A 102,697-nucleotide genomic window follows, 5' to 3' on the forward strand; every position below is an offset into this window, starting at 1 on the left:
AAGGGGCGCCTGGGTGGCTCAGTGGGTTAAAGCCTCTGCCTTTGGCTCAGGTCATGATCCCAGGGTCCTGGGATCAAGCCCCGCATCAGGCTCTCAGCTCAGCAGGAAGCTGCTACCTCTTCTCTCTCTGCCTGCCTCTCTACCTACTTGTAATCTCTGTCTGTCAAATAAATAAATAAAATATTTTTTTAAAAAAGATTTTAAAAAATTAAAAAAAAAAAAAAGAAAAGAAACGTCTAATTTATCCAAATGCCCTGGTTCTGGCTCTATGCTTTGGGTCACCCTTTGGTTTCCATGAAGCTTGCCCACCGAGAGGGAATGCACCAAAACCCTCACTCATTTATGTTCCACGATAAATGTCTGGGTAACCTGGCATCCTAGTCCCACAGATTATTAATCTTGTGCATTTGATAGATACAAACAGCCACTTGAGGAATCAGAGTACACTTAGGGTACCAACAAATGCGGGTTTCTGAATCTGGAAGCCTGTGCTCCTTATCCCAGAATGTGAGGTCAGTCGCAACCACGTTAATGAACAGCACCCAGGAAGTGGCTGTGGCTTATTTATTTGACACATCATCTTTGAGTCCCTTCTTATTGCTAGATACGACCTGGGTGTTGGGAACACCAAGCCCCGGCCCTCTTGGAGCCTCCGGTATGGCTTCTACTGCGACTTTCAGAGAAATGAAAATGACAGCCCTCTCCTATGGTTCTCAGGCCAAAAAACTAACTTTGAAAAAAAAGATAAAATTAATGCAGACTGAAGGAAACTTCTCTAGGCCTGTCCTACCATGCCCTCAGGCTTTGCTGACATGAAGTTTGTCTTTTAATGAGTGGTTTCCTGTTGTGGGCTCCTTCTTGAAACCTGGCTCCATGGTCCTGTGTGGTACCTGGACAGGCGAGCAGGGAAGAGCAGCCAAGGCCATCTGGAGTCAGGGGAGGACTGGTGGCAGGCAGGGAGGGAAGGCAATCAGGTGTGTGGACACCCAAGAGACAAACCCTCCATAAGCCGTTATAGAGTACCTAGGGATCCAGCTGGGTCCCAGTGTTTTTCCGTTTCATTGTGTTTGGAAGTGTCGGCTTAGCTACGAAGTTGTACAAAGGGCCCTTAGAGGGCACTAAGTGGAAGTTGCCGGCCTGTCTGTCACTTGTTCCCATTCCATATTTAGCCAACAAGGGCTCCGAGAAGGGAGAGCTCAGCTGTATTTATCACCCGTGAACTTGCCAGGTCCTTTTCAGTTGATTAGGAGATGGGTGGGTTGGGTCCTGTATCACAAACCATCTGCTCTCAGGCCAGAGACACATGTATGAAGGGAGATGTCTCCCAGCAGTGGTGGGTAAGCTAAGATAAGCTGGGAGTGACCGACCAAGCAAGCACACCCATCCCAGAACCCGGGAGAAGAAAGTCTCTTAAAGATGCCACATGAGGGATGTGTGTTTCCCAAGCTGCTTTGATTGTCCAGAACATTCAACTGTATGATTATGGCTACAGGACACATAGCTAACTGTCATACATTGTAGCTAACTGAGGACACAGCAATGTCCAGTGACGTCTAGTAGCATATGTCCTTTTTATGTTGTCTAGGAGGCGGTTGACAAATGGTAGCTACTCTACAGAGATCATTTAGAAGCAACACGTCAAGGAGTTGTTGAAACAAAGCTGGGCTGCCCAAGAATGGCTTGATGCTGAAATAGTTTCTCAGGTCCCACTCCCAGAGATACCACTCAGGAGGTCTGGGGTAAGACTTAGGAATCTGCGTTGTAGCAACCATCCTCTCTCCTGTGCCCTCATTTACACACTGGGTAATTTGGAAAAGGACCTCACTTGGAGAAGGTCTGTGAAAAGGACACTGGGCCTATTAATTGAAGGCCTGGACTTGGCAGTAGCTGTGTGACCTTGGAGAAGTCCCTTCACCTCTCTGTGCTTCCATTTCTGGCTATAGAATGAGAGCACTGCTCTTTCAGGCCCTTTCCAGAACTGATATTCCAGAAGTTTTGGCCGACTCACAATGGGCTTCCAAGGCTGTGGGTGTTCCAAATTTCCTGGAATGGGACCCTACCCTCAGACTGAGCTAGACTTTAGGTGGTGCAATGGGCAAAGCTCCCCAATGATAGAAGGAAGATGGAGACAGAGGGTCAGGAAGAAGCCAAGAGACATAGGCAGCCCATCTAACCCAGATGTGCATGCTTTGTCCTGGGGTCTCCATCCTCATCATGCCCTTGGTGCAACAGCATGGACCCTCTGCATGGGCCCAAGAGGAGGGTCATGGCCCCTGGATGAGACTTCCAAACCAACCACCAAAGTAAGTACTCTTTCTGGAAGGCATGGGGGCACTTTCTTCTACCTGTTTTTACTAGATCAGCTCACCACCACCGGAGTTAACGTCTAACGAGCCATAACTTCCTGAAGTCAGAGGCTTGGGATCTAGCTGTGTGTCACCAGGCTTTTGGGTCCCGGCAGCATGAAGAAAAGTGAACAGTGACATACGAATAAGAAAAGTCCTTATCTGTGACACTTGAGCATGGCAGCCCTGTTTTATACTCCCTTGCCTTCCCACCTCTGATGTCGCCAGGAGGCGGCCCGAGATTCCAGGCCTGGCTCTGCAAAGCCCCCACCCTCCCGGTTTTCTCAGCGGGATGGGTGGTGTCTGACAAAGACATCATTAGTGATCTCTTGCTGTATCTTGGAGATTCTCAAATAAACCACGAAATCTTGTAGCAGGTACTGTATGCCTCCAGTTTCTGTCTCAGTTTAGGGTTATTCAGACATCTGTTGGCATCTCATTTCTGTGGCAAGAACCCTGCACCAAAAGCCAAACCTTTGACCTTGATGGAGATGGCACTGGCAATAAATGAGGCCCTTCTTTCCTCTCTCCCTGTTCTACCTTCCAGACTTGAAGCTGGGACTTCAGAGCACCACCGGCCACGAGAAGGAAGTAAAAAATAAAATCATGACGTTTGTGTGTTCTTTTCTTTTAGGGCAGCCTCCCAGGATGAGCCTCTTACACTGAAGACTTTACAAACCCCTCCCAGTAGTTAACTTCTCAATCCCTGGTGGAATAGAAGGAAAGAGGGTGTTCCAGACGAAAAATGGACAGTGTAACTTGGGGCAGCCTTCGCAAATGGTAAAGCAGGGAAAGGTGTAACTAGGTGTTCTGTGTTCTGTTTAAAAAGGCAGAGAAGTAAATAAAAAAATTATAGAAATAGTTCTACTCTAAATCATTATAATGAACAAAAATGTAAAAGACATTAAAAGAATAAGCAAGCCCTCAGCCCTCTGAGAAGACTCATTCCCGGAAAGTAGCTACATTTAAGTCTAGTATTGTCAGTAAGTTGTAAGTCAAGTCCTTGGGGTGTGCTGGGTAATAGAACGTTGATGAGTAGATGGCAAAAGCCATTTTCTTAGAACCTCTTGACCTAGTCTTGGCTAAATGAATCCTAGAACCTTCTTCAATACTTCCAAACTTTGGGAAATTACCTAATTTTCAAAAAAACCCTGCCACCCTTCCCAAACTCAGTGCTGTGTGTGTATCTAAGTTGGGGGGAAGGAGTTTATATTTAAAGGTAACCTAAAACTAACTTTTTCAGAATTTTTTAAGCTTTCATCAGTCCTTGAAAAAACTGTGTCGGGAGTACCTGGCTGACTCAGTCGGGGAAGTGTGAGACTCTTGATCTTGGCATCATAGCCTCAAATCCAATGTTGGGATTACTATTGAAAACTTTTTCTTTTTCTTTTTTTTTTTTTTAAGATTTTATTTATTAATTTTACAGAGAGAAATCACAAGTAGATGGAGAGGCAGCCAGAGAGAGAGGGAAGCAGGCTCTCCGCTGAGCAGAGAGCCCGATCTGGGACTCGATCCCAGGACTCTGAGATCATGACCTGAGCCGAAGGCAGCGGCTTAACCCACTGAGCCACCCAGGCGCCCCTATTGAAAACTTTTTCTTAGGGAAATGCTCCTACACTGTTGGTGGGAACACAAGCTGGTGCAGCCACTCTGGAAAACAGTATGGAGGTTCCTTAAAAGTTGAAAATAGAGATACCCTATGACCCAGCAATTACACTGCTGGGTATTTACCCTAAAGATACAAATGTAGGGATCCGAAGGGGCACCTGCACTCCAATGTTTATAGCAGCAATGTCCACAATAGCCAAACTATGGAAGGAGCCCAAATATCCATCAACAGATGAGTGGATAAAGAAGCTGTCATGTACAATGGAATACTATGTAGCCATCAAAACCTGAAATCTTGCCCTTTCCAGCGATGTGGATAGAACTAGAGGGTACAATGCTAAGCAAAATAAGTCAATCAGAGAAAGACAATTATCATATGATCTCACTGATATGAGGAATTTGAGAAACAAGACAGAGGATCATAGGGCATGGGAAGGAAAAATGAAACAGATGAAATAAGAGAGGGGGACAAATAATAAGAAGGTTAATCTCAAGAAATAAACTGAGGGTTGCTGGAGAGGTGCTGGAGAGGTTGCTGGCTGGGTGATGATGGACATTGGGAAGGGTGTGTGCTATGGTTAGCACTGTGAATTGTGTAATACTGATGATTCACAGACCTGTACCCCTGAAACAAATAATATATTATATGTTAATAAAAAGAAAACTTTTTTCCTTAATTATAGAAAGAAAAAGTGACTAAAATGACTGTCTTCTTATCACAAATGTGATGGACCAACATTGTGGAAATTTTAGGAAATGTAGATAAGAAGAAAAAAAAAACAAAGTAAAAATCACTTACAATTATATTCTAAGAGTTAGGACTGCAAAAGTATATCCTTCCAATCGTGTATCTTTTATTTTTAATTAAACAATAGATACATAAATCCATGCACCTTTTAAAGAAAATCAGCACATCATATATAAAACCAAACTATCCATTGACCACTTCCCATAATCCCATGCCTTTCTCTCTACCCAAGTGACCAACCGCTCTTGGGAGTTTGGTGTGTTCCCTTTCAGAGTTTTATAATTATATATAACATATTTTGCGGTTTGTGTTTTACATAAGAGACATACTACAGATGTGGTTTTGCAATTAGCAATGTTTTAGAAATCTAATCACATTAATATATAGACCAACTAATTTCTTTCAACTGCTGAATAGTATTCCATTGTATGAATATACCACCACATTGTTTTTGTCCTCTCCACTTTTACAGGACGCTTAGGATCGTTAACAATCATTCTATCTCAAACAATGTTGTAGTAAATAGCTTACATAATTTTTTCCATGTCTCTCTATTTTAAATTCCTCCAAGAAGAAACTGTGGGTGCCAGGCTCTGTCCCAGGTTCCCCTCAAGTTGCTATGCAGAGTCTGAACATTCTTGTTTCCCGGCAGTCTCCGTGACCCTTTAACTTCCAGACCTTTCACTATGGCCAGTGTAATAGGTATAAGCTGCTATCCCCTCATTCTTTTAATTAGTATTTGCCTAATAAAAACTATTTGAGTGTCTTCTTACAGGTTTGTGGCCATTCGTATTTTTCCTTCTGTAAATTGTGTATTCATATCCTTTGCTCATTTTTGTAAAGGGTGGCCTTTTTTCCCCCTTGTATATCTGTTACATTCATTCTTTGTTACATGTGTTGCAAAATTTGCTCAGTCTCTGGTTTACCTTTAATATTGTTTGGGATATCTTTCACCATGTAGTTGACCTTTGAATGATTCAGGGCTTAGGAGTGTGACCTTCTCCCATCCTCAGTAGGAAATCTACATATAATCTGAATTCCCCAAAACCTAACTACTAATAGCCTGTGGTTGACCAGAAGTCTTACTGATGACATAAACAGTAGATCAACATGCATTTTATATGCTTTTTATATTTTTATATTGTTACATACTATATTCTTAACTAGAGAAAAGAAAAGTTTAAGAAAAACAGAAGAAAAAGAAAATACACTTACAGCTGTACCATAAGACATCCACATATAAGCAGAACCATGCAGTTCACAGGACCAACTGTACAGCTCTTTTTCTTATTTACAGTTAAGATAACATTTATTCATGAACTTAATTTAAATAAACTTAAATTTAATTTAATTGGACTTTTACTATTTGAGTTTTGCATTCCGTGACTTACTCACAGTCTCCTTTTCTCTTTGATCATACTGATATTTTTCCATACTTGTTCCCCTAATACTTTGAAATTTTTGTTTTGAGGGTTTAGGTTTTTAATTCATTTAGAGTATAATTTTGTGTATCGTGCAGGGTAGAGACTTGCTTTCATTTATTTTGTCTGCATATAAATACTGATTCTCTCCAGGTGCCTACGTGGATCAGTTAGTTAAGCATCCTACTTGATTTTGGCTTAGGTCATGATCTTGGGTCCTGAGATCAAGCCCCCCGAGGGGCTCCATGCTCAGCACGGAGCCTACTTGTCCCTCCCCCCCTGTTCAGGCTTGATCTCTCTTTTTCCATCTCAAATAAATAAATAAAATCTGAAAAAAAAGATAAAATATTGGTATTCTCTTAATACCATTAATTAAATAACCCTTTTCCCCCTACTGAATTGAAATGTGCATATTAGTTTCCTTAGTATTGTTTCTGGATTCTTCTTGAAATCATGTTTTATTGACCTCATTCTCTTCTAGTCTTACAAAAAAAAAAAAAAAAAAGACACCAATTTAAGTACTCTGCAGCGTGTGTTTATTTTGTTTTACGCCCTGCTTTTTTCCCCCCACAACCTACTTTTGTTTTACAACCTACTATTTTGCTGAAAAAATTGCAACAGGAGAATGGATAAGTTCTGATAACCACTGTAGAACAATTAATAGAAACTAAAGCCATATATGTCAACATGGATACATTTCCCCAATATGATGTTGAATTAAAAAAATAAAATAAACAAAACAAATTTCCATACAGGGACGCCGGGGTGGCTCAGTCAGTTAAGCATCTGCCTTCAGCTCAGGCTGTGATCCCAGGTCCTGGGATTGAGTCTGGCATGGGGCTCCTGGCTAAGCAAGGAGCCTGCTTCTCCCTCTGCCTATCGATCCCCTGCCTGTGCTCTCTCTCTCTTTCTCTGACAAATAATTTTTTTTTTTTTTTTAAGTTTCTAGGGGTGCCTGGGTGGCTCAGTGGGTTAAAGCCTCTGCCTTCAGCTCAGGTCATGATCCCAGGGTCCTGAGATCGAGCCACATCGGGCTCCCTGTTCAGCGGGGAGCCTGCTTCCTCCTCTCTCTCTCTGTCTGCCTCTCTGCCTACTTGTGATCTCTGTCTGTCAAATAAGTAAAAAAAAAAAAAAAAAATCTTAAAAAAAATTTCCATACAAATATCACAGAGAATCTCATTTACAGGAAGCTTAAAAATACATAAAACAACACAATATCATTTAGGAATACGTATATAAAAAAAGAGAAAGGAAATTCATAAGGACAATGGCAACCAAAATGTAGATTAAAGGTGGATCTACCATGAAGCTTATGGAACTTTATGGAACTTACGCTTCTCACTCACATGAACCCTTTATGAGGTCCTATACTGAAATTTTATTTCTTAGTTTTGTACTTTTTTTTTTCCTTAAAGAGGCTGTTTTTTCCCAGATTGTATTAGCTTTAAGCTTATCCATGGAGTAGGGTAGGAAAGAAAGAGGGGGAGAGAAGGGGAGGGGAGGGAAGAGGAAACCAAGGGTCTCTCCCCAAATATTGCTGGCCCCTCAGGGCCTACCCTGCCACCATTAGGCTGACTTTGGGGCACTCGGGCCTGGCTAGGCAGCATCTGGATAGGATGCTGCGGTTCAACCCCTTGCAGGACTCAGGGCAGGGAGGAGACCTCGCAGAAGCCGAGACGGTGAGGAGTTCCTGGGAGCACTGCCCACAGCTCACAGAGGGGATCAGTTCATTTTTCCAGGGACAAGTTCTCCAGGCCAGTGGCTGAGTGCCTTGGGGTTGTGTCCAGGAGGACGGTTTGAGACACCAAAGCCCCCTAGAGTGGCAATTTTGCTCTAATTCTTTAAGCTTCTTTTGGCAGGACTAAATCTGGCTTCCTTCACTCCAAGTCTATACCATTTTAGAAAACAAACCAACTGGAACAGAATAAATGGCAGTTCTTACACCAACGGAAATCCACCCTATGAACAACTTTCCATGTGGTGAAATATCCTTCTGTAACATCTTTCGTGGCTATGGAGGAAATGTCAAAATTGACTTAACCAATCACCTATTGTTAGATGTTTAGATTGCTTCCAGGCTCTGCTCCATGCCAGAACAAACATTCCTACGGCTCACCCCCGGCCTACGGCCTTATTATGTAATTATGTCTTTAGAAAAAAATTCCCAGAAGTCAACTCCCTGGACCAAAGAGTCTGATTATTTTCAAGGCTTTTAAGATGGATTGCCAAAGACACCTCCAAAAAGCTTGTATCGATTCACCCAAACATCAGTATAGGAGAGATTCCCACTGGCAACTGAAATAAACACTAAATATTTACGTTAAAAAATGGTTGTTCAGGGACACCTGGGTGGCTCAGTGGGTTAAGCCTCTGCCTTCTGCTCAGGTCATGGTCTCAGGGTCCTGGGGTCGAGCCCCGCATCGGGCTCTCTGCTCTGCAGGGAGCCTGCTTCCCTTCCTCTCTCTGCCTGCCTCTCTGCCTACTTGTGATCTCTGTCTCTGTCTCTCTCTCTCTGTCAAATAAATAAATAAATAATCTTTAAAAAAATCATTGTTCATTGGACTGACAAAAAATGAAATCTCATAGCTTTAATTTGCCATCAGTCACAAGACTCAACTGCCTTATGGCTACCACTGTTTCTTCTGAGTCGATTTAGTATTCATGTGCCTTGTTCTGTCCTCTGTTAAGATGTTCCCCTTTTCCTTACTGATGACTCAGAACTTCTTATTTATTATGACATTAACTTCTTTTCATGTATGTTATTAACACTTTTCTTTTTGTTCTCTCACTTGCCTTTACGTTTTATTTTTTGTGTCTTTTGACAGATATTTGTTAAATATATTAATGTTTTACTTCTGATTCTTTGCTTTTTTTTTTTAAATATACCCCCCCCCGTTATGTAAATATTCACCTATATTTCCCCCAATCCTTCCCTGACTTTATTTTTGGAATTATTTTTCTAGGCTGAGATGGAACTCCCTTTTTACCCCAAAGAGTTAATCATTTCATTAATAAGTCATCTTACTCTTCCTGATTTTAAATGAGATTTTAATTATATAGTGAATTGAGTCTGTTTCTGGACTTTCTTCTGTTTCCATGGATGTGTATGCTTTTGCCAACATTATTTTAATTATTGTAATTATGGTATATGTCATTTCTAGTATTATGGAAACTCCTCATTTCTTTCTTTGTTTCAACATTAGTTTCTTTATACTTGCATGTATATTCTTCTAGAATCATTCTGGCAATTCTGCTTTTTTCCCCTTTACTTGTAATACAAAGAGTGTTAATGATTTTTCTTAAACTCAGTCAAGGTCACAACTAGATGTAGTTGGAAAAGAGAAGGGACATTGAAAGAGACACTTACAAATCTACGTGAGACATGAAAGACTTTTTTTGCTCTGATCATTTCACAAAGAACCAGACCTTAAACTCCTCCAGCATGTCCCAGAGGCCTACCACTCATGGCATAAATGAAAACCTTCTGTTGTAAAAGGGAACGAAAGAGAGACTATGATGACATAGGGGTAGAAGTAAAAGAAAGGAAAAAAGATCTGAAATTAAGATGAACTCAAAGGCCCATGAAACCAAAATGCTGAAAGTAACCTTAAAGAAATGATGCATGGTTTCCATTTGTTCCCCTTCGTTCATTTTCCGTTTTGGGAAAAGAATAAAATAAAATAAAGTAAAAGTCTGGATGTTTCTAGGAAGCTACAGAAAGTGTTTCCTATATCCCCTCATTGAATTTATGAAGTACAGAACTTGCATTTCAAACAGCTAAGCAATAGCAGCATCTTTGAGTGAAAGTCCTGCCCAAGCCAGCATTCCCCTCCAGTGGAGGCCGTCCAGCCTCCACTTGGCTACCGCCTGACTAGGCCCTGACTCACTGCCTCCATGAGCTCCTTCCATGTTTAAAAAACCTATTATTAGAAGGTTCTTGCTGCTATGAAGTCAAAGCCTGCCTTCCAGTATTCCCTCCCCCTTGGCCCCTGGTTCTGCCTTTTCGAGTCAACAGAGGCCTTGCTTCTTTGAAGGTGATTCTCATGTCTCCTTCTGTTTTCTCTTTCCTGCTCTGGTCGTTCCTGATTCCTCAAACTAGTGCTTTTAGGACATGGTTCTAGATCTCTCAACATCTCTGTCTCTCCTCTGGCCATGTTGTAAAACAGCCAGCATTTCTTTTAAAGATGAAGCGTAGAACTTAACTTCATCCTGTAGATTCCATCTGACCTTGCAGTAAACTGGGAGAAACTCATTCCTGACTTAGCTTTTAATTTTAAAAGGAATGCACCTGTGCTTACACTCATGCCTAAGCTAAGAGGCACAGGCTTTAGCCCTTTGATTGTGTCATCAAGAAAATAGCTTAGGCCCTTTTCACATCAGCAAGTGAGCCAATTTCACAGGGCAAGATGACCAAGAATTTAGACTTTGGTAAAATGTGGGAAAGCCAAGAAGAAGCCAAGGAAAGGCCTTGCCATGGAAAAACCGAAAAGTCCAGGTGGTGGAATTAGGGGTGCTGTGAACGCTTCTGAGCCCAGGAAGAGATGGAAGCCTGGCGACCAATGAAGACACCCCCGGAGGAGTCCGGTAGAGTGCCTTGTTCAGGCGCCAGCCCCTGCACCAGCAGATAGAGGATTAAAGGAGCAAGGCTTTGCCACATCTCAGTCTTGCTCCCAGTTTCTTGGGATCCCTTGGGAGCAGGGTGGGCTTACATTTACATCTTGTCCTTACCAGGGTGTGTGCCCAACCATGTGATATGGAAATGAATACTCAGGACCCCAGTTACTGTATCTAGTCCCCTTGGGGAACTTCTGTCGAGTCTCCTGGCAGCTTCTCACTAATCTACCTCGGGCTGGCCCTTCCGGGCCATGCCATCAGCCCTCCCTCCCCTGAGGGTGAGCTTGAGGGCCTAGGCAGGCAGGCAGGCGGCAGCGGGCAACTCTGCCACGAGCCGGGCCCTGGAACTGGGGGAGCGGGGTGGTAACACACCACACGGCAGAGGCAGATCAAGAAACCCGCGGACCACTCTCTGCTGTTGCCACCAGATGGGAAAATCAAATATTCACAAACGGGCCCTGCCTGAAATCCAGGAGGAGGTCTAATTACAGAGCTACGGATCTATGTTTTCTGTTACCCTAAATCCTGGCACAGACCATAGTGAGTAAGTCAGGAACTGAACACTGGCTTTCAAGGGGGGGAGGAGGCCGGACGGGGAGGGTCGGGGAGGGAGAAGTTCCCTGCGCTTCCATTGGTAGGAGAGGAGCCCGTGATCCCAGGAGCACTAGGCTCCTCCCGAGCCCGGAGATTTCTTCAGCTAGTTCATGGTCAGTGGGCCTGGCCTACCTCACCTTTTTGGGGCTTTGTTTGCTTATTAATCTGTCTCTTATAATGTAAAATCCATTCGGGAGTCCCTTAGGATTACATATATCCTCTTACACTGCTATTCTTCCCGGCAAATTAAGTCATTGAGGAAATACAAAGCAGCCTGGTGAGTCTTAGCTTTTGCCACCATATAAGGCAGAGAGAAGGTGTTGAAGGAGAGGTGTTTCCTCTCTCTTGGGTTCAGCCAGCTGGAAAGCAGGTCTCTCCTTGCAAAGTGTCCAGCGGAGCCCGGGGCCAGCGGTTATAAAATAGAGGGGGAAGAGAAAAGGTGGCAGTATCATGCGTGTCCCCTCTGTCCCAGACTCCACCCTGAGCCCCGGTCATCTTAGATGTGAAGAGAGTGACCAGGGGACCAGGGACAAAGAGCCCCCTCCACGGTCCCCACTCCCTGCACCCCCTCCCTCCCTCCCTGGGGAACTCTAAGCCCTAGGCAGAGGGATCCCACTCATGTCCTCCCGTACCCACTGAGCTTCCTATAAGGTTTTTGGGGTATTTGCTGAACCGTTCGTTTGTGTTGTTAACTTTCATTTGTACATCATGTCTCCCAAACTCAACCGTGCCCCTCACAGCTCATCGCTGGGCGCAAGATGAAAAATAACACCTCTTGAATGAATGAAGAGACCTGTACTGCTTGCTGCCCTGGCCCACAAGAGGGAGGGGGGACCCTTCGGGAATATTTCCACATACTGGGCAACACTGGGGAAGCTTTTCAGAAAGCTACAATACAGAGCTGAGTTTATCTTTATGTACTACTCTGAATCTTTACGCTCTGGATTGGAATATCCCTGCAGAGGTCATTTGTGAATGGTCCAATGATTGGAGATTAAAAAAAAAAAAAAATGTTATCTCATGGCAAACTCCCAGCAAATACAGTAGAGTTGCCCTAGCCTACCGGTCGACCTTAAGGAACTCAACTCATGACTGATTTCATATCACTTCTATTCTGTCCATTCTTCCCGCACCCTCCCCAATCAGGATTATAAACAAAAGAGATCAAACAAACAACACACATCATGTCTTTTTGTTTCTAAGTATACAGTGCATATCTCTGAAAGATAACTTTCATTTTAAATAATCACTTCTGTGCCATCATCAAAGCACTCTGGTCTTTGAGGCAGAGACTGAAGGCTGATGAACCCCTTATGATAAGCCTCTGTTCCGGCCTCTATTATTATCACATGTCATGGGCATTATTATCGGGACGCCATGGGCACACTGAAGTCTTCCTTTATGTCCACCCTGCCACTCCCCCTTCTTCTCTAGTCACCTGCCCTCAGGACTGGCTTCTTAAGGTTTACGCGTATATCCTTGGAAGCAAATATGGCTTAGAATCCCAGCTCCACCATTTCCCAGCTCTGTGACCTTTGACAAAATACTTAACTTTTCTGTGCCTCAACTTCCTCATCTAAAAACTGAGTCAATTCATAGTACCTACCTCATAGAACTGTAAAAGTTAAATATATTAAAAATACTATGAAGCTGGGGTGCCTGGGTGGCTCAGTCGGTTAAGCATCTGCCTTCAGCTCAGTGCATGATCTCAGGGTCCTGGGATCCAATCCTCCATCAGGCTACCTGCTCAGTGGGGAGTCTGCTTCTCCCTCTGCCTTTGCTCCTCCCCCACTCATGCTCACATACACACGAGCACACTCTCTCTCTTTCTCAAACAAATAAAATCTTTAAGAAATTAAAAAAAAAAATTCAGGGTGCCTGGGTGGCTCAGTGGATTAAGCCTCAGCCTTCAGCTCAGGTCATGATCTCGGGGTCTTGGGATCAAGTCCCGCATCAGGGTCTCTGCTCAGCACGGACCCTGCTTTCTCCTACCCCACTCTGCCTGCCTCTCTGCCTACCTGTGATCTCTGCTTGTCAAATAAGTAAATAAAATCTTAAAAAAAAAAAGAAAAAGAAAAAGAAATAAAAAAAAATCCAAGAAGCTCTTGGAACAGTACCTGGCACATAGAAAGTATCATGTGTTTGCTTTTACCATTTATTCTTTGCTTGGGACACACACCATTTCCACCAGCGCCACCGCCTCCCTGAATTCACCGATGACAGCAATAACCCCATCACATCTGCGCAGTGACACGCGTATTTCTTTTTTTTTTTTTTAAGATTTTATTTATTAAAAAAAAAAAGATTTTATTTATTTATTTGACAGACAGAGATCACAAGTAGGCAAAGAGGCAGGCAGAGAGAGAGGAGGAAGTAGGATCCCTGCTGAGCAGAGAGCCCAATGTGGGGCTCAATCCCAGGACCCTGAGATCATGACCTGAGCTGAAGGCAGAGGCTTAATCCACTGAGCCACCCAGGTGCCCCACAACACACGTATTTCTCAAAGCATTTTCGTACCATTTATCAGGTACAATCTTGCCATAATCTTTGATGGTGCTGGGAATTTGGAGGTGTTAACACAGAACAGGGGAGTGCAAAAATTCAGCTACAAATAGTCCCATTCATGATGAGGAGAAATTAGAACCAAAACAAAGGGCTAACAGTAGAAAATTGGTTAAATAAAATTTGGCATACTTGTTATGTTCTATCATCATAAATGAAAAAGAGAATTTAATGACATAAAAATGATTCATGCTGAATGAAGTGGAAAAAGAAAGTTACAAAAAAGCATGTAAAGTATGAATCTACTATGCTTTTTTTTTTTTTTTTTTACCTTTTGGTATGTTATGCTTGTTAAAGACTGAAAAGACTGGGTGTTATACGTAACTAATTGAATACTATGTCAAAAACTAACAATGGACTATACAGTGGCTAACTGAACACAAAGGAAAGACTGAAAAGATACACATCAACATATTAACATTATTTCTCAATGGAACAACAAAAAGCCACTTTTCTTGTGATTTGAATTGCTTTTTTTTAACTAAGCAGATTTTTAAAAAATTATTTATTTTTGGGGGGAAGAGAGAGAGAGGATGAGCAGGGGAGAGGAGCAGAGGCAGAGGGAGCCTGACACGGGGCTCAATCCGAGGACTACCGGATCTTGACCTGAGCCACCCAGGCACCCCTAATAAACAAATTAACATTGTTTTATTATATTGGTAGTACTCACATGGCTTCATGGCATAGATTAATAATAATAGGTTGTGTCTGAAATTTCTGAGCGCAACATAATGAACACCTATTACATTTACAGTAAGGAAAGGTTACTGTTTAAAAACAAGATGCAAAATTGTATTTGGTTACATAAAAGATAAATGAAAACAGCAAGATGTTAATGGGAAACTTGTAGCTGATTTTGTCTTTATATTTTTCAGACCTTTCCAAAGCTTTTATTCTGAGAGCACAATGTTGTTTTTAGGTAGATGATTCAGATAGGGAAACTGAGGCACGTAGGTGGGCAGGAAGGCTCTCTGGCTCCAAACCAGAGCAGGTGTGTTCATTCCTCCCCACAGATGCCCCCTTTTGGGTCCATTTCTGACATGTGACTTAAAGTCCAGGCTATGATGGTCACAGACGGCTGACTTTAAGCCTCTCATCTCAGCAGAAATGGGCTGCAGGGCTGTGTGTATTTGGGGTGAGGCTGGGGATGCTCGGCACCCCAGAGGCAACAGCAAGCCAGCCCTTGGCTGTGCCACCCCACAGCTGTGCGTGTCCAGATTCTGAAGCAGCAGCCATCTCCCCGCTCCAGACGCCAGGTGTGAGGGAGGAGTAAGCTCAGCCTGCAGATGTGTTCGTCCGTGATAGCAGTCCACCCAGGCCAACCACTGTGGGTGTATTTCTAGGACAAAATAAAATAGGAGTAAAAGCCAGTTGAGGTGGGGAAAGAAGAAGAAATGGGAGAACAAGAGAAAAGCAGTTAGATCTGTTAACAACCCAGGAAGCAGGGAGGAGGGTCGGGTGGCCCAGTGGACAAGCCGTGGGTTAGAAGTCAAGGACCAAGGGGCTCTCTTGCACCCACTGCCCACAACTGTGTGATCCAAAGCATGTCTCCTTCCTGGGCCAGGGCCTCTTCTGCAAGACGCAAATGTCACTAAAGGGGAAGACGGGTTCCTGGCTTCTAGAAGAGAAGATGAAAATGCACATTTGCCCCGATACTCACAGGAAGAGTGCTTGGTTCACGGCCTTCCCGCACACACCTGTTTGGATCGGACAGGCAGGACAGCTTGCTGACATTGTCAGACTTAGGCTTCTTGATCTGTGGGTGAGGAAATGGCTCCATCTTGGCGATACCACACTGAGAGGCTGGGGCTTGGGCTGGCCACCCCCTGCCTGGCCCAGACTGGTGTATGAGAGAGTGGCAGGCCTGGACTATCTTCAGGGCTGTCAGCTCTCAGTGGCTCGGTAGCTTACGGCGACCCTCCAGCAGGCCCACGCTGCCCAGGAGGACCTTCACCCAGAGTAAAGTAGTTTTGCGGGACTCCCCACCCCCGCCAGATGGAATAGAAGCAAAAAAAAAAAAAGTAGCAGTGGTCTATCACCATTAAAATGTCATGTATGGCTCTGGAAATTCTAGAGATGCTCCCCAGTTACCTGTCTTTGGACAAGGGGAGACTCCAGCAGTGATCTCAAGACAAGAATATATGGGAAGGAGCAACACTGGAAATTGGCACAATAGGAAAGAATCGTTCTTCCTTACTCCCTCGCTTCCTAAACTTTTATTTAAAGTCCCACCAAACCATCCCACTGGCATCTGTCTGGCTTTGCAGCTTGGTTCAAGTTCTAGCCCTGGATAAGAAGTGGAGGGGGCTACAACAGAAGAACGAGACTTGGTCCTGGTGACTTCATTCCAGAGGGGGTGACAGAAGCCACACCAGAAGCTCTTGACTAGCACGGGTCAGACAGCAGGTTCTGAACCAAATTACACAGATACGGTCCCTGATCACACACTCACTCTGAACTAACACCAACCCCAAACAAAACCTACAGACAGAATCATGAAATTCACCCGTTTGTACCAGCCTGTGCTGTCAGTGAAGATGCTATAGGGGTGGTCCTCTGCCTTAGGAGGCAGGGGCTATAGGATGGTGACTCAGTATCATGGCTGGATATTCTGAGTGTATATGAACGTCCATCTCCAAGCCACGGCAGCTAGGCTGTTAAGAAATTTATCTGGTGGCTAAAATTAACAAGTCAGGAAATGACAGATGCTGGCAAGGATGCGGAGAAAGGGGAACCCTCCTACACTGTTAGTGGGAATGCAAGCTGGTGCAACCACTCCGGAAAACAGCATGGAGGTTCCTCAAAATGTTGAAAATAGAACTACCCTATGACCCAGCAATAGCACTACTGGGTATTTACCCTAAAGACACAAACGTAGTGATCCGAAGGGGCACGTGCACCCGAATGTTTATAGCAGTAATGTCCACAATAGCCAAACTATGGAAAGAACCTAGATGTCCATCAACAGATGAATGGATAAAGAAGACGTGGTATATATACACAATGGAATACTATGCAGCCATCAAAAGAAATGAAATCTTGCCATTTGTGACAACATGGATGGAACTAGAGCGTATCGTGCTTAGCGAAATAAATCATTCGGAGAAAGACAACTGTCATATGATCTCCCTCATATGAGGAAGTGGTGATGCAGCATGGGGGCTTTAGGGGGTAGGAGAAGAATAAATGAAACAAGATGGGATTGGGAGGGAGACAAACCATAAGTGACTCTTAATCTCACAAAACAAACTGAGGGTTGCTGGGGGAAGGGGGGTTGGGAGAAGGGGGGTGGGGTTATGGACATTGGGGAGGATATGTGCTTTGGTGAGTGTTGTGAAGTGTGTAAACTGGGCAATTCCACAGACCTGTACCCCTGGGGATAAAAATATATTATATTTTTATAAAAAATAAAAAAATAAAATAAAATAAAAAGAAATTTATCTGGCAGTGTTTATGCACGTCCTACCCCAAGGATAACACAGAGGAGAGAAGATCTTTACTGGGACACAAAATTTACTTCCATAGCACGCAAGCCACCGACGTCAGGGTGCACTTGCAGGTTTCAGATAAACCCCACGGTCCACTTCTCCCTGGCTGGGTGTATCCTTTCAATTGACTACTATTTCTCTTGTGCACTTAAAGGTACAGTTTGAGCCTCACATCCTCTCAGCCTCAGTGACCTCTCCTGCTGCCCGTGCAATTCCAAGTCAGTATTATTAAAATAAAACTAGTTCATGCGTGATTCCTATTCTGTGTTTCATATTCATGTTTCTGTTGAACTTCCAGAGCGGGGAGCAGATGACCCTAGTGAGCCCCACCCTGGTTTACCCAAAGCCGGCAATTCTGTCACCAGGAAAATCATGGCAGACACCATGCCAAATACCTAGTGTTTGTCCCTGTTCTGCTGCTTAACCCGCCAGAAGTGAACCTCAGCGTACATCTGCCTAGCTGCTCCAGAAAGCAGGTGGGTCAATACCTACGGATAACCATGACTCACACTGTAGCCATGCCAAATAGATTGTTGAATTATATTGTTCAGACCCAAGCTCATCAGCCAAAGGGTTACAATTAAAACGGTCATTATTACAAATAGTCATCTGTCTCGTCGGTGGTAATTCCACAAGATATGTGTGATTAACATCATCTTTGTGAATAACAATTACACAAAAACACAAGCACATCCACAAATGTAAGGCTGAGATCCACAGGCTAGCTCCTTCTAGGAGGAGAGTAAAAAGCAAACTGTGCATTTTCTTTATATTTATGCACTGATTCTAAAGCTAATGGTTAATACATTTACCTTGTTAAAAGGTTTAGAATTATAAGCTCTTCATATCATGCAGACGATGTTGATAAATTACATCGTCCAGCAAGAAGATGCATCTTTCTATGTAGATACCTCTCTTTCAGACAGAAATTTATAACTGAACAAAAACTTCTTCACCAGCATGGAAGTGAGCACAAAGGCAAGGGCAATTAAGTTGGTAATTCTTTCCTCCCGGAGAAGTGTATTAGTCTCGGTGTCCTGTGTACTTAGTATATTTCCTTCCTGGATACAGAGGGGAGGTCCCTCCGAATTGGAAGTCTGATACAGAGATTTTAAAACTTACTTTCAAATACATAAACGGAAGTTCCATACCACCACTATAAAATTAGGCCTCGTCAAGTCTGGCCCAGCACAGTTTTGGCTTTAACCACTGATTTAGAATGATGTTTGATTCATATATCCAAGAGCCAACCAAGAGACGCAATCAGGGCTTCTGCTTACAGTGAACTACTGTAGATCATTTACATATAAAAGGACACTTTTTAAAGGCTTTAGTTTATTTCTCTAACTAGGTAAACAGTACTTGTGTCCGTTTCCTCCGGCAGCTCTAACAAATGACCACAAATTGGCAGCTTAAAATAACAAATACATATTGTCTTCCTGGAATTCTGGAGACCAGAAGTCTGAAATCGATTTCACTGGACAAGATGTCACCCTGGAGGGGTCCTTCTGGAGGTTTTTTTTTGGGGGGGGGCATCCTTGTTTCTTCTAGCTTCTGCAGCTGACCCGCGTTCCTTGGTCTCCTGACCCCTTCCTCCCACTCCACTCCCTTGCCCCCATCCTCCCCTCGCCTCCTTCCTCCTCGACCTTCTTGCTTCCTCCTTTAAAGTCCTTGTGATTACAAGGGCCCATCTGGAGAACCCAGGCGAACCTCCCCACCCCAGGGTCCTTCATTCAATACACCTACCAGCCCTTGTCACCCTATCAAATCCCAGAGATTAGGACCTCGATAGCTTTGGCGGTGCGGGGTGGGGGGGGGGTTGGGAACGACTTGTTTACACCTCATTTACAGTGAGATGGACCAAGGATAAAGTTCAGATGGTGGAGTCATAATGACATCTGAGTCCCATGCCCTGGGATGGAAGTTGGGGCTGGATGGTCAGTGAGGAGACCTGAGTTTCCATGGCCCTCTGCCGCTTCCACGGAAGGATGGCTGGAGCGGACAGTCCGCTCTGAAATCCAGAATCTGACTTATTAACCGAGCGACCTTGGGTAAGTTGTGTAACCATCTAGGGAGGAACCATGACTCCCAGGCAGGGCTGTCTCCGAGAAGAAATGAGAAATTTATGTAAGGTACCTGGCAGAGCAGGTGTTTAGGAAATAGTTTCAAACCCATTTGCCCTTCCTACCCGCACCACTGCTGGCATGAAATGATGCCTGTGATTTCTTTTTTAGTTTCTAAAAAATAAAGCATCTCACATATACAGATGCATATGGCTATAATGGACAAAGGGAGTTCGGCTTACCCTCTGGTCATTTTTCTCCTAAACTGAGAGCACTGATGAGGGTCTAGAAAGCGGTGGCTCCCCGCGGCATTCATCGGAGGGTTACCTGAAGTCTAGGTATATAAGAGCTTTGGGTAGAAAGGGAGCAAAGATGGGGTGCTAGGGTGGCCGAGTCAGTTAAGCGTCTGACTCTTGATTTCAGTTCAGGTCATGATCTCAGGGTTGTAGAATCGAGCCCCGCATCAGGGTTCAACACTCAACACAGAGTCAACTGCAGATTTTCTCTCCCTCTCTCGTTTGTACTCTCTCTCTCTCTCTCTCTCTCTCTCGTGTGCACAAGCGCTCAGAGAAATAAATAAAATCTTTGAAAAAATAATAAAAATAAGTAAAAGGATGAACAAGAAGGTAAGAAAAGAAATATGAGAGAATGTGGGCTTTGAGAAGATCAGAAGGAGCATCTGAGCTCACCTCACCTTGGCTATCATGCTAGATGATTTAAACTAATCAGCTCCTTGAATTTCTGTGACCCTAGTTGTAAAATGGACTTTATGAAGACTACCCACCTCACTCTAATTATATACAAGTGATAATTTACATACAAATCAAGAGAATGTGTGTGCAGTGTGGTGTAAATGGTATTTTGCTCCACAAATCTAAGGCAACATCATAACCCATGGTTACAAGACAGCGTCCGGAGGGGTAATGACTGTCACCCAACTTCAAAACATGCCCTCTGTGTCCGCATGGGTAAAACAGGCACACCATTAAGAAAAAATTTGCAAAAAAATACATTAACAAGACACTCATTTCCTTCCTCCAGAACCAATGCCGACACTTCCTTCTTTTTTTTTTTTTTAATTATGTTCAGTTAGCCACCAAATAGTGCATCATTAGTCTTTGATGTTGTGTTCAACAATTCATTAGTTGCATAGAACACCCAGTGCTCATCACAACACATGCGCTCCTTAAGGCCCGTCACCCGGCTACCCCATCTTCCCACCCCTTCCCTTCTGTAATCCTCAGTCTTCTCTAGGACATGCTGTGAGCTGTGAGCATTTGTACCCAGATGCCTTGCAGGGAAGGCAGCCTGGCGGCTGGGACCGTCCTCATCTCTAGACCTCCAGGTGCCTCACTGCACTTACTCCTCCAAACTCAAACCCCATGTCTTGTTTCTAAGGAAAACAGCTTCCAAATGACACCTCTGGGTGCTTACTGCTCTCGGGGCACCCTGCTGTACTGCAGAAGGGAAAAGATCAGAAGCAAGCAGCTGACTTTTCCCTTAAGAGCACCCAAGAACTCGGGGAAGCCCACACCCAGATGCTCTCTGGGCTTTGTGGGCTACAGGATTGGGAAGCAGTGAGCCTTCTCCCCACTCAACTGGGGGCCTCCATGGCATTCATTCTTGGGAGTTAGTCCTCTTCTTAGTAACAAGCTTTCTTCCAAGGGTCCAAATCTCATGGTTTTCTTTTCTGGTTTGGCTCCAGCTATGCCCTAGGACAGTCCTAATCCCCGGGCCCCAGGATCCCCAACTTCTCGTTAGGTGGGTCGTGCTCAGTTGATCACAGATAAGCAGGAGTCTATACTAGCCATCTCCCAGTATGGCCTGCAGACTTGGCAGATCAGGAAACTGAGGCCCAGAGAGGGGAAATGACTAGGCAGAGGTGGGTAAGAATTTGGGTGTCAATTTCTGTCTTTGCCTTGTCTCCTTAGCCAACTCCTCAGTAACTCAGGGGCAGTGGCTATGGCTTCCTGCCTTTTGAATCCTTCCAGGTGCAGGCCCATGGGTGTTGGGGTGGGGGGCGTGTAGACATGTATCGACTGGGGGGACCTTGTTAATGGAACACAGGATTGGTGGATTCGGGTTGTCAAGAGCGATCCAGATTGTAGCAGGCCCACAGGGGCAAGTGCGGGGTGGGGGCAGCCCCTTACTGTCTGGGTGACCTTGGTCAAGTTTCTTGACTTCTCTAAGTCTGCATTTCTTCAACTGTAAAATGGGGGTTTGCAAGTATCTCCTCCACATCGTTTGAAGATTTACTCAGATTCACTAAGCCTAATAGGCTCTGTAGTTACCGGCTTATTTTTGTTGTAGTTCCCATTATGGTGTAATTCCACAGGAGCGAGTGCAGGGTCCCTAGGGGAGGTGGAGAAACAGTGAAAATATCAGGGAAAGATGTAGGAAAGCACGAGGTAAGCAGTCCCTTGCACAGAGGCAGGGCTGCAGGAAGTTCTGCCGAGTCTGCTGAAGGTGAAGGGAGTGGGAGGAAATGAAGCTATTCTCCTTCTTGAGCAGAAGACCGGGGGCTCCTGTGGGCAGCCCAGAGCCAGCAGCACCAGGTCTCCACAATGGGTGGGGCCGCCCCTCCCTGTTTGCACTCACAGCCTCTGGGGTAGGGTACCCTTTGAGACAATTCAAATACAGTGCTCCAGGGACGCCTGGGTGGCTCAGTTGGTTAAGCCGCTGCCTTCGGCTCAGGTCATGATCCCAGCGTCCTGGGATCGAGTCCCACATCGGGCTCCTTGCTCCGCAGGGAGCCTGCTTCTCCCTCTGACTCTTCCTTCCACTCTGTCTGCCTGTGCTCGCTCTCATTCACTCTCTCTCTGACAAATAAATAAATAAAATCTTTAAAAAAAAAAAAATACAGTGCTCCATGTTGTTGAGGACCTGGCTTCCCCTGGGAACAGAGGAGCCTAATCCAGGGCAGAACCCCCCCTTGGTGTGACCTCCTCCTGGACGTGCATTCTCCCCCAGAGAGCATGGGACCCGCAGCCACCTCCTGCAAAGTGCTCGGGACAATGCCAGGCCGTGGAGACAAGATGGGCCAAGCTCCAGCTGGGTGGGCCACTCAGCTAAAGCATGCAGACACAGCTGTGAGGGCACAATTGCCCTGTTACCCTGGAAGAAATGGTGGCAGAGAGACAGACGGCTTGCTAAGGAACTGGAGCCATCTCACTTGGCGGGGTGGGGGGAAGAAAAACATAGATATTCATGCCCAGGTTGGCTCATTTCTGGAAGTGGGCCCTGGCCGACAGGTGGGGCTTGGCATGGGTTCAGGGGGGTTCTTCCAACTTCTCAGGTGCAGCTGTCTCCCATTTGTCACAATGTGATCATGTCCTCAATGAACACCTGCTTATCACTGCAAAAGTGTCAACTAATAATTCAGCAGTGAGATAATTGCCAAACCAGAGGAAGGGATCTGACATCTTAAAGAGGGCAGAGTGAAAGGGAAACCCAGTTAAGACCAAAGAGATTGGCTCTGGAATCTGAAGACGGGTTTGAGTTCCAGCTGTACCATAGCCTTGTACAAGCCGCACTTCTTGGTTAGACCTCAGTTTTCTCATCTGTGAAACGGGAATGACTATCTTTCTTGGCCCCGATGGTCATGGTGAGGCTCAAGTGGGATATCTGTCTGCAAAGGTTCTTGGGAAAGTCTAAATGCTTGGTACTTGTAGTGGAATTCGATAGCCAACTGTCCCTCTCACACTTCGTTCCAAGGAGCTTTAAAGTTGGGAAGGGAATTCTCAGCTATACCTCAGATGGCAGAGCTTGGGACACCCCCATACCCGCCATACTGCTTTTGGAGAGGAGCTGTGTCCTCCAGTCTCCAGACAGAGCCGCCCTTCTTAACCTAGCAGTCCTATGCTTGGTTGAATCCTTTCCTTCAACCTGATGGGAATGAAGCTTTTCCACTGAGTCAGAGCAGGCCTGCTAAAAATGGCCCCTTTAAGAAGGCAGGGATGGGGACGCCTGGGTGACTCAGTAGGTTAAGCAGCTGCCTTCGGCTCAGGTCGTGGTCCCAGCGTCCTGGGATCGAGTCCCACGTCGGGCTCCTTGCTCAGCAGGGAGCCTGCTTCTCCCTCTGCCTCTGCCTGCCATTCTGTCTGCCTGTGCTCGTCCTCTTCCCCCCTCCCCTCTGATAAATAAATAAAATCTTAAAAAAAAAAAAAAAAAAAAAAAGAAGGCAGGGATGGTTGGGTACTGTGCTGGCCACCAGGTGACTGAGTCCTTCCCAGGGTTTGGAGGGCTTTGCCCACCTGGGTGATCCTGAGCCTTCAAGATTCCCTGAGTGTGGGAGCAAAATAAGATAAAGACTCTACTAGCTCTCCAGGCGGGCTGTGTTGGCAGTGAGCATGGCTGAAGCGGAATGTGTGTGTGTGTGTGTGTGTGTGTGCGTGTGTGTGCGTGCGCGTGTGCGCACAGGGGACATGAGAGAGGGGAAGCAAGCGAAGGGGAGGGGGTGGATGAGTCTCATTCACTCTTCCACACCAAAATGCTGTTTGAGAGTTGACTGTATGTAGGTCCTGGGTGCGTAAGGAAGATGGGAAAAGAGTGAGGAACACGAGAAGTGGGGAAAGGCAAATGAACGCAAAAGGAGACTGTTTGCTAGAATATATTCCCGGGCAGGTGGTTGGACAGGAGAGACTTCCCCCAAGAAAACCTGTCAGGGGCTGCATGGGAAACCTCTTCTGCAGGGTCATCTTAACCTCCTGGGTTTCCTTAACTCCTGACATGCATTCAAAGCAATGAAAAGGGCTCTTGCCTGAAAAGCAGCTGCAGCCCTGACCCTTAGTGGGTCTCAGCACACAGTGACGGAAGGCCAGCGTGGTTCCAGGCCTCAGTTCTCCAAAGGAAGCTGCAAGTTTTAAAATCTTAAAGCCTGATGCAGAGCCCTGGGGCCAGCTCTCAGTGGGAACCTCTCTTGGAGATTCAGGAATACATTTTGATGTGGCCTCGGCATGAAGGAGGCCGACAGCACAATCCACTTCAGGAGCTTAACAGCAGAATGTCCTTCCCTGAGACCTGAGCAGGGCATACACCGGGACCTACTTTGCCCATTCTCAGACCCCTACCAGGAGCCCGGGGGAATTCACTCAAGCCTGCTGATGGTTATTGACAGTACATCCGGTCTATGGACAACGCAGCGAGGGCTTCAGACACACCATGAATGCAGTCTGTTCCCTGCCCTCCGGCAGCTCCCAACTCAAAAGAGAGAGAGAACATCAGATCTATTTTACAGATGAAGAAACTGAAACCATATGTGATAGCATTGAGACACTCATGCGTTCTTCCTCTCATTCATTCATTCAGAAAACTTTCCTTGAATCCACATGAGGTGTCGGTCCCGTGCTAAGTGCCGTAGGCTGATAGAAAAGACCCAGCGATGGGACACCAACACAGACGGGGACAAATAAGTGGAACACTCTGGAGTTTATGTTTTGGTTGCACATTAGGACCTTGTGATTTTATCTGTGTAGATTCAGTTTGATCATATAAACGCCATTTAGAGGGGTAAATGAGAAAATGCCATGGGGGGTGTAAGTGTGTGTGTGTTTGTCTGGGGACACACAAAGGCCACTGAAATTGCTGCCTCACATCTCAGGGAGTTGAGGAGAGAGGGATGACTGGAGAATGATGTGGGAAAAGATAACCCTAGCCAGTTTAAGTGGTGGGGTGGTACCTGCGAGAGGAGGGGGAGACAGTATAGCTCAGAGCCTGGCCTGGGGGTTCAACATGCAACCAAGATGGTCTAGAGCACAGACCAGGGATGGTCAAGTAGATCTGCCACTTACTAGCCATGGGATCTTGAGGAAATGGTCTAATCTCTCTAAATCTCAGCTTCCTGATCTGCAAAATGAGGAGAAATCTGCGTATCTTTCAAGGGTGTATAGGCTTCACTGTGACGATTCACGTAAATATAGTTGGCACGTTCTAGGAGCTCAGTAAGCTACTGTCATTCATCAGCATTAGCATCAATATCAAAAGTGTCCCATGGGGAAGGAGTTAGGAGAAAGTGACAATGGATGAACAAGGGGATTTTTCTGGTCAGGGCAGGCCTGAGTGGACAGAAGTCCCCTCCCTATCTCCCTGGGGGTTTCCAACACCTAGGGGAGAGACCCGCATCGTGGACCGAACCTTGGGGGCCCAGGCTGCATGGGGCTGGGACGGAGAAGGCTGCATCTGACAACGAGTGAGTAGTGGGGGCCCCAGAGGCCCCCCATCTGGGGTGGGGCTCTGGGGCCCTTGAATAGTCAAGGACAGCAGTTATCAGTCCTATCTCCCCACAACCCCACAAGGAGGCTCCTCAGAAAGAGATAAGCTCAACCCACCCATCTCCCTCCCAAAGAGCAGGTACTTTTTAGTTTTAAATAATTGTATGTTTCTTTTCTATTTACACAAATGGTTGTCTTTGGAAAGTGTAGAAAAGTAAAAGTAACATTTTACAACAATCCTGAGTCTCATTACTGACACAGTCCCTCTTATGCAGTCCAGATTACATTCAGTGCTTTATTTTTTGCCTTTTAATAGAGTTGCAATCAGCATGCAATTCTATTCTGTTTTCCCACTTAACATTACTTCGGAAGCTTTTGTTACTACAGACTTTATACACATAATTTCAAAAGTCTGCCTTTGGTTTTAAGTAGATGATGTGTTTTTATCTAATCATGCCTGCATTGTTAGACTGTTTCCAATGTCATACTTTTATAAATAACATTCACATCTTTGCAATTATCATATGATCTCCCTGATATGAGGAAGTTGAGATGCAACGTGGAAGGTTTGAGGGGTAGGAAAAGAATAAATAAAACAAGATGGGATCAGGAGGGAGACAAACCATGAGAGACTCTTAATCTCACAAAACAAAGTGAGGGTTGCGGGGGTGGGGGCTGGCAGGTAAGGAGAGGGTGGTTGGATTATGGACATTGGGGAAGGTATGTGCTATGGTGAGTGCTGTGAAGTGTGTAAACCTGGCGATTCACAGACCTGTACCCCTGGGGCTAATAACACATTATTAATAAAATTATTAATTAATAACCATTAATAATTATTAATCGCATTATTAATTAAAATTTTAAAAATCACGTCTTTGTACACAGCATATTCTGTAACTTGAATTACTTTCTCAGATTAAGTCCTCCAAGTACCACTCATTTAGTTAAAGGGCATAAACATTTCAAAAGCCTTTAATGTTTTAGGTATCTCCCAATGTTTTCCATTTTTTAAAAACAGTGTAAGTAATACATACTTGCATAAAGTATGTTAAAACCTAGAGCTAAATAAAATGAGTGGAAAAAATCATAAATAATCCTACCGCCCCAAAATAACCACTTCTGACACTTTTGTGTACTTCCTTCCACGTTGCTCAGGGATCATTTTTTTAAATAAAATCATTATTTTCATGTATTTCTCCACATCATTAGGAATCTGTCTACCACATGAATTGTAATTACTGCAAAATGGCCCTTTAGGTAACTATATCATAGTTTCTTTTTTTTTTTTTTAAGATTTTATTTATTTATTTGACAGAGAGATCACAAGTAGGCAGAGAGGCAGGCAGAGAGAGAAGGGGAAGCAGGCTCCCCACTGAGCATAGAGCCCGACGTGGGGCTCAATCCCAGGACCCTGAGATCATGACCTGAGCCAAAGGCAGAGGCTTAACCCACTGAACCACCCAGCTGCCCCACTATGTCACAATTTCTATCTTATTGGTGATTAACAGGATTTCCCCCTTATGTCTATTATAAATAACACTCAAGTGGATGATAAAAGACCACTGCCTTCCTGAAGACACTACCCTGTGGGAGCTCAAGCACTTTTGTATTTCAAGAGATTCACTCATCCAACGCCCTGCAGCTAGACTCAAGACCATGATACCCTCGCCTTACAGATCAAAGATACTGCACACAGAGCACTGGAGTGGCCTTTCACAAGTTCATAGATCTAGGAAGCAGCAGAGATGAGAATGGAAACCTAATGTGTTGGGTCCAATGCTCCTGGATTTTGCACATGGATCAATTTGCTTATTTTCATTATTCTGAAACCTTCTTGTTTTTTGAGCAACTTGAGAGCAAGGTGTGCGTCAGATGATCATGTGCTAAGGGAAGTCTAATGAGGATTGACTTTTGTTCCTGGGAGCCTGAGGGACGGTCTCTACTGGTGTGTCACAGATGTCTATCTTTGATTTTATCCTATTCAGCACTTTTTAACGATTTTATTTATTTCTAGAAAGAGAGAGAGAGTACAAGCAGGCAGAGGGGAAGAGGGAGAGGGAGAACCAGACTCCCCGCTGAACAGGGAGACCAACGTGGGGCTTGATCCCAGGACTTTGGGATCATGACCTGAGCCGAAGGCAGACGACCAATCAACTGAGCCACCCTGGTGCCCTATCCTATTCAGCATTTTAACAAAAATGGAGAAAGCAGGCTTATCAAATTTCAGGCAACCTATAACTAAGATGCTGAGTGACAAGAGCAAGATTCCAAACTCAGTGGACCTGAAGGATGGACCCAAACTCTTCCTATGAGGAAGAAGTATAAAGATTCTTTTTTTCTATCAAGAAAGGGAGGGGCAGGATGGATAAGAGGAAACTACACAGAGAAAGGAGGAAAACTGCCTTAATAGCATGTCTATTGAGAATGTTTGAAAATGCATTTAACTCCCCCAGCTTAGCGCTGACCAACGAGCAACTGTGGGTGCTGCCATGTTGCACAACTCCAGGGGGCCCCATTTTCATATACTTCAGTTAGGTGGCCTTGGATATGGTTCCCAAAAAGGAGCAATGGATTTAGCCTGTCCTAACAGAACTATACGGTCATTAAAGAAATTTTCATGATACTTGTTAAAGACTAGGTCAGACTTTCTTCAGCGGGGACTTCTACAATGGAGTGTTGTAGTAGCGTTGAGAGCTTGGGCTCAACTCCAAATACAACAAGGACAAGTGAAGATTTATAGCCAAGGAGCAGAGGCAGTGGATGGAAAGTTACTAAGATGAAGTATGAGGGGTAGAGGGTATTCAGGCTAAACCAACTTGACAGGATTATCGCAGAAGCCAGGCCAGAATGGTAAAATATTGGGGTGAGAGAGGGCCAAGGGGGTAAGGAATTTGCCCAGAAATCAAGGGTGGGAGTTTTTGCTCAACTGACCCAGAATTCTTGCTAAAACTTGACTAAGCACAAACAAACACAGGAGCCCAAGATTCACGGCCTCGTTGAGAAGGGAGTTCAGAGTTGGTGATAAAAGGTCTGAGAAACATGTCATGCTTATCTTTCAAAAGACGTTGATTGAGTACCTACTATGTGCCAGCTGAACAGTACAGACCACAAACTAAATTGCTGTCCCAAAGAATTTTACATTCTGGTGTGAAAATAGGGAGAGACTAAAAATAAGCTAGTATATGAAAACAAGAAGCAAGATAATTATAGTATGACAAATACTGTGAAAGAAATAAAGGAGGGGAAATGGTAGAGTTGGATATCACTTCTAGAGCAATTAGTGAGGCAGAGGACAATAGAGTATGGGGTGTCAGAGGGACAGAGAAATCTCAGAAAATGGGGGAAGGGTTGATTGTGTTAAGTGCTGTGGGGATCACATAAGAGAAGAACAGAGAAGTAGCCACAGAATTTGACAACATGGAAGTCATTTGTGGCCGTAATCCCAGAGCAGCTCTGGCTGGGATATTGAGAGTGGAAGCCCAACGGAAGTGAGTTGGTGAGAGAATAGGAAGTGAGAAAGCAGACACAACCTTTCGTAGACGTTTTGCTGTGATGGGGAGCAGAGAATGGGATGTAGCCAGTGGAGGATGTAGAGTGAAGGAAGGATGTATTTGAGAAGATGGAAGGTATGAGAACATAACTGTGTGCAGATGGGAAGGATCCAGTAGAGGAAGGGCAAGTGACAGTCAGGAGAGAGAGAGGACATCCACATAATCTTTGAGATGGCAAGTGGAGATGGGTCCAGGACGCGGGCAGAGGAGTCTGCCTTTGATAGGAGCAGGGAGACAGAATGCTTACAAGGCAAGTACTGTAACTGGAAATAAAATTTCCATATTTTCCATATTTTGGAAAATGGAAAATATGAGGTCAGCTGCCAGTAGGTTTGTAGGCTTCGTGGTAGGAAGATGTTCAGCACTTCCATTTTCTTAATGAAGAATGAGCCTGAAGTTGGGTGGAGCAGAACGCAGGTATAAGTAGGGAAAATTATTAAATACGTGCCTTGCAACTGATGGGGTAGGCACAGCAGGGTGCTGGACAGAACAGAGTGCCCATGTGAGGTTCGTGCAAGTCTCAGATACTGACTCTGGCTAAGTTAGGCAACAAATCTATTGGAAGAATGGAGAGAATTCACGTGATCATAGGAAAAGTCGAAGGACCAGAGTACCAGGGACTCCATAGCAAAAACTCATGGACAGCAGCTGTTGGGATGAGTGGGTTCCATCCCCCCACATTCAGATTCCAAGGAGAGAGCATGTAATTGGCCAGATTGAGGCAAAGGAGAATGACTTTATCACAAGAATCACCAAGACTGTGCTCGGTGGGAGAGGAATACTTCATCCAGCAAAACTGTGGTGTTATTACCTGAAGAAGGGGGAATTCTGGACAGACAAAATGAGATGACTGCTATGCAGTCATGAATCAAAGGAAAACTAGTTAGTAGGATTGTGTGCTTTCTTCAGCAGTATTTTTCTCTGGGGCAATCTCAAAGAAAGTGTGTCATTGGGACTGAACTAAGTAAGCTTTCTGGAATAAGGAACTTATTATAGTAATTAGAGCTTACACAACCGTGGGAGGAGCTGGGGAAGTAAAAATCCAAATTTGGAGCTGAAGAATCAGAGAAAAGCCATGAACCAGCTCTGGCATTGGGATATGAGTGGGCCTCTGTGGAAATTCTGGAAGCTAGCCACCTCTAGCTGCTGTAGTGGGACCACAAAGGGGGCTGGGGTAGAAGTCCAAGGATGATTGTTGGGTCTCCTCAGCTACTGTGTCTGCGAGTTCACACCAAAGTTCCTGGAGTGGGACTGGTGTTCCCTGGTCAACAACGCCAGTAAGTGAAAAAAGAGAGCCAGACAGAGTAAGAGTAAGTACAAACTGGAAACCATGGTCCTTCTGTGTCTGCCTCTTACCAACAACAAGCTTCAGTGCATAGTGGCTGCTGTCTGACTTTGCCTCCCAAATCTTGTACAACCTCACTTTTGACCAACTCTAACCCTGAACCATTCAACAAAAGGGATTCTGGAAATTCTCCCAGAAGCAAGTTATTAATTAAAAAATACAACATACAACATGGTGAGTGTGCTCGAAGGAAAGACAGACAAGGAATTTGGGATTTTTTCAGGGGAGTGATTATCATGATGGACAGTAGGATCCAGAATGTGGGGGTCTTGGGAACTGGCAGCCTTAAGGTCAAAGAATTTTGTACTGGGGTCTGCTGGTTGGGTGAGTTGTAAGGATGAAAGATGATAGGAAGTGGGATGGAATTTGAGATTTTGGACGAGATTTTGGACGTGTTGTGATTATGGTGATAAGAAGGTCTAAGGTGGGCCAAGATGATGAAGGCCCACATATTGGAGGACTCATTCCTGTGGCTGATGAAGTTGCTGGGAATGGCTGGGAGAGGGCCAGAGGGAAGGCCACTGAGACAAGAGGTGAAGTCATCAGTGAGCAGTAAGGACAGGTGGACCCTGGGCTTGAACGAAGCTGGAGAGTATGGAGTAGAAGGAAAAGAAGTGGTTTTTAAACAGCGCCATAGAGAGAGCAAGAAGAGCTCCTACCCACTCCCTGGCCCTGAGGTACCTACCAGAAGGTGTAGGGAACAAAATCCATCCAACTTCTGAGAGTGCTGCAGGGGAAGGAGTGTCCTGAAAGGGGGGGGGGGGGCAGATCTCACCTACTGAAGGGAGGTGACTGGGGCATTCAGCAAAGAGGTGAGAATATACAGGGGAACCAGGCAAGCTCTCCACCCGTCTTCAAGAGGGCACAGTGAAATGGCCTCCCAGAGCAGAGGGGTGGGAGGGTAGGTCAGGTTAGGAATTATATTAAGGCTTTGCAGTTTCAAAGTGTCAGAGAACCAACTCAAATATAATTAAGCAGAAGAAAAGAGAAGTTAATTGCTCACCTACCCAAAGTCTTGCGGGACTGCTGGCTTTATTCGCCAATGCCTCAGGCACCCCAAACGTGCGCTCAGGGTGCTTCCTCTGCGTTGGCTACATTCTCAGGCAGCTTCTCCCCACAGAGCAGTGAATGGCTGCCCTACAGGTAGACATGGTCTTTAGCCACTGCCTCTCCCCTTAGCGCACCAGTGAAATCCCAACCGCAGCCATCCGCTAGGGTTAGAGGGGAGGCGTCTCTGATTGGCCAGGCCCACATCCCCTGCCGGCTTAATGGTGCACAGCACTCACCAGAACCACATGTTGGCAAGTAAGGAAATGGTTCTTCAAAGGCCAGCTGCAATGTTGTCACCAAGAGGAGGAGCGCCCCGCACCGAACTGGCAGAACAGGTGATGTCCATGTCGGGTGCACGTGGAGCAGGATGGGGATGAGAGGGTGATACTGATCGGTGCAGAGGCTGGGATTTGGACGTCTGGTTCACTGAGGAAAGCGGGTGTGATGCAAGATGGCGTTGGCAGTGACGACTTTTTTAGGGGCAGAGGGCCATCTTCAGAGCAGTCCGAGAGCACCAGAGTGGGGCGTTGGCCATCGCGCCATCTAGCGGCGCGCCGTGGCATAACCGGGAGGCCCAAGAGCAAGATGGCCGCCCGGCGGTGGTTCCCTCGCTCTGCGCCAGGTAGTGCTGGTCTAGGAGAGCCGGCAGCCCTCTGAAAACGTCGGAAAGCAGAGCGGAAGCTGGGGGAGAAAAAGCTGAGAAAGATGTGACTGACAGCAGCTCTTTTCAATCTGAAGAACTGCCCTCTGGAAGAGGGAGGAGACTTAATTTAAGGGGTCCCAGAGCCGAATCAGCACCAAGGTGTACTGATGAGGGAGAAGTTTTGATCTAATAATCACAATTAGAACTGTCGAATGAAGACAGGGCTTTCTTCTGAGGGGGTGAATTCCCTGCCCCTAGACGTGTTTAAGCAATGATTTGAATGCCTCTAGCCAGAGATATTATGTAAAGGCTTCTATTTTGGGTATGAGATGAAACCAGAACACTTTAAAAGTAGTTTCCAGATTTAAATTCTGTGACTTGATTCACACGAAGGAAGAGGAAGAAATCATCAACCAAATGGTGCGTTGGCTAAATGTTGTCTTCAATATCCTCTCACTTCCTTTTTTTTTTTTTTTTTTTTTAATTCCTTTTTTCTGTCTACGGCACCTCCATCCCATCCGTAGAAGCTTGATGCTCTCCTGCTGTTTGTTGGATTCCCATCCAGACTGGCCTTGTAGACACAATGTCCCTGCTGTAAAATTAGTCCTCCTTTCTCATCAAAATGTCCAGCCTACTACCAACAATACCAATGTAAACTAACACTGTGAAGGTGAGACTATGAAAAGCTGAGCCTATTGGGGGAACTATAAACTTAATTATAAAGTCTGTACCATGAATTGTTAATCATTTTTTGTATATTGGCTTCTGTGCTCACTCTTTTTTTTTTTTTTTTTTTTAAGGTAGGCTCCATGCCCAGTGAGGAGCCCAACACAGGCCTTGAACTCCCAACCCTGAGATCAAGACCTGAGCTGAGATCAAGAGTCAGATGCTTCACCAACTGAGCCACCCAGGTGTCCCTGTGCTTACTCTCAACTGTGCCATGATTAATCTTGTCTGGTCCAATCAGTTTGCTAGAAACTTCAGGCAGGAGATACAATCTTCTGAATCCTCCACAAAACTTGGCATTTCAGTAATAGCAGATTAGTCTATTAAGATGAGTGAGTTCTGGGGAGCCTGGGTGACTCAGTTGGTTAAGTGACTGCCTTTGGCTCAGATCATGATCCTAGAGTCCTGGGATCAGCCTTGCATTGGGCTCCCTGCTCCTCTGGGAGCCTGCTACTCCTTCTCCCTCTGCCTGCCACTCGTCCTGCTTGTGCTCTTTCCCTATGATTGGATCCAGAGAATGAAGCAAAAACAGCCTCATGTGGACAGGAGTGGCTTTGTCTTACTAAGTAGAACTCGGTGAGCGATCCTGTCCAGTCCTGTGATGAGCCCGGCTCCACCGAGGTGCCTCCAAACACAAGTTTCTGGCCTCCTTGCTGCACAGGGAGAGCAGTGGCGCGGCTGCCATCTAGTGGTGAGTCTGCAACCTCGTTGCAGGGCTTTGAGAAAGGATCTGGCGCCGATATTGCTTTCACAAGGCAAGGAGCTAAGGCGCAGTCCGTTGTTTTGGCTGAGTCTTGAATCTCAGGCCTAGAGCCCATCATAGCATCGCCAAAGAAATTCACCGGCTGCCCACGTTGTCATCAGATCTATATCCTTGAACTCAGTGGAGTCTCTCAGCCCACACCTTCACCTTCTTGGCTTTCCAGAAAGAAACTTGAATGCCCTTCTATACTCTCCTTTGTACTTCCATTGATGTGACAGGTGAAAAAAACAGGACTCAGTTAATCTCTCTTTGCAGCTCCAAAACCCGCCCTCCCCCCACCCAGGCCACACACACACACTCAGGGTCATTCACCAGGAAGCCTCTCTAAGGGAATTTTCCTAAACACGAGATTCAGGTGGGAAAAAATCAGCAGCACGAGAAAGCTAAGCGATGAAGGCCACCAAGGAGGAAAATTCTATTCTTGCAAAAGGAACCCCCCTAAACAGGACCTAACAAACCTTAGCTCTCTGTCGAGGTCCTGGCTACCTTTGGGTTCTCCCTCCAATTCTCCCGTCCTCTCTCTTTGCCTGGATGGCGCATTCCAGCTCTGTCCCCACCTTCCATAGGACAGACAGTTGCGCGGAGCCCGGACCTGGACCAGTGGTGAGACTGGCGGTTTCAGTGATCCAGAACTGTGGATTTGGCCTTGGTGTAAGAGATGCTGGAAGAATCTACACGGCCTCCTGGAGGATTTTCTTGACTACACCTCGGTGAGGAAGAGTTCTCCGCGTTCATTCTAACTTTTGTCCTGATTCACCCAATGTAATCATTCATGAATAATGTGATATGTTCTGTGAATACATATACTTTAATTTAAAAATATATTTCCATTTGAGGTCTTCTGGTAAGCAGAATAACCCTCCCTCCAAAAATGTTCATCATCTTCATTCCCAGGACATATGAATACATTACTTTGCATGGCTAAGGAAACTTTGCATATGTAATTAAGGTTAAGAATGTTGAGATGGGGAGATTATCTTGGATTACCGAGGTGGGCCCAATCTAATCACATCAGCCCTTTAAAAGCAGAAAACCTTTCTAGGCTACGGTCAGAGAGAGAGAGAGAGAGAGAGAGAACAACATGAGGTAAATTTGAGAGATTTGACACACAAGCTTTGAAGGCAGATAAAAAGGGCCACTATGAACCAAAGAGTGTGGGTGGCCTCTAGAACCTGGAGAAGGCAAGGGCATGGATCCTTCCCTAGAGCCTCCTCCAGAAAAGAATGCAGCCCTGTAGACATCTCGCTCTTAGCCCTGAGAGACCATGTCAGACAGCCTTCCAGACTTCTGCGAAGCTGGAAGGTAGTTTGCATTGTTGTCAGGCGCTACATTTGTGGTAACTTGTTAGAGGAGACGTACAAGCTAACACAGGTCTCCTTGGGATTTGAGATCTCACAGTCTCATTCAGCATCAAAGCAAGAGCCTCCTGGAGCCAGCTGCCTCTCAGAGACTGTGCTCTGATACAGGCCAGGGTTTTGGGATTTTATTTCAGGACCTGGGGGAAAGGCTTCATTTCTGTTAATAACCGATTCTGCTATTCAGAAACCAAAAGATCTACTCAGCTGCACCTAGTGGGCCTCCAACAAACATTTTCAGACTCTTCAAAGAGTTTTGGATCAGGGAGTTCTTGCGGATAGCTTCTGTGCCCCTCATCATTGACTTGGACACACTCAAGAAATAGATACGTGAATATATACTGGAGAGCAGGCATAAATGGATTGTCTCTCCCAGAAGTACTGGCTGCTTAAGAAGTCTTTATTGAGGTATGCCTATGTGGCTCAGTCAGTTAAGCATCTGCCTTCAGCTCAGGTCATGGTCCCGGGATAGAGCCTCACTTCAGGCTCCTTACTCAGCAGGAAGCCCGCTTCTCCTTCTCCTACTGCCCCTGGTTGTGTTCCTGCTCTCGTTGTCTGTCTGTCAAATAAATAAATAAATTCTTTTAAAAAAGGATACCTTTATTGAACCATAAAGTTGTCCAAAGCTCCTAAACACACAGTAATTCCATTCTTGGGAATTTTTTTATTTGAAACTGATTCCAAAAAAGCTAAATAAAATGTGCATTAAAAATTTTACGATAAGGGGCGCCTGGGTGGCTCAGTGGGTTAAGCCTCTGCCTTCAGCTCAGGTCTTGATCTCAAGGTCCTGGAATCGAAGCCTCTGCTCAGCAGGGAGCCTGCTTCTCCCCTCTCTCTCTCTGCCCACCTCTCTGCCTACTTGTGATCTCTCTCTGTCAAATAAATAAATAAAATCTTTTTTAAAAATTTATGATAAGATTATCTATAAGAGTAAAAACATTGACAAGTGAGGAAACATCAAAATTCCAACATAAGGAAAGCTTTTATGAATTACTATCCCATGCTATTGTGGAAGCATTAAAGATTGCCATTAGTCATGCTATGGAAATACAGGGAAACGTTCTTATGACACTAAATGGAAGGAGCATATTATGAAATAGTATTCATTCAGTAACCTCTTATTGGGCCCAGGCTATATATCAGGGATTGTGCTAAGCAATTAAGTGGATCCAAAGTAGATAATACTCATGGCCCTTGTGGACTGAGGTATGCCAATATTGCAAAAATGTAAAATGATCGATACACATGGAAGGAGATATGTCAAAAAAATGAAGCAAGGTGTTACGCTAGGGCATGGTAAATATATATGTTTATTAACCTTCTCAAATTATCTTTCCAGCTATAATCATTATATTAAAGGATGGGACAGGATGAAATGTATGCCACTGGACCTAAGTCCCGATGCAGAACAAGAATGACAGCAGGCTCCTCAAGGAGAAAGTAAGGTCTGGATCTACTGTTTAAAAATACAATGAACAGGGGCACCTGAGTGGCTCAGTGGGTTAAGCATCTGCCTTCAGCTCAGGTCACGATCCCAGGGTCCTAGGATTGAGTCCCACATTGGGCTCCCAGCTAAGCTGAGTCTGCTTCTCCCTCTGCCTCGTCCCCTCCCCCTTCTGGTACTCTCTTCATTTCTCTCTCAAATAAATAAATAAAAATCTTAAAAGAAAAAAAAAATACAGCAAACAACAAACTGGCAGTTCAGGAGGCCAGGCTCTTTCCCACCAGGGGAGCAGGAATCCAGCTGTACACACATGTCCCTCCCAAAGGGGTCATCTGAGCCTGACCTGACCCCTCAGTTCTGTGTATTTGGGAAACTTTCACTATACCAGGTGCAGCTCCGAGGGACACCACCTGTCTTCCCGGTGGCTGAGATATTAACTGTGAAAGCAGATGCTGCATTACCCATCATTTTATGCCATTGTCTGTATCTGGCAGGGCACCTACACTGGGCTGAACGAGGAAAGTCAGGGCTGTTCATTTCTAAAGTGCCTTCTAAAGGCTGGGGCGTTGGGAGCTGTTCTGGGCTCTGGCCAAGCGAGATGGATCCTACGTAAGCACAGCTCTGACCGTGACTATAATCTAAAGATGCTTTTCTGATGGCACAGTTCAGAAGCCCACTTAGATGACTGAACAAGCGCAGAGCTCATGACAAAAGTGAAAGAGAGACTTGTTAGCAATGAACGTTAATTGCACAACGTGGATATGTAGGGTAGGGTGTGGTTAGGAAAGGCATTTATAGAGGTCTCTTCTTCTCTTTGGACTTACCTTCTCCTAGCAAGCCCGAAGTTGCTTTTAAGTCAGATGAAAATGACAAGTGTTGGTAAGGATGTGGAGAAAATAGGACACTTGTGCACTGTTGGTGGGAATGTAAGCTGGTGCAGCCCTTATGGAAAACAGTAGGGAGGGTCCTCAAAAAATTAACAATAGAATTACTGAATGATCTAGCAATCCCACTTCTGAGTATCTATCTAAAAGAACTGAAAGCAGTCTCAAAGCGGTGTCTGTACACTTGTTTTCGTAGCAGAATTATTCACAATAGCTAAAACGTGGTACCATCCCAAGTGTCCATCAACAGATGAGTGGATAAACAAAATATGGTCCGTCCATACAAAGGATATTACTCACCCTGAGAAAGGAAGGACATTCTGACACAGGCTACAAAGTGGATAAACTCTGAGGACCTTATGCTAAGTGAAATAGACGACCCGCCAAAGTGACTCCTCTTATGTGAAGTATCTAGTGTAGTCAGATTCACAGAAACAGGAAGTAAGGTGGTGGTTGCCAAGGGTTGGGGGAGGTGGGACTAGGCAGTTGTTACTTAATGGGTATAGAGTTTCAGTTTTGCAAACCAAAAATGTTCTGGCTATTGGTTACACAACAATGTGAAAATGTTTAACACCACTGAATTGTACACTAAAAAATGGTTAAGGTGGTAAATCTTACGTTGTATGTATTTTACCACAATTTTAAAAAAGGGGGAATGAAAGTCTTTCCTGTTCCTCACTTTGATTGCTCCCTTTGTATCCTCCATCCTGTTTCATGCCACTTTTTTTTAGGAAACGATTCCTTCTGTGCTTGCCCTTCCAGAATGGACACAAGCATCTGTAGGCCGGGCAGTCAGAGGTCACGTACCTATTCAGAGATGCGGAAGATTACAAATCCAGATACCACACGAGTAAACAGCATGCTTGATCGCCCTAACTTGAAAGATAGATCTTTGTAACAACAAAATGGGAAAGTACATAAAGCTATGGTTTCTAGAACACTGGAAGTGAGCCAACTATCAAGACTCTGGCTCTGTCCTCGGGCCAGGCTCTCCCCCACTCCTCCAGCAATTTCCTTGCAGTGGGGCAGCCCGGGCCAGCACACAGCAGGGCCAGACGGCACCTTCTGGCAGTTTCTTTGCCACCAACAGGCTATGGGTTCCTGCAAGTGGCCACAGAGCTACTACACAGACTTAATGGAGTCAGGCCCATGGGCCCACATCAGAAAACCCTTGTACTTGCTTTCATACTCTGCCATCACTGACATAAAATTCTTGACAATTCATGAATTTTGAAATTCCTGCACTTTCACTTTGTCCTGAGTGACAAACCCTCCTGGGAGAGCGCTAAGCCTCAGCCTTGGGGTGGGGACACAAGGGGGTTAGGGACACTCCCCCGGTCCTCATTTCCCTCCTGTCCACTCTTCCACTGCCCAAAGCCTAGAGGTAGTAGATGTTTTGCTGCATTTGTTTCTTCTGGACCATTCTATGAAATCTCTCTCTCTCTCTTTTTAACTGTCTTTTAGTAGTTAAGCATGTTCTATTAAGTAGCAGTTCTTTATATTAAAATTTTCCTTTGGCATAGCATGTATGGTTTCTGCCTTATGTCTGATATAGGGAGACAAACCATAAACTGACAAAATAAGAAAAATGGATGGTATTTCAGATAGTGATACAGGCGACAGAGAGAGGAAATTGGGGATGAGCAAAAAGTGCAGGGTCGAAGGGTGACCCTGCTAGAGGGCAGAAAAGGCTTCACAGAGAAAGATGCTGTAAATTCGGCCCCAATTCCAGCTGAAATGATGAGACAGTGTAAAAATAGGGTTCAATCTGCATCAATCAAGTGGAAAATTTTCTACCAAGTCCAAAAACTCTAATGAATTCTCTGCTAGGCACACAGGCGAGTAGGATCCAAATGTTGTGAGAAAAGATATCCAGCTTATCTCTAGGTCACCCAATGCTTTCTCTCCCTTTTCTGTCCCCTCACTTCAGGGACTTTGAAGGGTGGTAAGCAGAGAAGTGACCTGTTTTGCCAAACTCTGCATATAAGGAAAGTAATATCATTCATTCATTCATCACTTAGCAAACATGTTTTGAGCACCTTCTATCTGCCTAGCACTCTGGAGGGCATAAAGTAGAAGATGTGGTACTGTCTTCAAAGGGATTACAGTCTACTGGGAGAGGATATGAGGACTAAGACATGTATGCAAATAAGAATGATTCCACGCCAAGAAGGATAAGGAGCAAGTTGGATAACAAAATATGAATTCCAGAGACTCTGACAGATAGAACTGTTGGTTTGACTTGAATAAGATGAAATATCCACTTCAGTTCGAGTAGACACTTTTGGGCAGCTACCCTAAAAAATAACGTGTGGATCTGAGGCAGGGATGAACTTGGAGATCAGGCAAAAGCAGGACCATGGCAACAGGAGATGGGTGGAATCTATTTCTGCTGTGGAAGGCAAGGTAGCTAGAACCTTAGTTCTGCAGGGCATGGGAGGAACGCATCACAGACACACAAAATGTATTTGTTGAATTGATCTCATATTTGCTCCAGGCTAGGAATACACAGAGGAGTAAGATAGTAGCAAAGACCAAAACAGTTATACCAAATGATGGTGCTGAGCAATAAAGGAGAGAGACTTTCTTGCCTGCGAGGTTAAGAACAACTTGGTAATAACACAGCTGCAGGGGGGCAAGCTGAAGGATGAACAGAATTCTTCTCTAGGCAATCAAGAAAGAGGAAATTATTCCAGTCCTAGGAAATGTGCGTAAGACACAGAGGCATGAAAATAAGGAAGACTGGGAGCAATCAAGCAGTTAAGCATGTTAGAACCAGGGGTTATGGAGAGAAGTTTTCAGACTTGAGGCTTAAAAGCTGGAGAGAACTCAGTCATGACCTTGGGGAGTCATGCTCAGGAGGTAGGCATAAGGCCAACCTGCCAATAACATCCAATCACCCACTGATTCCCAGAGCGGATGGGCTCCGAATTTCAACTCTAACCTCAAGGTGATAAGGAATGAATGAAGGATGCTAAGAAAAGTGGTAGGTTAGCTGGAATAAGGAAGGAACACAGAAGTGGCAAGATTCAAGGGGCCCAATGAAAAACCTGCTACTTCCTGGCCAAGTCTGAATGGTTTGTGAAATGGAACAAAAACCCTATTAAAACCCAAATCTCATCCTTTCAGAAGATGAAGCTGACATCGAAGAAGGTGGCTTACATTGATCAGAGTAGAATGATGCATGTGCCAGTCACTGTGATCAGGGGATGAAATTACTCTACTCCACCAGGCCAGGGGCAGTCTTTGAACCCAAATGGACCAAGTGTGAGACAGGTATATTCTTTCAGAAATTTGAGGTACTCCTACCAGAAGCAGAAGGGTGGGTCCTGAGCAGCAACCAAGTCCATTCCCCACGTGCATGTATGTGTGTGTGTGTATGTAATGACCCACATCCCACATGATCCCTTTACATACAGTTGATCATGTTGTTGTGATGAGACAAAGTTAAAGCAAACCCCAAATTATGATGTTGCTTTAAACAAGTCCCTTGCTCCTTCTGGATCACAAGCACTTTCTCTCCAGAACAAAACACCATAAAAATAAGAATTTTCTTGGCCCATTCCGTGCCTTAGGATTGCTGAGCTTATAAATGAGGTCATGTCTGTCAAGTGCTATGATCTCCTCGAAGACAAATTCTGTACAAGTATATAGGATTATTAGCCAAGTTGTTCAAAACTAGTCTGTGCATGAACGCAGTAGAAGACAAACAGGACCAGAGGAGAACAATATGACTCAGCATTTCCAAGGCCACTTGATTCTTTTGTTTCTGTGACATACAAAGCCACATATCCATACAACCAGGAGGGACAGCTCAGCCAACTTAGGCTCCCTGGGATGGTGGGTTAAACCATTTGAAGAACAAAACCAGCAGGATGCCAAATAGTTGTTAGAGGGGTTGTTTTTTTTTTTTTTTTCAAGAAGCTAATTTAAAGGAAATCCTGTTTGCATTTGAAAGATTAATGGTTAAATACTGAGCCATTCATCAAGGTTCCCATAGGCATAAACTGAGAGCAATCCAGAGTTCAATGAAAAAAGGAAAGAGCTCTTTTATGTTTGATTACATAAGGAGGAAGAAGAGGACCTTATCCAGTCTTCCCTAGTGCCTCTTAGAAATTACCGGTTTGAGAACTGAAAAGGACCTTAGAGGTCAGCCTAGCCACCTCCCCTCTCCCTTTTTAAAATAACATATTGATGGTGAGGTAAACTAAATTTTCTGAGCTTACACAATAGATGGGCAACACAGCAGGGACTAGGACTCAAGTGTCCACCTTCCAGTTTGATAGTCTTCATGTTCAATTATCCTGTCTCCCACTCTTAGAAACTTGTGCAAGCCGATCTGCCTCTGAGAGCCCACCTGTATCATCTATAAAATGTAAATAAATCCTACACTAAAAAAAAAAAAAAAAAAGGCATCTGGGAAATAAGACCCTTGAGGAAACTTCTAGTTTTCAATCAACCAGTCCAAAGACCTGACAGCAATTAATGGAATATCCAGTGAAACTAATTTATACAAACAAAGGCTTTATTTTTCCTCCCATTATGGGAAGTAAAGAAGTAGACCCAGTAACTGGCAGTGTTCAGTGGTGTCTTGATGCCACGATGGATCCAAGCAACTCTTTGTTTCTATTTCATCATATTTAGTATTGCCTTCTTATTCACATTACTATTGCCTCATGGTTGCAAGATGGCTTCTGCAGACCAGATGTCACGTTCTTTTTCAAACTATCATTTAATACTTTTAAAATACCAAACAGGTATTGAGATATTTTGTTCTTGCAGCCACATTAGCTATAGTTCTGTAGATGTATAATTCTATAGATCTTGTATCAAACTGAGGAAGATAATTCCCTTTATAGTAGATAAGACCTTTTTGGCTTAAATCATGAATGACTGCTGAGTGTTGTCAAATGTTTTATCTACATTGACTGAGATCATGTGAATCATACGAATTTTCTCCTTTACACAGTTTATGTAATGAATGACATTGACTGATTTTAAAGGGTTGAACCAGCCTTGCATTTCTTGAGGAAATTCCACTTGGTTAAGCTATCTTACTCTTTCTAGATATTGCTGAATTTGATTGGCCAATATTTTATTAAAATTTTTGCATCTATGTTGCTAAAGGAACACAATATCCTAAAGGATATTGAGGTGTAATTTTCTTTCCTTTTTTTCTTGGTATCAGGATCATTTTGACCTTATATTATGAGTTAGGAATTGTCCCCTCCTCTTCTATTTCTCTGAGTTTATATAAGATTGGCATAACTCCTTTCTTAAAAGGTTGATAAAATTTACTTTTCTGGGGCGCCTGGGTGGCTCAGTGGGTTAAGCCTCTGCCTTCGGCTCAGGTCATGATCTCAGGGTCCTGGGATCGAGCCCCGCATCGGGCTCTCTGCTCAGCAGGGAGCCTGCTTCCTCCTCTCTCTCTGCCTGCCTCTCTGTCTACTTGTGATCTCTGTCTGTCAAATAAATAAATAAACTCTTTAAAAAAAATTTACTTTTCTCATTCTAACTTCTCTCTTTTTTGAAGATTTTATTTATTTATTTGAGAGAGAAAGCACATGAGCTGGGGGAGAAGCAGACAGGATTGGGGGGAAGAATCTTAAGCAGACTCCTCACTGAGCATGGAGCCCTTTGCAGGGACTGATTCCATGACCCTGAGATCATGATCTGAGCTGAAACCAGGCATCGGACACTTAACTGACTGAGCCACCCCAGCACTCCTCTTATCTTAACTTCTTAAGATGGAAACTTAGATAATTGATTTCAAAATTTATTTTCATTGCCAAAATAAGCTTTTCAAACTATACATTTCTCTTACTTCAGCTGCATTCCATGAACGTTGATGTATTTTGTCATTTGATTTGAAATGTTTTCTAATGCTCTAGAACTGTGCCTAAAAAAAAGTACTCAGTAAACATTATCTCCAGTTAGCTTATTTTTTTTATTTCTTTTGTTAACAAGTGAGAATAAATTGTTGAATCATTCTGACCATTGTGTTCCTTCCCCCTTCAAAGCATCTTCATTGTTTCTATTGCACTGCACTGCTTCCTCATATGTAGGCCCAGAATTCATCCTTCTTGTAGTTAATTCTAGCTCACCTGGCAGGTGTGACCTCAAACACCACTTCCTCAGAGAGGTCCTCTCTGACAGCTTAGACTGGGATGGTCCTCTCATGTACTGGTTGAACAGTGTCCCCCAAAAGTTTACATCCACCTGTGAACCTTTGAATTTGACCTTATTTGGGAATAGAGTCTCTGTAGACATAATTACATGAAGAAGACATCAAATTGCATTATGTTGGGCCCTAAATCCATTATGACTGGTGTCCTCATAAGAAGAGGGAAACCTGAACATGGAGAGACACACAGGAGAACAGCACACAAAAACAGAGACAAAGACTGGAGAGATGCATTTACTAACTGAGAAATGCCAAAGAGAGCTGGGAACTACTAGGAACTAAGAAGAGGCAAGGAAAGATCCTCCCCTAGAGTCTTCAGAGAGAGCATGGCCCTGCCAATAGCTTGATTTCAGACCTCCAGCCTCTTGAATGTGAAAGGAGAAATTGCTGTCATTTTAAGCACCCAGTTTGGAGTAATTTGTTAGGGCAGTTCTAGGAAATGAGTACACCATATTACATGTTTTCATACTTCCTTTATACTTTTCTTTCCTAGCTTTGGTCAGATAATTACTATATATGTATTATAAGAAATGCTGATGGACTAATAACACTAGTCTGTCATTTTAGGGGGGGCCTCCTTAAGAGAGACCACCATAATCCAAACTAATATCTCAAATGGTAAGGGCTTTGAAGGGCACATCATTTTGAGGTAGAATGACCCTTAAATCACAACATGTTGGTAGCTAACTATTTCAGCTTCTAAAAACTAGACTTAAGTATCATAGAGGTGCTTAATGTGTAAGCTATCCAAACTGGGCATTTAAAAAAAATAGAAACATATTGCCACCAAAGGGCACTGACACAGGAATCAGAACCATTGGTACAGCTTCTCCCCACTGTGTCCAGGGATCCTGGTCAAGTCACTCTATGCCTCTGGGTCCATGTTCCTCAACAGTGAAAGGGGGTAAAAAAAAAAACAGACCAGAAAGTCTGTTCATTCCCTCTGGCTTGAACATTCTGTGGCTTTATGATTTTAATGTGAAGCAGTAGTAAAAAGATAGTATGTGTTTTCTTTTTTTTAAAGATTTACTTATTGGGGCGCCTGGGTGGCTCAGTGGGGTAAGCCGCTGCCTTCGGCTCGGGTCATGATCGCAGGGTCCTGGGATTGAGCCCCGCATCGGGCTCTCTGCTCAGCCAGGAGCCTGCTTCCTTCTCTCTCTCTGCCTGTCTCTCTGCCTGCTTCTGATCTCTCTTCTGTCAAATAAATAAATAAAATCTTAAAAAAAAAAAAGATTTACTTATTTATTTGAAAGAGAGAAAGCAGGAGAAGGGGCAGAAGTAGAGGAAGAGAGAATCCCAAGCAGACTCCCTGTTGAGCACAGAGCCAGACTCAGGGCTCAATCCCAAGACCTGAGATCATGACCTAAGCTGAAATAAAGAGTCAGATGCTCAACTGACTGAGCCACCCAGGTGCTCCAAGATAGTATTTACCAGGCTTCTTGGTCACTACTAATTTGCTTCCATGAACAGTATCAGAGTCTGGGGATGAGTAGATGACTCAGGCTGGTGCTGGACCAAGAAGGATTCTGCTTGAAATATGTAACTACTAGTTCTGTCCAAGTTTATTTAACTTGATGGAAGTAATGATGTAAAAATTTTCAGAGCTCTCGTTTAGAAAAAAAATTAAGTGGCTAAGCTAGCGGGTCACTTCCTATCTTTGGACACCAACGTATTGACCTGTAGAAAAAGGGAAAGGGGATGAAAGCTGTGGTTCTCAATGTCTCTTCCAGCACTGTTATTTCAAGGCAGGTTTTTGCCAAGCTAGAGAGAGAGTGTGTCCTTGAACCAAGTACCAGGTCATCAGGTCAATCTCAGAAACTGGTGTTCACCCTACTATTTCTTCTCAGAACCATTATGTGTATGTTGGGGGTTGGGGGGAGGCAGTCTGTCTCCTCCAGAGGATGCTTTTGGCAAGGATGAAATCCTAGCTCTTACTAATTATGTGGATCTGACAGAGTCACTGGATGGTTTGAGCCTAAGCCTCCCCACATGTAAAACAGGAATAGCTACTTATTTTGCTTCCCGTAATACTCTACTCTCTAGTTCCATCCAACTCATTGCAAGGGGCAAGGTTTCATTCTTTTTTATGGTTGAGTAATATTCCATTATATATATATTACACACACACACACACACCACATCTTCTTTATCCATTTATTTGGGCTGTTTCCATAGTTCAGCTATTGTAAACATTGTTCCTATAAACATCGGGGTAGGTGTATCCCCTGGAATTCAATTTTTTTATTCTTTGAGTAAATACCTTCTAGTGTCATTGCTGGATCAGGACAGTTCTATTTTTTTTTTTTAATTTTATTTATTTATTTGAAAGACGGAGATCACAAGTAGGCAGAGAGGCAGGCAGAGAGAGAGAGAGAGGGAAGCAGGCTTCCTGCGGAGCAGGGAGCCCGATGCAAGGCTCGATCCCAGGACCCTGAGATCATGACCCGAGCCAAAGGCAGCAGCCCAAACCACTGAGCCACCCAGGCGCCCCAGGACAGTTCTATTTTTAAGGTTTTAAGAAACCTCCACACTGTTTTCCAGAGTGGCTGCCCCACTTTGCATTCCCACCAACAGTGTATGAAGGTTTCCCCACATCCTTGCCAACACCTGTTGTTTCTTGTGCTGTTGATTTTAGTCATCCTGACAGGTGTGAGGTGGTATCTCATTGTAGTTTTGACTTATATTTCCCAGATGATGAGTGAAATGTTGAGCATCTTTTCATGTGTCTGTTAGCTAGATGTATGTCTTCTTCTTCAAAAACAAAAATGTCTATTCATTTCTTCTGCCTTTTCTAAACTGGATTATTCATTTTTTGGGTGTCGAGCTTTATAAATTCTTCATATATTTCGGATACTGACCCTTTATCAGATACGTCATTTGCAAATATCTTATCTCATTCTGTAGGTTGCCTTTTAGTTTTGTTGATTGTTTCCATCACTGTGCACTGTATGTTAACTAGAACTTAAATAAAAACTTTAAAAAACCAACATGGATAGCTAGTGGTCAAGTTGTAAACACGCCCATAGTTAAGCAAAAATGCGTAGGTTTTCAAGCATTATTTTCCATAATCCTTGAGAGCACACGGAAAGATAACCGCGGTATCGCAATACATTGCGACAGACCAGCGGCGACTGGCGGTAACCAAGCCACACCACCCGTTACTTCTGTAATACCACTGTCACTTTCCGCGCTCACCTACGGCTCCGCACTCCACACCACTCAGCCCGGCTCAGGCCCCGCCCCCAGCGCCGCTCTCCACCCGCCCCCTCCGGACGTGCGCGCTCCCTGCGCCGGCGGTGACGCGCACGGGCCAGCGCAGGGGCGGCGGCGCGGCGGCGCGGCTCCCGGAAAGGAGCGCAGCCTCCAGGAAGCCGGTACCGTGTCGCCGCTGCCACCACCGCGCTGCGGTGGCCGGGATGCCCTCCGCTCACAGTTTCCCGCTGCCGGGAGCGCCAGACGCCGAAGGGGTGCTGCCGAGCAGGTGAGGCAGCCTTACAGGCACGGACGAGAGGAGGGCGGGGAAGCGGCCGGCAGAGCTGGGACGGTTGAAGTGTGGGGCCCGGCGGGGCGGCGAGGGCCGCGGACGAACCCCTGTGTCCCGGGGAGCCCTCCCCGCGCCTGCTGGCGGTCACCCCAGTGTCCGCGCCGTCCCTCGCCGCCCGAGCTGCGCGGCCACATCCGGGCGCCCGGGCGGTCAGCCTCCGTGACCCCGGGTGGCAGGTGCTCTCCCCCAACCCCTGGCGAGAGAAACTGGCCTGGTGCTGTCGCGCCTGCTCCAGTGACCACGCTGGGTCTTCCCTCTCTCACACGCAGTGTGGGCGGATCTGGCCCCCACTGGGGAGGACCTGGCCTCGGAGAGGGGATGCTGCACCGACTGCTTCTTGCCTGCCGCCTTGTCCCTGACATTGGTACTTTTCAGCCTTGGTTTTGCTTTGCTTTGCTTTTACTAAGTTTTATGCTTTAGACTGCTCCTTGGAAGAACGGAACTATTCGGGCAATAAAGTGATAGAGCAGTTTCTCAAACTTGAATAATGCGTGGAGACCCTAGTTAGATGAACACTGGTGCAGAGCATTTTCAGAGAGCATTTACCACGATTAGGGAGGAAAAGAGGTGATTTACAGTTCTGGAACTTCAATGCTAGAAGATAAACTAAGATAATTTAGAATTACTAAAGAATTCTAAATTAGAGATCCCTAGTTTGATTTCACAGGACAGCATTTCACAGGACAGCATACACAAACCTGTCAAGCTTTGTGTAATGAAATTTTTCCAACCTTGGAGGCTTAAAAGAATTATATTCTTTGTGTTATTTTGTAGTTGATGTTATCTTGTCTTTGTGTTAGGTTTATTCCGTTTGACACATTAGCACAATTTTAGAATGGAGTACATAAGTGGTTTATTGTTTACCTTAACATTGATCACTTGTGTCTGTTACATATTGTAATCTGTGATTTACATTCTTTCAGGAATAGGAAGGCCTGACCTCAAGTCCTGTGTCTATAATCTAGAAAGAAGGGGAAAAAAAGGTGATCTAAGGATTTATATTCTGTACATATTTATTCAGCATGTTTATTTAAAATAAACTACACTTGGGGCACCTGGCTGACTCAAGTCAGTAGAGCATGTGACTCTTGATCTCCGGGTCAGCAGTTTAAGCCCCATGTTGGGCACAAAACCTACTAAAATAAATAAAACAAACTACACTTGAATAAAGAGAAGATTCAGAATGTGGGAAAACATTAGAAAGTAAAACAGGTTAAATCTTGTCAAAGAAAAATATTGGACCAGTTCTTTGAAAGAAGTGTAATACTGAGAGTAGGACATGCTGGGAGAAGTAAGATCAGTAAAGGCTAGAGGCAAGAATTAAAAGAGTATATGTGGGCAACAAGAGACCCACCTCACTACAGCAGAGAGATGTTATTTGGGGCTAAGGAGAGAAGTTCATAAAATTACATGGGACCAGTAGTTGGATGTTAAGATTTCAGATGCCACACAGGAAAGTTAGTGTTGACCCATGGGCTCCAGAAAGTTTTTTTAAGCTGATGATATTTTGAAGGCAGCATTTTACGCAGGTGTTTCTGAAGTGTGGCCTTCAGAGTAAAGGCAAAAGCTAGATGATCTGCCTAGAGTCTGTCTTGAGGTAGTGATGTCTGCTGTGGTGATTTTAGATGTGTAAACTAACTGGTACAGATGTGTGTTTGAAAAAAACTTGACAGGACCTAATGAATGATATAATATGTAGACACACAGATAATTAGGATTCAAGGTTAAGAACCATGTGACCCTGGTCAGTAGTGATATCCCTCTTAGGCCCAGAAAATTTGGAAGGTGGTCTTAGTTTCTGCCAAAAGATTGTGACCCCAGATTTGGACTAAAGAAGTTGTAGTAACAGGATATCAGTAAGCTAGGATGTGGAATAGGAACTTGAGGAAATTCCAGATATCAGAAATTGCAGAGGTGATTTAAAATAGGGACCAGAATTTTGCAAATGAGTAGTGAGAGGTAGGAAAAGGTTTAATTAGGACTTGTTATTGAAAAATCGAATTTTTAAAAATAAATATTGGAGAAAATGTAGATCATAAATGCAACTATGTGCATTCTTCTTGAAACAAAGAATGAATTAGTTATTTTGATGTCTTTCCCCACAACCTAGTGAGACACGACATCCTGGACTCACTCTTCCAAGGCATTTGTTTCTTTTTCTTTTTCTTTTTAAGACTTATTTATGAGTGAGAGAGAGGGAGAGAAACACATGTGCTTGTGAATAGGGGAGGGGCAGAATGAGAGAATCTCCAGCAGACCCCACCAAACATGAAGCCTGCTGCAGGGCTTCATCCCGCCACTCATGAGATCATGACCTTAGCCCAAACCAAGACTTGGATACTCAAACTACTGAGCCACCCAGGTACCCTGACAGGGTTCAGAAAAATAACCCTGTTCTTTTTCTTGTTTTTTAAGATTTTGATTTATTTATTTGACAGAGAACAGAAGCAGGGGGAGCAGCAGGGAGAGGGAGAAGCAGGCTCCCCGCTGAGCAGGGATCCTGGGATCATAACTTAAACCAAAGGCAGACGCTTAACCAACTGAACCATCCGGGTTCCCCCCACCCCACAGCTGTTTCTTTATAAAGTTCTGCCTAAGTATTTGTGGGCCCCTTTGATTGTTCAAGGTCCTCTTGTAATCCTGTGGTATTTATATCATTCTTTTCTTCGTGTCATCTTACCTTTTCTTACTCAGAGGTCTAGCTCTCCCAGAGTCTGGTTTGTCTATGATTGTGTTTTCTTGTGATTTGAGAATATGTTAATGTCTGTCTCATTGTATGCTGCATTTTTCACCAGAAGAGCCCTTTCACTTTGCAATTGATTGATACTGTTTTCACTGTTTTCTTTAGGACTAACAGTGAGAAACTGACACATTTAACCATGACCCTATGGACTTCCCTCTACTAGAGAATGTTCAGCGAAGGAGGGCCTCCCCACTAGCTGAAATCACGAGTCTGTCCATCTCGCTGGTGGTAGGTCTAACACAGTTTAGGCCTTTTAAAAAGATGGCAGTTTTATGTAATTATAGTTTGCCTTCCTAAACTCTGGTGCCAAGATTCTTAGCCACAAATACAATTGGAGTTTACATTTTGAGATCAAATTACCATATTGCTGACTGCTGGGTAATACTCAGTCATACTTTTTGTCCTAAATAAAAGTAATTACTTCAGCAGTTTATAAGCTGTCCTATTTTCTTCTCTCTTTAAACACAGATTGTGTCACTTACAAAAATATCTATTTATTCTTTTTGTTAAAATCCTCACGTATCTCAAAAAAAGTTCTAAGACAAACACTAGATTAAATAACGTTTACCAAGTTTGCTATGATCATTCTAAACAGTGCAACTTGCCTGAAATGTGTTCTCTTTTCCCTTCTCCCACTGAAAGTGGAGCTTGCACCCCCAAGAATCTTTTCCTGTTCCTCAGCCTTCATTGTGCTCTTCTCTGAACTGTTACAATAGGAGTCCGGATAATTTAACATTGCCTTCTGTTATCTTCTTGATTATTTTATGGATATTACAATTTTCTTTATAACCAGTCTGCACACTCCTTGAAATCTGGAGTCAGGTTTGTTAATCCTCTGTGCCCTCCGTATTCCCTCCAATTCGCATCATTGAATCATTAAAGGTCTTTTCCCCCCTAGTAACTTGACTTTAAGCTGTTACCTAAAACGTTCTTTTCTTTTGTTCTTAGTTCAGCTATCACATAATTATCAATTTTTTAAAATGTTCAGATTCGAATTCCCATGTCATGGTTTTTAAGATAGACTTTCTTGATACATCCAGAAGAGGATTTGATACTGGAAACTGGAGCGATTGAAGGTTATTTGCTTATTTGGTTAATTTCCAATTATCCTTGTGCATTTTTCTATTTCAGTGTTTCTCTTATTTATTTATAAGAACATTTTATATGTCAGGGATGTTTACCTTTTGTTATGTATTTCAAGTAATTTTCCCAAGCCTTTGGGAAGGGATTTGCTTAAAAACATGCAGAAGTCTTAAACTCATATGGTCTGTTTTCTTGCATTTATGGATTGAGACATTGATGTCAATTGTAGAAAAAACTTACTCATTCTGAGTTGGGTACATTTTCATCTTACATTTTTATGTGTATTTTTAACATTTAAAATTTTGAACCATTGGAATTCTCATAAAAATTGTGATGTAGTAATCTCACCAAATTCAAATGCTAAAAGATAGCTGCTTTATAAAAACACATTAAAATTCATTTAAACAGCTCAGGAATTGACCTGTTTTTTTTCTTTTTTGTGTAAACTTTTAAATCACAAATATTGTTTGTCCCAAGTTTTGGGTACATGGTATGATATGGTTACCATATTGAAACCTGAATGAATTAAAGTGATTTTTCCTATTTTGTCAAGTGGGCATTATTAATACTTTTTACTCTAATATCTATGTGTGTGTATGTGTGTGTGTTTTATCCCCTCTACTGCGTTATAAATTATTTCAGGGCTGGGTGCATACCTGGTTCATCTTTACTTATCCCATTCCCAGCTATCCAGGAAGCAGACAACACTTGTGTGACAGTTACTAGTCCCTGGGAAAACAGAAGAATAAGAGGCCGCCGCTGCCAATGAGAGGCTTGCCACGTAATGAGAAAGTCAACCTCAAGTATATTACAATAGGCCACTAATGTGTTGAGCAAATACTCTGGGGATATGAGGACTGGGGACGCCTTCACAGAGGAATCAGGCCTGACTTGTGTCGCAAATTGTACATGGGAACACCAACAGACGGACATGAGAGAGGCATTCTAAAAAGGCAGAGGAATGTGGGGCATTTCAGTAACTCGCTGCTTGTGTTTAGTATGGCTAAAGCAGAGGGTACATACCTGTCTAGTCTGTCAGGATAGGACTAGAAAGACAGGGGCAAGATCAGTGCTGTCTAATGCAGAAGCTGCATGTGCCTCTTGAGCACTTGAAATGTGGCAGTTGCAGCTCAGTAACCGCATTTTTTGTCTTAATTACTGTAAATAGCCACACATGGCAATGGCTACCCTATTGAAAGGCACAAGACTAGACTGGGAGAGCTCTCCTTTACCATCCTAAGGAGTTAGGACTTCTTCCTGAGGGGGAGAGAAAAGAGGTGGGGAAGAAAATGGAGCACTTGGGTGGCTCAGTTAAGCATCTGACTTGATTACAGCCCAAGTTATGATCTCAGAGTTGTGAGATTGAGCCCCACGTCAGTGCAGTCTGCTAGTCCCTCTCCCTCTGCACCTCCCCTTGTTCATGCGTGCTTTCTCTTTCTCTCTCTCCCTTCCAAATAAATAAATAAAGTCTTTAAAAAAAAAAAAAAAAAGGAAGGAAGGATGGAAGAAAAAAAGTTTGGGAGGTGTCAGAATTCCCAGTTGTTTTGGAAAGATCACTCTAGTGTGTAAGTTCTTAACCTTTTTTGGGTCCCAGCCAACTTTTTGATAGGCACTTTCCTGGGGTTTTTTGGTACTGGGAATGCAGCAGTCAGTCAAGCCAACAAAAATCTGGCCCGTTGTGGAACTTGACCCATGAGCAAGAGAAATGCAAACAAACGTGCACACGCTATGTTAGAGACAAGGATAAGAGTGGGGTTCTCATGCTGGAATCTCATCTTCTGTTAGCTGCATGACCTTGGGCAAGTTACTTAGCCTCTCTGCCTCTCCTATAAAGTGTTATATAAATAGTGCCTACCTTGTGGGTCATTAAGAGGAATAAATTAAGATTTGTAAGTAAGCAGGGCCCGGCACTTAATAAACTCTATATAACTATTTAATAAGTAAAAGCTTAGGGAAAAAATAAAAGAGGTGGGTGGAGAAGACAACTTGATAGATGGGTTGGGTGATCAGGAAAGGCCTCACTGAGAAAGTGACACTGAGTGAAGACCTGGGGGCAGTGAGAAAGTGAGTCAGATGATTTCTAAGCAGAGGAAGCAGCATGTTCAGAGGCCAGGACACCAGAATGGCTGGTGTGGAATGAAAAGGGAGAGCAGACGATGAGATCAGAGGAGTGACAGGTGGCGAAGTCATGTGGAGTGAGAGTAGAACCTTCAGCACCTACTCTAAGAGCAGTGAGAACCACTGGAGGTTCAAGCATGAGAGTAACGGGATCATAGGCCTGAGCAGGGACACGGTGAGTGTCAACTTCTGCTGAAGAATCTGTGCCTAGAGGTCTTTGATGAAGGATTGGAGAGCCACTGGGTTGACACTACAGGGAGGAGACCACCTTGTTAGTCTGGGCAAGAGGTGAAAAGGAACAGATTTTAGATGAAGTGAGGTTTAAAAAAAAGGAAGGAGGATAAATAAATAAATAAATAAAATAAAAGGTGGAATCTGCTAGAAACTGGCTGTGGAAGGTGAAGGAGAACAAGGGGTCAAGCCTGACTCCCTTGTTTCTGGTTTAAGCAGCTTGGAGGAATTGAGACTGCGACTGCAGGGCGGGGCAGGTTAAGGGAGAAGGGAGTGAGGATTGCGGCACGAGCGTGGGTTTTAGAACTGTTTTTCATGGGCAGGTGCCATGTGCAGCTGGAGGTATCAGTAAGTGCTTGAAGATCTCTGTAGCTGTAGCTTGGAAGAGAAGCCGGGGATGGTAAAAGAAGTTTTTGAGCGATCTGCAGACTGAAGCCGTCAATGAGGTTGAGCAGGAGCAGAGCTCAGAGTTGGGGGAGAAGGGAGCCAAGCCAGGAAGAAATCCAGGACACGGTGAAGCAGACAGGCCTTTAGGAAGGAGACCTGGGAAGTGTCCTGAGAAGTTGCTGCTCAAGGGCTAGGAAGCGGGAAAGGGGAGATGGCTGTCTTGAGAGGCCTGGAAGAGATAAAGCCACAAAACCAAGGAATGGATCCAGTAGGTCAGAAGGAGGACCTGGCTGCCAGCCCCTGCTAGCCCTTGTTTTCTCTGCGAGCTGGAGCCTGGGGGCTGGAGGAGTATAAGGCTGGGGGAAGCACCAGAGCGGATTAGGAGCATGGGACCTTGTGTGGTACCTTGTGCGTAAGCTGATCTCTCTTCTAGGAGTCCCTATTTCAGATTCCCTTTCAGTGAAGCATTCTACCTACCACCTACTGCCTGGCGCCACCCTGAGTCTTCCTTAATTCAGTACCTATTTGATGAGCTGGTATTTTGGGGTCACTGATTGGCTTTTAGGTAGAGAGCACTAACTAGTGCCAGACTGTTGCCATCTCTTGATTTAGGCCTACATCCCTGACAGCATGAAATTGACTTACAAGTAGGGTGCTCAGAATAGGCCCTTCCAACAGCTTCAGTGCAAGATTCGTGTACCAGATTATGTGTGGTTGGATTTAAACCCATACTTGGTAAAAGAACATAGATGTCTTCTTGGATAGTGCCATCTTTGTGACTTTTCTCACTTTCTGGAACAGGAGGTCTCTAAGTCTGGGAGGACCCCATTATTTCTGTAATGGTGTATGAGGACTGACTCCTAGAACATCACCTGGCCTCGGACCCATCAGCATGGGGAGGTAAGTGATGGCATCTCATCACTAGTACTTGTAAAACCCGAGCCTCTGGTGTCACAGAGACAGATCTTGAAAGGAAAAAAACAAAAACAAAAACAAAAAACTAAATTGCAAGTGAGAAGTGTTCAAAGTTATGTTACACTTCTCTTTCACAGCTCTGATCTTCCAGGCTGCTCTGGGGCACCTGTTATATAGAGAGTGGTCATGCCAGGTGGATTCTGCAGGGGTTGGGGTTGCTTACTGTGAAGGGCAGGTGTGTTGGAATCTGTGAGGGGTTGTACTAAGCACGGGTTAACTGTCCGGAAGCCTCGGAGGAGTGGGCAGGGGATGGCGCACTCTGTGGAGTGACCCACATGGAGACTGGACACTGCAGGTGGAGTACCATTGGGTTAGCAGGATGGCTCCCCCTTCTGCGACTTATTTTAGTCTAGGAAGCACTCTTTAAAGGGAAGAGTATAGAAATTAACCACAAAACATTTATCCTAAAAGTAGCAAGCTTTTCTTCAGCCTAATAATCATCACTTATTCCTGACATACACAGAGAAGAAAAGTGTTTATTTGCAAAAATGGCTCAGAAATAATTTAAAAACACAGGACATACAAAACTCATTTTTTGACTGTATTATGCAGATATTGTTAAAAATATTGTTTTTTCTCCTATTTTGTCACTCAGTCATCAGGGAGAAATTTGCCTTGGGATTCAGTATTAAGAAAATCTTCCTCCTCCTGATCTATTTATATGTTTCTAATCTAATGCACAAGGTTATGCCCCCAGGCCACCTTTATAGGTCTGTCTTGTTACATGCATTTCCTTGTTCTGAGTTGTTTTTTGGTTTCATTATCCTTAAACCTGCGTTCATTGTAGATTTATATATTTATGGTATTGAACTTCTACTTGTCTCTGATTTTTATGTTTGTTTGTTTTGAAACAAAGCAGGGAACAAATAATCTACACAATATTGTCAAGAAAGGTGGAAAAACACAGAAATGTGATTACCATCAGGGTGTAATTTTCATTTATGTAGTTTTATAATAATGAGTAAAATAGCAAAATAGCAACAGGGAAGGTGCTGGTGTACAGATACCTCCCAGTGGGAAAACCGGTGGCTTGACTCAAATGTTAACCTTGAGATAAGTTTCGGTAAGGTGAGACCTCTTTGGAGCAGATTGCTTTAAAATCTGGTTGTTGGTTGTTATTTTTGTTTGTTTTTTGGTTTTTTTTTTTTTGAATTTTAGGATCGGCATCTCCTGTCTTTTTCCTGCTTCCTGGCATTTTAGCATCTCTCCAGTGGGGTGCCCTCGAATTCTGAATACCAATTTACGCCAGATTATTGTTATTAGCGTCCTAGCTGCCGCTGTTTCACTTTTATACTTTTCTGTTGTTATAATCCGAAATAAGTATGGGCGACTATCCAGAGACAAGAAGTTTCACAGGTAAGAGAAGAAAACATTTCTAGATGGGATGCTTCATGTTACAGCTTCAGGACTTTGGGGATTAGGTTGGAATTGAAGGAGCATGTGGCTGCAGGAAACAGAATCTGTAGAGAATACAGTGTGGCAGGAAAAATTAAACTGTCGGAAGCTGTTTAATCATTAACCACCAAATCCACATAGTAAGAGGATTTAAACATAAGCTTCTCCTGTGATATCTTCTAAGCTGATTTTTCAGTTAATGTCAATAGTTTGGGAATAGTTTTGGTTCTCAGAACTTGTTTGAACTTCCTAAAAGGAGTAATGACTGTGTATCTGGTTTAGATTATCTTTATCACTATCACTGGGTTCTGTTTTGACTCTTTAATCATTTGGCCCCGTTGTAAAAATGTGATGATGGATCAGCTCAGAATTCATGGACTTGGTGTTTGTTTATTGCATTTGTTGTGTTCGGATTCAGGATGATAGTCTCTGTTTCAGTAAAAGCATATGTTCATTTTTCTGAACAAGGTACTTGGCACGAGTTACTGACATTGAAGCTACAGACACCAATAACCCCAATGTGAACTACGGTATCGTGGTGGACTGTGGTAGCAGTGGGTCTCGAATATTCGTCTATTGCTGGCCAAGGCACAATGGCAATCCTCATGATCTTTTGGATATCAGACAAATGAGGGATAAAAACCGAAAGCCAGTGGTTATGAAAATAAAACCCGGTATGTAAAAGATAAATATCTGATTGGTAACCAGGTTCTTTCCTTTATTCTCTGTGAGGTCTTTCATGTCCTTCTCTCCTCTCCCCATAAGTCATCACTCTGGTTCAAAGCTCACGCCAGGACCTGATTGTTTCACTTTCTTTCCCCTCTTCTGTCTATCCCACATGAGGTGACTACTCCTTGATAAAATATACAAAACCATGTCTTTCTTGTGTCTCCCACAGCATTTATCACAGTGCCTTACTCATGTGTCTACTCAGGTTTTTGCTAGTTGACATTAATTATGGAGGGATTTTTTTTTTCTATTTGGTGGCCATCGGTTGCTATCCCTGAAAACAGGGTAATTTCAGATAACTCATGGATATCTGTGGTCTAATACATACATTGGTACATATTTCTCTTTTTTCCCCCTCATTTTTTTTTTTTTTTTTTTTTTTTTAAGATTTTACTTATTTTTCAGAGACAGAGGGAGAGAGCGCGAGCGAGCACAGGCAGACAGAGGCAGAGGGAGAAGCAGGCTCCCTGCCGAGCAAGGAGCCCGATGTGGGACTCGATCCCAGGACGCTGGGATCATGACCTGAGCCGAAGGCAGCTGCCTAACCAACTGAGCCACCCAGGCGTCCCTCCCCCTCATTTTTAAAAAGTGCCCCAATGTGGGGGCACCTGGGTGGCTCAGTGGGTTAAAGCCTCTGCCTTCAGCTCAGGTCATGATCCCAGGGTGCTGGGATCTGAGCCCCGCCTCAGACTCTCTGCTCAGCGGGGAGCCTGCTTCCTCCTCTCTCTCTCTGCCTGCCTCTCTGTCTACCTGTGATCTCTGTCAAATAAATAAATAAAAATCTTAAAAAAAAAAAAAGTGCCCCAAGGTATTTCCTTTTTTTTTTTTTTTTTAAGATTTTATTTATTTATTTGACAGAGAGAGATCACAAGTAGGCAGAGAGGCAGGCAGAGAGAGAGAGAGGAGGAAGCAGGCTCCCTGCTGAGCAGAGAGCCCGATGCCGGACTTGATCCCAGGACCCTGAGATCATGACCTGAGCTGAAGGCAGCGGCTTAACCCACTGAGCCACCCAGGCGCCCTTTTTTTTTTTTTTTTTTAAGATTATATTTTACTTATTTATTTATTAGAAAGAGGAGAGCTCGTGCTAGTGCAGGTGGGGGTAGGGGCAAAGGGCGAGAGAGAATCTCAAGCAGACTGTGCTGAGTGCAGAGGAGCCCTGAGATCATGACCTGAGCCCAAACCAAGAGTCATACACTTAGCCAACTGACCCATGTGCCCCAGTGCCCCCCCAATGTATTTCTGATCATCTAGATTATTTAGTAAGAGTGACTGTAGAACTTAGAAGAGCCAATGTTGTTATGTCCAGTTTTTAAAGATATCACAGTTTCTAAGTCAGTGTGTTGTGTAAAAATTGGGATTTGCCTTTTCCATTAAATAATTAAAATCTGTCATTCTCAATTTCTTTCTGTATGTATAGTTTCTGTATGTATAGTTTCCATTGCCCTTCTATCAGAAGTATTAGGAATGAAAGGTGTCCAGGAGTACCTTGCAATAGGCATTTTATGTCTTGATAGTTGATAATCACTGATTTAAACAGTGCACCACAGGGGTTTTTGGCTGGCTTATTTGGAAGAGCATGTGACTCTTGATCTCCGCTTACCCCACGTTGGATGTGGAGATTACTGAAACAATAAAATAAACTTAAAAAAGTAAAACACTGGACCACAGATCTTAATAGAGATTCAGCACTTTTAGTTCATCTTGCTAGTGTGTTAAATAGTAAAATATTAAATCCAAACAATCCCAGGAATTTGTCTTATAAAATATTAGAGAATGTTGATAAAAAATAATCATCTTAGCTTATTCTCTCCTATTTCAAATACGTAAATGTAAAGGAAGTTCAGTTTTAACAATAAAATACCCTTCCTCATAAATGACATTGACTTATAAGTTGACTCAAATGACATTCCTCGTGATGGCATTGACCGTGGGTTCTTTGAGAGCCCCCCCCATTCTTCACTGAATAATTTAGGCCCCACTTCCTTCTTCAGGCAACCCTTAATAAGGTGATTGTTCTTTGATATTTTGGCATCTGGGCACCAGCATATTATCCCAAAATCCAAAACCTCTACCTTGTTTCTTAGGTTAAAGGGAGAGGATTTAATCGGAGTCTCTCACATAAGCATTATTTTAATATCAAAGTAAATTTCCATGAACAATGATCATTTTTTTCTCTACCTCTTAATGAATGATTGTGAATTTTAACTTTTCTGTTATTCCATTCCTTGAATTTTGATGTATTCCTAATCTAGAAACATATTCAGGGTTAAAGTAATGTTGATCAAATAAAAAATTCACCAGAAGATTGAAAAATAAAGCTCTATAAAGAACATTGCATTTCATCTAGTTTCACATATCAGGTTCCATCAGCGGCCAAACTGCTCACCTGAAATAAGATAAAACCTGTCATGCCTTGCAGTTGTCCTTTGGGACATCATAGGCTTAACATGGTTCTTTCTGATGCTACAGAAAGTATTTGAAGTAGAAATTCAAGTACCTTTTTATAGCTCTTCTTGGTCCTGAAGCAGGGACTCTCATGTATAGCATTTCAGCAGAGCTCTAGAAATTTCCTTACTGAATAGATTCTGAATCAGTTGGGGCTTGGTGTTTGTTGAAACAGCATTGTAGGTGGAGTTAAAAAAAAAAAAATCTGTCTTTTAGTCTGTTTTCTGCTGACTGCTCTGACAAATCACTTAAACCTTTTTCTGGATCCAGAGTTTCCTAATCTGTGAGATGAGAAATTTGGGGACTTTTGAAATTTGAAGTCAGGAAGATACTCTTTGCATAGGGAATGATCAAGAGATCATGAAGACTGGAGCAGAGCCTATGTTGCATCAGGCTGCCAGAAGAGATGAGGAGAAATGAAATAATGTGAGAGGAACCAGGGAGATGTGATCAGGGACACCCAGAACACATATTGGGAGAGGGAGAGGGATTTATCCAGAATCCTGGCTTGGGCTGCTGGCTGGCTAGTGATGGTGGTCACTAGGGTAGGTAACAAGCAATAAGAACAGATTTGTAGTGGAAGTTCGATTCAGGTTTATATATGTGTGTGTGTTGAGTTTGGGGTCTGTAAGGGCCAGCGTCTGGCCATGTCTAGGGTACAGTTCCCACATGCTGATCTGGAGGTTGGGAACATGATCTGGTGGTTACTGGTGAGATTTGGAGAACTGAGACACAAAGGGGATGGTGGCAGCCAAAGGAGTGAGAGAGCTTGCCTGAACAATGTGGAAACATGTTCTGGAGGGCAGGCTCGTGAGCTCATGTGCTGTCGATCCCAGTGTCTGGCACATAGTAGTTGCACAATCAGGTCTCAGTTTCTTGGAGACTGAGAAGAGAGGGTAAGACTGAACATTTAGTACCACCACCACGTAAGGAAGAGAGGCTGTGAAGGTTGTTGCTAGAGGGATAGGGAAAAACTAGGGGAGTGTGGTGTAGAGCCAGAATTTCTCTCAAATATGCCCCGTTGAAGAAACATAACATATTAATTATCTGCTTGTTAACAGCAGTGCTCTCTTTTCTGTAGGCATTTCAGAATTTGCTACCTCTCCAGAGAAAGTCAGTGATTACATTTCTCCACTCTTGAACTTTGCTGCAGAGCATGTACCACGGGCAAAACACAAAGAGACGCCTCTCTACATCCTCTGCACAGCTGGAATGAGAATTCTTCCTGAAAGGTGATCCTCCACATGGGGCCAGGGCAGGCCAGGCCCTGAGGGTGGGGGAGGTGGGGGGTGGGAGAGAGAGTGGGGTGGACCATGGTGGTGGTGTATTCCCCACCTCCCCTCCTGTCCCTTTTCCTTCCCTTCCTCCTCGTTCATTATCATCACCAAAAGGAAGACAGTAAAAATTCTTTGTTCAAATTTGGAATAGAGCCTGAACTATTCCCTTAGCCAGAATGCACCAAAAATCTTCTCATGTATTTGATTATAAATAGTGAGCTATAAAGTAAACAGTAAACCATAACCTATAAAGTGGTCATATAAAAAAAACCCTGATTTTCTATGTTATTAGTTGTAGTTTCATATCTGGGAATCACAGAATTCACACAACTCATGAGATTTCTTCCTGAAATAGTTTTAGTCAGTGAATTACTTTGGCTTTAAAATTTACTGTTTTTGTACAGGACATACCAGAGCCATAGTTTTTGTTTTGTTTTGTTTTGTTTTGTTTTGTTTCTCTTTTTAAAACAGAGAAATGTAGGCTCCATTTGATGTGTCAATTTTGGGGTTGTCTTCCAGCCAGCAGAAAGCCATCCTGGAGGACCTCCTGACTGATATCCCCGTGCACTTTGACTTCTTGTTTTCTGACTCTCACGCAGAAGTGATTTCAGGGAAACAAGAAGGTTGGTATATTGGTTTTCAACTTGAAATTTGGGAAGTTATTCCTTTAAATCCTCCCCATTGTTTTTTCCAGTGTACGCATTATTAAATTACTTTTACTATCTTAAAATTTAGGAAATCATAGCTTGAAATATTATTTTTAAATGGCAAAGTTAGTTTGTTATATGAGTGACCTTTATTCTCCAAACCTTAAGCCATTAAAAAAATAACTTAGCTTGTCTTTACCACATTTAGGAAAGATACATTGGATTCATTTGGATAGGGAAGGTTTGTGTTCCTTGCCTAAGGTATACACCTTTTAGTAATTATGATAATTACTGAGTTATTGGTGCCTTCCGTCAACTTATTTGCTACAAAGGGGAAATTCTTGACTTTGATACACTGAGAAAATATTAGTTCTGCTTTCAAGTAAATGATTCTACTTGAGAATGAAGTGAAAAATCAGTGAGATATTATTTGGGGACTAGTTTGCTAGAAATGAAGACCAAAAGCACCTATTTCAAAATCATGGTTCATTTGGGCAAATGCCTCCTCTGGGAAGGACCTTGTAGAAAATACAAACTGGGTGAAACTCAAATACTGCCACTGAGCTGTTCACAGACGAGTGAGGTACACAGTTAGCTGCCACATGAGATAGTGTTAGGTGCCGTAAGGAAGATAAGAAGTATGTGGGAGTTTGCAAAAGGGAGTTTTGCTTCGTTTTTTCCTTGCTAGGGACATCATAGAGCAAGTGACAGTTTAAACTGTGGGATAACTAGCAATAAGTGTGCCAGAGCCTGGTAAGGGTTGGGCTCTGAGAGAAGGATAGGAAGTACATTCCAAGCAGAAGAAATGATCTGAGTCTGCATAGGTTAGAAAAGCTGCATTGTGGACAGAGGAACAAAAATAGTTTGAGTGGCGTATGGCCCTTTTGAAAAGTGGTAGTAAGAAGAAAAGTTGGACAGGTCTTGGTGATGTCCGTGTTGTGGCAGCGTGAGTTGTTCCTTTTTTCCCTTCCTTTTGTTTTAAAACTAATCAGACATCTATAACCCAGAGAAAGCAGCTCTGCATAGGACACTCAGCACATACACCCATCTGAAAATGGGTGGCTTGAACCTCAGAGGACGCCATGGAGCCAGGCAAGTGGTGGCAGGGGCAGCAGGGGACCCACACGATTTTTCTAGCAGAAGAGGCAGAGGGTGAAGGTGGTGAGTTAGGGGTTTACCCGACAGTTTGTGCCAGCTGATCTCTCTGAGCAGAGATTGCACTGACTGAGAGAAGGGAAAGGAAAAGGAAAGAAGGCTCAGAGAACTGAAGGAGTGTGTGTCCTGCTCTCTGCCCCAGGGTTCTGGCAAGAGGATCACCCATGGACCCCTGGATCCCCCACCCCCACTTAAGGATCACCTATCAGGCTGTGGTTGCCCCAAGTACTAAACACAGTTCCACAAACTCTGCGGTCATCCTTTTTTTTTTATTTAAATTACCGACCTTGTTAGAACCAAAGTAAAAAAAAGCCTTCCCTAATAAGAAAGCCTTCCCTTTGTCCATGATTTGAAATACAGCAGAAAGAGCACTTTTTATCATACACTGAAAAATCATGTTAATATGGTATCACAAAAAGAACATGGCAGTTTTCCAGTAATTGACCCTAAAGACATGGAATATTTAAATCTAATTGATAAAGAATTTAAAATACTATTATAAAGAAATTCAGTGAGCTAATACACTGATCTCCAGAATAAAATTAATGAAAAGAAGGAGTACTTTACCAAAGAGATTAAACTTCTAAAAAACCAAACATTCTGGCACTGAGGAAGTCAATACATGAGATGAGGAATCACTAGAATGCATTGGAAATAGAGCAGACGGAGGAGAGAATAAGCAAGCTTGAGGATAGGAATATAAAAATGGTTCCCGTAAAAGAGGAGCAAAAACTAAGGTTTTTAAAAAGTGAAGAAACCCTGTGAAAACTATCAGACTCCTTTAGCAGAACCAACATAAGATTAGAGGGTATCCCAAAAGGAGAAGAGAGCATATTTAAAGAGGTAATAGAGAACTTCCCAAACCCAGGGAAGGAACTGGGTTCTTTCTGGTCTATGAAGCTAACAGACCACTTTATTTATCTCTGAGACACATTACATTAAAACTGTCAAAAGACAGTAATAAATTATTTTGAAGGAAACTAGGGGGAAAAAAACAGTAACCTACAAAAGAATTTCTGTCAATATCAGCATATTTTTCAGTGGAAGCTCTACAGGCCAGGAGAGAGTGGAATGACACTTTAAAGTATTGAAAAATACAGGCATGTGCCGACTTCCTCTTTTTCCGGCTGGAACCATGGAGGGTGCAGAGGAGAAGAAAAAGAAGGTTCCTGCCGTGCCAGAAACCCTTAAAAAGAAGCGCAGGAATTTCGCAGAGCTGAAGATCAAGCGTCTGAGGAAGAAGTTTGCTCAAAAGATGCTTCGAAAGGCAAGGAGGAAGCTTATCTATGAGAAAGCCAAGCATTACCACAAGGAGTACAGACAGATGTACCGGACCGAGATTCGGATGGCGAGGATGGCAAGAAAAGCTGGCAACTTCTACGTACCTGCAGAACCCAAGTTGGCGTTTGTCATCAGGATCAGAGGCATCAATGGTGTGAGCCCAAAGGTTCAAAAGGTGTTGCGGCTCCTTCGCCTTCGTCAAATCTTTAATGGCACCTTTGTTAAGCTCAACAAGGCTTCAGTTAACATGTTAAGGATTGTGGAACCATATATAGCATGGGGGTACCCTAACCTGAAGTCAGTGAATGAATTAATCTACAAGCGTGGTTATGGCAAAATCAACAAGAAGCGAATTGCCCTGACAGATAACACATTGATTGCCGGATCTCTTGGTAAATATGGCATCATCTGCATGGAGGATCTGATTCACGAGATCTATACTGTTGGAAAACATTTCAAAGAGGCAAACAACTTTTTATGGCCCTTCAAATTATCCTCTCCACGAGGGGGGGATGAAGAAAAAGACCACCCATTTTGTGGAAGGTGGAGATGCTGGCAACAGGGAAGACCAGATCAATAGGCTTATTCGAAGAATAAACTAAGGTATCTACCATGATTATTTTTGTAATCGGGCCAGTTAATAAAGGACTACTCTCAAGTGGAAAAAATAAATAAATAAATAAAGTATTGAAAAATACAAATTGCCAGCTGAGAATACTCAGCTTTGAATACTCAAAGTTATCCTTTGGATATAAAGGTGAAATAAAGGCTTTCCAAGACAAACAGAAGCTAAGGGAGTTTACCACCCCCAAACAACTTACAAGAAATGTTGAAAGGAGCTTTTCAAGCTGGAATGAAAAGAGGAAAGCACACAAAATCTGATTAAGGTCATAAGTAGAAAAACTAACGTTTCTGGAATAGTATATTAAACAAGTACAAAGGTTAAAGGAAAAAGAGCATTACAAGTAAACATAGCTGCTATAACTTGGTCACAACATCACAACATAAAAAAGATATCTTGTGACATCAAAAATATAAAAAGGGAAGAGTAAAAGGGATAGAAACTTTATAGGTGAACAAAGATAAATTGCTATCAGTAGAAAAACGACTTCTACCTATGAGATGTTTTTTGTAAACCACAAAGCAAACATCAGAGCAGAGAGACACAAAACATTAAAAAAAGGGGGACACTAAGCAAACTGTGGAAACCTTGGAGGACCACAAACTTACAAGGGTAAAGGAAGGAAGGGTAAAGAAGGAAGAAAACAAGGGAGAGACAAAATAACCAGAAGGCAAAACATAAAATGGCAGTAGTAAATCCTTACAGATCAGTAATCACTCTAAATGTAAACAGATCGAATTTACCAATCAGAAGTCACAGAATGGCTGGATAGATTTAAAAAAACAAGATCCAACTATATGCCACCTATAGGAGACTCGTTTCTGCTCTAAGACACAGATAGACTTTTCTAAGCAAATGGAAACCAAAAGAAGGCAGGCATAGCCATATATATATATATCAGACAAAATAGACTGGAAAGCTAGAAGGGTGGTGAGATAAAGCAGGTCATTTTATGATGATAAACAGGCCAGTACTTCAAGAAGAACATAAGTATATATGCTCCCAATACCGAAACATTGAGATATATTAAACAAATACTAACAGGTCTTAAAGGAAAAATAGAGAACAATACAATAATAGCTGGGAACTTTGGAATCCCGCTATCACCAATGGATGAATCACCCAAACAGAAAATCAGCAAGGCAAAATATTGGAATTGAACCACATGTTAGCGCAAATGGACTTAACAGGTATATACAGAACATCCCATCCAATAGCAGCAGAATATACATCTTTTCAAGTCTACATGGAACATTTTCCAGGTTAGATCATATGAGAGATACAGAGGAAGTCTTAACAAGTTTAGGAAGATTGAAGTCATGGCAGCCATCATCTCTGAACACAATGGTATGAAACTAGAAATCAACAAGAGGAAGGTGAGAAAATCTACAAATATGTGGAAATGAAACAGCATACTTCTAAACCAACAGGTCAAAGAAGAATTCAAAAGGAAATAAAACATTATCTCAAAACAAATGAAAATGGAAATAGAACATAGCAAATATTACAGAATGTAGCAAGAGCAGTTCTGAGAAAAAAATTTACAGCAATAGAAGCATATATTGAGAAATTAGTTCTCAAATAAACAGTACAACATTATACCTCACGTAACTAGAAGAACAAATGAAGCCCAAAGTTAGCAGAAGGAAGGAAATAATAAAGAACAGAGTGGAAATAAAATAATCATGTGATCATCTCAAAAAAGTATTGTAAAAAATGCACTTGACAAAATATAATATCTTTTCATGATAAAAATTTTTAACAGTGGGTAAAGAAGAAACAACATAATAAAAACCACATTTAACAAACTCACAGCTAACATTAGACTCAATGGAGAAAAATTGAAAGCATTTCCTTTAAGATTGGGAATAAGACAAGGATACCTGCTCTCATCACTCCTGTTCAGTATGGTACTGGAAGTCTTAGCTAGAGTAACTAGGCAAGACAAAGAAAAGACATCCAGATCAGAAAGGAAAAAGTAAAACTCTCATTATCTACTGATAATATGATCTTAATTATAGGAAATCCTAAAGAGTCTATCAAAAAGCTGTCAGTCATTGAATTAATCAACAGTTTCTGTAAAGAGGCAAGATTGAAAACCAACATACAGAAATCAGTTGCATTCCTTTACCCTAAGGATGAAGCATCTGAAAAAGAAATAAAACTATCTCATTCACAATGGTATCAAGTTTTAGATAAGAATAAAATAAGAATAAACTTAAGCGAGGAGGTGGAAGATCTTTACAATAAAAACTGTTTAAGGGTGCCTGGGTGGCTCAGTGGTTAAGCCGCTGCCTTCGGCTCAGGTCATGATCTCAGGGTCCTGGGATCGAGTCCCGCATCGGGCTCTCTGCTCAGCAGGGAGCCTGCTTCCTCCTCTCTATCTCTCTCTGCCTGCCTCTCTGCCTACTTGTGATTTCTCTCTGTCAAATAAATAAATAAAATCTTAAAAAAAAAAAAAAAACTGTTTAAGACTTGACTGAAAGAAATGGAAGAAGACAAATTGAAAGACAACCTATGTTCCTGGACCGGAAGAATTAATTTTGTTAAAATTGCCATACTAGTCAAGGCCATCTGCATATTTTTTTAAAAGACTTTATTCATTTATTTGACAGAGATCACAAGCAGGCAGAGAGGCAGGCAGAGAGAGAGGAGGAAGCAGCCTCCCTGCTGAGCAGAGAGCCCGACTCGGGGCTTGATCCCAGGACCCTGGGATCATGACCCGAGCCAAACGCAGAGGCTTTAACCCACTGAGCCACCCAGGTGCCCCGCCATCTATAGATTTAATGCAGCCCCCATTGAAATACCAAAAGCATTTTTCACAGAAACAGAAGAAACAATCCTAAAATTTGTGTGGATCACAAAAGACCCCTAATAGCCAAAACAATCCTGAGAAAAAAGAGCAAAGCTGGAGGTATCATGCTTCAATTTCAAACCATTCTACAAAGCAATGTTAATAGAAACAATATGGTACTAGCATAAAAAAAATAGGACACATCCATCAGTGGAACAGAATAGAAAACCCAGGATTAGGGGCGCCCAGGTGGCTCAGTTGGTTAAGCAGCTGCCTTCAGCTTGGGTCATGATTCTAGGGTCCTGGGATCGAGCCCCACATCAGGCTCCCTGCTTAGCAGAGAGCCTGCTTCTCTCTCTCCCCCTCTCCCTGACACTCTGCTTACTTGTGCTCTCTCTCTAACTCTCTGTCAAATAAATAAAATTAAAAAAAATAATAATAAAGAAAACCCAGGATTAAATCCCAGCATATATTGCCAACTAATACCCAGTAAGGGAGCCAAGAATACCCAGTGGGGGAAGGATAGTCTTTTCAACAAATGGTGCTGGGAAAACTGAGGAAACACTTGTTAAACAATGAAATTAGACCCTGTCTCATACCACTTGCAAAACCTAATTCAAAAAGGATCAGAGTTAAACCTGAAACCTGATATCATAAGCTCTTAGAAGAAAACGCAGGGAGGAAGCTCATCAGTATTAGTCATGGCAATGATTTTTTGGACACAACACACAAATAACAAATAACAAAATAACAAAATAAAAAATAACAAAAGCAAAAACCAACTAATAGGACTATATCAAACTCAGAAGCATCTACACAGTAAAACAAACAATTAACAAAATGAAAAAACAACTTACAGAATAGGAGAAAATTCTTGTAAGCCGTATATTGGCCAAGGGGTTAGTATCCAAAATATATAAAGATCTCATATGACTTATTAAATTAAGACACAATTTGACTAAAAACTAAACAGACATGGGACACCTGGGTAGCTCAGTCAGTTGAGCATCAGACTCTTGGTTTCAGCTCAGGTCATGATCTCAGGTTGTGATCTCGGAATGTGAGATGGAGCCCCACATTGGGCTCTGTGCTCAGCAGGGAGTCTGCTTGAGATTCTCCCTCTCCCTCTGCTCCTCCCCCCATCCTTGCTCACTCACTCTCAAATAAATAAATCTTTAAGACAAACAAACAAAAAAACCTAAATAGACATTTTCCAAAAAGGACAGCAAAATGTCCAACGGCACACAAAAAGATGCTCAGCATCACTAATGTCAAGGAAATGCAAAGCAAAACCATAGTGAGATTTTATCTCATACCTGTTAGAATGGCTGTCATTGAGAAGACAAGGTAGCAGGTGCTGGCAAGAATGTGGTGAAAAGACCTTATACGTTGTAAGTGGGAGTGTAAATTGGCCCAGGCACTACAGAGAACAATGTGGAGGTTCCTCAAAAAATTGGTTAGGTGTACCATACAATCCAGTAATTACATTTCCAGGTATATACCTAAAGAAAATGAAAACTGGATTTCAATAGGATGTCTGCATTCCCATGTTTATCACAGTGTTAGTTATAAGAACCCAAGTTAGAGAAACAACCCAAGGGTCCATCAATGCATGAACGGTTAAAAATGTTGTAGTACATATACACAATGTAATATTCAGCCATGAGAAAGGAGGATATCCTGCCATTGGTGACAAGATGGATGGACCTTGAACACATGATCCTAAGTGAGATAAGTCCAACGGAGAAAGACAGTACTGTTTGATGTCGCTTACTTGTAGAATCTGAAAAAGTCAAACCTATGAGAAAAATGGAATAAAATGGTGGTTAACAGGGAATAGGGGTTGATAAGATCGATGGTGTTTAAAGGTGCAAACTTGGAATGAGTAACAAGCCATAGAGTTCTAGTGGACAGTATAATGAGTATAGGCAGTAATACTGTATGTAACTTGGCAAGGGCAATTGTACCACAGTGTATAGACCTATCAAAGTAATACAATGTACACCTTAAAGTTACACAATGTTACATGTCTGATTTATTCAAGAAAAACAAAAAGGTTTTATCCAAGAGGTCTTGGATTGTCAGGCTGTGGGGCATTTGCCCTTTGTTCTAGTGGTCAGGCCAATAGCAGAGAATAGCATGGGTTGGAGTGGGGGACGAGGACAGGGAGATTGACTAGGTCTCTGTAACAGCTTAAATCAAGGTGGAAATGAAGTCGGTAAAGACTGGATAGAGGGAATGTAGAAGGGGAACGAGGCTTGGCAACTGAGTGAAAGCAAGGGATGAAGGAACTGGAAGAGTCAGAGTTAATGTGTTTTTTTCAAGCTTGCTGTTGATAGGCTTAACTTCATGAAGTAAAAACTCCATTATTTCAAAAAAGTTCCAAGTGAAAGCTGGCATTGAGGGAATTCTATTTTTACCCATGTAAATGATAAGAATTATACATTTTAAAGTTGAGAGTTCTTGGAAAGCCACTAGGAGAATACAAAATACATTATCAGGGATGCTTTATTTCAGATAATGTGTTCATAGGTTGTCAGGGAGTAAAGTAGATGAGTTGTTTGTGCTAACTGCATGGATAAAAGTTATAAAAATTATCTTAGAACTTTATCCTTCTTATCTTCCCCCTGTGAAATGTCTGTAGGTGTGTATGCTTGGATTGGCATTAATTTTGTCCTTGGACGATTCGAGCATATTGAGGATGGTAAGTATCATGTTTCCAACCAACTTGTCTGACTGGAAATGAGGCTGTTCTGTCTAATCCCAAAGGATAAAACGGGGGCTAAGTTTTGTTTTTTAAAGATTTTATTTACTTGAGGGCGCCTGGGTGGCTCAGTGGGTGAAAGCCTCTGCCTTTGGCTCAGGTCATGATCCCAGGGTCCTGGGATCGAGTCCTGCATCGGGCTCTCTGCTCAGTGGGGAGTCTAGGGCTTCCTTCTCTCTCTCTCTCTCTCTCTCTGCCTGCCTCTCTGCCTACTTGTGATCTCTCTCTCTCTCTCTCTGTCAAATAAATAAATAAATAATCTTAAAAAAAAAAAGATTTTATTTATTTGAGACAGCATGAGTCGGGAACAGAGGGAGTGGAAGGAGCAGACTTCCCGCTGAGCAGAGAGCCTGATGTGGGACTTGATCCCAGGACCCTGGGATCATGACCTGATCTGAAGGCAGACACACTTAACCGACTGAGCCACCCAGGCACCCCCAGGAGCCAAGTTTTGTGACACAGCTAAGTGGGTAGGAGTAGAGAGAGGGCTGCTCTTTCCCACTATGAATTTGACTATAGGTGGGAAGAGTAGGCTGAGTTTGCCCAGATGGGCTTAAGATAAGCACCATGGAAACAAGGGGACTCACAAGAAGATCCCCATTTTCCAGGTTGGTTCTGTTCCAACAGATATTTCTTGTTATTTGCAGATGAGGAGGCAGTTGTGGAGGTTAACATTCCTGGTAGTGAAAGCAGGGAAGCTATTCTCCGTAAAAGGACAGCCGGTATTCTGGACATGGGCGGCGTGTCGACTCAGATAGCGTACGAAGTTCCCAAAACTGTAAGCTTTGCCTCCTCACAGCAGGTTACTATCCGTACAAATTTTCTTCTGTTTGGTTTGGTTTTCCTTTAACATGTCTCCATCCATTTTTGTCTTGTTTTCTGAGTCTGAACACATCTTTACTATGCTTGCTGAGGCCCTACCTTCCCAACCCAGGAGAACGGAGTCAGGAGAAAGCCACGCAAACCTCTGCTAAGCCGTTTGTGTTTGTTCATTGAAGTCAGCTGGTTTGTTTTCTGAACTGGGAGTTTTTGTTTGGTGTAAATTTTAGTCACATGCTTGAATTTTTTTTTTTTGTATTTTCTCTTCAGTCACTTCTTTTCTCAACAGATACTGTAAAACAATGTAATAGCATTACATTTCTTAAGTTAATGTTGGGGAATGTACTGGGGTTTCTTTCAAAGCTCAGACAGCTTTTTACTTTTCTAGAAAAAATTGAGGTTTGTATGCACTGTTTGCACATTTCTGAACTTAGGGTTTCCACTGTTTTCTCCCGTGCCCCTCAGGGCCCGTAGTCACTACCAATAGTTTCCCAATAGGCTGGGCAGCCTTGTCTAGAGAGCACCAGGAAAGTTTCCAGATGTGTTCCTGAACTGCTACACATCTTTAAGACTCTCTTTCCACTCAGATGTAAATTCCTACTAAAACCTGGTTTCCTGCACTTCCCCCTAGTGTGGTGTAGTGGTTAAAAAAGCCTGGCCTCCATCGTCACGTGAGCCTCGCTAAACGCGACCTTAAGCACATCGTTTAACTCCTGGGAGGCAGGTTCTTCATCTGTAGAGGTCCATGCAGGCAGCTCTCACATGGGGCTTTTATAAGGCTGAGATGAGATAGTGCATATAACATAGCTGATGTACTGCCAGCTGCCTAGTGTTCACTGTTACTGGCGTATTTATTAAGCTCTTTACAGAAATGCTTTGTAAATTCAAATACAACGATATCTGTGTCCTGCTTCTCATCCCCGCATGCCTCTAGAAACTATTATACCTTTTGTTAAAAGTCATGTTTTCCCCCTCAAGACAAAGTAAAAAATACACAGAAAGCAAGTTTCGAAAAAAATACTGAAAAATCAGGGTTAAAACTTTTCTATGGGTGTGTCATCCAAAAACAATCATTGTTAGCATTTTGGTGTATTTCTTTTCATTCATTTTTCTGTATTTATAGTTTTTTTTTCAGGTGTTTGCAATCTTTAGATAAGCTATCTAGCTGATCTCCGGCTAGCTGAAGCAGTCTCAGCTTGCTACTTCTCCGCCATCTTGACTCCTCCCCCTATAGTTTTTTTTTCAAATATGGTTGCTGTAATCTTACTGTTTATATAATTTTGTGTCCCTCGTTTAATAGTGCATAAGCATGTTCTTCCACATACTATTGATTACCATAATTAACTAAGCCCTCCTTGGAGTTGTAGATTTTTTTTATCTTAAAAATAATTTTTTTTTAAAGATTTTATTATTTATTTGAGAAAGAGAGCAAGAGAGAGAGCGTAGGAGCAGGGGCATAGGGGCAGAGGGACAGGGAGAAGCAGACCCCACGCTGAACAGGGAGCCTGATGCAGGCTCGATCCCAAGATCCCAAAGTCAGGATCTGAGTCAAAGGTAGACACTTAACCGAGCCACCCAGGTGCCCCAGAGTTGTAGATTTAGATGACACTTGTTTTTTTCTCTCACAGAACACAGAGGTCATCTTTGTATGTAGAGACTTTAAAATGTTTAGAATTATTTCTAAAACATAGGCTTCCATAAGTACATATACTACATTGGAGGGTATGAGCTATGTCTTTCCAAAGTACGTATATTATATCGGAGGGTATGAACTTCCCTTTCCAAAAAGCAACAGTATCACAGATGTGCAGCACATCTGGAATTTCTTAAGTCAGAATTGTCATATTGAATTCAGAAGGATGCTTGGAAGGGTCCTTGGGAGACATTTTTGCTGCTTTTAGATGGGAATCTTTTTAGATCCTTTTTCACAGGAGGTTATTGTTTTTGTATTGCTTTAAATAGTGAAGTCTTTTATCCTTGCACCTGCAGGAAGAAGTAGCTAAGAACTTGTTAGCTGAATTTAACTTGGGATGTGATGTTCACCAAACTGAGCATGTATACCGAGTCTATGTGGCCACATTTCTTGGGTTTGGTGGCAATGCTGCTCGACAGAGGTACGAAGACCGAATATTTGCCAGCACAGTTCAAAAGAACAGGTAAAGCACCTTCCACTTCGTAGCATTAACTTTCAAACCTTGGTATCTCCTCATAGAAAAAATATCCAGGCAAAGCAGGGAGACCTCAAGCAACAGAAGTATATCAGCACTGTCAGCTTTTGACTCCCCTGGCTGCTGAGAAATGAAGGGACAGCATATGTCTTTGGCTCTGAACCCTTCCAGCTTCCGAAGGAAGATCTCTCCCTCAGACCCACACCTCCGTAGATTAGAGATTTCACTATTAATGTATTGAGGCAGTTTTGAGCCCTGGGTAGTGTATTTCACATTGCAGAGCCCTTGGGAAACTCAGTACCTGGGCCTCTGCAGATGTCCCAGAGGCCGCCAGTAAGTGATGATCAGATTGTCATTGAGGATGGAAGGGGATTACCTGATGTTCTGGTGGTGTTCTGGAAAACCAGCCTGTGCAGTCAGTTAGTGGATAAGACCAGAGAGAAAGAAGTGATCTACAAGTCTAAGTTAGTGATTTTAAACATTTTTAGCAGTGAAACTTTTAAAAAATGTGTTTATGAGGGGCCCAAAATTGTGACCAGCTGCTATGAGCATTTCCCTAAGCTCTGTGAGGATTGGCCAGTGGATGAGAGCAAATAGGGCTGGGACTTGGGCACTTATCTGCGGCACAGGGTAAGACAGGTCTTTAAGGATGGAGAGAACACCCATATTCCAGAACCTAAGGCCTGTGGTCAGATGTATGAGAGCTTAGCACAACTCCATTTGAACTATTACAAACACAAGTACCCTCGTCCCAGAGACACAAGCTTCAGCAGCCTGTTCATGGAGGAGTACAAGCTGATCCTGTCCACAGACAACTTGAGAGAGTTTAAGGAAATGAATAAAGACATATGGAAGACACTGCAAGAGAAGTTTGCCCCCAGGAATCCCAAGGAGAAGCAGAAGGCCTGGGCTTGGTCCTTATCTCACCCATGCATCCAAACGTGGAGTCTTGGGTATTTATGTCACCCTAAATTTACATCATCATAAATAAAATTGCCCTGATTTTTACGGAAAAAAACCCAAAAAACTGAGTTTATAAAAAATTCTGCTATAGAAAATATATAAAACAAATAAAAGCAACACTATTGTATTGTATTTATTTGTCAGAGAGTAAAGGCAGGGGGAGCAGCAGGCAGAGGGAAAAGGAGAAGCAGCCTCCCCACCAAGCAAGGAGCCCGAGGCAGGACTCAATCCCAGCATCCTGGCATCATGACCTGAGCTGAAGGCAGACGCTTCACTGACTGAGCCACTCAGGTGTCCCTAAATCAGCACTTTAATTAGTATAACTTATAAATTATAAATAAAATAAATAAAGTATAAATTAAATTTATAAGTTTAAGTATATAGCAATTATTTATTTGAAATTGGGGCATAAGAAAAGCAAAGCTGTTTGGATGAATAAAAATACCTGAAATGTGGAGTTATATAAGATATCCTGTTAATTACTGTGTTTAGTTTTTCTTGTTTTGATGATTGGTTTTGAAGGGGGAAAAAATCCCAATTTGTAGAGATAAATGGTAGTATATAGTTCCTTGATCAGTTTAATCTTAACAAAATTTTGGAGGCCTGAACTTTAAGAAAGACCAAGACACAGCCATTCAGTACCACATCTTCCAGAAATTCACATATGTGAATAGGAAGAGCCATAAAAACTTGTTCTTCTTCTGCTCCAGACATTAATTGAATGGTGTTAGTTAAGAGATTGGTAGTCCCATAGTTTCTTTTAAATGTAGTATATAATATACTACATTTTGGTATAATTATTTTTTATAATGGTCTTATATAGGAATACTTCTTTAGTGATGTTTGAGTTAGAACCTCAGAGAAACACCTGCAATGCTAATTTTTAGTAATTGGCTTTAATGTCAAACTTGTATGACAGTTCAGTGGCCCTTCTTAATGTAGTTGTAGGACAGCTAAAAACAGTAGTGTTGAAGTACATTTGACTAGTCTCAGACTTATTTTTTAAGATTTTATTTATATATTTAGAGCGAGTGTGTGTGAGCAGGGGGAGGGACAGAGGGAGAAAGAATCTCAAGCAGACTCTGGACAGAGTGTGCAGGCTGATGAGGGGCTCGATCACACAACCCCAAGATCATGACCTGAACTGAAATCAGGAGTTGGACGCTTTGCTGACTAAGCCATCTTGGACTTTTATAATGATTATAAACATTAGTCATCATTTTTTATATATGTGAGGAATTGAGCCTTGAAATATATAGTTATCTCTTCGCCATCAATAGCAACTGAGTTTTTAAAATAAGATATTTTTAATTAATGGCAAAGACCTTAATTTATTACATTCAAGTGCATTTTAAGTTGCCTTGATCTTAGGAATAAAAAACTTGTCATTCGAGTGACGGATAATAAAATTTAAACACCTTTTTAGGCCCATGTGATGTCACAGTATCAAACACTAAAGTAAACCCAGTGGTTGTGAGCTCTTTCCGGTTCCTCAGTGGCTTAGCAGTGAGTATGTACAGGGGACGACAGATCTTAGTGCAGGGAAATCACATCGGGAAGTGATTTCAGAGGACAGTTAAGAGATCTTGTCCATGGAATGTCTCAGAACCTTGAATTAACAATAGAAACTCTTATCTGTAGCAATTGGGACCAATAGTTGATTAATTTTTAAAAATCAGTTAAAGTAGAATCCAAAATGGAATGTAACTGTAAGCACTTTGTTTTAGCTTAGGTATTCATGGGCCAGTCTTTGTTCCAGACTGAGGTCTTTTCTTAGGCTACCGCCGTCATAGCTCTTTTTTCTTAGGCTACCGCCATCATAGCTCTGGCCTGCCCTGCATCTGCTCATCTCAGTGTCATTTGGCTTCTTTAAAGACTACCAAGGGCTTAGCAAACCTTTGTGAAGCAACTTGATACCAGTTCTTCTAGATTTTCCCAATTTTTTTTTCAACTTTGCTAGTACTGAGTTTGACAGTAGTTTTCAAGTAAGCACCTTGCCTCCAAGGCATGGAGCCTGGGGACAATGACCTTTTTCCACAGTCACATTTCATCTCTATACACTGAAACCCACAGGCTCTAGTGGCAGAACAGGATTGGGAATGACACAGTTGGTAGGCATTCAGCTGCAGTGAACTTGAATCCAAGAGGAGCATAGGCACCCAAACAGGCCACATTCCTGGGTACTGAAAGCACTGATCATCTCACCAGGTAGCTGTTTCACTGGACCCTGTTACAGTGTCTGCCCTACGCATGTGCATGGATGGTGAATCTCCAAGAGGGGTTCAAGAACCTGTTTCCCTAACCTTATGACCCCAGAATCCATTTTCATTCCCACAGAACACCTTGCTGAGCTCACGGTCCATAGAATGTCTTGAGAAACACTGACCTGCAGCTGCTTCTTCAAAAAACGGTTTTCTGTCAGTCTCAAATCAAGTTTCTCTTTGTCCTGTAGGCTCCTGGGGAAACAGACGGGTCTGGCTCCTGATACTCCATACCTGGACCCCTGCTTACCCCTAGACATTAAAGATGAAATCCAGCAAAATGGACAGACCATGTACCTCCGGGGAACAGGAGACTTTGACCTATGTCGAGAGACCATCCAGCCTTTCATGAATAAAACGAATGAGACACAGACTTCCCTCAACGGTGTCTACCAGCCCCCAATTCACTTCCAAAACAGTGAATTCTATGGCTTTTCGGAGTTCTACTATTGCACTGAAGATGTGTTACGAATGGGGGGGGATTACAATGCTGCTACGTTTACTAAAGCTGCAAAGGTAACCTTCAAAGACATCCTCTTCCTCCGCATGCTTTTGAGAGACTCATGTGGACAGTGGCAGCTTATGTCCCTCCTGCACTTTGAGAGGCCTGAGTCAAGAGAAGGGGAGGGTGGAGGATGGAAGGATGTAGGGCAGCCTGCTGGGGACCCTGTTCCCTTGGTTGAACAAGAGATGCAGGCCCAGTAGGAGTGAGAAATCCACTGACTTCTGCCCACCACTCCATGAGCCACTCTGAGCATCAGTGGCTTCCAGGTGACAGACTTGTGTACTTCGAGGAGATAATGTAGCCATGATCTGGCCACTCCCAGCAGCCTTTCTGTCGCTTAGCTGTCAGGACCCCTGTTCTCTTGCTGGCTCCTCCCTTTCTGATGGTGGCTTCGGCTCTTTCAAGGGTTCCCCACCTTTATACCCCTTAACCCTGGGTGATTCCCAACAGCCACCTTTAGCCCTTGGACCTTCAGGCTCTTTGATGGTCTCATCCATGCTCATGAGTTGCTGCCACTGCCTGTCAAGAAGAGGCTCCAGGCCTGACCCCTGCCTAGATTTCATGACCCAAAACAGACCCACCATTTTCTCTCTGTTCCCTCATTCTGTGATGCTGTCTGGGTTAATGGCATCCCTGACCATCTAGTCCACCTCCCAGAACTCGAGTTCTAGGCTTCTCCCTGCCATCCATTCCAGCCTCGCCACACACGCCCCACAATCAGTCAACAAGCACATTACTTCATGCATATCCTCTCTCAAAGCCTTCCCTGCTTTGCGTCCTGCTCTCACTGCCCTAGTGAGGCCTGTGGCTGTCACCTGCAGGAACCTCCCAGTCGATCTTCTTGCCTCTGGTGTCCCTCCACCGTTCATGCCTCATGCCGCTCCCAGAGAGTTCTGTCCAAGACGCAAGTGCTGGCCCCTCTCCTTTTTACAGTCTTTAGTAGCTTCCTTCATACCAGGATAAATTGCAGATGCTTTTGGATGTCTGCCCCTCTCGGGGGCCTCCTCTCCCCACCCGGCATGCCCTTACTCTCATCACTGCAGACAGCTCTTAGTTTCCCGGGCAGCTAAGCTACTTGCCCTCTTGTCTTCGTTCACGGTATTTGCTCTGCCCTAAATGCCTGTCCTTGCCTCTCACCCCAGACCGAGTGTTGTTCTGTGTCCCCTTTCGCACGCTTCACCATCTCTCAGAGCCTCCGTTTCTTCATCCTTGAAATAGGGGTTGGAGTCCTAGCCATGCCAAGGAATGGCTTTAAGTATTGTGTTCAGAAAAGGCACTTAGTGCTCCATAACTGTTAGCTATCAATATTATTACAAATAACTTCAGGAAAAGATGGCATGTCTTTCCCTTCTAAATGCGGGCCTTTTGGAATCCTGTTGGTGTTCCCAGAGCCTTGCACTGTGGTGCCACAGAAACAGGTACCCACTCTGACCTAGCTAAAGCACCACTTCACTGTTCCAAAAGTTTGCCTGGCACAGGCAATCACACAGGGGGAAATGTAAGCAGTATTGAAGAGGTTGGTTATGGGCAGTGAAATTCTCTGTCACAAAAACTTCAGCAGCATTTTAAGATGGAACATGCACTCATCAGTGTCTGCTGGAAGCTTGTGCATCTTGTCTTCCCGTTATATATAGAAATTAAGTTTGTATTGCCTGATTGGAAGTATCTGTTGGTTAGAAATATGAATCTGGTAAACCCTTTTGAAAATGAAGAAACTGTTTCACCTTACCGATGATTTATCTGGGATGAAATTTCTTCCAGGATTATTGTGCAACAAAGTGGTCGATCTTGCGGGAACGCTTTGACCGCGGACTCTACGCTTCCCATGCCGACCTCCACCGGCTGAAGTAAGCAGTGGGTGGCTGAACCACACGCTTTCCAGAAACCATGCTTCAGTGTTGGCCCCTGGCTTGCCACACCCTGACCCCAACCTACTTTTGCATCCTCATTGATCCCGGTTTCTCCTCTTGTACCCTGGGTTCCTTTCAAACGGGACAGCAGATACTTGTGTGCAAACGTATCTGACAGTTTTATTCAGTTTTGCTATTCCTTCCATCTAGAGTTCCCCTGTTCACCCCCTGCTTTGTTGAAGTCCTGGCCAGACCTCAGAGTCAGGTCAGATGCTGACCTTGTTGAGTCTCCCTCTGCCCATTCAAGCAGACTCCATCCCTCTCTCAGTGTCCAGAGGACACAATATGTCTCCCTAGTGGCATTTATCAGGTTCTGCCTTATTTCATAATTATTTGTTGCTTTTTAAGATCCTGTCCTCATAAGTCATTAAAGTGACATGGGGTATCTTATTACTTGCTATTATATCTCATTACTAACTTAGCCCAGCACTTTGCAATAAGTAAGCCTCTGATATTTAGAATCCTACACTATCAGAGCTGAAAAGGACCCTTCTGCCTTCTCATTTTATAATAAAGAAACTGAGGTCCAAAGAAGTTGGAACTTGCTCAGTATTTATCAGAAAGTAAATGAGGGAATGCCTGAGGAGAAAAAATCTGTCATGGCAAGGTGTGAAATCCTACTGAGACCAAGTTCCATGCGCTTAGTGATTCTGGTAGGTGAACTCTTTGGGTTGTGGGACAAGGGGTACAAACCAAGTCCGTCAACTAGAAGTGCACACAGTTGGTTTGTCTGCTCGGAGCGCCAGCCTAGTGAGGCCTCAGCACCCACTGTGGTGGTGGGGGAAGGCCGTCCCAGCGAACGGGTTGTGGTGACAAGTAAGTGAATCCCACTTAGGTTTGTGCTTGGTGTTTCTAGGTATCAGTGCTTCAAGTCGGCTTGGATGTTTGAAGTGTTTCACAGGGGCTTTTCGTTTCCTGTCAACTATAAAAATTTAAAGACAGCCTTACAAGTTTATGACAAGGAGGTTCAGTGGACGCTCGGAGCAATCCTTTACAGGACCCGTTTTTTACCATTAAGGTATGGCTGCGAATCTGGTAACAAGAATCAAACAAAACAGGCTTTTCTGCATTATGATAGCTCATGGCAGCTGGGGCTGGCAGGTGTTTGGGGAGCATGCTGGCTGCGGGCAGGACCGCAGACTGGAGTTTGACTTTGGTCTGCCACACCCGTGCTTCCTTCCCACCCACCGTCCCATCACATGCAGCACAGAAGTGTTTGGTTATGTCAAGCATCTTTCCCCAACCCCTGCACAGAAGGGCTAATTCTGGGGCTCTTCATCTTTATGGTTTCAGACTCCTCAAAATACTGCTCCTAAGATATGTAAATAAATAACAGGGTATAGAGGAAACTGCCGTATTGAAATATATTTATCAAAATATTACAGAAGACATATCTGTGGTACAGTAATATGTGTTCTGGCAGCAGAGCTAGTACTTCCCGTAATTCCCGTACAGTGACGTGTGTCGACATTTTGAGGTGTTTGCAAACTACCACAGTGTGGTCTAAGAGCTCTCCAAGTGTCGCCACGATCCAGGTTGCAAGTTCTACAGACACTGCCGTAGTTTGTTGTCTGCATTCATGGCCAGTGGAAATGCCAGTCAGAGATCGGCAAGTGAAGACAGACATTTTCCCGCTCCCCTTCACAGATCTGCTGCCCGCTGACCCCGGGGCACTGATAAAAGAGAAATGCACTTCTTGGGAGATCTCTCCCCTTCTTCCAGTGGAGCATGTGCCGGCAGTCCGTTTCTCTGGGCTGCCTGCAGACATTGTGGGTGGTGGGTATTACTGCTCACAGACGGGGGCCCTCATTCCACAGTGGCTCCTGTATGTCAGGGAAACTGTCACCGTTTAAAATTCTGGGTTTTATTTCCCAAATGACAGTGACGGTAACTGCTGCGGATGTACAAATGCGCTCTCACGCGTTCTCTTGTTACTGCTTACAATCACCCTCTGTTAGGCCACGTTGGCCTACCTTTCGGAGGTGAGGAAACCGAGTCCCAGAGACCCCGCACCTGTTCCACCACGTGGCTTGGCCTGGTCAGTCCCAGTCTCGCTTACGTGTGATGTTTGCTTTTGTTTCCATGCGGGCAGGGACATCCAGCAGGAGACCTTCCGGGCCAGTCACGCTCACTGGCGGGGCTTCTCCTTCGTCTACAATCACTACCTGTTCTCAGGCTGCTTCTTGGTGGTCGTGCTCTCCATCCTCCTGTACCTGCTGCGGCTGCGGCGCATTCACCAGCGGACACCCCGCAGCGCCTCGACCGCTGCCCTCTGGCTGGAGGAAGGCCTCCCGTCCCAGAAGATTGCTGGCGCCCTGTGAAGGCCGTTGGAGAGCCCTGGAAGACTTTCTGAAGGAAAAGCCATTTTTGCCTCAGGGTTTCTCCTCTTTATTCTCACTTGGTTTTGTTTCTCCTTTGCCCTTTTGTTCCTTGAAACAAACTGAAATCCATTGTTTGTAAGCTCCACTGTTTTGTCTACAGCTTTAAATTGAGGAGCAGGGAAAAGGGAAAATCACTTTATTCTTGCTGCACAGGATAGCAACCTGAGATTTTCTGTTTTTCTTTGAGGTGTGTTACATTTGAAACATGCACTTGGATAGTGAAGGGAATGGCAAAGCTGTTCTCCATCAGAGAAGGTAGTGCTGACGGTTGATGCTTTCTCCAAACAACCCAATGGGCTGAATCATAGTCCTCTTTTTGTCTATCTCAAAAGCTCTGACCTACACAGGGTGATGCATTGTTTTTATTGTTCAGGTCTGTCCCTGTATAGTTTCTTCATAGTCTTAAAAAATCAAAACCATTTACATCTAAGATATAGGCACCAGGAGGTACTATTTTTAAAACCAATAGTCCTGGAAGATGTGAAATAATGACTAGAGCAGTGTGTTTGTGTGTGTGTGTGTGTGTGTGTGTAAGAGAGAAAGAATGTGTGTGAGAGAATATGTGTGAGAGTATGTGTGAATGTGTGTGAGAGAAACCATGTGAGATAATATGTGTGTGAGACAATGTGTGCGAGTGTGTGAGAGAGAAATGATAGAGGATGAGAGAATGCAGTAGTCTTTCTTTTAAAAAACACACACTTTAGAATTTATTGTTTCAATTATTTTTATGTAGAAAAATCCCCATTACCATTGTCTTTCCTGACACAGATAATGACTTTCTTAGTCCCACCTTTCAGCAGCCATAGAATAGTATGTCTTTGAGTGAGTTGGAAAATCCATCAAGTTTCACCAGTGTTGAGGTCATTAGAACTGGAGCTAGTGTCTACCCACAGGCAGACACATCACTGTTTCTTAGTGGTACACTTTTGCTGATTTAATCGCACTCCAGTTTCTTCCAATTCAAGTTGGTGTCCCCCCTCCTTCATGAAAAATGATCTCAGCGGTTTTATCTTGGAGACCCCATACTTAGCTTGACTGGTTGTCTTTATTACTGTCATAGTTGAGGCTATGGTGGTAGTTCCACTGTAAATCCAGACTAAGAGAAGGCTCTGGCTTTAATACAAGAAATAAACTCCCAATTTGAGAAAACAGGTTCAATATCTTAAACAAAAACCGAAAGAGAGCAACTAGATTGGCTTACGTGAGATTAGTTGTTTTTTACCTGTTCGTTTAGTTTAGAGGCTTTGGGAATTCTCATACCTAGATTTTTCAGACAAAGTTCTTTTTGTGAGTGTGTATGTATATACGTATGCTATTTCTTAATCCCAGAACAGTTAAACTGGCCGGGTTGGTAGCAAATGTGTATTTTGAGAACCAAGAGCTTCTTCTCCTGACATCATTTGTTAGAGAAAGGTTTCAGATCCTGAAGACTTTATTTAACTTAAAAAAAAAAAAAAAATTGGACTTTTATCTTGTTTATTAACTATTTAAAATGGCATATATCGTAAGTATATTGATGACTTGAAAAGATCACAAATACAGAAAAGAGAGCAAATTCTCTTACTGTGCTCTTCAAAATGAATATTCTAACAGTGAGAAAGTTATTGTTAGATTCTTTGTCTCACGAATACCCAGAAGGTCGGAGGAGCTCCGTGGTGGTACAGCCTCTCGTGTCAGAGAGGAGGGAGGTAAATGTCCCTGTGGGAGATCTGGCTTCCGAAACACTGGTCTACAGCTCTTGAAGTGCTTGGTCCCTGGTAAATACTGTTGTTCCTTATCAAGACCCAGCCTCAGACAAGCTGTTTTAGGTATCCCTAGAAGTAGAGTGAGCTGGTGTGCTTCCTCTTGACTTGCCAGATGGGGTTTGTTCTGTAGACTATGGGTGGCATCAGTGGTGAAGAGGAAGTGTGTTCACACTTGAGCTTTTCTACCACCAACCATTGGCGGTAGTAAGTAACCTGGAAATGAAACTCTTCAGACACCTGGAGTATGTGATCTTGCCTTTAAAACAAGGCAAGGATTAGCCAGCCCAGGCCCAGATTTAAATGGACCTTAATTAAGGCTTCCCACCATAAGTTGCCACCTTTTAAATAAAGGGTGCCATTTGGGCCCTGTCAGTACCATTCGGGGAGCAGAATCAAGACAAATGGGAGTTTTGCTTTATGCATGCTCTAAGGATCCCTCAGCAAGGACCTACCTCACTGTCTAAAAGAAATCCCCAAATCAGGGCTCTGAGGCCCAAACAGCCTTATGCTTTACACAGTGAAGTGCCCGTGTTCCCCTGCCAAAGAACTCCCTGGACTTGGCAAACTTATGGGCCACAGGGAAAATCTAGAAGAGCCTTGAGCTGCAAATGGTTTTTCAGTTTTGAAAGGGTGGTCAAAGGAAAAAAGTGGGGGCAGAGGGGGATAGAATAATGCAGCAGAGACTGTATGTGACCTGTAGAGCCTAAATATTTACTAAATGTCCCTTTAAAGTGTTCACTGACCCCTGCACGAACAACCCCATTCAAGAAAGGATGTGCATTGGCATTCTCTCTTAATTCAGGAGGCTAGTTGCCATTTGTGGAAATGGAAAGATGGACAAGAGAAGAGAACAGACTTAAATGTTAAAATATTTGAGTGTGCACCAGAATTCCACTTCTTCATCTTTCCCTCTAGATTATTTTCAAGATCCGTTTTCTCATAAGCCAGCAAACAGGCCCTTCCCCCACAGACTGAAAAAGTGCTATTCCAGCGGGCTCACTGCACGGTGCTGAGAAGCCTGCAGTCTCGAGAGGACTGCACAGGGGTCTTTCTGATGCCAGGGAGGGCCAGGCTGCGAGGCAGGCCTGGGAGGAGCTTAATTCAGGAGAGTAATTCACATCAGTTAAGGGCTGGCCAAGAAGGGAGGGAACTCGGAATACTTGGAATAGGAAGCAAAAGAAGTTGGACTGGTAGAAACTTGCTAAGAGCCTTGTGGAAGAAAACTACTCTGTGTTGAGCTTTGTTGGAAGCACTATGGGAAATGCTGTTGTCCCCTCCTCATACCGTGCAATGCTTCTTTCTAAACCTTCCGAGGATGCTAGTAAAGATTTTATGGTCCATTGAAGGACATCACAGCAAAAGTACAAGCATACCCATTTATACCAATGCTTTTTGCATATTTTCACCCTAAACTGCTGGCCATAGGCCAGGGGGTAAGCTGGAGAGGCTGCAGGCTGCTAGGCCTGGGCCCCCAGGAGGCTGGGAAGGCCGCTTGTTCACCACTCATTGTCCACACCTGCGTGTCCAGGTAGGCAAATTCTAGACTGACAGGTATTTAAATTTTAAATATCAGGCCTGCATAGTTTTCCTTCAGAAGACGCATGCATCACTTACAAGAAACTTGGAAAGGCAAATGTGTTTTCTGAGCTTTAAAAAAAAAATCAGCTTTAGGATTTTGTGTGGTTATGTGCAATGCAGCAAAACTACCTACATGTAAATTATTTTATTTATTTCTACTTCCGTGTTTCATTTTTCATGATACTGATTTTCCTGTTCAGTAATGAATGATGTGACCAACCCAGGAGAATTCTTGGTTTGGTTACTGAGATGATACTTTACAGTTAGGAATTACAAACACCGAGGGAGAACTTTTAAACATTTTGTTTGTTTGTTTGTTTGTTTTTTAATTTAAGTGATGTTTTCTGTTCAAGGTAAGAATACATCTTTGGGGTGTTGTGGTGTCGTATCATTTTCCGTGTTCGGCCACCTCACGTTGCCACACTTAACACACAGATGGGTGTTGAGAGCCAATGAGATGAAAGCTCAGCCACTGGCCCATAGGGTCTTGGTTTCTTATGACTGACATGGATTTTTCTCCGATGTTCGAATCTTGTTACCTGTTAGAAAGCTTAGTTGAACTTGAATCTAAATTCAGTAAAATAAATCGCCCGAGTCTGACTGAACACTTCGCATTTGCTGTATTTATGTGCGTGTAACAAAGCCCTGCTGTCTGGATTCTGGAGGGAGGGTTCTCTGCGTCCTGCAGCCCCAAAGCCCAGCAGTTCCCAAGGACAAGCATTTCCTGCCATGTCGTATCCACCCTGGCGTCAACAATAAAAGCCATTCTGAGGCAACTCTTGACAGGGTTATCATTTTAAGATACCTGTGAACGATGAACATAGCCCAAAAAACTGGAATTAACCAATTTTTTATGCATGTTTTCTCACAAATAGTAATTAAAATACTAACTTGATATTACATGATTCTGCAGTAAGATCTAGGCTTAAAGTCGGCTCATTTCCAGAGAAATGTGAATCTCACTATTGTTACTAGTAGCTATTAGAAACTACAGCTTTTTTTCAGCAACTTGAGAATATATAAAATAGAGATTTCCCCTGGGATGGGGGCAAGGTGGGCCTGAGACATAAGCCAAAAAACGGATGATAGAGACAGATGGAGAAGGAAGGCACCCGCTGTTAGCAACAAAAAGAAGAGCCTAGGAAAGACGTCCCGGGAGGGCTGAAGGACTAACAGAGCAAAACGGGAGTGCGGGGTGAGCACAGAGGCCCGGGGCTTGGAGGGCAGGAGGAATGGGATGACCGTGTTGAGAGAGAACTGACTTCAGTGATTTCTGAGGTAATATGGTGAATGCAGGTCTTTGAGCCTGAGGGTAAATACACGAAATACTGAAGGCACCTAACCATGTCCAAATTTTACTCCACTTGATTGAAGAGAAGTAAATACATTTCCGACGGCTGCCCATGTTACCGGGGCCGAAAGGCAGTGGCTTGGGATTTTTGTTCCTTATCTGTTTTGCATTTGTCCTACGAGTCTGGAATGCCCTGGTGGCTCTTCTTCTTCTTTTTTTTCAAGATCCTGAAATGCTAATGGTTTGCACAGGTTTTGGCGCTCACACTGGTCTGGAAGCAGAGACACAAACGTCATCTCTATCAGAGTCAGGCTGTCTTCTTACGGAAGGGTCACCAGAGGACAAAGGAGTGTCCTTTTCTCCCAGAGGCCTACATGGCAGATTGGGCTGTTTGCCTGCAGCACCAGTGCCTGCATGAAACCAAATACCCTGAGGTGTCCCCCCAGCCCCACCTTGTCTGGGAGCCCGATGGCTCCCGTAACAAAAGGAGAGTTGACCTGTCAAGGCATTTTCCTTTGTTCTTAACAAGCCATTCGTTCCTCCTGCCTGGTGCAGGGTTGCCTCTATCTCTGAATGCGTCCATTAAGCGGGACTAAACCATGCCACAGCCCAGACGGGGGCCGCTTCGGCCTCCTACCTTTGCCCTTCGAGCTTGATCCTGGTTGGCAGGTGAATTACCTCTGGGCTCCAGACTTCACGGCCACTTGACTGTTTCTGTCAACAGCCCGCTGCATGTGAGAGACCCAAAGAAGCAGCCTAAACAAGAAAACCCAGCCTTCAGAGGGATCTCTGCCCTGAGAAAAATACCAAAGTCTCCTCACAGAACAGAATGGTGACGGCCACAAAAGACAGGCATCTTGTCTAAATACATATAAACAACTAAATGGAGGAGAAAGGGGGCTTTTTTTTTTTTTCCTCCTGAAAAAAAGGAGAAGGGGGAAGAGTTGGTCTGTGGCCAGGTCATCGGAAGAGAAAGAGCGCCCTCTTCCTTCCAGGTGTGGAACTAACTCTTTCCCCGTATTATTTCTGGAAAGTACCCAGGCCAGCCCTTCTCACCGTTCTCACAGGCTTTTAATTGGTAGTTTTGATTCCACCTCTCACCTTTTTTTGGCCTCCATGGTAATCAGGGTTTGGCGTGGGCAATTTCGGAAAGAGGAATCATGCCTTTTTTGCCAGTGATTTCACAGCTTCCAATCCAGGAACTACGCCCGCACTTTCTCCTAAAATTCCAGCTTTTCCACCCGGCACAAGCTTTATTACCTAGATCTGAGATTCAAAAAGACAGACACGTAAATATTTAATGGGCTCTACTTAGCCTTGTGAAGTTTTTTATTCTGGTCATGGCAGCATAAGAGGACTTTCTGGAATTTCCTGGCCTTTCTCCATTCTGTTCCAATTACATGCTTAAATCACTTTCAGCCTTCGGGGACCCTGTGTCTGTCCACCCTGAAGCCCCTTGCACGTGGGTTATGATGTGCTCACTTCCTGTGTTTGTATATTTATAACTAAGCTGGTGAAGGAATACTTTGTAGCATATAGTTCTTCCTAAATATCTGTCCTAATCAAAATCTGGTTTCTTTGTCACATCACCACTTTAGGTTCCTAGGGTTTCTGAAGCGGATCTTTTTACACATCTCTCATTCTCCATCATCGGCTTCCTTCTTTTGGGATTGCCAAGCTTTGTGCCCTTTTAGCGTGATGAGCGGGAGACACAGTCTCCAGGCCCCTCAGCAGCAGCCCCCCGGCCCCGCTTCCTCCTCTCACTGAGTGAAGTTCACTCAGGCAGGGAGCAGTGCGTTTTAGAGCTCTGTTTAGAAAAACTTGGGAAAATCAAGTGGCTTCCTTTCTTCTTAACGCACTCAGTCCTGAGAAAAGGAGAAGGAAACCCGGAATAAGGTAGAAACGAGAGCGGCAAAGTAAGATGGATGTTTCCCAAAGGCAGCTTAGAGGAAATGATTTCTGTGTATTGGTTTTATTCTAAACATAACTTCAGAATTTTTTTTTACTCTAAATTATCCTTAAAAGCCAGTCACTTTTTAACAGCCTCCCCGCCCACACACACACATCCTAAAGCACCAAATTTAAGGGAGAAAGGATGAATAAGGCAATACCAGAAGAGGGTGCCTGGGTAGTTCAGCCGGTTAAGCTATAAGTCATGATCTCAGGGTCCTGGGGTTGAGCTTGCTCAGCGGGGAGTCTGCTGCTCCCTCTGCCTGCTGCTCCCCTGCCCATGGTCTCCCTCTCAGGCTCTTGCTCTCTCTCAAATAAAAATCTTTAAAGAAAAGAAAGAAAGAAACAGCAGAAGTAAGGATTTCTGTTCAACAGCTACCATAGTCAAAGTGAATAGACAGACCAAGCAGGTATTTGCAGTGACTACAATGGACAAGGGACTAATACATATTTACAAGGTTTCTTGCAAATCAACAAGGAAAAAGAAGTCAGAAGAAAAATGGGCTATGCTCCAGCCCCCCTGACCTTAGGACCATCAGTAACTTGCTGCCCCAAGAAAGCCCACCAGCTACCTACTTAAAACTGACCTTTCTTCCTCTCCCCAGCACTTTCCAGCCTCCTTACCCTGCTTCCCCATCACCCCCCCCCCGCCCCTAGAACCACCTTCCAGCATATTCTACATCATGTTCATTGTGAAGCTCTCTACTAGAATGTAATCCATGGGGACAGAGGGCTTCTGTGTTCATCTCTGTGTTCTATCCTAGCGCCTGGCCCAGGATCTGATACACCGTAAAGGCTCAATAAATATTTGTGGAAGAAAGAAAAAAAGATCCTTGTGGGAGGTGGGAACTGTGGGCTGAGAACTCAGGAATATACTTACCTCCACCTTCTGCCACTGGGACGTGAGGCAGGAAGCAGGGATCAGTCTCCTTCCTTTATTAGGAGGGGAAGAAACTCCTTGCTGTACAGAATCATTCCAATGGCATAAGAGTGGTCTACGATGTGCCCAACAGGATGTTTAGACACTTTATTAATTTACGTGATCCTGAAGACAACATCATGAGAAGGGGCATTTACGATGCTCATTGTACGGCGGAGAAACTCACGTGGAGAAGTTACATAACTTGACTGTAGCTACACAGCTAGTAACACGGGGGGCTGGGATTGGCCACCGGGCAGCCTGGCTACCCCAGAGCTACACTGGCCAGTATGGCACATGAAATGTGGCCAGTCCTAGTTGAGTCCTAATTGAGATGGGCTATACATGCAAAATATACACCAGATTTCAAAGACTTAGCACACAGAATTCCATAAAATATCTCAATTTGTTTATATTGGTTACCTAAGACATGATAGTATTTTGGCTGTATCAAGTTAAATAAGAGATTACTGCCACCTATTTTTACTTTTTCATGGGGACAACTAGAAACTTAAGTGACTTGTGTACTTGTGTTTCTATTGGACCGCACTGGTCTAGGCACTTCTTGAAACATGGTCCCAGGACCAGTGGCATCAAAATCACAAAAGCGTGATAGATGGGCTGGTCTCAGATCTCCTGAACCAGTTTCTCTATTTGCAAGGTCCCCAGGTCATTCGTAATGCACAGTGAAGGTGGAGAAATGCTGTTCTAGACAAGGAGTCAGCAAAAATTTTCACCAAAGGGCCAGGTAGTAATTACTTTAGCTTTGCAGACCACCTGATTTCAGGCCAAAAATTACTTCACTGCTTTTGTAGTGTGAAATGTTTCATAGAACATACCTAAATGAGTGGGTGTGACTTTCTGCCAATAAAATTTTTTTCCTTCACAAAAAGCAGGAGTGGGCCAATTCTTCCCACCGGCTGTAGATTTCCAGCTCCTACTCTAGACCCTACACTATGGTGGGGCTAATTTTAAGAAAACATATCCTGCCTCCAAGATCCCATTCTCTACCTTTCATTTCCTTCCAGACTTCTCTCGGAAGTTAGAGACCCTGATTTCTGTTTCCTACTGGACGTTACTTAGGTGTCCCAAGGGATCTTGAAACTCACGTTCAGATAGGCACCCCTCCTCCCGTCACACCTCCTCTCTATGCACCAGCTGGTAACTCAGACCAGAAACCTGGAAACATTCTAGATGATTTCTTACCATGCTCTCTCCATCAAATCAGTATCAAGTATCAAGTATCTCTACCAATCAAGTATCAGATCCACCATTTTCCTTGGATATGTTCCAAGGTGCAGCTTCAGCCAGTCTATCTGGAGAGTTTTCCCTGAGAACGGGACCAGGACCCTGAGGGGTGGGGCAGCACTTGGTCAGGGACCGACTCTGGCCACAGACTAACTACGGAAAGAAATGTCGCCACCTAGTGGCTGCTCTAACTCCCATGCTCTCTTGCTCCGTGCGAGAACCTAAACCGCCCTACTGATGAAATAATGTGTCCTTTGCAAAATAATCCCAACCTAGGAGTTACTCACGTTATCCGTGGAAACCCAGAAATGCTGTGTAAATTGTATGAGGTGATAGAGACAGTGAATATGACAGTGTCCAGGCCCCCATCTTCACATGGCCTTCTTTTCTGGATTTCTTCTGTGTCTTTCTATCTCTTTTTACAAGGACAATCATCATTTAGGACCTGTCCTAATCCAGTACAATCTCATTTTTAGTCCGTTCCATCAGCCGATCCTGATTTCCCAACAAGATCAGAGTCACAGGTCCTGGTGTTAGGACGTCATCCAATCTTTTTGGGGGACAGAACTTAACCCACAACAACGGTGGTGGGGGGTCATTTACTAAGCATCTTCTAGAAAGAAATGGTTCTTGAGATGACATGGTTAATAGGACAAATGTAGGGAATCCAGTGAGAGAAATGAGCAAATTCACTATGGCAGAAGGTTTTAACATTTTTCCTAGTTATTAATAGATCAAGCAGCAAAAATCAGTTTACCGCCCTTGAATAACATGCCAAGCAAACCTAAAACATGAACGTTTATAGAACACACACTTTTCAAGCCTATATGGAACACTTATAGAATTTTTTTTTTTTGGAACACTTATAGAATTTAAGCTTAGCAAATTTTGTGCAATTCATTTCACACTGGCCACGTTTTCTGACCACAATATCTTTGTGTCAGAAATTACTAACAAAAGATAATTTTTAAACTCTTAATAGTTGAAAAATTAAAACATTTCTAGGCAATCTGTATACCAAAGAAGAAACCATACCCAGAATTAGAGAATAATTAGAACTGACCATTAATGAAATACATCTAAAAACTTGCTGGGTGTGGCTAATGTTCTCTTAGTAAGAACATTTGTAGCCTTAAAATGTATACATTAGAAAGACACACATAATAAAATTTAAGAAAATTAAGTAGAAAAAGGGATAACAATGAGAAAATAAGGTAAAACAAACAATAAGCGTGCAAATAGATCAGGAAAGCCAGAAGTTCATGCTTTGAAAAGACTGATACAATGAACAAATTTATGGCAAAATTGTTCAAGAAAAAAAGAGAAGGCACAAATAAACAATTTTATGATAAACGAGAGCTATAACTACAAATAAAACATTAAAACGAAAAGAGAAGATTATGACTATATTAATGCCACTATGTTTAAAACTTGGATGAAACGAACAAAATCCCATAAAATTACGACTTTTCCAAAACTGATTCAAGAAGAAATAAAGAATCTGAATAGACCTACATTCATAAAAGAATGGATTAGTAATTTGAAATCTTCTCACTGGGCCCAGTACTTTCATAGGAAAATTCTACCAATATTCAAAGAACAGATAATTCCTGTCTTTTGCAAATGTTTCCAGATAATATGAAATAGAGGAAACACTCCCCAGTTCCTTCTGGGAGGCTAGCCTAATGCTAAAACTAGAGGAGGACTGGAGGAAAAGGAAAAACCAAGAAACGTGGTTCTGTAATTCCAATACCTTAATTAAAGTCAAAGATCACATCAATATGTGATAAAATTCAATGTATCTGTAATAAAAAAAAAAAATCTTCAGACAAACAGGAAACAGAAGGGAGCTCCCTGACCCTGTTAAAAGTTATGTGCCCCAGCCTGCAGGCAGCCTGATTTGTAATGGTAAAAAGTTACACGTTCTCTCTACAATCAGAAACAAAACTGTGATTCCCACTATAGCCACCTCTATTCAGCCTCTTACTGAATGACCAGGTCTGTTCATGAGGCCAAAGAAAACAAACAAAATTTTAAGAACTGAAAAGGAAGAAACAAAACCATCATTTTTCAGAAATAATATGCTTGCCTACATGGATCCTAATAAAAGAGTATTTATTGGAATTAGTAAGAGAGCTAGCAAGGTTTTAATATCCAAAAAGCAATTGTATTTCTATACATTGACAAGAGAATTGGGAAATATAATTTAGAGGCGCCTGGGTGGCTCAGTTGGGTAAGTGTCTGCCTTTGGCTCAGGTCATGATCTTGGGGTCCCGGGACTGAGTCCCACATGGGGCTCCCTGGTCCATGGGGAACCTACTTCTCCCTCTGTACTCTCCCTCTCCCTCTCACTCCTTCAAATAAATAAATAAAATACTTTTTAAAAAAGACTCTCCCTTTGCTCCTCCCCTCTGTGCGCTCACATGTGTGTAAGAATGCATTCCCTCTCGCTTGCTCGCTCTCTCTCTCTTAAATAAATAAACCTTTTAAAAACTGGGTGTACATTGCAGGATATATAGCTGACATTCCTGAGCTTTTGTGATGTAACCAGACATAGTTTTATACTCCTCTTTATGTGCATAACCTCGTTTAATCCCTACAACAATCCCACAAAGCGAGAGTTCTTACTCTCTCCCCTTATTTCACATAAGGAATGAAAGTCAAGTCCAGCAGTTTGGTAAAGCACACAGCTCGGGTGAAACTAGGATTCCAGCCTACGCCATCTGTCTCCCTAGCAAACAACCCTAAACACAGAATTGCTTGTGATCACAAAAATGGAGTCATCTGAATGTCCTTTCCCAGTGCAATGAGTGGTCGAAAAAATCACGAAACCTCCATGCTACAAAATATTACAGTTCTTAAAAGGAGTGAGTGGGGTCTAAATGTATTATTTAGATCTTAGAAGGTTGCCTTTGATACACCTTTTAAGTAGATGAGCAATTTTCTGGTAATTCATATGTTATTAAATGATTTCAAAAATATATTTTCCATTTTTATGCATTTGAATAACAGATTAAACAGTGAAGTTATTAATATCAATATTTGGAGCTATATTTGTTACAAGTATCTTCTGGTTTGTGACTTATATTCTTACTTTCTTAAAGTTGTGTTTTGATGGACAGGAGTTCTTAATTTTAACACAATGAAATGTATCAATTATTTTTATGGTTTCTGCTTGCGGTTTCCAGTTTAAGAAATTCTTTCTCACCCCAAGGTTAGAAGGGTACTCCCCTTTACTGTCTTCTAAATTTCTTAACCTTTGACTTCGACATTTATGTTATTAATACCCTAGGATTGCTCTTGTGCATGGTGATAACTGGGAATCTGATTCCGTTCCTTTCATGTATCTTAGATAACTACATTTTCCAGCCACACTCGTTCAATAGTTCCCTTCCCCTCAGTCATCTGCCTTGACTCTTGTCGCAAATGAAAAATCTATACATGCGTGGGATTGTTTGCAGCCTCTCCATTCTGTTTCCTTGCCAACTGGCCTACTCCTTGCCAATACCGCCAATTCCTTAATAAATGTCCTTTATATTACGGTACATTTTTAAACCTGGTGGGTCATTCTTCCCACTTCATTTGTTTTGTTTAACGGTATCTGCGCTATGCTTGATCTGTTGCTTTTCCATATCATCTTGTAAAATTCCTGGCAGAATTTTTTACTCAAGTTGAAATAAACTTCCAGAGCAACTTGGGGGGAGAATTGGCATCTTTATGAGATTATCCTCTTAATTCATGCACATGGGATGTCTCAGAAATGACATACAGCTCAGAGATAATATGGGCCCAGCAGCCCGAAGGGAAAAATGAATAGGCACAGGAGAAAAACCCGTCCGGCCAATAAGCACACGGAGAAACACTCAGCCTCACTAGCAGTCAGGGAAATGCAAATCAAGGTCACAATGAGATACCATTCTACTCTCGTTCAAATGACATTTAAGACGCCTGATAGATTTTGGTCAAGAAGTGATTATGTCTAACTTGCTGGTAGGAGGGAAGTTGGTAAACATCCTGATATTATTATAGAAAGTTGCTATTCGGGGCACCTGGGTGGCTCAGTGGGTTAAGCCGCTGCCTTCGGCTCAGGTCATGATCTCAGGGTCCTGGGATGAGTCCCGCATCGGGCTCTCTGCTCAGCAGGAGCCTGCTTCCTCCTCTCTCTCTCTCTGCCTGCCTCTCTGCCTACTTGTGATCTCTCTCTGTAAAATAAATAAATAAAATCTTTAAAAAAAAAAAAAAAAGAAAAGAAAGTTGCTATTCTCACAATCTAGGATCCAGAAAGGGCAGTCTAGGTCTCCACACACACTAGAGATAGGCACAAGAATGTTCCGGATAGCACTGTTTTTTCATTGTATTAAACTAGAAATAATTCAGACCCATTGAAAGTCTAGAAAAACAAATTGCGATGTAGTCACATAATTGAATATTATACTACAGTGAGAATAAATATACTTCAACTACGCTCAACAGGATGAATGTCAGTAATATAAAACCGAATGAATAAAGAAAGTTCCAGAAGATTGCATACAGTAGTGTACACTATGGAGAAACACAAAAATCAACCAAAACGAAAGAGAGACAGATAGATATTGAACAAGCAGAACAAAAGTTAGAAGCTGACAAATACAGACTTCAGGAGAGAGGTTGCTTCTGTGGAGTTCTAGAGCATGACATATGAGAGGGGTGTGTACGTAAATGTAATTTATCAATAATGCTCCAGTTTTTTGGCCAGATGTTGTACTCATGAGTGTTCCTTTTATTAATAAATAAACAAATGAAACAAAATACATCTGGCCATGCACAATGGATCAAGGATGTATGTCATAGTATGACATGGTATGACCAAGGCATGTCATGAACCAGGGCTGAGGAAGAGTTTGACTCCAGGCCCCTGGATTCCAAATTAAAGTACACACATGGAAGGATGCACACCTTTTACACTGTTTACTTCAGGGAAGGATTTTGGGGGAAGAGGACTAATCTCGTTATCCACCTTCATAAAGTTCAGACTGTTAAAATGAGCTCCATGTGCCAATAAAATGCAGCACAAGGGTCCATTTAGGTTCCTCCTGTCCCTTTGGGGGAAACTCAGCCACCGTGGTGAGGATGTCTCACATCTGTCCTTTCTGGAGTGCCTTCCTATGGTCTTTTGCAGAGCTTCCAATCCATCCCACACTGTATCCAGACGCCAAGGCATGACCTGTGGAACTTTTTATCAAGAAATCCGCGTCCCCTAGCATTTTCATGGATCAGAGCTTCTCCCAGAAACATTGGGTTACCCCCAGGGAGAGAGCCTACAGCTCTGTGCCCTCGCCACAAAACCACCCTCTCACACTGTACGGGCTCCAGATCCTGCACCGGAAGCACGCCCCTCCCCCCTCAGGGGACCTCTGGGGAACTGCCATCCCAGCGCCTCCCCCCCAACCCCTGGCGCCGCTCCTCTGATATGGGGGAGCCCACCAAGCAGTTTGGGTATTTCCAAACTACTCCTCCCTCCACCTGAAACTTGGTTGAAGAGAAATTTCTCCATCTTATTACATTTCATTTGTAAAATGGGAATAACGAGACCTGTTCTATGCACCTCATGGGCTTATTATGAGGATCTAATGGACCTCATGAGTTAATTGCCTGTATGTCTCCAAGAAGAAGCAAGAAGAGATCTGAGATTCCCTCCTTTCCAGTCAAGATCTGAGTGAGTTTATGTCTTCAGTTAATAGCCGCCAATTAAGAAATAAATAAATAAATAGAGGCACCTGGGTGGCTTGGTCGGATAGGTTTTGGGATTGAACTCCTGCATTGGGCTTCCTGCTCGGTGGGAAGCCTGCCTCTCCCTCTCCATCTGCCTTTCCCCCAGCTTGTGTTCTGTCTTGCTCTCTCTCTCTCTCAAATAAATAAGTAAAATCTGTAAAAATAAATAAGTAAATTAAGGGGCACCTAGGTGGCTCAATCAGTTAAGTGTCTGCCTTCAGCTGAGGTCACGATCCCAGGATTCTGGGATTGAGCCCCACATTCAGGCTCCTTGCTCAGCGGGGAGCCTGCTTCTCCCTCTGCCTGCCGCTCTGCCTGCTTGTGCTCTCTCTCTGTCAAATAAATAAATAAAAGCCTTAAAATTAAAATAAATAAATAAATAAAATACAGTGTATCCCTGAGCAAAACTGGGAAGTGACCCTATGGGCCTAGGGAAAGGGCCCACCCAGAACCTGAGAAGACCTTCAGTTTATACCTCAGGAGGATCAGTGCCACAGAGGCAGCCTACAACAATAAAAAAAACCAGTAAACAATAACAATAATAAAAATCCCCAGCAAACACAAGGGAAAGGTGAAGACCTGATTCCCAGAGTTTCCTGAGTTCCAGACTGATAGGATTGAACTGTCTAGTTTTCAACAAAAAATCAGAAGGAATACAAAGAAACAGGAAAGTATGACCCATTCAAAGGGAAATTCTCCCTAAAAAGGATCTGATGTCAAACCTACTAGACAAATACTTTAAAACAACTGTCTTAAAGATGTTCAAAGAACTAAAGGAAGCTACGGAAAAGGTCTTGAAAACAATGTATGAACAAAGTAGAAATATTAAGAAAGAGAAAAACTAAAAAGAAACACAAAAGAAAAGAAAATTCTAGAGCCAAAAATTACAGTAACAGAAATAAAAAATTCACTGTCTTCCCTAGACTGACAAAGAATTTTTTGCCATGGAAGAAATGAAACCAACACGGGGAGAAGCGCTGTTCAAGAGTAAGCCTTTGGGATTTCCTCCAGGTGCCACGGATCCCGGGGTGCTCCAAAGTTGTTGGAGCCTTACTCCCCAGAACCAAGGACAAAGACCAGACAAATTCTTATACAACAACTCCCAACCCAACACACACACTCATATACACACACACATGTGCGCACGCGCACACTCTGAAGAAACCCGCAGCTACTGTAACACAGCCAAACGCTGAACAGCATGCTCACTCTCTTGTACCTCAGTTTTCCCTCAGCCAAATGGACATAACTTTCTCCAGCTTTGTAGGGAGTTGTGAATATGTCTGTAAAATCATCATGAAAACCTAGAGAGGTGCGAACTTCTGATTTTCTGAGAGACATCAGGAGGTGATTGTGACTGAGCATGCTGAGATGAGGTGCTAAGCAGGAGACATGACGCGCTTGGCATCTGCTCCTCCGGCTCCCCTGGTCTCAGAGAAACCCATTCATTCATTCCACAAGTACTGTTTTAGGTACTCGAAATAGCAGTGAGAAGAGAAAACCAATTAAAAAAAAAAAAAAAAAAAAAAAAAGCAAGGTCTGCCCCTGTGGAGCTCACACACCAGTGGAAAAAGAAATGAATGAATAATGTATATGGTATGCCTAGAAATTTCGAGGGCTACATGGAAAAAATACAAAGCTGAGATGGTAACCAGGAAATGCCGAAGTTGGGAGGAGGGGTTGGAAGTTAAACTCTTACCGTCAAGAATGTTCTTCCAGGGTGGCCTGGGTGGCTCAGTGGGTTAAAGCCTCTGCCTTCGGCTCAGGTCCTGGGATCGAGTCCCGCATCGGGCTCTCTGCTCGGCAGGGAGCCTGCTTCCTCCTCTCTCTCTCTGCCTGCCTCTCTGCCTACTTGTGATCTCTGTCTGTCAAATAGGTAAATAAAAATCTTTAAAAAGAACGTTCTTCCAGAGAACATGGCACAAGAGCAAAATCTTGAAGGAGGCCAGAGAAGAAGTCCAAGGAGACCCTGGGAAAGAGAGTTTCAGTGTGACAGGAACCTGTGCAAATGCCCTGGAGCAGGAACAGATGTGGGGCATTTGAAGAACAGCAAAGAGGGCAGCTGGAGCAGAGATAGCAAAAGGAAGATAAGGTCGGAGAGGCATGCAGTCGGGGGCAGAGCATCTAGGAGTTCATGGACTAGTTGTAAGAACTTTGGCTTTCACTCTCGGTGTGATGGGAGATTATCACAAGGTGACGTCAGAGCAGAGACAGAATTTGACTGATGGGTTTGAAACCAGCTGTTGAGGCAAAGATAGAAGTGAAGGGATCAGTTGAGCTGTGTTAGTTATCTAAATGAGAGATGATGAGTACCGGAAGTGAGGAGTCGGGATTCTGGGGATCCAGTGATTTGGAGTGAATCTGGGGGGTTAGAAGTGAATGAGTCAGCAGGAAGGGCGGCTTTACCTTTTCTGATATGGGCAGATGTGGGGGAGAGGACCAGAAGTGGAGTTTGAGGTATCACTCAGATACCCAGGGGAGACATGAAGCACAGAGTCGGACACCAGGAATCTGAAGGGCTTTGGAGAGGAGCAGGCTAGAGGTCCGTGTTTGGGAATTGGACGCTTCTAGAAGCAGTTAAACCCAGGGGCCTAGAGGGTAAAACCCGCCCTGGTCCCGGGAGCCTCCGACAATAAGACACCTGGGTGAGACTACAGGAAAGTCATCACCATTAAAAAAGAGAGAGCGTTGGGGGAAGGGGCTTGTGTTGTGGGGATGTTTCTGGGACGCCAGTAATATTCTAATTACCCAGCTGGACCATAATTAGATGTTTATTTATATTAGCTCATTAAGCTCATATTTATATATTATACGTTTGTGCGTGTGTAGGTTATATTCCATCATTTTAAAAGTTTTGAGGCGATCAACAGACAGATAATGAGACTGAAGGGCCAGAAGTGATATACACCGAACCGCGGAGAACGGGGTTTTGTTTTGTTTTGTTTCTTACTACAGCTCCACAGCTCCAGGGATCCTTTAAGGAAAAATGATTCCAATTCCTAAAGTAGAAGCTGTTGGAGAGACGGCTGCTTTGGCTTGAGCCTCCTGGATGCGGTCTCCTAGCAACCAAGGAGGCTGGTAGTTGGGGACCGCCTCGGACTTCCCTGATGTATATTGGGCTGTCCCACTCACCATAATCACACTTGATAATTGGGGAGCTACTTTCCCCATCTAGACCACATGCATGTTTAATCTATTTTGTCTTCTCAAGAGCTCTACCACGTAGGTGGGGGAAGACACAATTAGATCCTAATCTACAGGAAAAACACCAAGATTCCCCCCTCCCAAAAATAGAGTGATGCCACTTTTATAGATAGAAGGATCCTTCATTATCTAATTCAACCTATTGTTTCCTGAAGAGAAAACCTGAAACCAAAATCTGAGTTGCCTGACATTCCTGGAACGTTCCAGAACACCTGTTTATCAGTCTGGAGGAAGGGTGCCCATGGCTCCAGGCCTATGGCCAGCTCCAGAAAAATGAGAATAAAAAGGAAAATAAGGTCTTAGTTTTATAAAAATCGTTTGACCTCATGGACTCCTTGCAAGGGTCTTAGTAACCCCCAGGGGTCCCCAGAGCACACTTTGAGAAGCCCTGCTGGCCTAGAGCATCAGGGGCCAAGTCAGCAACTAGCAGTCACCTGGAGGAGAGTTAGGGCAGTAGCCGGGGGAAGGGGCAGATAGGCTCACATATTTGGGGCATCTTAATTTATGCTGCGCTTGAGCATTGGAGGGGAGGCGATGGGGGTCAGGGAGTGAGCCTGTGCGCAGGAGGGGAGTAACTGTGAAGTCAGAGGACAAAGAAGCCAAAGCCACAGGCTGACCATGCTGCCAGCTGTCCGCGGTGGCAGAAGTCTGGGAAGAAGAGCCACAGGCGTGTTTGTGCAAGTTGGCTCGGGCTACTGCAACAAAAACCACACCTGGGCGGCTACAATAGATCAAGGTGCCCACCTTTCCTGGCAGGAGCCTGCTTCCTGCCCACCTGCAGCCAGCTGAGTCCTCACCTGATGGGAGGAGAGAGAGAGAGTACATGCTTTGATCTCTCTCCCTCTTTTTACAAAGCCACAAACCCCATCATGAGGGCCCCACCCTCATGACCTCATCTAACCTCATGACCTCCCAAAGCCCTGTCCAAATGCCATCACACTGGGGTGGGGGTTGGGAGGGCTTCAGCATGTGAATTCAAGGGGACACAGTTCGATCCACAGCCCTGTTGCTGCCATTTTGGTCACTGGCCCTGTTGGAGCTTGGAGACCTTCTCCTGAACTGTGCCTTCCTCGGAACCTCCCAGCCTCTCGAGATATTTAAGACAGCTGCCAGGAAAGGCTGGTCCTGGGGCCTCTCCCCCGGGAGCAAGGGGCTGGTGGGCAGAGTAGAATTCATACCTCTTCTCCCTACCCTAGGGTGCCGAGCTGGGTCTGGGCACGCAAGAGCCTTGTAAATGCCAGCGGCTAGAATGGAATGGAGTCAGGCTGTGTCCTCAGCCAACCCCGAGTGACCTGGCCAGACTGCTCAAATGCTTTCTGGGAGGTGGCAAGGCTTTGCTGGGCTGCGGGCGCGAGCGAGGGCCCTGCCAGGTGCCAACCCATCGCTCTGCAGAAAAGCTCCCATTTTTCTCTGGTGCTCCCCCTCCCTGTTTTAGCAGCAACTTTGAGACAAGGTGGTCAGACTAGCAGAAGCCAGGTGTCTGGGAATAAGATTTGGAATTTTTTTCTTTTTTTCCCTCCAAACGACTGTGCTAGGGAAGAGTCTCCCTCTTCTCCCAGCTGGAGACTTTCCTGGAGAAGTGGTCAAGTGGGAAGTGAGGAGAGCAGAAATACCATAATGGGGGTGAAGCCTGTCTTCAGAACCCATCACCCCATGTTCTGGGCCTTTGCCAAATCTCCGGGGTCCACTCTGTGCCCAGCCACATCCAACCTGCTCCCAGATGTCCCAGAGCTCTTCCTGAGCAAGGATTAAGCTGCTTTCCCAGGGGTGTGTCTTCCTCCTGCCACCACCACCTGGCCCAGCCTGGCAGGCATTGCCTCTTCTTCCTGAATGTCTAGTCCCTACCCTCGTCTTATCCCCCACTCCCACCTATCACGCTCCCCAGACACCACGAAGCCCCTGGGACTCTCTGGTCCCTCTGATTCTTGTTATTTAATTTCTATGTGATCTTCTCTCCTAAATCACAATATAAGCCTCCTGAAGACTGCATCAAGTTTTGTTTAATCCTAGTCCCCACCCCCTTCCAATCCTATCTGCTATACACAACCCCCGCCCCCACCTCCAACACACAGAGGAAGTATAATGAAACTCCAGGTGCTTGGTGAAAACTCCCAACCACAGACTGGGAGAGAATCTTTGCAAAACACATGAAGGACTATATAAAATATACAAAGAATTCAAAATTCAACAATAAGGAAATGAATAACCCCATCAAAACATGGAGAAAGTATCTGAAAAGACAGCTCACCAAAAAAAACGTGAGCAGATGCAAATAAGCCTAAGAAAAGATCCTCCACATCACATGTCATCAGGCAAATGCAAATTAAAACAACAGTGAGACACCACTACAGACCTACTGGAGTGGACAAGGTCAAGTGCTGGTGAGGATGCAAGCCCTGGGGACTCATTCATCACTGGCGGAAATGCACTGTGGAACAGCCACTTCAAAAGACAGTTTGACAGTTTCTTAGAAAACAAAGTATACTCTCCCCCCCACAATTTCTCTGCTTTATATGGCCTTTTTTTCCTATAGTTTTTATTATGGTAAAATACACATAAAATTTTCCATCTTAACCATTTTTAAGTGTAATACCGATGGGTGGTATTAAATACATTCATAATGTTGTGCAACCATAAGCACCAACCATCTCCAGAACTCTCTATACCATCTCATAACTCCGTCTCCTTCATCCTGTGGAACTGAAACTCTGTCTCCATCGAACAACACCTTCCCACTCCCCTTCTCCCCAGTTCCTGGCAACCAGCCTTCTACATTCTGTCTCTAGGATTTCGACTACTCTAAATCACCTCATATAAGTGGAATCACGCAGTATTTGTCCTTTTGTGTCTGGCTTATTTCAGTTAGTGTCATGTCCTCAGGGTTCACCTACATTTTAGCACGTGTCAGAATTTCCTTCTTTTTAGACAACTATCATATGATCTCCCTGATATGAGGAAGTGGTGATGCAACATGGGGGCTTAAGTGGGTAGGAGAAGAATCAATGAAACAAGATGGGATTGGGAGGGTTGCTGGGGGGAGGGGGCTTGGGAGAAGGGGGGTGGGGTTATGGACATTGGGGAGAGTATGTGCTTTGGTGAGTGCTGTGAAGTGTGTAAACCTGGCGATTCACAGACCTGTACCCCTGGGGATAAAAATATATGTTCATAAAAAATAAAAAAAAAGAATTTCCTTCTTTTTAAAGCTGCATAATATTCCATTGTAGGGCTCTACCATTTAAACTAAACAGAGTCTCACCATATGACCCAGCAGTGGTGCCCCTTGGCACTTGCCTAGATGAGCTGAAAACTTATGACCATACACAAATGTTTATAGCAGCTTTATGCATAACTGCCGAAACTTGGCAGCAACCAAGATGTTCTTCAGGAGGTGAATGGATTAGAAAAACTGTGCTACAGCCAGACAACGGAATACGATTCAGCAATAAAAAGAATTGGGCTATCAAGCCATGAAAAGACACGGGAGAAACATAAACACAGATCACCACGTGAAAGAGACCAATCTGAAAAGTTGACACTCTATAGGATTCCAACTATATGACATTCTGAAGAAGACAAAACTATGTGGGGAGAGTGTAAGGATCAGCGGTTGCTGGGGGTTGAGCAGCGGGGAGGAAGAACGGGCAGAGCAGGGAGGATTTTTAGGGCAATGAAACTTTTCTGTATATTATAATGGTTAATACATGTCATTACAATTTGTCAAAATCCACAGGATGTACAACCAAAGACCCTAATGTAAACTATGGACCTTAGTTAATAATATGGTGTCATATGGTTCATCAATTGTAACAAATGTGCCACCCTAATCAAGATGTTGGTAAGAGGGGAAATTCACTGTGTGAAGGCTGGATATGTGGGCGCTCTCGTATTGGCTGCTCAATTCTTCTGTAAACCTCACACTACACTCAAAAACACAGTAATTAGAAAAAAGAAGACAACTTGAAGTGACATTTACACCTCCGTGTGAATTGCTTTAAAACTGGCTGATGGTGCCCACGCACCAGACACTTTATTCCAGGTACTTCACGCTCATGAACTCATTCCGGCTGGACGAGGATTCTGCGCAGGAAAATGCGGAGGCATTTGACATGTGAAGAAACCGAGGCCCAGAGAGGTTAAATGACATGCTCAGCTCACAGGACTCCGCAAGCAGGGGAGATAGGATTCAAACCCCTTCTGGAGAAGGGGTTTGCTGCTTG

At 43.6% G+C, this 102,697-nt stretch overlaps 1 protein-coding gene, 1 long non-coding RNA gene and 1 pseudogene across 6 annotated transcripts; 2 read left to right on the forward strand and 1 right to left on the reverse strand.

The window, feature by feature from the left end:
• Window positions 1–14,662: 14,662 nt before the first annotated feature.
• LOC309863086 lies at window positions 14,663–32,564 on the reverse strand. The gene is made up of 2 exons (XR_014310887.1): window positions 31,835–32,564; window positions 14,663–15,231 (listed from the first exon to the last, which is right to left on the reverse strand). It is a non-coding gene; the product is annotated as an uncharacterized lncRNA (long non-coding RNA).
• A 14,199-nt stretch (window positions 32,565–46,763) lies between these two features.
• On the forward strand, window positions 46,764–84,722 carry ENTPD4 (ectonucleoside triphosphate diphosphohydrolase 4). Of its 4 annotated transcripts, none has more exons than XM_082729227.1 (14): window positions 46,772–47,078; window positions 48,065–48,124; window positions 54,505–54,603; window positions 55,837–56,034; window positions 56,542–56,747; window positions 60,329–60,479; window positions 61,044–61,147; window positions 69,668–69,727; window positions 70,435–70,589; window positions 72,596–72,762; window positions 76,190–76,514; window positions 78,265–78,350; window positions 79,270–79,431; window positions 80,506–84,722. In XM_082729227.1, exons 3-14 carry the CDS (start codon window positions 54,596–54,598, stop codon window positions 80,732–80,734), a joined length of 1,851 nt encoding a protein of 616 aa, XP_082585353.1. In that variant the 5' UTR covers window positions 46,772–47,078; window positions 48,065–48,124; window positions 54,505–54,595; the 3' UTR covers window positions 80,735–84,722. The 4 variants fall into 4 exon arrangements, with proteins under 4 accessions (XP_082585352.1, XP_082585354.1, XP_082585353.1 ...); XM_082729229.1 differs by having other exon boundaries at window positions 46,895–47,078; window positions 70,435–70,565; XM_082729226.1 differs by lacking the exon at window positions 48,065–48,124 and having other exon boundaries at window positions 46,764–47,078.
• Window positions 63,423–64,291, forward strand: LOC309863974 (large ribosomal subunit protein uL30 pseudogene; annotated as a pseudogene). The gene has a single exon. The product of its transcript is annotated as a large ribosomal subunit protein uL30 pseudogene (transcript).
• Window positions 84,723–102,697: the final 17,975 nt, after the last annotated feature.

This window comes from Mustela nivalis, assembly GCF_964662115.1.
Source record: "Mustela nivalis genome assembly, chromosome: 4".
Taxonomy (NCBI): domain Eukaryota; kingdom Metazoa; phylum Chordata; class Mammalia; order Carnivora; family Mustelidae; genus Mustela; species Mustela nivalis.

Bases quoted from the DNA above. Each gene is read 5' to 3' on its own strand.
- ENTPD4 (XM_082729226.1), top strand. The intron at 72,763-76,189 runs GTAAAGCACCTT...TTTGTCCTGTAG, and splicing joins AGCACAGTTCAAAAGAACAG to GCTCCTGGGGAAACAGACGG. The intron at 76,515-78,264 runs GTAACCTTCAAA...AATTTCTTCCAG, and splicing joins CGTTTACTAAAGCTGCAAAG to GATTATTGTGCAACAAAGTG.